This window comes from Saccopteryx leptura, chromosome 9, assembly GCF_036850995.1.
Source record: "Saccopteryx leptura isolate mSacLep1 chromosome 9, mSacLep1_pri_phased_curated, whole genome shotgun sequence".
In the NCBI taxonomy this organism is placed as follows: Eukaryota; Metazoa; Chordata; class Mammalia; order Chiroptera; family Emballonuridae; genus Saccopteryx; species Saccopteryx leptura.
The window spans coordinates 70,380,616-70,520,960 of NC_089511.1; the positions used below are offsets into that span (position 1 = coordinate 70,380,616).

A 140,345-nucleotide genomic window follows, 5' to 3' on the forward strand; every position below is an offset into this window, starting at 1 on the left:
ATCGGCGCATTTATAACGAAGCGCCACCACATAGGAATAATATTACTCAGTGGGATAAGCAGTTGAAGGAAACCGGCAGTTTGGTGGAGAAACCCCGTTCTGGTAGGCCATCAGTCAGTGACGAGTCTGTAGAGGCTATACGGGATAGCTACCTAAGGAGCCCTAAAAAATCTGTGCGTGAGCCCACATCGAACTGCACTGAATAGGTATGAAACTGGGAGAGTTTTCCTTTTATTTGGTGCAGATTTCACATTTCTATTGACTTTTGTTTCTTTCCTGTGACCGGCTGTATATCCTCCAGCTGGCTAGCTGGGGCTTCTTCCCATGGCAGCAGTGGCAGGGGTCCTAAGAGCAACAAGAGAGAATAAGCCACCCATGTGTAAACACTTATATAGTTTTTTTCTTGTGACACATTGTAGTTGTCCAGTTGGCCAAAGCAGCTCATTGGGCAAGGCCAGGTCGTTGTGTGTGGGAACTACCTAAGGCTATGGGTATAGAGAGGCATGTGTGTGATTGCAACAATCTCCATGTGTGCCACGAGCAGGGCAGATGAGTGCCAGGGCTCCAATCTTTATAGAACCGGGATTGTGGGCCATGACCCAATGGTTGGTGTTCTTACTTTGAAAAGCCTTCTTGGATTCTTAAATACATATAATTCAAAATATAGCTCTCCACTCTTCTCCCATCACAATACCCTATAATTACTCTTTTTTTTTTTCTAGAGAGAGAGAGAGAGACAGGAAGGGAGAGAGAGAGGGAGGAGAGAGATAAAAAGCATCAACTTGTAGTTATAGCACTTTGGTTGTTTATTGATTGCTTCTCACATGTGCCTTGATGGGGGAGCCAGTGATCCTTGCCCAAGCCAGGGACCATAGTATCATTTTGATGATCCCATACTCAAGCTGGTGATGAGCCTGTGCTCAAGTGGGATGAGCCCATGTTCAAGCCAGTGACCTTGGAGTTTCAAACCTGGTACCTCAGCATGTCCCAGGTGGACATGCTGTGCCACCACTGGTCAGGACCTATGATTACTCTTTAATTATTATAAGATATGCAAGAGCAGGGATTATGTCCATCTTATCCACTCTAGTGCTCTTAACATCTAGTACAAAAATTGGTATGTGGTTGGTGGCAAATAAATACTCGTTGAGTGGGCATTTATATAATTTCTCCTTTGAGAATTATGGAGGTGTTTCTTCATGTGAGGGGGCTGTATTTGGCAGCTTGATATCCTCACTTGGGCTTCTCAGAATTAGAATCATCTCTTGTTCACTATCAACTGATAAGTGTAGATAAAACAAAACAAAATAGCTATCACAATAATAGCCATTTATTTAGTACTTAGTTGTCACTTTTTAAGTATTTACTGTATTCCAGGCTCTTAATCTGTATTACTTAGTCTGTAACACCCATCAGAGTGTTCCTAGACTCTACTGAACCTTCAGATTCAAAGACTGCCACAGGCCACACCTGGCCCCAGCCTGCAAGCCTCTAAGACAGGAACCACAGTTGGCAGCTGGGCCATGTCAAGTGCTTCTTTTCTGAGAAAGCACGAGCAACAGTTCACACACAAAGCAGCTGAGATGGGAGGAGACAAGATCTCATTGGGTAAGTGCAGGATTCCTCTCAGCTTAAAAGCCTTTTGCCCCAGGCCGTGGCTGGGTAGCTCAGTTGGTTAGAGTATCGTCCAGATATACCAAGGATGTGGGTTCAATCTCCGGTCAGGGCACGTAACAAGAGACAACCTATGAATGCATAAATAAGTGGAACAACAGATCCATATTTCTCTCTCTCTTTTCCTCTCTCTAAAATCAATTAAAAGAAAAAAAGCCTCCTGCCTTAAAGGAGCCAAATTCTCTTGTAACAACTCTATAGGAACATCTTTAAAGGAAAACTAACAGCTATGGCATCTCATGCAGTATTTACAGTTCTTCTGACACAAAAGCAATCTACCAACCAAGGGTTATTTTCATCATAAGAAATATTGCTCAGTAATATATTTGATAGATTATCCTTATCAGGTAACCAGGGGCACAGAACTAGAGAGTTAACCTAAGTAAGGCCAAATTCTATTGCAAAATGAAAAAAAAATTATTAATTCTTACCTATAATGACCCCCATTTTGCAGACAAAACAAAACACATAGGCTCAAAAAGTTCATGAAGTGTCAGAGTAAGGATTAGAATCCAGGTCGTAGGCTGCATTGCTATTTTAACTGTTAGCCTATTCAGCATAACTAAGAGAACATCCTTTTATAAAAACAAAGTTAAATTACAAAACAAAATGAATGCTATGTTTAGATCACACTCTGCTTTGGACTATGCTAGCTATTGGAATTTCATTAGCACAGGCTGATGGAGCCTGTCACCTTCATCAGTGCCTCAGAGCGAGCTAACAGAGGAGCTGAACAGAGCTGGGGCCCTACACCCTCAGCCAGCGCTCTTCAAACCTCTGGTCATGCATTCTATCGGTAAATATTTGTGCATAGACACTGTCATTATTATTTTGATATTTTATATATAGACATTTATGATTCCACGTGTGTGAAATGTACAGAATAGGCAAATCCATAGAGAAAGGTGATTAGGGGTTGGAAGGAGGAGCAAGCAGGGAGTGACTGCTGATGGGAACAGGGTTTCTTTTTGTGGTGAGAAAAGTGTTCTGGAATTAGACAGTGGTAAAGGTTGAACAACCTTATAAATATACTAAAAACCACTGAATTTCATATGAATTAAAAGGTGACTATTTGGGCCTGACCTGTGGTGGCGCAGTGGATAAAGTGTCGACCTGGAAACACTGAGGTCGCCGGTTCAAAACCCTGGGCTTGCCTGGTCAAGGCACATATGGGAATTGATGCTTCCAGCTCCTCCTTTCTGTCTGTCTGTCTGTCTGTCTGTCTCTCTCTCTCTCCTCTCTAAAATGAATAAATAAAAAATATATTTTTTAAAAAACTGTGTGGTTAGAAGATATTAAAAAAAAGGTGACTATTTGGTATGAGAATTATATCTCAAAATGTATATATAATATATTAGTAATGTACTAAAATAATATGTACATTATGAAGAATAGCCTAGAAGTTTACAGGGTGAGAATTTAGAAAGTCATAAATAAAATTTCTGATATTTTCTTCTCTCATTCCAACAAATTGTCTTGTGTATTTCCTGTGGACCCACTGCTTTATTTATGCATTATTTATTTTATTTTGTTTTTAAAAAACAATTTTTAATTTTTCAGTTACTGTTAATGTACAATATTATAGTAGTTTCAGGTGTACAATCCAGTGATTAGACATTTATATAACTTACAAAGTGATCACCCTGATAAATATAGTAACCATCCAACGCCATGCATAGTTATTACAGTATTACTGACTATATTCCTTATGCTATACTTTACATCCACATCCCCATGACTACCAACTTGTACTTCTTAATGCCTTTATCATTTTCACTCCCCCTCAAACCCCTCCCCTCTGGGGTCTCTGTATCTATGAGTCTTTCTGTTCTGCTTGTTTGTTTATTTTGATTTTAGATTCCACATATAAATGAAATCATGTAACATCTGTCTCTTTCTCTCTCTGACTTATTTTACTCAGCACAGTACCCTCGAGGTCCATCCATGTTGTTGCAGATGGCAAGATTTCATTCTTTTTTATGGCTGAGACATATTCCATTGTATATATGCACCACTTCTTTATCCATTCATCTATTGACGGACACTTAGGTGGTTTCCACATCTTGACTATTGGAAATAATGCTGCAGTGAACATATGGATGCACATGTCTTTTCAGTTTAGTGCTTGGGATTTCTTCAGATAAATACCCAGAAATGGAATTGCTGGATACTTTATTGTTTTTTGTTATAACTTTTGTTTTAAAGTCTATTTTATTTTATATAAGCATTCCTACCCAAGCGATTTTTTTTGTCATTTTTCCCATTTTTATGAAATATCTTCTTTTATCCCTTTACTTTCAGTCTGTGTATGTCTTTAGATCTGAAATGAATCTTGTTTTCTTATCCATTCAGCCACTGTATGTCTTTTGATTGGAGCATTTAACCCATTTACATTTAAAGTAACTATTGATATATATATGTTTATTGTCATTTTATTATTCATTATTATTCATACTTTTTATCTTTTCCTCTGTTTTTCAAGAAGACTTTTTAACATTTCTTGTTATATTGGTTTGGTAGTAATAAATTCTTTTAGCTTTTTTTTTTGTCTGGGAAGCTCTTTATATGCCCTTTGATTCTAAATAATAGCTTTGCTAGGTAGAGTAATCTTAGTTATAGGTTCTTTTCATCACTTTGAATATTTTGTGCCAATTCCTTCTGGCCTGCAAAGTTTCTGTTGAGAAATCAGCTGATAGTCTTTTTATTAGCAAGTGAGAGACAGAGACACACACAGAGAGACAGAGGCAGGAAGGGAGAGAGAAGAGAAGCATCAACTCATAGCTCTGGCGCTTTAGTTGTTCATATTGCTTCTCATACGTGCCTTGACCAGGGGGCTCCAGCCAAGCCAGTGACCCCTTGCTCAAGTCAGTGACCTTGGACTTCAAGCCAGCGACCTTTGGGTTGAAGCCACATCATGGAATTATGTTGATGATCCCATGCTCAAGTTGGTGACCCTGCACTCAAGCTTGGTGAGCCTCTACTCAAGCTGGTGATCTCAGGAATTTGAGCCTGGGTCCTGAGCAGCTCAGGTCAACTCTCTATCCACTGTGCCACCACTGGTCAGGCTCAGCTGACAGTCTTAAGGGAAATCCTTATAAATAACTTCTTTTCTCTTATAGCTTTTAAGATTCTCCTTTTGTCTTTAACTTTTTGCATTTTAATTATGATGTGTCGACTTTCCTGGCGCGCTCAGGCCGAAGCCACCCTTCCTGGTAAAGTGGAGCTTTTTTGAGACTCCTTGTCTGGTCCTGTGAGAGAGCCGCTGGCCTTGGGAGTAATTCTGGTTCTAGTCTTGCCTATGCTGCCTGCAATGTGTGACTGAGGCGGAGTCATTTCTTCAATGATAAGCTGTATCACCCGTGGCAGCCAGTGAATATTTATGTAATGACACATGAGTAATGTGGTCTAAGACTAAGAGATGTGCTAATAAATGTTGAACAGCTGACTCGGGGGGGGGGGGGAAAGGAGCTACGTATATGCATATACAGTATAAGTACTTAAGTTTATCATAAATTTGGCTGATGTAAAAGATGTATAGCACACCAATTTACAAAAGACAATAATATACAATCGCAAATTCCGTGTACCCAATTGATTCTTACAGAATGCTTTCATTGATTTTTGCCAAGTTCTTTTTTTTTTTTCATTTTTTTCTGAAGCTGGAAACAGGGAGAGACAGTCAGACAGACTCCCGCATGCGCCTGACCGGGATCCACCCGGCACGCCCACCAGGGGGTGACGCTCTGCCCACCAGGGGGCGATGCTCTGCCCATCCTGGGTGTCGCCATGTTGCGACCAGAGCCACTCCAGCGCCTGAGGCAGAGGCCACAGAGCCATCCCCAGCGCCCGGGCCATCTTTGCTCCAATGGAACCTTGGCTGCGGGAGGGGAAGAGAGAGACAGAGAGGAAAGCGCGGCGGAGGGGTGGAGAAGCAAATGGGCGCTTCTCCTGTGTGCCCTGGCCGGGAATCGAACCCGGGTCCTCCGCACGCTAGGCCGACGCTCTACCGCTGAGCCAACCAGCCAGGGCCTTGCCAAGTTCTTGAATGGGTAGCCCTGTGGTTTCAGTTGACCAAGGAGTGTAATTGTGACATTAATGTTGGTTAATATTTTCATCTATGTTAATGTAAGAGGAAAGTAAAAAAAGTCTTAACTGTCAATGGGAGTGACTTCTTTGCTCAATCAGAGAACCATCTTCAGACAGTAAACGTGTCTGCAATTTTTATTCTGTTCATAATGTAACGGCTACAGATATACAAGTTAAATTTAAATCTGACCTGACCAGTGGTGGCGCAATGGATAAAGTGTGTGGACCCAGAACCCGAGGTCACCAGTTGGAAACTCAAGGTCACCTGCTCAATCCCTAGTCAAGGCACCTAGGAGAAGTAATCAATGCCCAACTAAGTGGAGCAATGAGTTGATGCTTTTCTCTCTCTTTCTCTCTAAAAATATAAATAAGTAAACAGCTAATTAATTTATTTTAAAATATTTTAAGTTGAATTACTAACATTTTCTCCATCACTGTTTAAAGTCTCAAAAATCAATAAAACACTAAATTTGTACTGTTAAAAAAAATTATGATGTGTCTTGATGTGAGACTCTTTGAGTTCATCTTGTTTGGGACTCTCTGTGCTTTCTAGAGTTGCATGTATATTTCTTTCATCAGGTCAATTCCTTACTCTTTCTCTTCCTGTACTCTCATGATGCACATGTTGGTGTGCTTGAAGTTGTCCCAGAGGCTCCTTATAGTGTCCTCATATTTTTTTATTCCTTTTCTTTTTTTTGTTTTGATTGTGTTTTTCTTTTCTTCCAAATTGCTGGTTTGATCCTCTGCTTTACCAACTCTACTGTTGATTTCCTGTAATGTATCCTTCATTACAGTTATTGTAGCCTTCTTTTCTGATTGGTTCTTTTTTTTTTAAGTGAGAGGAGGGGAGATAGAGAGACAGACTCCTGCATGTGCTCCGGGGTCCACCTGGCAACCCTCATCTGGGGCCAGTGCTTGAATCAACTGAGCTATATCCTCAGTGCCCAGGGCTGATGCTCAAACCAATCCAGCCATGGATACAAGAAGGGAAGAGAAAAGAAAGGGAGAGGGAGGGGAAGAGAAGCAGATGGTTGCTTCTTATGTGTGCCCTAACCAGAGATTGAACCTGAGACGTCCCTACACTGGGCCAACTCTCTATCTACGAGCCAACAGGCTAGGACCCTGATTGGTTCTTTTTCTATGTCTTCTATCTCCATTTTTGTTTCTTATCTCTTTTTTTTTTTTTTTTTCAGAAACAGAGAGAGAGTCAGAGAGAGGGATAGCCAGGGACAGACAGACAGGAATGGAGAGATGAGAAGCATCTCTAGATTTTTGTTGTGTGTTGTGACACCTTAGTTGTTCATTGATTGCTTTCTCATATGTGCCTTGACTGTGGGCCTTCAGCAGACCGAGTAACCCCTTGCTCGAGCCAGCGACCTTGGGCTCAAGCTAGTGAGCTTTTGCTCAAACCAGATGAGCCCGCACTGAAGCTGGCGACTTCGGGGTCTCGAACCTGGGTCTTCGGCATCCCAGTCCTATGCTCTATCCACTGCGCCACTTCCTGGTCAGGCTTCTTATCTCTTTTTTGAAGTTCTCACTGAGTTCACCTACTCTTCTCCTAAGTTCATTGAGCATCCTTATAACCAGTGCTTTGAACTCTTCATCTGGTAGATTGCTTGTTGCCATTTTGTTTAGTTCTTTTTCTGGAGTTTTTTCTATTCTTTTATTCGGGACATGTTTCTTTGTATCCTCCTTTTGGCTGCCTCCTTGTGTTTGTTTCTATGTATTAGATAGATCTGCTATGTCTCCGGGGCTTGGTAAACTGGCCTTATGTAGTAGGTGTCCCATAAGCCCAGTGGTACAGCCTCCCTGTTACTCAATCAGGACGCTCTGTGTGCTCCCCCTTGTGTGGTCTGTGTGCACCTTCATTATAGTTGAGCTTTGATTGCTGTTGGAATGTCAATGGGAGGGATCTACCCCCAGGCCAATCAGTTGCAAGGACTGGCCCTAATCACCATGGAAGATCACTGTGGGGGGGCTGACTGCACAAAGCAGGACTCACTTCAGTGGGGCTCTGGTGCCTGCTGAGTTTGCCCATTGAGCATGTTGCTAGTGTAGGTGTTTAGGTGGTATTCTGGTGTGGTCTGAAGTTGTCCACTGGGTGCGCTGGCTCTGGAGCCTCCTGGGTGGTGCCAACCAATGTCAGCTGCTGCCTCTACCCTGCCTACACCCAGCATGCTGAGTACCATATTTACCTACAGCGTGATCTGCAGATGGCTGGTACTTTTGCTGGGCTTGGGCCACTTAGCAAGAGGTATGGGGACACACTGAGGCCAGATGCTGCTTCTTTGAAAGATTTTAAGACAGTCCACAGCAAAAGCCAACACAGGCCATTTTTATGGAAAAGCCACTAGAAACAGTGTGGGTAGGCCTGTAAGTTGGGTGGAGTGGGGTCTCAGGGAATCACCAGAGTGAGGTGAACAGTGTTTGTCAGATTGATGGAGACTAAGATATGACACCTGCCTCCTTGCCTGCTCAGTGTGAAGAGGGCTCAGAAAAGGAACAACGGCCTCTGCCAGCACTTCTGTCTGAGAGAAAGCTGCCCCTCCAGCCTCACCCTGATACCAGACAATTCAGTTCTCTGTATGTTCCTAGTGACTTTCGAGATGCTGCCTTAGTGCTGGAGTTTAGAGTGAGTGAGTCCAGGTAAACCCTTGTGCCCTTGAAGAGGAACATCTGGGACATTAGCAGCCCTTTGTCTCACTTAGCCATGATCTCTGCTAGTTTTTATAGTCAGAATTATGGGAACTTCTCTTCCTGGCACTGGGACCCTGGGCTGAGAAGCCTAGTTTGGGACTGGAACCTCTTGTTCCTCAGAAGGGATCTCTACAGTTGAGATATCTCTCTTAAGTTTTTATTTTAATGAGTGGGTGAGAGAGACAGGAAGGGAAAGAGATGAAAAGCATCAACTCGTAGTTGCTTCACTTTAGTTGTTCATTGATTGCTTCTCATACATGCCTTGACTGGGGGGTGGGGGTGGTCCAGCTGAGCCAGCGACCCCTTGCTCAAGCCAGCAACCTTGGGATCACATTGATGATCCTGCACTCAAGCTGGCAACCCCATGCTCAAGCTGGTGAGCCTGTGTTCAAGCTGGATGAGTCCACGCTCAAGCCAGTGACCTCGGGGTATCCACTCTGCCACCAGTCAGGCTCCCTCTTGAGTTTCAATCACCACACAAGGGTGTGGGACCAGGCTGTTCTGCATCTCTGCCTCCTACCATTCTCAACATAGCTTCTTCTGTGTAACCTTAGTTGTAGGACTTCTGTTTAGCTAGATTTCAGGAGGTTGTGAATGATGGTTGTTCTGTCATTTACTTGTATTTTGATGTTGTTGTGGGAGAATGTGAGTACCGTATTTACCTACTCTGCTTTTTTGACCAGAACCCTCCTGTGAACGCACTGTTTTAAACTACTTCTGACTATGCTGTGCCTCCAGTAATAAGCCATTATGAATGGCACTTAGTTAGAACCCTTTTTGCTTTCATAACTGTTTTGAGCTTCAGTAAAATTACTAATCAATCAATAATAATAATTGGTAAGTAGCATATATTTAGTGCTTACTAGATGCCAAGCACTATTCTAAGTGCTCCGTTTATGTACACTCACCTTATATTCTTATGTGGCTCTGTTATCACTGTCATTATATAAATGTAATTGAGAAATCTGGAGTTCAGATTTGTTATGTAACTTTTCTAGAGTCAAAGGTATTATGTGGCTGACTAGGATTTCAAACTAAGCCACTGGAGGCTGCATTCGATGCCTATGTTGACTGCTAGGCCACATTCAGCACCTGCTCTGTCCCTGCACCCTGGGAGCTTTCCTTCTAACTGAAGAGGGTGTGCAATTATCAAGTGAATAGAAGACTAGTACTGATATCTGTGAGTTCTCTGAAGAATGGACAACAACCAATTTCTGTGTCTTCTCTCTTCCAGAACACTTGAGATGAAGGGAATATTAAGTACAAACTTTAAATCAAATTTTGTTTTTGTAAACAACCCCCAAACACAAATTTTGTTTCATGCTTTTTTTTTTAAAATAAGTTTTTTTGTGTGTGTGTGTATTTTTCTGAAGCTGGAAACGGGGAGGCAGTCAGACAGACTCCCGCATGCGCCCAACCAGGATCCACCCAGCACGCCTACCGGGGGGGATGCTCTGTCCATCTGAGGCATCGTTCTGTTGTAACCAGAGCCACTCTAGTGCCTGAGGCAGAGGCCACGGAGCCATCCCCAGTGTCCGGGCCATCTTTGCTCCAATGGAGCCTTGGCTGCGGGAGGGCAAGAGAGAGGCAGAGAGGAAGGAGAGGGGGAGGGGTGGAGAAGCAGATGGACGCTTCTCCTGTGTGCCCTGGCCGGGAATCGAACCCGGGACTCCCGCACGCCAGGCCGACACTCTACCACTGAGCCAACCGGCCAGGGCCTTGTTTCATGCCTTTGAGCTGGGCAGGGAGTGTTTGGAATGTTAAGGGTGACAGGTATCCTGCCAAGACCAGCGCTGGTGGAATTCACCAACCCTGAGCTGCTGGGTTTTGGTGGCTGGGTGCCCAGGATTATGCCAGTGTTAGAAGACTGGACTCTTGTTAATCTATTAGAAGTGAAAAAGCCCTAAATAGTAGTGAGACTTTTAGATTTGCTGCAACAGGCTAATTATTAAGCAAATCACATAACACTGTAAGTTGGTCAGGACGTGGTGGAGACTTAGTAAAAATGCAACGAATTTTGACTTCTGATATCTGACATTTACTGAATAGGAACTTTTGAGTTAGCTTTTCTTTTTCTTTCTTTCTTTAGCAAGAGAGGAGAGAGAGAAAGTGGGGTGGGAGGGGAGAGCAAGAAACATCAACGCATAGTGGTTGCTTCTTGTATGTGCCTTGACTGGGCAAGCCTGGGGTTTCGAACCAGCAACTTCAGCATTCCAGGTCAATGCTCCATCCACCGTGCCACCACAGGTCAGGCAAGTTAGCTTTTCTATATATGAATTATAAAATCTCTAGCCAATGTAACCAATAAAGTTAGTGGGATCTATATTTATTGACATAAAAAGATTTTCATAATATATTATTTCATTTAAAAAAGTAGATTTAAAAAGATATTTTTAAAAAGAGTATGTTTCTATTTTTGTGTTGTTATTGCTATGTAGTTATCCAGAGAAAAATATCAGGAAGGATATATACCAAAATGTTAATAAAACTTATTTCTATAGTAGTGAAGACGATTGTAATTTTTAAATTAGTTGCCTGTATTTTCTGACTACTTTGGTGATGAGTTTGCATTGCTTTTATAATTGGAAAATTAATTTTTTACCCAGAGATCCTTCCTTTCCTGTTTCAATTAGACAGGGAAGATCATGACACTGATGAAGACCACATTTCTGAAATTTTGGCCATTTAAAGCTGTTTTGGCTACCTTCCTTTTTTTAAAAAAAAATCTTTTTATAAGTTTATTTGAGTCAAATTAATGACATATGCCAGGGAGCAAGATGTCAAATGCTTCAGCAAATAAAAGTTTTGCAGCTTCTTTTATGCATTTGAATTTAAGGAGGGGACATATGGAAGACTGGAGAAAGCCCAGTGGGGATTAGATTACAGGACAGTTAACAAGATTATATGCTCTATTAGGGGTTAATACTCCCTCCCCAAGGGTTATTACTTCTGATATTTCAAAGGTGTGTTAGATGCACAAGAGCAATGGACAGGGTGGGTTAAAAACCTTTCACTAAAGAAGTTATAGGCCTTGGGCAATGATTGGCAAACTCATTAGTCAACAGAGCCAAATATCAACAGTACAACGATTGAAATTTCTTTTGAGATCCAAATTTTTTAAAGTTAAACTATATAGGTAGGTACATTCCTTATCGAGGTAGTGCCCACACGTGGTATTTTGTGGAAGAGCCACACTCAAGGGGCCAAAGAGCTGCATGTGGCTCGCAAGCCGCAGTTTACCGACCAGGGGCCTAGGGTATGACTACGCACCGTGACCTGCCCAGTTAGGAATTTATGATCGGATCACCTAGTTTCCATTTTCATTTGATTTCCTCCCCAAAGCACAGCTCTTTTTTTAGACCTCATCTTAAGCAGAAGAGACTGTATAGTTGGTGGTGAATCACTACCTGCAGACAGGCTCCAAGGAGTTTCTTCTAAAATAATATCCTACCAGAAACCTTATGACATTTTACTTGGGATTACAGATTTTTCTGGAAACGGGGACCTCCACTCTGGCCAGGGTCCTCGGCGTAAGGTGTTCAGGCTCCCAGCTGGTGAAGCTATAAGACTGACATGGCCTCCGTCGGGCTCTGCTTCCTCCCAGGTGTCCCGGCACCAGCTGCTGAGAGCAGACGAGAAGAAAGGACCGGGCACAGCCGGGCTCCTCCTGCCATGGGGCAGACCTGCCAGAAATGCGTAAGATCTCCCCTCACTTTTCTCTCGCTTCATATGGCCACAGGCACCATGGCTCCTCAGCCCACTCTTTGGCAGGGTGTTGTATCGCGGTCTGTTTTATAAGAGGGAAACCCCAGACCAAGAGCACAGCAGGGACATGTTATGGGACAAGGCAGGAAGCCCTCCAGTCAGGCCTCTAACTCTCTGTGCAGGTGACCTCTCACCTGGACCAGGCAGGGCCTGACCAAGGGGTCACTCACATAACCCCTTTGGCTATTCACTTCTCAGCTGGTTGTGCCATGAAGTCTCGAATGTGTGCTGAACACGAGAGAGCGGCTTTTTCTAAGAGAAGCCTTCCTTGGCTGGATTATATGTTGCTTTATAAAAGCAGAGCTCGTTCTTGCCTTTTGGAGAGAGCTGTGCTTCTCCCGTGGATATTGAACAAACCCTGGAAAATGTTTATAGGACAAATTATGTTCTCCTGAGTAACTGACTCATTTTAAATTGACCAGTGCTACAAACAGCGCATCGGGAACAAGAACTATAGTTGCTCCCTTTTCACAGTTTGGGAAATTGACATGGTGTGGTTTAAGCCAAATGGCAAACACAGGGCTAGGATTTATAGAGTGCTCTGGGGACAGAACTCAGAGCGGCATCTCAATCGCTGCTGTGGCCTGGCCTGTTTGCCATGAAGACTTTCTCTGTGCCAGTCTTGGGGTGAATATTAGTCCCCAATTAACACCTGACGTGGGAGGGGGAGTGCAAGCTCCATGAACTGCTGTCACCTGCTTGTGAGGAGCCTGAGCAAGCCCAGAGCAGCAGGAGACTTCCTCTCACTGCTACAGGATGGTTTAAAAATGCCCTCTTATCATCTCTTAGAAGGGTGCTGAGAATCCAGCTCTGAAGCATCCTTTGACAGAGTGAATTCCATCCTGTTTCTAGCGCTCAAATGGGAGTTCATTCTTGGTCTCATTAGCAGAGTCCAAGGCCCCCGTTCCTGTTACACTGGAGAGTAGAGGCCTCTACGTGCATAAACGTGGAGGTTCTTCCTTCTTTTCACCTCTCCTCACCAGAAGGAACAGTTGTGCCTGCTCTGGCGAATGAGGCAGTGTGTTCGAGATGTCACTGCCACCTCTCATGGTCTCCACTGCCCCTTCCTGTGCCCCTGCCTGTCTTTGCCTAGCTCTGCCAGACCCAGGCAGAATGCCACTGAGAGTTTAAGGCAGGCCAGGCCAGCCTTGGAGAGGTGGCACAAAGCAGCCAGTGTCACAGGCACCACGCGATAGTCAGGAGGCTTGGACACTTCTACTCGGAGTTCACTGTCAACCTGTGGGTCTAGAGCTGGTACCTGGGGGCCCAGAGAGAAGAACACGGGCTCTTGAGTCTCATACATAAGATAGAAACCCAGGAGCTGGAAATTGGTCTGACCTCTAAGTGGCCTTGGGAAGTGGCAGTTATTGTCCTGTGCCTCTGTAAACCCATGATCTTTTCTGTAGCTACTGCTATTTAGTGGGCAATTATTCTGTGCTAGCCACTCCACACTTACACAGTCTCCTTTAATTTTCACAAAGGCCTAACAAAGGAGGTATTATTCCCATTTTACAGATGGGAAAACTGAGGCTTAGAGAAGTTAAATTACTTGCCCAAGATTGCACGGCTGATCATTGCAGATGCAGGGCATAAACTCAGGTCTCTCTGACTCTAAGCCTGAACTCGTTCTACCTCCACAACACACCGAAGATTGACGGTGAGCTGTGCTATTCCAATCATAACTTCCTCAAGGCAATTATATTTGGAGTTGTTCCAAGCTTAGAAATATTATGTTCTATATGTTGAATACTCACTTTTAATCTAAGAAAGGGCCCCAAAATTGTCTGGTCCATTTAGTTTCTTTCTCCCTGGCTCCCTGGCTATGCCAAGCCTAGGTAGTGTTTTCCACTATTGCCTTACTTTTCATTCTCATGTGGGCCTATAAATACCGGCAAGGCTTCTTTAGAACACTGTCAGCAGGAAGTTTGCTCTCACGGGGATGTTGGTGTAAGGCCTAGAGAGTGTGGCCTTGGGCATGTGGAAAACTTGCCTAGGTTGTCCTGGTCACTCAGGCTGTGTGGGATGCCTTCTCTCGCTCCCCTAGCTGCCCTGGGACAAGAGTTTCAATGAAGCCTCTTTGATTTGGGGCTTACTCAGAAGAAGGCATGGCTTTTTACTTCATAAATAGCAAACATTTATTGACACCTACTCCATGTAAGGCAGGACAAGAAGTGCTGAAAAGATGGCCCCTGCCTTTCAGGGAGAATATGTGGGTTATCTCTGATTTTTACAGGTGTTGGTATATCTGTGGGTTGCTATGTGACCTTTTAGAAACCTCAGTCTCCTTCCTTATAAAGTAGTAGTATTGCCTCTTGGGTTCTGTGACTTTGAGTTTCATCCTTTCTTGCCCACTGAGGTGGCAGTTGCGAGAATCCCAAGAATAGCAAAAGAGGGCAAACAAAGTGCTTTTTAAGCCTCTGCCAAAGCGACTCACATGGCTAATCCTGGAGTCACTGTGGTTGAAGAATACATGAGAACATGAGTACAGGGAGGAGCATTGTTGTGGCTGTTGTTAGCAAACAATTTACTACACCCTTCTTATCCCTTCAGCTGCCGCCTCAAGGAAGTCCACATGGGCCTTTCTCTTGATTGGCAGCAGCTTCCAAATCTGTGAGGAAGTGATGAGAGGGCAGGAGGCTGACTCACTGCTGGATGGCCACGTTCCCTCTGGGAAGCATTATATCACCATCCTGGGGACGTGTGGGCCGATGGTTCAGCAGGGACAGGGCTGGTACTCCCAAGGCCCCCTGCTCGTCTCCAGCCCCTCAGCCAGTCCTGGGCTTTCTCTGGGCCACCTCTGTCTTCTCTGGTAGACTGTGGGCTCCCTGAGAGCAGTCACTATTTTTCACCTTTGAATCTTCACTTCCCAGAACAGTGCTTGGCACATATGTAAGCATCTAATAAATGTTTGTGGTAATAAATTCATGAATTAGACATTTCTGTGCTGCTGCATTTCACCCAGAGAATTGTTAATTATGTTAGAATGTGCTTAGATATTTCAAGATTACTTGTAACTACTTTTGCTTTCGGAGCATGATTCATTAGTTAAGAGCATCAGTGCAGTGTGAATGCAAGTTTCCAAGATGCCTTTGTAACACCTTATCTTGTCCTGTCTTTCTTTAAGGAGACAGAATGTCAAACAACAGTCCAGCCCCCGCTTAGTGAAGCCAAGGTAAGAAACCTAAATGTTCTTTCCATTTCCCCCTGTAACGTTTTCTGTGAAAGGGAGACATGGTACGGCAATGCTCTGTGGGAACTGTGATCCTGGTTTAGTGAGCCGCACCATCCTGCAGTCGATTCCCAGGTTAAGAAGGGTACTTACCTGTAACTTGCTCCCTCCTGGGCCTGGCCTACACCACAAAGCAAGTGCTTTCTGAGGGGGGCCTGGTCACTGGGCTCCCTTCTTAATCCTTTCTTGGAAACAAAATGCTAGGTATCGGAGCTAAACACAGGGCCCTCCTGCCTTGGGGCTGCCTGGTGTACTGACTGGGGAGAGAATGGAATGGTCTCTCCCCACTCTTTTCCATTGTGAAGGACCAGGCATGCCAGGAACTTGGCATCCATCTGTCTACACTTGAACCTGGACAAGTTTCAGATGTTTCCTATTGACCTATCCCATAGGGTCCCAAATAAGAGAGTTTTCTTAAAATTTTAAAAAATTTTATTGATTTTAGAAAGTGAGGAAGAAAGATAGAGAAAGAGAGAAAGAGATTTATTTGTTGTTCCTCTTATTTATGCATTCGTTGGTTGATTTTTGTATGTGCCCTGACTGGGAATTGAACCCACAACCTTGGTATATCGGGACAACGCTCTAGCCAACTGGCTAGCACAGGAGACAAGGGAGTTTTCTGTGCTCTTTGGGATGGTCCCCCAAACTCCCTTGCATTTCCCAAGGCGGCGCCTCAGAGTGGATCTGAGGTGAGTTGCCTCCTGCAAAGGTGGCAAGGTAGTCTTTAAGAGCCAACTTGCTAGTAAAGTACAGAAACTCCCAATTCCTCCTGCACCTGGGTCCATTACTTGGTCCCAGGTGAGGCCTAAGGCTGGGTCTGGGTTCATAACCACCTCTACCCACCTCCTCATTACACTGATTGAGCAGCTATAGTCTTGTTCTTTCAAAATGAGGGAAACACAGTTTGTAGTGTCTAAGGACTTTTGGCTGAGAAGTGAAACTCAACATGAAAAACAAAATTACAACATAGGGTGACATTTGGCTTCAGTGCCAGGTGAGGTGGGAATCAACCCTGTCTTGCGGAGATTGGATGAAGGCTGGATAGAAGTGGTGAGATTTGCAGAGCGTCTTGAAGCAGAAGAAGGAATTTGCAAGACCAGGAAGGACATTCCCATCAGAGAGCGGCAAGTGCAGAAGCAGGGCCTGCGAAGGATGGGAAGGAGCGGGGGAGGCTGACTGGTGTGAGGCTGGTGGGCAGGCAGGAGGGCTGGCACTGCATGTCCGGGTAAGGACCGTCGGTGGTCCCAAAGAACCTTCTGTGCTGAGGAGTCAAGTGATTAAATTGTTTCCTATCTGACTGGCCAGGAAACTGAACAGAGACCAGTGGGGATAAGTGTAGAGCAGGGGTCCCCAAACTACGGCCCGCGGGCCACATGCGGCCCCCTGAGGCTGTTTATCCGGCCCCCACCGCACTTCCAGAAGAGGCACCTCTTTCATTGGTGGTCAGTGAGAGGAGCATAGTTCCCATTGAAATACTGGTCAGTTTGTTGATTTAAATTTACTTGTTCTTTATTTTAAATATTGTATTTGTTCTCGTTTTGTTTTTTTACTTTAAAATAAGATTTGTGCAGTGTGCATAGGGATTTGTTCATAGTTTTTTTTATAGTCTGGCCCTCCAACGGTCTGAGGGACAGTGAACTGGCCCCCTGTGTAAAAAGTTTGGGGACCCCTGGTGTAGAGGGATCTCCAGAGGGTGTGTGTGAGATGATGCACCTTATTTAGAGTGGGAGGAAAGTATTACAAGTTCCAGTATTATCAATTTTTAAAAATTGATTTTTGCAGAGAGAGGGGGACATGGAGCGAGAGGTATCAACTCATAGTTGCTTCATTTAGTTGCTCATTGATTGCTTGTCATATATGCCTTCACTGGGCAAGCCCAGAGTTTCAGACTGGAGACCTCAGCATTTCAGGTTGACAATCTATCCACTGCGCCACCACAGGTCAGGCAGCCACTGTTACCAATTTTTAAAGACCACTCGACACTGGTAGCCTTGCTTGGTCAGCCTTTCAGATGGTCACTCGTTTCGTCCATTAGCTAGGGTCTCACTCAACAAGCAGGGCCTAATGGCAGCCCCCTCCCTAATTCCCTAGGCCATTTTTAGCACTTTTAAAAAAGGCATTATTATTTTGTAACTGTCTGGTTAAAGTAGTTTTCTAGGTCATATTATTTGTATAACTAAACTGACCTTTACAAACTAGGCAAGTGGCTTAGCAAGATATCTGCTTGGAAACTGTAGCTTGAAGCTAATAGACAATGAGAAAATGAGAGTGCTGACGTTTTCCTAACCCTGGTAACCCTTAGGGTTAAGAGAAAATAATGATCTGATCAGATGTAGTAAATAATCAGCCAAAAAAAATTTTAAATTAAAAACAAGCAAGGCTATTTGAATTCAGGCTTTACTTTGTATATTGCTAATAATGAGATAATCCCTATGTATACAGGAGGCCTTGAGATAATTAGCTATTGATGCTATATATTAGCCTACTACATTTAAAAATAGTTTAATTTAGTCTGACCAGGTGGTGGTGCAGTGGATAGAACGTCAGACTGGAACTCAGAGGACCAAGGTTCAAAACCCCAAGGTCACCGACTTGAGCACGGGCTCATCTGGTTTGAGCACAGCTCACCAGCTTGAACCCAAGGTCTCTGGCTTGAGAGAGGGGTCACTCGCTCTGCTGTAGCCCCCTGGTCAAGGCACATATGAGAAAGCAGTCAATGAACAACTAAGGTGCTGCAATGAAGAACTGATGCTTCTCATCTCTCTTCCTTTCTGTCTGTCTATCTTTCTCTGTCCCTCTCTCTGTCTCTCTCTCTCTGTCTCTGTCACACACACAAAAAAATAGTTTAATTCATTATCACTTCATAGTGTAAGAAATCATAGTGTGCACTTGCACAAACCTAGATGGTATAGCCTACTATTATAATTATATATGCTGTACTTTTATGATTGGCAGTGCAGTAGGTATGTTTACATCAGCATCACCACAAACATGTGAGTAATAGGTTGTGCTACAGATGTTATGATGGTTACATTGTCCTTGAGTGATGGGAATTTTTAGCTCATTATAATCTTATGGGACCACTTTCTGTATGAGGTCTGTCATTGACTGTATACATCTATGTAACCATCACCCAGTTTAAGACATAGAATATTTTCATCACTCCCAAAAATCTTCTCTTGCTCCTTTCTAGTCACTACTTCCCCACCCCCTGTCCTGAGGCTGTAATTGTGACTGCTATCACCATAGTTAGTTTTTCTGTTCTCGGATCTCATGTAAATAAAATCATATGCATGTGCTCGTTTGTACCTGGCTTTGATGCTTTTATATTGCTTCATGAATCAAGTGTTCATTCTTACGTGATCTTTTATTTTGTGAGTATATTTATTAAAGCTGGGGACAGGAAACAAAGGAAGGGCTTAGGGTAGGAGGGTCTGGGTGCAGCTGCTTTGGCTCTCTAGAAATGTTACAGGAGAGAAGTGAGCCACAGCAGGGCTGCTGTTAGCTCACCTAGAAGAGAAAAGGGGGCCTTGGAGACAGGTTCAGGGGGTTAGCCCGGGACAAGCTGCCACTAGCTGTTGCTCTCCTAGTTACATGTCCCGTGGGGACTCTTAGAGTTTAGGAGAGAAAGGTAAAACTGTCCACCTGAGAAGGGAGAAGGGCATGGGTGGGCTCCAGAGAGAGCCTGCCTACATGATTTTTTTTTTAACAGAGAGAGAGAGAGAGAGAGAGAGACAGACAGACAGACAGACAGACAGGAATGGAGAGAGATGAGAAGCATCAATCATTAGTTTTTTGTTGCAACACCTTGAGCCCACACTCAAACTGGTGACCTTGGAGTCTCGAACCTGGGTCCTCCGCATCCCAGTCCAACACTCTATCCACTGCGCCACCGCCTGGTCACACGCCTACATGATCTTGTATATAGAAAATCCTATTGTAGCCACACCTCTCCCCAAATGATCAGAACTAATAAACACATTTAGCAAGGTTGCAAGATACAAAATCAATATATAAAGATCAATTGTAGCCTGACCAGGCGGTGGCGCATTGGATAGAGCATCAGACTGGGATGCAGAAGACCCAGGTTCGAGATCCCGAGGTCGCCAGCTTGAGTGCAGGCTCATCTGGTTTGAGCAAAAGCTCACCAGCTTGAGCCCAAGGTCGCTGGCTCGAGCAAGGTGTTACTCGGTCTGCTGAAGGTCCACGGTCAAGGCACATATGAGAAAGCAATCAATGAACAACTAAGGAGTCCCAACAAAAAACTGATGATTGATGCTTCTCATCTCTCCGTTCCTGTCTGTCTATCCCTCTCTCTGACTCTCTCTCTCTGTCTCTGTAAAAAAAAAATCAAAAAAAAATTAATGTACATCTATGCATTTGCAATGAACAATCCAAAAGTTAAGAAAATAATTTTATTTACAATAACAATAACAACATAAGAATAAACTTAAATAAGTGTAAGATTTATACTCTGAAAACTATAAAACATTGTTGAAAGAGATTAAATTTCTAAATCAATGGGAAGACATCCCCCCTATGTTATAGATTGGAAGATTTAATATTGCTAAGATGGTCATACTTCCCAAATTGATCTACAGATTCAACACAATCCCTATCAAAATCTTAATTGGCATCCTTGCAGAAATTGACAAGCTAATCTTAAAATTTATATATAAATGGGACTCAGAATAGCCAACATCTTGAATAAGAAGAAGAAAGTTGGAGAACTCATATTTCCTGTTTTCAAACTTATAGAGTTATAATAATCAAGAAAGAATAGTACTGGCATAAGGATAGACATATATATCAATGGAGTAGAATTGAGAGTCCAGAATTTACAGTAATGTGATTTTTGATAAGAGCATGAAAACAATTCAATTCAAAAAAATTAGTCTCTTCAACAAATGGTGCTGGGACTATTGGATATCCATATGCAAAAGAATGAAGTTGAATGCTTACCTCATACCATATACGAAATGGACTAAAGACAAATGCAATAGCTAAAATTATAAAACTCTTAGAGAAAAACATAGGTCTGAATCTTTGTGAACTTGGATTTGGCAATGGTTTCTTAATATGATACCTGTTATAGGCTGAATTGTATCCTCTCCTAAATTCATGTCACAATGTCATCGCATTTGGAGATTAGGTCTTTAAAGATGTAGATGAGTTAAAATGAAATCTTTAGGGTGGGCCCTAATTTATCCTTATGGGTGTCTGTCTAAGAAGAGGAAATTTGGACTTGTAAAGAGACATCAGGGATGTGGGAACATAAAGAGAAAACCATGTGAGGAAGGCAGCTGCAAGCCAAGGAGAAAGGCCTCAGAAGAAGTCAAACCTGCTGACACCTGGCTCTTGGACTTTCAGCCTCCAGAATTGTGAGAAAATAAATGCCTGTTGTCTAAATCACCCAGTCTGTGGTATTTTCTACATCAACCCTAGTAAACTCCAAAGTAGAAACAACCAGATGTCTATCTGAATAGATAAACAAATAATAGAATATTATTCAGAAATAAAAAGAATGATGTTCAGGTATCTACTCTAATATGGTTGAACCTTAAAAACATTATGCTAATGAAAAGAGCCACTCACCAAAGATTACATACTTTGTGATTTCGTGTATATGAAATGCCCAGAATAGACAATCTGTAGAGACAGAAAGTACATTAGTGTTTGCCTAGGGCTGATGTGCATGAGGGTTTGGAAAGTGGTAGCTAATGGGTGTGGGGTTTCTTTTTGGAGATGATGAAAATGTTCTAAAATTGATGGTCTCACAACACTGGGATTCTATTAAAAATAATTGAATTGTACACTTTACATGGATGAATTATAGAGTACATGAATTATATCTTAATGAACCTGTAACCCCTCCCCCCCAAAAAAAGCATTCCTTTTTTTTATAGGTGAGGAGTATGAAGTATGTATGGATATAGCATAATTTGTTTATCTACTCAGCTGTTCACAGACCTTTAGGTTGTTTCTAGTTTTGAGCATTTGTGTACAAATCTTTTCATGAACATATGATTTTATTTCTCCTGGATAAATACCAAGAAATAGAATTGCTGGGTCATGGGGTAGGTGTATATTGAACTTTATTGGAAACAGCCAGGCCCTGGCCAGGTAGCTTAGTGGGTTAGAGTATTGTCCTAATATTCTAGGGTTGTGGGTTTGATCCCCAGTCAGGGAACATACAAAATTTAACCAATGCTGATGCAGAAGACCCAGGTTTGAAACCCCGAGGTCACCAGCTTGAGCATGGGGTTGCTGGCTTGAGCAAGGAGTCACTCGTCCTGCTGTAGCCCCCTGGTCAAGGCACCTATGACAAAGCAATCAATGAACAACTAAGGTGCCACAATGAAGAATTGATGCTTCTCATCTCTCTCCCTTCCTGTCTATCTGTCCCTATATGTCCCTCTTTCTATCTCTCTCTGTCTCTGTCACATGCACACACACACACACACACACACACACACACACACACACACAAGAGTCAACCAATGAATTCATAAATAAGTGGAACAACAAATCAATGTTTCTCTCTCGAAATCAATGAAAAAAAAACCCACACAAAACAGCCAGAGTTCCAAAGTAGCCATATCATTCTACACTCCACTCCTATCTAGCTCATCCATTTCCATGTCTATGTTGTAGGTATGTTTTATACCATATATAATCTATTCGTACTGTAGTATGCATTGGTAGTTGTAAGTAAATATACATATTATTGAGATACATGATCAAAACATTTTTACTACAGGGGTTTCTGAACAGACAAGTTGCATAGACTGGACCTAGGAGACAGCTGCTGTTGCTAAGAGCTTTGGACTAGTTTACTCAGGTTGCAATGACAAATTACCACAAACTTGGTGGTTTGAAATCTCAGAAATTTTTTGTCTCCCAGTTCTGGAGGCAAGAAGTCTGAAATCCAGGTGCCAGCAAGGCCTGTTCCCTCCACAGGCCCTAAAGGAGAACCCCTCCTTGCCTCTTCCACTTCTGGTGGCTCCAGATGATCCTGATGTGTGACTATATAACTCTTTCTAATCGCTGTCTCTCTGTTCATGTGGCATTCTCTTTTTTCTCCTTATGTCTTTGCTTCTGCCTTTTATCAGGATGGTCACTGGATGTAGGGCTCACCAGTAATTCAGAATCATTTTATCTCGAGATCCTTGACTTCATTACATAAGCAAAGGCCTTTTTGAATAAGGTCACATTCACAGGTTGGGGGCTTAGAACGTATCTCTTAGGGGGAGGAGGAGCACCATTCAAACCAGGACAAGCCTGTTCTAGCAGCACAAATGGGGAGGAGAGGATAGAGTCAGTAGGGTTCTTAGGTTTGCAATGTTTGTTCCTGAGATACATGTACAGGTAGACTGGATAGAGTTTGGTGACAGATTAGATGTGGGCACTTGGGAGGGGAAAAACTCAAGGATGATGTCTAGGTTTCCAGTGTAGGTGACTGGAGATGGTTCTCTCTGGACTATTCTTTTCCCAGACACTGGCATGGCTGGCTCCCTCATTTTATTCTGGTTCCTGCTCAAATGTCACATCCTCATAGGCCTTCCCTATCCATCCTAAAATGACACTTCTACTCACTGCAAGTTCAACCTTGGTATTTGGATTAGATTTGGCTAGTGGTAACAGAAAACCCCAAAGTAGCACTTAGGTTAACACACTGAAATTTTATTTTTCTCTCAAGTTCTAGTTTTTTCTCAATTAAATCTGGAGGTGGTCAATAAGGGGCTGCTATGGGACACGCTGGTAACAGGAATACAGTCTCCTTCTATTTTATTGTGCTGCTTTGTCTTGTATAACTGCCGTTCCCAAGGTTACTCACAATCCCAGACGGTGTGTGAATGCCCGGCCAGGCTATGCGTATTTCAGTCAGCAGGAAGGAGGAAGGGAAGCTGACTAGGAGGGAAGCCGCACCATTGCTGTGTCTGAAGGAAGATTCCAGGAAACCACCATAGACACTCTCTTCTCTTCAGCCAGAACTTGGTCACATGGCCACTTGAGTTGCAGGGGAGGCTAAAAATGTAGTTTTTATTCGGAAGTTGGGCATGTCTGAATTCAGCTAAAAATTGGAGTATTCATTAGTTAGGATAAAGGGGAGATGGAAATTGTAGGATCTAGCTGGATGGGCTACACTGTGCTCTATTTTTCCTCCTAGCACCTGATCTTCTATATATATATTTAATTTGTTATCTGTTTACTTCTGTCTCTACCTGTCAGAATGTGAGCAGGGACTCTTGTCTTGCTCACCAGCAAGTTCTAGTGACTAAGAAGTGCAGGGCAGCCTGACCAGGTAGTGGTGCCGTGGATAGTGTCGGACTGGGACGCAGAGGACCCAGGTTTGAAACCCCGAGGTCGCTGGCTTGAGTGCAGGCTCACCGGCTTGAGCATGTGGTTACTGGCTTGAGCCCAAGGTCACTGGCTTGAGCTAGGAGTCACTTGCTCTGCTGGAGCCTTTTCACCCCCAGTCGAGGCATGTATGAGAAAGCAATCAATGAACAACTAAGATGTTGCAACAAAGAATTGATGCTTTTCATCCCTCTCCTTTCCTGCCTGTTTGTCCCTCTCTGTCTCTCTCGCTTAAAAAAATAAGTGCAGGACAGGTCAGGTGTTCCACAAATATTTGTAGAGTGATTAAATGACAAGGTGGGGAATTGAGAAGAAAGAATATTATGAAGAAAATGATTGTGATGGGAGACAGACTGAGTTCAGGTGCCTGTGGGATATCCAGTAGTTGATATTCACAGGCGGCTGTTGGGAACATGGGTGGTCTGGAACTGGAGAGAGAAATAGTGGCTGGAGCTTTATTTATTTATTTATTTATTTATTTATTTATTTTTTATTTTTCTGAAGTTGGAAACAGGGAGGCAGTCAGACTCCCACATGCACCTGACCAGGATCCACCCGAAATGCCCACCAGGGGGCGATGCTCTGCCCATCTAGGGCATTGCTCTTTTGCGACCAGAGCCATTCTAGCACCTGAGGCAGAGGCCATGTAGCCACCCTCAGCGCCCGGGCCAACTTTGCTCCAATGGAGCCTTGGCTGTGGGAGGGGAAGAGAGAGACAGAGAGGAAGGAGAGAGGGAGGGGTGGAGAAGCAGATGGGCGCTTCTCCTGTGTGCCCTGGCCAGGAATCAAACCTGGGACTCCTGCACACCAGACCGACGCTCTACCACTGAGCCAACTGGCCAGGGCTAGGCTGGAGGTTTTGACAAGAGTGATTCTTTGGGCAGACACATTGGGATGAACCCACAGAGGACAATGGGAGAAGAAGGCACATTTAATCAGCTCACTGCCATCAATCCACCCCAATGGAAGGGGCAGCTGCTTCCATACCTCTGTACAGCCCCCTCTGGTCATGTGGATCTGTCACTCACCACTTGGTTTGAGACTGTTCTTTGTAAGGGCCAGGGTCCACATGCCATGCTTTACAAATTTAACCAAGCATAATTTGGTACCCAGTGGAGAGGCTCCATCACACAGGTTCTTGAGCCCATCTGGGACTGAGGCCACGTGGGGCCTGGATGGAGTGACAGAAATCAGGACAATATAATGAGCATTTCGCCTTCTTAGAGCAGCAGGGTGGTCGGGAGCCTAGCTCTCCAGCTCAGTAGCCATGTGACCTTGGGAAAGTCATTTAACCTCTTTGTGACTCAGTATTCTCATCTATAAAATGGAGATATAACTAGTATCTACTTCCCTGGATTGTTCTGAGGGTCAAAGAAGTTATTAACATAAGTAAAGCATTTAGAACAATACCTGCTATGTAAGAAGTTCTACTTAAGCACTAGCTGTGATTATTAAAAAGCCAAATGTATTTCATTTAAAAAGCAGCACTTATTTTTACTTCTCTGGTTTAAAACTTCTTTTCCTTGCCCTGGCCAGGTAGCTCGCTTGGTTAGAGCTACCTTTTCTCTCTCTCTCAAATCAATAAATAAAAATAAATAAAAAAATCCTTTCATAGTTTAATAGAAGGTCAGTACCTGGTGGGTTTTTTTTGTATTTTTCTGAAGCTGGAAACGGGGAGGCAGTCAGACAGACTCCCGCATGCGCCCGACCGGGATCCACCAGGGGGCGATGCTCTGCCCCTCCGGGGCGTCGCTCTGTCATGACCAGAGCCACTCTAGCGCCTGGGGCAGAGGCCAAGGAGCCATCCCCAGCGTCCGGGCCATCTTTGCTCCAATGGAGCCTTGGCTGTGGGAGGGGAAGAGAGAGACAGAGAGGAAGGAGGGGGGGAGGGGTGGAAAAGCAGATGGGCGCCTCTCCTGTGTGCCCTGGCCGGGAATCGAACCCGGGACTTCTGCACGCCAGGCCGACGCTCTACCACTGAGCCAACCGGCCAGGGCCAGTACCTGGTTTTTGCTTGTTTGCATGTTTAATATGCTGGGCTGTGAAACCTCACAGCCGGGAACCCTGCCTAGGTGTTGGCATGAGCATTTCCCTCTATATTTTGGAGTTAATTCTAAGAGGCAGGCCTGAGCGTCCTTTGTTAGCTCGTGCTGGCAGTTGTATGTGGGCGCCGGGAAGAACTATCCCAGGAAACTCAGGATAACCAGCAGGGTGATTTGAGATTGTTGTTTCAACAAGATACAGGCTTCCTTTGGGGGAGGAGTCAGCCTGAGATAAGCAGGGCTGAAGCCAGGCAGGTCTTAGCAGTTTGGTTAACCCTTCTTCCTTTAGGCCATTTTTCTTTTTTTAAAAAAATGTATTGATTGATTTTAGAGAGAGAGAGGAAGGGGAGAGAGAGACAGAGAGAGAAAGAGAAGGAGACCGAAAAATTGATCTGTTCCTGTATGTGCCCTGATTGGGGATGGAACCTGCAACCTTTGCATGTCCAGACGACGCTTTAACCACCCAAGCCATGTGGCTGGGGCCAGGCCATTATTCTTCATGTGTAGGAAGCTTGTCAGGTTCAGAGGCAGTGGCATGAGGATGAGATGTTCAGGAAGTGACAGAGCCAGACTGGCTTTCCTTAGTTCCCTGAGAGAGAGTCATCCCAAAGGGGAGTAGAAGCCTTCTTGGGACAGAAGCTGAGAAAGGTGACTCTGAGGTCAGGCCCTTTCTTAGCCAAGTAAACAGGTAAGGGCTGGGCAGGCAGGCAGGGACCTGATAAGGTTGAGACTTGGGTGAAGCAAGAGAGGTGCCTAGGGTACAAAATTTAAATTTTACATACCTAGGCACCTCTCTCTTCTTTTTAAAAAATTTTACTTATTGATATTAGAGAGAGAGAGAAGCATTGATTTGTTGTTCTACTTGTTTATGCATTCATGGTTGGTTCTTGCATGTGCCCTGACCAGGGATTGAACCCACAACCTTGGCATATTGGGACAATGCTGCAACCAACTGAGCTACCCAGCCAGGACAAGGCACCTCTCTTGATTCATTTTACTCCCAGCCCTAATACCTGAAGCATTCTTTCTATAAACTTCAGCTATCAGTTGAAAATTTAGCCTGACCTGTGGTGGCGCAGTGGATAACGCGTCGACCTGGAAATGCTGAGGTTGCCGGTTCGAAACCCTGCACTTGCCTGGTCAAGGCACATATGGGAGTTGATGCTTCCAGCTCCTCCTCCCTTCTCTCTCTCTGTCTCTCTCTCTCTCCTTCGCTCTCTCCTCTCTAAAAATGAATAAAGAAAAAAAAAAAAAAGAAAATTTAATTTTTTTTATTTTTCTGAAGCTGGAAACGGGGAGAGATAGTCAGACAGACTCCTGCATGCGCCCGACTGGGATCCACCCGGCACGCCCACCAGGGGTGATGCTCTGCCCACCAGGGGGCGATGCTCTGCCCCGACCAGAGCCACTCTAGCGCCTGGGGCAGAGGCCAAGGAACCATCCCCAGTGCCTGGGCCATCTTTGCTCCAGTGGAGCCTCGGCTGCAGGAGGGGAAGAGAGAGACAGAGAGGAAGGAGGGGGGGGGGGTGGAGAAGCAAATGGGCGCTTCTCCTATGTGCCCTGGCCAGGAATCGAACCCGGGTCCCCCGCATGCCAGGCCAACGCTCTACCACTGAGCCGACCGGCCAGGGCCTATCAGTTGAAAATGTAAATGCCTCTAGGAGCCAGTCAGCAGTGTGTATCAGTGAAGTGGGTGTGCTGTGTGGGGCCTGCAGCACCCCTGCCCTGTCTGAAGGGGGCAGTGGGCCCTCAGTTCTAGCCGATCGTAGCCTCAGTAACCAGGACCCTGGGTGACTAGAACTCTGATGCCAGAAACCTGTATTTTAAAGTGAAATTTTCTGATTTTCAAGCGATAGCTCATATTTATAAAACATTAGGTGGGCCAAATGAGATATGCTGTAGACCATGCATTCACCTAGTGGTTGCTAGTTTATAACTTTAGTTATGATGTTGTGAGGAGGCAGAACTTTGGGCAAATGAAAGAGAAAAAGAGGCAGGCTGAGAATGTCATTTTCCAAACCCAGCAAGCTCAGGGGCTGGGCGCCTGTGCCTCTTCAGCCTCCTTCTCACACAGGAAGCAGAACTGTCTGAAAAGTGAATGAGAAAGTCACAATGAACCTTTGGTGTGATCTGGACCTGCAGAGCCACTGAGGCTCCGGAGAAAGTGCCTTGATCATTGTCCAAGAGAGAGTGCTAAAAATAGTACAAGTCAATTCATTCCCCAAATTTCCTCCAGATGTTCCCTGGAAAGTTAGGCTCTAAATCAGTCGTTCTGATTCCTGCAAGCACCTGAGATTCACTGGGGAACTTTTGAAAGGTAATGTTTAGACTACACCCCAGATCAATTCAGCCATCATCTCTGGGGCTGGGCCTGAGTACCAGCATCTGTAAAAGCTCTCCAGACAAGTCTGTTGTGCAGCCAGGTTGTAAACCATGGCTCTAAGTAATACAAATGCCGGGTCAGGCTACCTTCCAGATTTCTTTTCAGAATGTGCTATGCATGATGCCCCTCCCCCTCAACTGTGTCAGGATTTCAAGATGCTACTGTAGTTGGGAACTGGCCTGGATGTCTCTTTTTTCACTTTTTCTTTCTCTTTGAGACTTTAAACAAGCTCTATAACCTCCATAAGCCTCAATGACTAATTAAGTAGAGATAATGATATTTGCCCTTCACCTTACTAGCCTGTTATCAGGAGAAATGAGAAACTGCTCTGTAAACTGTCAACATTATACAAGAAGTGTTGCTGTTAAAAGTGTGCTCCCAGGTGCTGGGAGACAGTTTGATCCACTGGAGAGAATTTCTGGAGTAACATGCTTAGTGCCATGGGTCAGAAGTGAATCGCTACACAGAGCTGCACAGTGATGTAGCTGCAGCTTAGTTTCCTACTGGCAGGTGTGTTTTGCGGCATGGCAGGCTGGCATTGTCTGCCCCCTCGACTCCGATTTGTACCAGAGGAAGCACAGTAAATGAATAAAGAAACCTAGGGGACTTCAGGGAAAGGGGGCAGCCATCTGGAGGGTAAGGGAAGGAGATGTGTGGCTGTGAACTGCCTGTGGTTGAGGTCTCTGCTGTTCTTCCTGCGGCCCAGAGAGTAATTAATCAGCAAGGGCGCTTTGTTGGGTCTAAGAGCTATGTGACAGCAAAAGAGGCGGAATAATAGAGAAACGCATGAGGCGATAACTGGTGTGATAAAGGGGACACAGGCCAGCTCTGAACCAAGTGTGGTAACAGCATGTGGCTTGGGCTTTGGCCTCAGGAAGATGTCTGATTGGGACAGATAAGGCTGGCCTCCAAGAAGACAGTCAATGATATCAGGCAGTTTGTCATGACTCAGTGCTACTTATCCAAGGGCCAGGCTGCCGTGAGGTGGTGGGAAGGATGGACAGAACACCAGCTGGGCATCAGAACTGGGTTTGAGTCCCAGCTCCAAGTTCTGCCACAACCTGACACTGGGCAAGATGGCCCACCGGCTGTGTCTCAGCTTCCTCATCTGTAATGAAGAGGCTTGGTCTAGATCTGTATGGACTCTGAGTACAGTCCGAGTTTGCCCTGTGGAGGTGCTGAGGCCTGGGAGTCTGGGGTGAGTAGTCATGGTCAGGGAAGACTTTATGGGGAGAGTGGGTAAGCTGGGCCTTATGTGAGACAGATGCTTGGTCAGGTGGTGAGTGGAGAAGGCAGGGCAAGCAGGGAAGTATGAGCAGTGGCTCAAATGGAACGGACGTGGTGGAGGCTGGGGTCAGTGGGAAGTGGCCTTGCTGTGACCAAGGGTGAAGAAGGAGATAAGGCAGACGCGTGGAGTCAGATTACAGAAGGCCTCAGACACCAGGCAGATGTTTAAATTTGTTTCATCAGGAAGGAGGGGGCCCTTGAGGGGTTTGGGGCAGGGTTATGATGTGATTATGTTGCTTTTTTAGTATGAAAAATGTAGCCTGGACTTCAGAATGACTGGGATGGCGAGGAACCGAGAACCAGGAAGGGCTTGTAATATTTCTGGCAGAGGGTGATGAGGACTAGGGGTTGGAAAGAGGCAGTGGGTCAGTCCTAGAGATATTTCTCAGAAAATACTGATAGACTTTGGGGCCTGGCTGCACTTGAGGGGTGGGGAGGAGTGAGTCACCTTGAGTAGTTTCTCAAAGGATAGGGAAGAGAAAGCATAGGAAGCCTCTCTGCCTGCAAACAGAACATGTCATTGGGAGGGCCAGTTTCATTCTGACTCAACTCAGAGTCTCAGTTGTAATGGGGGCACCATGGTGGTGCTAGCAGGGGGCTGGGTTAAGGGGTGGATGTGCTCCAGAGTGCTGACTGGGTTCATTCCATCTTGAGTGCCAGGCGCCCTGCACTACATCTGAGAACACAGTGTCTACATAAGAACGTCCAAATCTGTAGAAAATTCTTTTAAAAAAAAAAATTAAGTGAGAGGCAGGGAGGCAGATAGACTCCTGCATGCTCCCCCACTGGGATAGACCCGGCAAGCCCCTACTGCCAATGCTATGCCCATCTGTGGCCATTGCTCCATTGCTCAGCAATAGAGCTATTTTAGTGCCTGAGGCGAGGCCATGGAGCCATCCTCAGTGCCCAGGGTTAATTGTTGGAACCAGTCTAGCTTTGGCTGTGGGAGGGGAAGAAAGGAAGAGAGAGAGAGAGAGAGAGAGAGAGAGAGAGAGAGAGAGAGACAGAAGGGGAAAGGGAGGGATGGAGAAGCAGATGGTCGCTTCTCCTGTGTGTCCTGCCTGGGAATTGAACCCAGGACATCCACACACCGGGCCGGCACTCTACCACTGAGCCAACTGGCCAGGTTGAAAATTCTTATGTGTTTATTTTTTTTATGTTTATTTTTTTTGTATTTTTCTGAAGTTAGAAACGGGGAGGCAGTCAGACAGACTCCCGCATGCGCTCGACCGGGATCCACCCGGCACACCCACCAGGGGGTGATGCTCTGCCCATCTGGGGTGTTGCTCTGTTGCAACCAGAGCCATTCTAGCGCCTGAGGCAGAGGCCACAGAGCCAGCCTCAGCGGCTGGGCCAACTTTGCTCCAATGGAGCCTTGGCTGCCGGAGGGGAAGAGAGAGACAGAGAGGAAGGAGAGGGGGAGGGGTGGAGAAGCAGATGGGCGCTTCTCCTGTGTGCCGTGGCTGGGAATCGAACCCAGGACTCCTGCACGCCAGGCCGATGCTCTACCACTGAGCCAACCGGCCAGGGCCTTATGTGTTTATTTGAGCCAAACTGACAACATATGCTGGGAGCAAGATCTAAAATGCTCCCTGAGAAAGCAGTTTGGAGCTATTATGCATTTAAAATTAAGGAGGGGACTGGAGAAAGCAAGGTGGTGGTTGAGCAGTGGTAGTCAACCACCCACTAGTGGGCGATCCCGCTTTCATGGTGGGCAGTAGCAGAGCAATCAAAGTATAAATAAAAAGATAGATTTAACTATAGTAAGTTGTTTTATAAAGATTTATTCTGCCAAACTTAGCAAAAATCCGACATAAAGTACTTGGTAAGTAATTATTATTATATGCTTTAACTTGCTGTAACTCTGCTTTATAAATTTTATAAAGTAAAGTTACTTCCCTACTTTATAAATCACTGTTACTGTGGAACCGGTGGGCAGTTAGAAAATTTTACTACTAACAGAAATACAAAAGTGGGCGGTAGGTATAAAAAGGTTGACTACCCCTGGATTACAGGATAGTTAAGATTAGTGCCCTCTTCAGGGTAATACCCCCTTAGAGGGGTATTACTTCGATATTTCAAAGGTGTGTTACCTGGATGTACAAGAACAACAGATAGGACTGACTTAAGACATTTCACTAAAGAAGTTATAGACCCTGGGGCATGACTACCCACCGTGACCTGCCCAATTAGGAATTTATGATCAGATCACCCTGTAAGGTTACTTTCCATTGAGCTCCTTGTTTTCATCCATAAGAGCAATTAGCAAAGCACAGATCTCGAGCCTCAGGGAGCTTTCAGTTTTGTGAGTCTGGCAGAATCACATTTGCAGGACTCAGATGGTACCAAATTGTTCTCATTCACCTAATTTTGCCTTCTGGACATGTAGGTAGTGTAAGTTTGATGGATGCCAGAGAACCTCTCTGTTTCTGGCTTACAATGATACTAATAATGGGGTAAATCTAGGTTTTGTGGAGCTTAAAGCTTAAATAGTTTCAGGGAGCCTCTTTAAAAATAACTCAAAATTATAAAACTGCTAGGCCGTCTCAGGGCATAAAATGGGGGTGAGGAATGCAAGTGAGAAGCTCTTAAATTTAAACCTCATCAGTTCCCCAATCTTGTGATAACATCTACCATTTAATAAGTGTTTTTTATAAAGAGGTTATTTAATTTGTGGTATTCTACAACAATGAAGGGGGGTGAGCATTATTAGTATCTCTGTCTTATGGATGAGCATGCAGGCTCAAAGAGGTGACGCAGGATGTCACAGTCATAAAGCCAGGGGGCCCTGGACTGAGGGATCTGGCCTCAAGGGCCTCATCTGAGGTCCCCTTCAGTTTGTGATGACAGCAGTCAGGCCCCTGAAGTTCCCGAGCGGGGCTGTCCTGGACCGAAGCCATCTCCCCTGATTGCCACATTATCTTTCCTAGGCTTGGCCAGGGGTCCTCAGGATCCAAGACTCAGGTACAGGTAGAGGGTGTCATCTAGCCACCTCTAGCCATCTCAGGGCACTACCACAGGATGCAGCCTTGGTGCCAGGATCTTGGCCTATTTAGGCAGAGAGCTATATACAACTGGGAGGACTGCAAACCCAAGGGTGAGCACTGCTCTGAAAACAGACCCAAGGTCTAATCCTGGATCTACAACTTCCGGTTTGTCTAGTCACATGAGACACATGGCCTTCCTGAGCCTCACATTTCGAATCTGTTGAATTGAGCTCACAATGTGTCATCTCCTAAGTCAGCAAAGCCCCTGGTGGTGTCCTTCACACAGAAACAATTCAAGAATCTGAAGATTGCTATCAGTCCTAGTATTAGAACAAACCCTTGATTCCGAATCTCCCCTCCCTCACTTGAAGCTGACTGGATTTCCAGGGTTGCCTCCCAGCTTGGCTAAATTCCTCTGGGGAAGCTAGAAAGTGGCAGCTAAACTGTTTCCCTGACTCCAGGGGCTCTGGGTGCCCAAGAGGAAGAGGAGGCCTGAAGGATGGGCAGAGGCCGGGACTTGCGGCCCATGTCCCGCCCAGCAGGCGTGTACCCCCGGGGCAGAACCGGTGACTCCGGCGAGGGCGTGTGGGAGTCGCTCTAGGTTCAGTACAAATCCACCAGCCAGAGATCAGGCCGGGCCGCCTGAAGCGCCGCAGCCGGGCGGGCGGGATGGGGCCGCGTGACACACGGCGCGAGGAGACCCCAGGCAGGGCTCCGCGCTCGGCTCCTTGGGCCCGTGAGAGGCGGCGGGCGCCGGGACGGAGCGCGAGGACGGCGCAGCCTCCGGCTCTCGCTTCCGCGGCCACAGGCCCTGCTCACTTTCCACGGCTACGTTTGCCAGCCCCCTCCCGGCGTCTCCCCGAACACGGAACTCGCGGAGGCGAGCCCTAATTTCGAGGAAGGGGACCGCCCCTTGGGCTGCGCCGTCTCGCAGCAGGCCCGTTTCGCCCGCTCATCCCGGCAGAGCCGGGCGGAGCCTTCCTCACGTCCCGCGCTTCGCGGCGCCCCACCCGGCCACGGTGCCGCCACGCGCGACAGTGCGTGCCCGAGTGAGCCCCCGCCCCTGCGCCGGCTCCCTACGTGGGGGACGTGCGAGGGAGATGCTGGGCCCGAGGGGATTTCTCAGCGTCGCCCGCCCCTTTTCCGGTGCGGGAGGGAGTGCCCGCTGCGCCCCCGGCCCGGCCCGGACGCCACCGCCTGGCTCTGCAGAGGCGCGCGGCAGCCAATGGGCACCGAGGAGGTGGGACGGCTGGCGGCTGTCAACCTCTCGGGGACGGGAGCGCGGAGACGGGGAGCGGGAGCGCGCAGGCCACCGCCGCGCCCCGGGCCGTGGGGGCGGAGCCGCGGGAGTTGGAGGAGGAGCCGCCGAGCAGCAGCCCGAGTACCACTGCTCGCCTAGGCTGCGGAGGATCGACGCTGGCCCCACGCCTGCCGCCTCGCGCCCCCAGCCGCCAGCATGATCGCCGCTCAGCTCCTGGCCTATTACTTCACCGAGCTGAAAGATGACCAAGTCAAAAAGGTGAGCCCCGCCCGCGCCGCCGCCCAGCGCTCGGGCCTCTGCGTTGCATTCTGGCATCCGCTTTCCGCCGCAGCCTCCATCCTCCCGCCCCCGGCCTTTCCCAGGCCAGCATTGGTTGGACGGTGGGGAAAGGCTTCACCCTTTGATTCTCTCAAGGATTGTCACCGTGTGTGTGTGTGTGTGTGTGTGTGTGTGTGTGTGGGCGCGCCCGTGTGTTCGTTCGAGGGGGAAGACCCCTGAGACTGGGCTGCTTGCTGCAGTGTCCTTGAAAGGGATTGTGCATGTCCGACGGGGCCCCGGGCTGTGCGGGGAGGTGGCCTGGTTGGAAGGGTCTGAGAACTATGGGCGGAGGAGTGATTACAGATGCTGGGGAGGTGAGCGCGCAGCAGGCTAGGTGCTGGCTGGAGGCCAGGCACCCCATATTTGGGGTTCCCGGCGAAGGGCCTCGGGTGCCCCGGAGAAACTCACCCCGGCTTTCCCAGCTTTTGCGGGTGCTCCTTAATCTGAGAACTTAGTGACTTGCTAGGCTTCCCGGAACGCGGAGGGGCTCGGAAGCCACCGGAAACTTTGCTCATAGGCCTCAGGACTGGAAAGGCACGTCTGAATGGAATTTTTTATTCCTCTACGTGACCTCTCTCTTAAAGTTGTAATTTCCAGCCAGTTCAGGGAGCTCTCACATAAGAGACTAGTCTTTTGAGTTGGATGGAGGCTTTGACACATGCTGTGACTTGTGGGCACTTACTCGTGGATGCATCACCCAGGTGTTGCTCTCTTTGACATCTAACATAAAATACTGTCTGCTGGCAGGTCTTAAAGATGTGTCTCTTCCTTATGCTTTGCCACCATGTTTTTAAGAAACAGCCTAGGCTGTAGGGAAAGGCCCATTTTATCAGGTTTAGCACAGCCTCGGGACCCACCCACACCCTGAATGGGTGACATTATTGTTGGGGAAAGCTGGGATGGACAAGCAAGTCAGCCTCACTTTAGATTTCAAACAAGGAAGTACTACCCTACAGGTGAGAGGCAGGAGCAACAGGTCTGGATTATTTGTTCTACAAACCACAGATGTTCAATCTCTTCCTATCCTCCTAATACAACCTCTTCCTCTAGCACAATAGGAAACAGGCCTGATGAGGGTGACCTCATCAAGGTCACACAGTGACTTAGAGGCAGAGCCAGGGTGTGACCCAGGTCTCCTCCTCTCCACTGAAACTTGACCACCTCCCCTTGGAAATCAGCTAAAGGGGAAATGCTGAGACAAAGGTCTTGGGGATGCTGCTTGGATCTTGGGCCCAGTGCTGAGTGGGGTAGTTAGGAGACAGGATTGGGAATCTGCCATAGCCCCTCATGGCTATAAGTGCCAATGACTCTGGAGAAGTCAAACCATGGCACTCATGCTTACCTTGTGGAGCACCCTGGGGCTTTCTTCTGGCCCCTGATCCCAGGGAGCTGTGCATGCCAATATGTGCATTTCATGAGTTTTCTTCAGTGGTGTTGTGTCAGTGATGTTCTTCCTTTTTCACAGTGGGAATTTAAGGCCTGGATGAGTTCACTGCTCTCTCCCTGCACATGGTATCCTATGTAGATCAAGACAGCAGACCCGGGGTGGGTTCTCAGGTGATATTGTAGGCCAGCAGCATCCACAGCCACCACCACCTGTGTAGTCCCCAGGGCTGAATTGGGTTGAGGTTTGGACTGCACTCAGTGGGACATACAGCGTCTAGTGTTGTCCCAGAACCCTCCATTCCCCACAGTGGCTTGACTTATATTCTATCCTGAGGTTCCCCCTCTGGGACTGGGATTGTGACATTCCCTCCCTGCTCTCCTCTGGCCTCAGAACTTTGCTGGAAGAGGATCTTGAGGCCAAAGCTCCACCAGATAATATTATTGGTCAAGGAGATTTTTTTTGTTTTTTAAGAGAGTGAGAAATAGGCAGGAAGGGAGAGAGAGGAGAAACATCATCTCATAGTTGCGGCACCTTAGTTATTCATTGATTGCTTCCTCATATGTGCCTTGACTAGGGGACTCCAGCTGAACCAGTGACCCCTTGCTCAATCTGGCAACCTTTGGCTCAAGCCAGCAATCCTGGGCTTCAAACTAGTGATCATGGGGTCATGTCTATGATCCCAAGCTCAAAGCCGACAACCTCGGGGTTTTGAACCTGGGTCCTCAGCGTCCCAGGTCGACGCTCTATCCACTACACCACTGCCTGGTCAGGCAGTCAAAGAGAGTCTTAAAAACAACATGACCTTCTTGCACTAATGACTTCTTATGCTGCTTCCTACAGCGGGAGTGTGGATTCCTGCCCGGGGATCAAACACTGACCTGCATTCTGGGGCCGTGTGGCACTGCCATCCATGGAGTGGTTCCCAGGAAGCTGCCTGAGCCTCCTAAGCACACTCCCATTTGTGCACATGCTGGGGGACTGCATCTGCTTTCTTGGGACTCAGGACTTACTGGAGACCAACCCTTCCTACCCACCAGTGACTGTGGGAAAAGCTGGGTGGGGGTGCAAGACTCCACACCCTGTTCTTCCTGTGGGAGCTGGGCCCTACCTATGACCTGACAGGGACCTAGTGAGAACAGTCCCCCCAAAACCTGCCAGTGTGGGCAGCCATGATGATTCAGCCTTCAGCCTAGGCAGCCTCCGGGGCTCCAGAGGCAGCTCTGGCATTCCCTGCTAACCCTTATCCATCTTCTTTCCCTCTGGCCTAGGGCTGGGAGGAGGGAAGATGGGAATGATGCCAGGGAAGGTTTTCTGGGATTGCTCAGGACACAAAAGCGATGATGAAAAGGTGATTTTGTCTGTCCCCATTGCCTGTAAGGCATGTTAGTAATTCCACTTCATAAATACATTCTGGGTTGAAACAGGCCAAGTGCCTGGCTTGTCGGCGTGGAGCTCCATTTTCCAGACTGTGTCTGCTTAATATTGATTAATGAAATCCTGTGAAATGGGGGTGCTGGCATTAGACTGAACTAAGCACACATAACTATTTCCCCTTCACTCTTCTAGTGCTTTTAGGAGGAAAAAGAGGCATATGTGTGTGTGTGAAAGATTGCATTCATCAGAATCCCAGACAGCTGCTAATTCTGCCCCTAGAGCCTGTGCCATTTGACTTCCTAGTAACTTTTAACTTGCCTCTCATCTCACCAGCTTCTTCCACACAGTTTAGCCTGCAAGGAGGGTGGAGTATGGCATAGTCCTCTGTGTAGGAAAGGAAGATGAGTCCAGCAAGGTCAGAAACTTGGCCTCTAAAGAAAGACTAGACTTTATTTTCTCCAGGGTTGTCAGAATGGTGAGTAAATGCCAATGGGTTTTCTCTGGGTGGGATGCCCCCCCGACCCGTAAGTAACCCCATTTGCAGGTGTGATTAGTCCCAAAGGCCAGAACCCAGGAGTCTTCAGAGTGCTTGGGAATATGCTTAGTAGTTAAAGGGCTAACCAGGGTCTGTTTCCTCAGACCCATGTGTCCCAGCTGCAAAAGCAAGCATTAAAAAATGCCCCTTATTGCTCACGGGTGAGAGAGGTGAGTGTTAGAAAATTATGAACAATGTCTCATGCACCTTTGGTATGGCATTATACAAATATTCAGGAAGAGCCTCTCACTCCTCAGTGAATAGTCATTTCATAATCCCCATCCTCTCTACCTTGGATGTTCCTAGTTCTCCCCCAAGAGAAGCCCCAACACTTCATTTGGTTTGATAATTTGGGACTGTCGTGAAGGAATAAAGTGGGAAAGTGGGTCGGTATGAGGGACTTTCACATCTGGTCATGCTGTGCTGTCCTCCCACGCTCCTGCTGTTTGCTGGGGAAGGCATGGGCAGCTTTCTCCCAAAAAGACTGATTTGGCACTTGTACCGTCTCCATGTGTGACTGCAGTCAGGGATTCCGTCCTGATAGATTTATCCCCTGGAGTTAGCTCTGAGCATGCCTGAGGAGGCCCCGGGAGATGCTGGGGGAGAGGCAGCCCTATACTTCCGCGCCCAGGAAGTAGTTTTGGCTGGACTGCTGGCACCTGCTTATTGATTCGAAACGTTTACAATTGAATCAGATCATGAGAATTCAATTGTTTCTTCAGAAAGTGCTTACGTCCTTTATTATGTGCAGAGTACTGTGCTAGGCTGGGGGGACAGCTATGAACCTGGTAGAAATGGTCACTGTTCTCATGAAGTATCAATAGTTATTTGCTGTCTTATGATAAATACAAAGCATTCAATGCCAGAGAGGGACCAGTGGTCAGATATTGGTTAGGAAGTTACTAGCTTGAATTGCTTAAAACCGGGCTCTAGATGTACAAAAGAAAATAAACTTTGTAAGGGAGAGTCAAATGGATATTTACTAAAATGTAGTTTTTCTTTCTCTCTTTTTAATGGTTTGAGACACTTCATGGGTGTCTTATCAGACACCAGTTATGTGTGTGTGTGTGTGTGTCTGTATGTGAGGACCTGAAGCACTGCCCGTGTGTGTCCCAGGGCGGCCCCCTCCCCTTCGCGGCGCCTGCCCTGGTCATCCTGCTGTCTCCCTTGTGTGATGCAGACAGAAGGCAGAGATTGTAGTCCCCATTTAGAAACAGGGACTGAAGTTCCAGAGGAAATAAGTGACTTTCTCAAAGTCTTAAGAAAACCTGGAATAGGATCCAGAGGGCTATTCTTGCTCCCTCTGCTTTTTTCCTCTGGAAAAACCCACCTTTGTTGTTTTTAATGATTTGTCGTAGAATATGTATTAATATGTATACACCTGAGTTAATTTTTTTATCATGAAATAATTGAGGTGCGTAAAAATATTGAAGTTAACAAACACAATTAATTACATTACAGGCACAACTGAAGCCTCTTCTTCTTCTTTCTTCTTTCTTCTTTTCTTTCTTCTCCTTCTCCATCTTTTTAAAATTTTTGTTTATTGATTTTAGTGAGAGAGGGAGAGAGAAACATTGATCTTTTCCTGTATGTGCCCTGACCGGGGATTGAACCCCCATTTGCATATTGGGATGATGCTCTAACCAACGTAGAGATCAGGCCAAGGCTGAAGGCCCTCTATGCCCATCTTCAGTCCCATTTCCTTTCTCTGTCCAGAGGTGACCTCTGTCCTGAATTTGGTGTTTATCATTTCCATGCATGATTTTATACTTTCATTATATATCATGTATCTATAAGCAGTGTATAGTGTTACTTTATATGATTTCTTCTGTAAAAGATGCTATATTGTATGTATCCTTCTGCATCTTGCTTTTGTTAGCCCAATAGTCTATATTTGGGATTTTTCCATGTTTTTTCATATAGCTCTATTCCATTGATTTAAGCTGCTATATGCTCTTATGTTGTGTGAATACACCACAGTTAGTATATCTGTTCTTCTAATGGGCTTTTGGGTTTTTAATTTTTCAAGTTACAGTCTCATGCACATCTTCAGTACACATGCAAGTTTCTCTGGGTTTTGTATCCAGGGTTGGAATTACTAGGTGGAAGAGTGTGTGCATCTTCTCATTTTCAAGATTTTATCAACTTGCTGTTCACTGTGGTCACGCTTCCCATTAATACTTTGTACAGGCTCCTATTGTTCTACACCAACCCTTGGTACAGTCACACTTTTAAAGAAGTTTGATAATTTTTTAAAGACTCTGCTGCTTTTTAGTTATATTCTTTCCCATCATAGCATTCAAGCTTAGCTTAAAACAAGCCATTTCTTATCAAGCAGAGCCCTCGTTGCAAAGTATTCCTGAATGAAGTTGACAGCACTCATTGTGAGCAGCGCCAGCCCATTGACTGCTGCTGCTGCGGAAATGTTTGCACTGTCCCGAGGAGGGAGGGGATGCAGAAAGGCTTATGAGGACTCTCTGTGGCCCCGTGTGACCTGGCATGAATCTGTTAAACTTTTCTGGGAATTAAAACACACAGGTATGCTTTTGCCCACACACCCTCTCTCTTCCTGGGTGGATCCAACCCGGGCAGGGCTGGATGGCTTATCAGTCCCTTACGCGTGCCCAGGGCTGTTAGAACTCAGGCCCACAGCCCAGCCTCTGCCATCCAGAGAGGAGAGGGTGGTTGTGCCCCTGCAGCAGGGGAGGCTGAAATGTAAAGTTGGCAAATCAGTCCTTTGTAAACAAGCCAAGGAGAGAGGTCCACTTCTATGTGAGGCAGAAAATGTCAGATCACGTTCATCTGATTCCAGGCTGGATTCCAGGCCCGTAGACGCTGGGACCTGGAAGGTACTTCAGGGGGAAGGGCTCACGGAATGCTGCCTAGGGGTCTGTTTCTTTCCTCTCGTAGGCCTTATTTAATCACTAGTAGTAATAACACTCATCGAAACTAACATGTAATGCCTGTCACGTTTACTGCCAGGTTCATGCTAAAGGCATCACGTCCCCACAACGCCCCTGTGAGGTGGGTGCTGTTATGATCTCCACTTTTGGATGAGGACTCAGTACACAGAAAAGCCAGCCAGCTTTCAGACCCAAGTTTGATAGCAGAGTCCCCGCTTTTATTTTTTTAATTGAGATATAATTTACATGCCATAAGATTGACCATTTTAAAATGTACAATTCAGTGGCTTCTAGTACATTCACAAGAGTGTGCAATCATCACCATCATCTAATTCCAGAACAATTTCATCACTCTCAAAAGAAACCCCCATCCCTCTCTCCATCCAGCCCTCGACATCTACTAATCTGCTTTTTTTTTTTTTTTAATGGATTTGCCTTGTCTGGACATTTCTTATAAATGCAATCATACAATACGTGGCTCTTTCCACTAATTATAATGTTTTCAAGGTTCATCCTTGCTTCATATATCATTACATCATTCTCTTTTATTGCTGGATAATATTTGGCTGTATTAATATACCACATTTTCTTGTGCATTTGTCAGTTAATGGACATTTGTGTTGTTTCCACTTTGGGGCTGTTGTGAATAATGATGCTGTGAACATTTGTGTACACATTTTTTCGGTGTGGACCTGTGCTTTCTTTTTCTTTTTAGATTTATTCATTTTAGAGAGGGGAGAGAGATGGGGGGAGGAGCAGGAAGCATCAACTCCCCTATGTGCCTTGACCAGGCAAGCCTGGGGTTTCCAACCAGCAACCTCAGTGTTCCAGGTCGACATTTTATCCACTGCGCCACCACAGGTCAGGCTGGACCTGTGCTTTCACTTTTCTTGGGTATATGCATAGGAGTGGAATTCTAGGAGAGCCCTGCTTTTATCCACCTTGAGGAAGGCATTGTCTCCATTTAGAAGTGAGGAAACTGAGGCCCCCACGTGGTGAAGTGACTAGTCAATTTGACCACATAGCTTATAAATGATAGTGACAAGAACACTACCAGGTCCCCTGACTCAGAGTCCTGTTCTCTCATTTTGCTGTTAGGGAAACAGCTCTAAGAAGAAGAAGAGCTGGGGGGGGGGGGCAGAGCTGGGTACAGGACCCTCCAGAGGCCTTGACTCCATGTCTTCTTCCTCCCCAGCCTCCCAACACTAGCACACTGGCTTGTGGCTGCCAGTCCCCACCCGCCTAGCACTCCACCACTCAGCTGCGCGGTGTTGACCAGCTCCTTCTACTGGGGAAGGTGGCCCAATAAAGTCATTTACAGTGAAATGTTAGGGATTTTTTTCTGGTTTTCATATTTCTTCTTGTACCCTTTCCACTTGTCTACCTCCCCCATCCTTGTTTGCATTTAAACATTGCATTAAACATTGCCTTCCAGGGAGGGCAGTACTTAACCTGCAAGTAGACCTCCTAATGCTCTCAGTGGTCCTCACTCCTAGCATCCTCTCCCAGCCTTTGCCTGGACATGCGGTAAGCAGCTGATTTTCTCGTTTGACACATGGGGTTTGCTTTCAGCCTTTATTCAGTCTGATTCATTTCTCTGATGGACCTTGGTGCCTTCTGAGACTCTCCCTGGTGGGTGGGGTGAGTGGAATAGGAGAATCAGGCCACTGTTGTAATAATGACACCACCTCATCTTTGCAGAGTTCTGCTCTATTTACAAAATATTTACTTTATTTAGTTGAGTCTTTGCAGCAAGCTTGGATGTAGGTATTTCTTCCTGCATCTTACATGTTGGGCAGGTGAGCTTCAGAAAGTATAATTGACATGATCTTGATGGCCAGAAAGCAGTCGGGCTGGGATGGGGACACAGGTCACTCTGACCCTAGTGTGTAGCTCTCACCCTGCATGCAGAACCAGGGCTTCCGACTTCCAAAGCAGTGCATTGTAGTGGTCGCCCAGTAGAGATCATTCATTACCCACTTCCATAATGATGACATGACTGGATAGAGCTGTATTGTCCAGGACAGTAGCCACTGGCCACATGTGGCTATTGAACACTTGAAATGCTGTGATTCTGATTTGAGGTGTGCTATTAAGTATAAAATAGCGCATTAATAATTTTTAAGTTGGGCACATGCGGGAGTCTGTCTGACTGTCTCTCCGTTTCCAGCTTCAGAAAAATAAAAAATAAATAAAAATAAAAAAAAAATAATAATAATTTTTAAAATATTGATTACATGTGGGAATAATATCTTGGATATGTTGGGTTAAATAAATGTTACTAAAATTAATTTCACTTGTTTTTTAAAAAGTGTGGTTACTAGAAAATTTAAAATTGCACATATGGCTTGAGTTATATCCCCATTAGACAGTGCTCTGCTAGGCAGTGTATTTTATGGCTCAGAAATTTGGACAGAAGAACTCTGCATTTAAAGCGGTGGGTTCCTGGGTTCCTTGGTCCTCGGTCTGCCCCTCTGAACAACCAGGAGGCTGGAATCCATCACTTCTAAAGGATCCCTCTACCTTGGCAGTGTTGTTCGGTGGGCATCAAGCTCTTGCCTCAGTTCACTTACCTGTCAGATGGGATAAGTGAGTCCTGCCTCACTATCTGCCCACTTATCCAGCTAGAGAATGGATGCAGAAACACTTGCAGAGTGTACGGAACTGGGCACGTGCCGGGTGTCCCGATGGTGGCTCCCCCAGAACACACCTGTGGGCACTTTGAGAGGCAGAGCTGGGGAGTGCAGCTTCTGGAATAACAGAGGGTGGGTGGCGGGGCTCTGAGCGGGGGCAGTGATGCTGGGTACAATTCTGCCTTGGCCACCACGGGTTTCTGGAAAGCCTATGTTCTGAGGAATCCAGTGTCATGGAGCTCCTGTGCCATAGGTGTGGGCAAGGGGGCAGTTGTCATTATTGCTGTTTCCTAATGGAAGAACAGGTGAAAGTGACTTGCTCAAGGTAAGAGAAGGAGACAGTGTACTAGAGGAGGCCCGAGGTCTTTGGGTTTCTAGACAGGTGTGCTCCCATCCTGTAGTATTTGCAACTCATGGCATTAGGGTCTGTTGTCTCATAGTGAAAGCAAAACTGTCTACACTTCCATCTCCCTCCCTTCTCATCTAGAGGTACCTGGGACGTTGGGAACAGTGAGTCTGGAGGCTGGCCTTGGGCCTGCACCATCAATGCCCAGAATGAAGCCTGTTGTTCTTGCCCTGCCGCATTCCAGGGCTGTTCCGTTCCTCTTGAGGGACCTGGTGCCTCCTTTATTTTTAGCTAGTTCAGTGTGACAGTTTAGGTGTTGTTCTGGGCAACAGCTTTGATCTCTCTCACCAATCAGGAAACACCTATTAGTGGGTGCCAAGGTCACTAAGAGGACCTTGGGCATGACCTCAAAGCCCCCATGGTCCTCCTGGCAAGGGGAGTTTGGAGTCTTAAGCTGGAGCCGCCCTGGTTGCTGGGTGCTCGGGCCCTCTGCTTGGTTGTGCAGTCACAGGCTCCTGTGAGGTGCAGTCAGTAGTGCCCACCGTGCACGTGTGCAGATTGGATCAGGGCAGTCGCAGTGCCCAGCATGGGCCTGCTCGGGCTTACTGGTCCATCTGGGTTCCTGGGCCTCCGTTTCGGTGTCACGGGTGGGGATCCTCTTCGTTTGTTGGGAGTAAAAAGAAGTGTTATACAAGCAATCCCTGGTGCTTAATGATGAAACAGAACTAACAGCTCAGAAGCATAAATGAAATGACAGAGAAGGCACCAAGAACTGTCTGGACTTGAAAAGGAGACTGGGGTGAGAGGCCCCCCTCGCAGTGCTCTAACATGCTGGAGGGGCCCTTTCTGCTTCAGGGATGTTCACCCCCACATCTTTCACTTGGGAGCCTCTACAGTGGAGTTTGTTTTCCCAGACACACTTCCTGTGGTGACTGTCAGGTGTTTGGCGGGCTCTGGGAGGCCCAAGTAGCGGATTGAGAATCCGGATAGGGCGCTGGGTCCCTGATAGGGCTCTGCCCTCTAGGCCTCGAGATGCAGATGTTGTGAGAGGAAGGGGTGGTTACAGACTGCCTGGAACATTCTGTCCCTCAGGGAGAGGCCGTTGGCCCCACACAGGTCACCACGAGGCCAAAGTGAGGGGCTGGTGCTGGAGAAGGGCTGGGCCATTCAGGGAACAGGAGCCTCCGGCCTTATCTGAGCCCGCAAACCCTCTGAGACTCCCAGGCGAGGCGTCCTCAGAGGCCTTCCCGCCCAGCCGAGCAGCCGCCCAGCCTCGCCGAGAAGCCACGCCGCAGGCTCTGGTGGGACACAACGGTTCTGGAAGGCATGGCCCCTGCACCCCTGGCACTCAGGGTCTAGTGGAGGCACAGACCATGCCTTTTCTGCTGCAGTGCCCGGGAAAGATTCTCACTCTGCGACATGTCCACCAGGGCAAATTGATTCCTACGTAGTGGCACCAGCGGCTGAGGGGATGCTGAGGAGGGGAGCAGCCGGTGTTGGGGGGGGCAGAGCATGGCCTGCCCTTTGGAGGAGGTGAGTTTGGAGACGGGCTTTGGGCGACAGCTGGCATGGGGTATGGAGAGGCCAAGCCAACAGAGTGGACACTGATCTATGGGGAAAGACCTGGGAGGGGGGTAAAAAACCACTGTCAGGGCCCGGGCTGCCTGAGGGAGGGCAGCAGTGAGCTGGGAGAAGCAGGTTCCTGCAGCCACAAAGGCTAAGTGTCTCCCCTGTGGCCACCTCCCTCCCTGTGGCCAGGTGCAGGGTCAGGTCAGAGTAGGACAGGAACTTGGGTTCCTCTGGTTCCCACCTGCCGCTGTGAGGTGGAGATGGGCAGCCCAAGTAGCCATGGACAGGCAGGAAATGGGCTGGGACCCTGCCAAGGGGCAGGAGGAGGGTTGAGCAGCACACATCACCGCAGAGGGTCTCATTGGACCAGAACCTTTGGACTCTATGGCTTTTGAACTTCCTTCCCAGGCTTGTGTGAAAGGGGAAAGCGAATAGGTCAGACAGCTTGTAGCTGGTGCAGGATGAATGAGGCCCCAGGAACTCAGATTGCAGTGGCGTGCTTTCTGCAGGGAGGCCGTGCTGTTCTGGAGTAACGGAGCAGTGACATTAGTGCTACCTCTGTCCCCATATCTCCTTGCTCCAGGAGGCCCTCTGCTTCGGTTCTCCCTGAAGCTGAGCAAGAAGAGGAAGGAACACAGGCCCAGGAGTCAGGGAACTTGTGACCGCTCTGGTCCTCTTGCTGTCCAGCGAGTTACCCTGGCAGCCGGAGAACCTCTCTGGCCCCTGATTTTTCCTTGAGGCGTTGCAAGTGATGACACCTGCCCCACTTCTCGGGACAGGATAGTTTAAGGACCAGCATGTGAAAGTGCTGTGTGAAGTAGAGAAGCTTTTATTTATCACAGTTATGAACACACTCACCCTGTGGATGAAAGGCCGAGGTGCCTGCGGGATGACCAAGCCAGGGTCAAACGCAGGTGTCTCCATTGCCTCTCCGTGCCCTGCCGTTGGAGCAGGCAGGGTCCCGAGGAAATCTAAGTATGGCTGTTACAGGCAGTTCCCAGAGGAAATAGGAAGGTGGAGTTAAGGGTTCAGAAAAGCAAGTGTTTATGATAGGATTCCATTTTTGTAAAATGAGATAAACCAAGCTCTGTATGTATGAGTGTTTAGGTAGGAAAACCAACCAAGAACATAAAGCTATTAGCAGGGGGAAGAACTCATACTTTTTACTTTCATACATTTATGTGTTGTTTGAATATCTTTTAATAATGTGTTATTACTCTTTTACTATAACTTACTGATAGTTTTAAAAAATAAAACATTGTAAATATTTCAGAAGAATTTTACCAGAATTTTCATCTGCCCTGGTTGCAGGCAGGCAAATGCTAGAACCTACTGTTAGTGTTCTCTTCTACATAATGGGTCAGTAACATTTGGTAACCAATGCACTTTTCTAGGTATTTAGGTAGGAGTTAGGTACTCATGCTTATGTTGGTTAGACAGGAGGGAGTGCCTTCCATTTGATCATTTACATGGTAGGTGGGAAATGATATTTTGTTGTTGGTATTCAGAATTTCATGAAGAGGAGCCGCAAAGGAATGAGGCAGCAACAGTACTGCAAGTGGAGGACCCCAATCTCTCCAGGACTGAGGTGCCTTAGAGAGATCAGCTATCCAATTTATTAAGCAGAAACATGACATCATGTGTGAGAAACTAACAAGCAGAATACAGTGTACAATTTTATTATTTAGTTTTCCAAAACTGATTAGATTTCTCTTGCCTTTTCTGAGACATAACACCGTACCATCTGCTGTCTGATTCCTGACCTGCAGAAAGCTCCAGCAGGGCCAAGCACTGCGACCTTGAGCCTTCTCTGGGTGCCACTGCCTTCAGTCATGTGTGCTTGGTCTCGACCTTCACTTTCTCAGGATGGGAACAGAAAGTTACGTGGTGCTTTGGCTTTCCTCCAACATTATTTGATGCTTACTTTGTTTTTGGCACATTATTAAAATTCTCCCAGAAGCTGTCTGAGGTGAACGTATTATTATCCTCATCTTAAAAGTGAAGAAAGCAAACTCAGAGAGGTTATGTAACTTATCCAAAGTCACACAGTTAATAATTGGCCAGTCTTGGATTTGAACCCAGTTGTCTTTGTCTGTGGCTCCATGTTCTTCTTACCACATGAGGAAGAATAAAAGTGTGTAAGGAGAAGCCCAAAATGAGGGGTTAGAAGACCGTAGAAGTAGAAGACCAGCTACCACTTACTGTATTCCCCATGTATAAAATGCTCCCATGTATAATATATAAGACACACCTTAATTTTGGGGCCTGAAATTTGAAAAAAATGTATTACATAAAGTTATTGAACTCAAGTTTTATTCATCATAAAATTCATACAACTCCTCATCACTGTCAAAACTCCCATCCATTAGCTGATCCTCATCTGTGTCTGATGACGAATCACTGTCTTCATATATTGCCTCGTCCTCAGTTCCATCTATGGCATTTGAAATGCCACAACCACTGAATGAGACACACCCAGTTTTTAGACCCCAAATTTTTTGGAAAAGGGTGCATCTTATATATGGGGGAATATGGTATAAACCCTGTGACTTTTCGTGAGTCATGGGTCTCAATCTCCTCTACTATAAAATGTACATAATATCTTTCTTGCCTACTTCACAGGGTTGTTGTGCTGGGAGAACTAAAGGGAACTAACATATTAAGCACCTGTTTCATCCCTAGCATCTGGGATCTGTGGGCTCATCTCATCTCTTTCTAAGACATCCAAATAGGCTGATGTATGTAAAAGTCCTGTGTATAAACAACAACAAAGAACCTTCTGCAGGTGGGAAATATTATAAAAGTAATGTTAATGCCCCAGGACCCGTACTCTCCTGAGTCAGTCTAGGAAAGAGAAGTGAATCTGATGTTGAAATCTCTGCCCTTAAGCAAGAGTCCTTCTTAACCTTTCACTTTTGACACCCTGGTTTCCTTTTTGCAAAGTTTGTTTTCAAGGTGCACTGAGCACCTCGGTCACTCCTGTTGCTTTGCCTCATTCTTGATCCTCACGGGAGAGGACGAGAGAGGGAGTGAAAATTTTCCATGCTGCACCCCCTTCTACAGCAGGTCAAAATGCCTGGGTCACCTCCTGCTTGTTCACTTGGGCATGTCTGGTCTTGAATTGATTTTCTGTTTGCTGTTGGGAGCAGGAGGGGTACTTGGGTCAAGCACAGAAATGTTTGAGTTTAGCTCAGTGCGGAGCCACTGGGTTTGTTCATTAGTCAAAGGCTGTGGGCCAGGGGACTTGGAGGTCTCCCTTCTGACATCTGCTGAGCTGCTTCTGCCGTGGGCCAGCCTCTGGAGCTGCTGAGAGTTTCCAGGGCCTCTTGGTCCGCAAGGACAGACCAGGACAAGTACCTGCATAGTGTTTGGGCAAGAGTGCCCACCCTGTGCGGCCGACTTGGCTCTTGCCCTCATGAGAAGGGCTCTTCCCTTCAGGTGGAAAGTGCTCTGGAGGCTGGACAGGTCTCTTTGTCAGTCTGGACTCTGCTTGGCTTGTGGTGTCTGGGCCCTGGCACCTTCCCATTTCCTTCCCAGCCCAACTAGTGTCCTGCACGCTTGTGTGCTAGAGTGAGCACCCGGTGGCTGCAGACTCCTGGGCCCCTCTGTCCTAGGACACACATTTTATAGCATTCTGAAGGGTGGGGCTTGCAGCTCGAAGCAGCTAGAGGAGGTGCTGCGCTGTTCCTCTGGTCACCAGAGTGTAGAGCTGGGGGTTGAAGGCACAGGAGGAACTGTCTGGGCACCGATGTTTGGCCAGAGCAGTGAAGCAGCAGCGGAATGGAGGGAGCATCCCTAGGCCTAGAGAAGAGGAAGGACTGTGAAAGAGGAAATGTGAGAGAGGAGAGGGGGAGAGGTGGAGATGCGGTAGGAAAGGGGCGGAAATAGTAGAAAGGGCCACAGACTGTGCCAAACTGCCGAAGACCAGAGGTTGTCTTTTTCCAGGTCTGCATCCTCTGTCATCTCACCCCTCCTGGATGTCTGGCCCTGCCTTCTGTGAGGAGCAGCAGCTCTGTTACTGGGTTTCTTAGAAGCGCAGCCACACCGAGTTCCGAAGCAGACGGGCAGGAGTGGTTTTGCGAACACCCTTCTTTTCCACCTTTTTCTACCACCACTCATTCTCAGCCTACTTCCCAGGTGGACAGCAGCCCGGGAAGAGTCTGAATGAGGGGAAAGAGGCCCCTTGAGATGTGCAGGGTGGTGGGTTCCTGGCCAGCCCCAGCCCCACGGTCTCCGCTGGTTCAGGGTTCCCTCCTGAGCTCCCATGGACCAGTGGGAAGGGCTCCCCTTGGCTTATCCTCATGCACATGAGATCCAGGAGGCCACAAGTTCAGTGCCGGCTCTGCCCTAACTTATACCTTCTTTTTGGTCCCATTTCCCCAGTTCTTTGGAGAGGGCTGATACCATATGATGGTTCATATGGTGATTCATATGCTGCCCTCTGAACTAGAGGAGGTGCACCCTCCCTCCATAGACACTTGTAAGGCAGGTTTTTCTCTGTTCCCAGCCTGCTTTCTCGTTTGAGCTTCTAGGCTGTATTTGGGTTTGGCTTGACTGTCCTAAAATGTTGGGGTTCTCAGCTCAGTGTCCCTGTGCTGAGCTACATACACCTTGAGTTCGGAGGCAGGATGGGTGTGGAGTAATGGAGAGCCCTGCCTTTTCTAGAAGCTTCTCCCTGTCCCACTGGAAAACCCAAATGGGCCTGCCCCCTATAGAGCAGGGGCCTGGCCTTTCCTCAGGGCTGGGTATGATTGTAAGGATAGAATTAGACTTGCAGATGTCAGACCTGACTCTTGGCTGTGTGCTTCTAACTAGTCAGTTAGCTTCTTGGAGTCTCAGTTTCTGCATCTGAAAAATGGGGATTAAGAATGTCTCCTTGCCTGACCAGGCGGTGGCGCTGTGGATAGAGCGTCAGACTGGGATGCAGAGGACCCAGGTTCAAGACCCCGAGGTCACCAGCTTGAGCGCGGGCTCATCTGGTTTGAGCAAATGCTCATCAACTTCAACCCAAGGTCGTTGGCTTGAGCAAGGGGTTACTCAGTCGACTGAAGACCCGTGGTCAAGGCACATATGAGAAAACAATCAATGAACAACTAAGGTGTTGCAATGTGCAACGAAAAACTAATGATTGATGCTTCTTATCTCTTTGTTCATGTCTGTCTGTCCCTGTCTATCCCTCTCTCTGACTCTCTCTCTGTCTCTGTAAAAAAATAAATAAATAATAAATAAAAGCATAAAAAAAAAAAGAATGTCTCCTTGACAAGGTCATTTTGACGGTTAATGACATACTGGATGTGAAATCATTTGTAAACCACAATATAATGACAAAGTATTATTCCAGCATCCAATATTAATTGAATTCTTATTTTGTACCAGGGAACTGGGTGAATTCCCCAGAGGTCTATTTGACCTATCTCCTTCGCCTGGGGAACTCACACATCATCAGAGAACATGGAAATGTCAATAAACAGATAATTGTAATGTAGGGCGAGGAGTCAAAACATGTCAGTTGCTGGAGTGGCAGTGTGACTGTTATTGCACGGACTTGACCCAGTACCCAGCCTGAGCTTTTTTTTTTTTTTTGTATTTTTCTGAAGCTGGAAACGGGGAGAGACAGTCAGACAGACTCCTGCATGCGCCCGACTGGGATCCACCTGGTACGCCCACCAGGGGCGATGCTCTGCCCACCAGGGGGCGATGCTCTGCCCCTCCGGGGCGTCGCTCTGGCGCGACCAGAGCCACTCTAGCGCCTGGGGCAGAGGCCAAGGAGCCATCCCCAGCGCCCGGGCCATCTTTGCTCCAATGGAGCCTTGGCTGCGGGAGGGGAAGAGAGAGACAGAGAGGAAGGGGGGGTGGTGGAGAAGCAGATGGGCGCTTCTCCTATGTGCCCTGGCCGGGAATCGAACCTGGGTCCCCCGCATTCCAGGCCGACGCTCTACCGCTGAGCCAACCGGCCAGGGCCGCCTGAGCTTTTCTAAACCCAGATCTCACCGGTGACTACTCATTAGTGTCATCCCAAGGCTCGCCATGCTCTGGGGTCGGTCTAAGTTCACGTGGCGTATAAAGCCCTGCACGGTTTAGCTCTGGAAGTCTTTGTAGTTGCTTCACTTACACGTGTGCTTAACCCATATGGAGTTTATTTCTGTCTATTGCACAAACCACCCTCCTTTGCCTCTGGCCTTCACTCATGCTCTTGCTTGTGCCTGGGTTTACTCTGACAGCCCCTTTCCAGTAGCCTTCTCTGGCTTGCGCTCAGTAGACCTCCATGTGCTCCTGTGGCCACTCACTTGTATCTGAGCTCCTCCCCCTCACCAGAATGTGGGTGCCGTGGTGGCAGGGGCTGCTGGTCCACTGCTGCCAACCTGGGGGGTAGAACAGAGCATGTGTCACCATGGGGCAGTGATTCTGGTCATTTCTGTCTCAGCTCTCGGTGGTTTCTGATGCCCTTCTTTGAATTGCTTTGCCACGAAGGGGAAAGGCAGAGGTGTTGCAGTAGAAGAGATGGTGGTGGGGGCAGGATTGTCTTTGGCCACAGAGGGTGCTGGGGGACGTCAGCCAATGCCTTGGTCATCAGGAGCAGGCAGGGGCTGGCCTGGGGGAGCACTAGGTAAGGAGACAAAACAGAAAGGCTGACTGGGAGCAAAATATGCTGAAATGACCTAGGACCAGGGAGTCTGTGTCCTTGAGTCAGGACACTTCCAGCCACCCTGAAAGTGAGCACGAGAGGCCATTCTCAGGAGCAAATCAGTGTCAGGGTTTTTTCAGCCTCACGGGGTCATAAATCTCTGTTCCACAGGAACCTGCTGTGTGCGAGGCAGTGGGAAGTCAAGGTGAATGGAGCACTGTCGAGGTGACAGGTGCAGAAAGCTGATCCAGGCTAGATTTGGGGAGACATCAGTGTTGAGGGAGGGGTCCTCTCTAGCCTGAGGGACTCGGACGTCTGCAGGAGGAGGTGAAGTTTGACCTGAACATGGAAGAGTAGCTGAGATCTGGATACCTGGGAAGAGAAGGAAGGGCATTTTGGAGGAAAGCCCAGCACCTAGCCAGGAGTGGTAGCAGTGTTGTGGCTGGGTTTCAGCAGGCACGGGGCCACACCTGGAGAGCACTGGTGCCTCGGACGTGGGGAGGCACGGCAAGGCTTTGAGCAGGGAACGAATTACCAGGACTGCAGTGTAAGAAGGCAAATGTGGCAGTGGTATAAGGCTTAGTTGGAAGATTGAAGATGGAAAACTATTACAGTGAACTAATGAGTAATCAGAAATCAGTAATCCATGCATGTGATAATCAGGACTTCCTAAGTCGAGGAGTGGCAAAAAAATTGAATGGTAACTCAGATGACTTCTGGTGAACTCCACAAGGACAGGTGCCAGGAAGATAGGTATCTAGCCCAAAGCCAGGCAGATAGTATATGCCCAATAAATACTTTTTGAGAGAATAAGTGGGAAGAGACTGTAAAGGAAGAACAACCAGTGACAACCCAGGAGCTTAAGGGTTTCGAACCAGCAACCTCTCAGTATTCAAGGTTGACGCTCTATCCACTGCGCCACCAGAGGCCAGGCTAGGTTCTATTTATCATCCCAGTTTTTCAGTTTTTCACCTGTTAAGTGATGGGGCTGGGATTTAGACCCCAGGTTGCTGGTCCTGGAGCTCTCATTCTTAAGCTCTGTAGCACTGCCATTCATGTGAGGATAGGCTAGGCCAGGCATGGCCAACAGTTTTTGCCCCTGGGCCAGATTAGAAAGAAAACTTTTTTCATGGGCCGAACGAAATATTAAAATTTAAAAATGTTAAATACAAAAACGATTTATTTAAGTAAACAAAATTTTATTATGTAATTTGTTTATGAATAAATGTGAGTAGAAAAATTTTAATATGCAGTATTATTTTAATAAAAATATAATTACATACGTATAAATATCCAAACTGTATCGCAATCAATCAAAACAATATTTAATTAATAGAATGAGCTTGAAGGGAAATAAAACAATTATTTTGTTTTACGAACAGCCTGGACACGTTTTCAGTTATCAACTGCACCTATTGTCTATGCTACAATGCCACTTGATTCAGCACACTTGACCACAAAAATAACCAATTATTTGATCTTGGGTGTGCACTGGCAAACTCCGCCTAAAAGAATGAGGGTTTCACATCGCCGCTAATCGTCAAACAGTTCATATCGAGTACAGACGAGTACAAAAGTTGTAAATCTTTATATTGGATTTAAAAAAAAAAAAAAAAAAAGTATTGCAAATCCATTTGACCAATTATAGGAAGTTAACCCTAGATTAGTCACACGCGGAATTCTTTTCCACGTATCACTATCTTCTTAAATATCTCGATTTCCAATCATTAAAGATGCTTCCACTTCTGAGTAGCTGAGATTTTAAAGTAGTGGAGAATATTAAAAATTTAATCGCAGGCCACATAAACTCATTACGCGGGCTGTATCTGGCCCGTGGGCTGTATGTTGGCCATGCCGGGGCTAGCCACTTGTCATAGAGAGGAGGAGTTGTGTGGAGGCTTAAGGTGCCTCTGGCAAGTTCTTGGGGGTCAAAGGGCAGCTTCCACGTAATATTCAAGATTTGAAAGGGACCTTGGAGATAATTGGTTAATTTTACAGGGAAGGAACTAGGGTTCAGAACATTGCCAACCTGCTCTGAGTGACATGGTTGGTGGCGTTTGCATGATTTCCCATCTCGTGATGTGCCAGCAGGGGTGATGTGGGAGCTGGCTTGTTTGAGGCAGGTGAGCACCTAACCTGCCGTGTTCTCTCCCAGCCAAACTTGAACTGAAATAACCTTCCTCAACCTTGGTCTCACTTTCCTTCCTTCTCCTCCTTTCTCCAGATTGACAAGTATCTCTATGCCATGCGACTCTCCGATGAAACTCTGCTAGATATCATGACTCGTTTCAAGAGCGAGATGAGGAATGGTCTTTCTGGGGATTTTAACCCAACAGCCACAATCAAGATGTTGCCAACGTTTGTAAGGTCCATCCCTGATGGTTCAGGTGAGCATCCAGAGATTGGCTGCAAGGGCTGAATGCTCTGGGAAAACATTCTTCCAGCTTTCGTTTATTTGTTCACTCACTCATCCACTTATTCATTTACCACTTCATCCATCTGTTCTCCTGTCCATCTGTCTACCCGTCCGTCCATCCATCCATCCATCCATCCATCCATCCACCCACCCACCCACCCACCCACCCACCCACCCACCCACCCACCCATCCTTCCATCCTTCCATTCTTCCATCCATCCATCCATCCATCCATCCATCCATCCATCCATCCATCCACCCACCCACCCACCCACCCACCCACCCACCCACCCATCCTTCCATCCTTCCATTCTTCCATCCATCCATCCATCCACCCACCCACCCACCCACCCACCCATCCTTCCATCCTTCCATTCTTCCATCCATCCATCCATCCATCCATCCATCCATCCATCCACCCACCCACCCACCCACCCACCCACCCATCCTTCCATCCTTCCATTCTTCCATCCACCCACCCATCTACCCACCCACTCACCCTTCCATCCATCCATCCATCCATCCATCCATCCATCCATCCATCCACCCACCCACCCACCCACCCACCCATCCTTCCATCCATCCATCCACCCACCCACCCACCCACCCACCCACCCACCCTTCCATCCATCCATCCATCCATCCATCCATCCATCCATCCACCCACCCACCCACCCACCCACCCATCCTTCCATCCTTCCATTCTTCCATCCATCCATCCATCCATCCATCCACCCACCCACCCACCCATCCTTCCATCCATCCATTCTTCCATCCATCCATCCATCCACCCACCCACCCACCCATCCATCCACCCACCCACCCATCCATCCACCCACCCACCCATCCACCCTTCCATCCATCCATCATCCATTCATCTACCAGCATAGGTTTACTGAACACCTACCGTGAATCAGGCACTAGGAATTCCAGGATTGGACAAGGCTGTCCTGTTCTCATTGTCCTGACTAGTGGCTTGTGATAAGAAAGAGTAGTGTTTATGGATCTTACAGATGCTGTTAAGATCTTAGAAATGCTTCTCCAGCACATGAAAGGCTCCAGGAAAAAATGAAGAGTTCATTTTAGGAGACTCTCTCCATGAGGTCATCAGGCAGCAATCCTAGTGACCAGGTGCGTTTCAGACTCAGGGGAGATTCAGGTTCCCATCTGAACAGCGTTCATAGGTGATAAATTAAGGTAGCCCCAAAGCTGAGAAATGGCGAGGGGAGATAGAGTTGAGGAAAAATATTATCCCATCTGTGTGGCCCATGCCCCACAGTGGGGAGTTGGGCTCAGCCCCTGCACTTGGCAGAGTAAGGCTGAGAGAGCAGCTTGGCCACTCAGTGGAGGCTGTTCTGTCCATCCAGCCTGCAGTTAGTAGTTTGCAGGGGTAAGTGCTCTGCCTGCCCCGGCTTGGGTGGGAATCCTGCTCTGAGCTGTGTTCTGGGCTGTAGGCTGGGGTTCACCTGCATACGAGAGAGGGGGAGCAGGAAGTCAAGTTTTTCTTGGGGTTGTACACACCCTGAGACTACGGCCCTCACTCCCTGCTCTGGAGGCTCGTGGAAGGCTGAGATTTGGGGCTTCTAGTATGCAGCCTGCAAAATAGATGTCAGAAAAACTGCAGCTGGCCTTTAGAAGTCTGGAAAGATTCAGATGCTAAGGAGAGGTGTGTGCTCCATTTGCTCTGTGCCTCCAGTGGGCTGTGCTTCGTGCACACTTGTTTTCATTTGTACCTCTGGTGGTTCTTGACTATTTAACATCTCCACTTCCACCCTTTGGTTTCCCTTGAGGTCTTGGTTACCTGCAGTGTCTTTTTTTTTTTTTTTTTGCAAGAGAGAGAGACAGAGAGACAGACAGACAGGAAGGGAGAGAGATGAGAAGCATGAGTTCTTTGTTGTGGCACCTTAGTTGTTCATTGATTGCTTTCTCATATGTGCCATCCAGCAACCTCTTGCTTAAGCCAGTGACCTTGGGGTCATGTCACATTTAAGCCAGCAACCCTGTGCTCATGCTGGCAACATCGGTGTTTTGAACCTGGGTCCTCTGCGTCCCAGTTCAATGCTCTATCCATTGCACCACTGCCTGGTCAGGCTGCAGTGTCATGTTTTAATGATACCAGAGAGATTCAGGCCATGAGAGTGACTGGACTGTTGTGTGCTCTGTGTTGTGTTCGTATGTCTCTGGCTTTGTAGTTCACTACTGCTTTTTCCAGCCCTGGATGGCGGTCACATCTGGGAGCATTTTAGCCTTTCCAGGATTAGCTAACAGAGTTCTGGAGTCCCACAGGAGAAGCCTGGCTGTGCCTGCTGCCAGCCCAGAGAAGGGGAGGTGAGGTGGGTGAGCATGGCTCCCCCTTTATTTGGAAGAGCTCAGAAGAATACCAGATGTCTTCAGGGCACCCGATTCTGTGTGACTGGCCCAGGGCCAACACACTCGAGGAGGAGAGGCCTTCCCTCTCCTCCGACCCCGCCCTCCGCCAGCTTCCCATCCTAAGACCAGCGTCAGCAGGGGATGCTCTCCCTCACTCTTTCCCAAACCATTTCCAGGTTGCGGGTCTCAGAGTGTGACCCAGGTACTCTAGTAATCTACCATTTGTCTCCATTAACCACTCTTCAGAAAAAGGCTCAGAACTGGACTCATTTGGGAAAACCAACATTATGACAGACACCAGTGATACAGGCTGCAGCAGTTCTGCGGGAAAGAGATCTGCTTACCCTGGCTTGCTGGCCTTTTCCCAAAACCATTTTGGTTTTTTACCCCCATATTTCATCTATTTTGATATAATTTTTATTGGACTGTGTTTGAAATCGGCATTGTATATTGTACAATAATCACATCTTATAATTATTATTATTTTTAATTTTTTATTTATTCATTTTAGAGAGGAGAGGGAGAGACAGAGAGAGAGAGAGAGAGAGAGAGAGGAGAGAGAGAGACAGAGAGAGAGAAGGGGGGAGGAGCAGGAAGCATCAACTCCCATATGTGCCTTGACCAGGCAAGCCCAGGGTTTCGAACCGGCGACCTCAGCATTTCCAGGTCGATGCTTTATCCACTGTGCCACCACAGGTCAGGCTATTATTATTTTTTAAAATTAATTTTAATGGGATGACATTGATAAATCAGAGTACATATGTTCAGAGAAAACATCTCTAGGTTATTTTGACATTTGATTATGCTGCATTCCTATCTTATAATTATTATTGGCAGCATTTTTCTTCCTTCGTGTAATGTGATGCTGTGTCTCCTAATCAGTGTTGTGTTAAGTGTGGTGACAGAAGTGGCACTGCACCGTGCTGGAGCCACTATTCCAGGGTTTGTGGAGTGGGAGTCAGGAGCCTGGGCTGCATGGCTCCTTTCGAGCCTCTCTCTTCTCCAGTGTGGATGGGCCAGCTGCTTAGCGCCTCTTAGGAGCGCAGAGCAGCGCTAATAGAAGGAGGAGATGAAACCATCGCCCTCCAGTACAGGACGCACCCTCCTGTGCCCCGGGCCTGGGTCTCTCACCTGCACTCAGTGCTCTTCCGTGACTACCTCCCTCCCCCACCAAGCACTCCTCTCAGCCCACTGACTCTCTCCTGCCCTGTAGTAGTTTCCAAGGCTGCCATAGAAAGGGCCCCAAACTAGTGGCTTTAAATAACAAGAATGCACTATCTCACAGTTCTGGAAGCTGGAAGTCCAAAATAAGGTTGTCAGCAGGGCCAGGCTCCTTCTGAGACTCTAGGGGGAGCTCTTGCTGGCCTTCTCTGGCCCCTGGCAGTGCTCCTGGTGCTTCTTGATTTGCACTGTATCCCCCAGGTCTGCTTCTGTCATCACATGGTGTTCTCCCAGCGTGTTTCTGTCTTCCCATGACATTTTCCTCTTATAAGGATACCAGTCAGATCAACACGCACACTGATGACCTCATCTTAACTTGATTACATCTGCAGAGACTCTGTTTCTCCATAAGGTCACATTTATAGGTGCCAGGGGTTAGGACTTTAACGTATCTTTCTGGGGGACACAGTGAAACCTCAACGCACCCTATAGCCTTTCTCCCTATGGCTCTTCCTAATATTCATGGGTGGGTTCAGTTCAGGTGCCCTGGGCCCATATGCCTCTTGGAATGGCCCCTGCGGCTCCACACAGACACCGACACAGATGCCAAGGCGTCAAATACCTGACCCGAGCCAGTCCTGTGACAGAAGGCCTCCACCTTTACCTTCCCTGCATTACTTCCCGACCAAGAACCAGAAGGTCCCTCAGAGTAGTAAGAAGGTAGATCTCCTTTATAGTACACAATGGTGCTGTTCCCTTTTTGAAATGTTAATTACTGCTTCAACTTTATAATTAGTCAGCAACAGAATTAGTGGTAATCCCAAACCTCTGAAGGATAAATTGGACTTACTGCATGGAGAGATAGATGTTCCTGCCCCTTAAGTGGTGATGTGACTTCCAAATCAAAGGAGAAAACAGACCTTTCTTTTCCTGCTGCCCTTGACCCTGGTGGACTGGACTCAGAGTTTTGAAAATCTACAGATTTTTTTGTAAATGTATCAGCCCACTTTTACTAATTTTTTTTAACCTTTGGATATTTTTTTATGGCTAATGGTTTTTAATTGCTCTTCAATAATGTATGCATTAACTTTTTAAAACCCTAAAGTGGCTTTTAGCTGCTGCATAAATATTTTGGAATAGGAAATGTATGGATACTAACTAAATAAAAGAAGAAATATGTTGAAGTCTTTTTACTCTGGTCACTTAGCTGAACAGAAGTCTCTTTTCAAAGCTGCCCAGTCTCGCTCCAAAGACCCTGGTCACTCTTGTTTCCTTTGTAAAACCTCTCTTTTTTCCCCCTCTCTTCTCATTTATCCTTAAGAATTTTGTAAATACCAAAAATATTATAAGCTTTTGAGGGCAAAAATGCTTATAATATCCAAAAGGGTAAGTTTAAAACACATTTGATTTGTGGTATGTGGTCACTGTTAAGTTTTTGAGCCCCAGATATACTTAGTACTACTTTCTAGCCAAAGGGAGGAAAATACTTCTTTTCCCACAACATGTGGACTGCTTACTTTCTCTGTCTCATTTTCCTTATCTGGGAAGATGGTTGGTTACCTTGAAGTTCTTTCCATGTGTGAAATCTCCTGAATGTCTCCTGTTCTAGTTGGATTTTTTTTACTTATAAAGTATCTGGATCGCAGACAGGAGGGAAAGCCTTCATGTCTCATGTGCAGAATCAATTCATTGTGCAGGTTAAAGGTAGGCATTTCATGAAAGCAGAGTTTTTGTTTGCCCTGTATTCCAGCGCAGGCCTGGACTCAAGAGGGACATCTGTCCCGTGTTTGTTTTCTGTTATTTGCTGGTAATAATGGCTGTCATTAGAAAGTGGAGAGTGGCCAGGGGCCCTTCAGATGCTTTGTTTAATGACCCTTCTCTAGGAGAGCTGTTCTGCCGGCTTCTGTGGAAATGGGAAATGTGGGAAGAAGTTGCAAGTAGGAGGCACCGGCAGCAGGAAGGAAGGTTGAGGCCAAAGATTTGAAGAGGAAGTTGGAGGGAAACCCCCTGCTGCAAAATGAGTCTGAAATAAAAAGAAAAAAACATAAAAGAAAAGCTCAGAACATCGGATTAATCTTGAAATAAAATTAAAGAGCCTAAAATGCCAAATTAATCTCTGGTTCTGCTGCTCATTATCTGTGTGACCTTGGAGAAGTCATCTAACTTTTCTAGGCTGTTGTTTCCTCATCTGTAAAATGGGCATAATTGCCTGACCAGGTGGTGGCGCAGTGGATAGAGCAGGTTAAAGGTAGGCATCGGACTGGGATGCAGAGGACCCAGGTTCGAGACCCCGAGGTTGCCAGCTTGAGCACGGGCTCATCTGGTTTGAGCAAAAGCTCACCAGCTTGAACCCAAGCTTGCTGGCTCCAGCAAGGGGTTACTCGGTCTGCTGAAGGCCCTCAGTCAAGGCACGTTTGAGAAGGCAATCAATGCACAACTAAGGTGTTGCAACGCGCAATGAAAAACTAATGATTGATGCTTCTCATCTCTCCCCATTCCTATCTGTCTGTCTGTCCCTGTCTATCCCTCTCTCTGACTCACTCTCTGTCTCTGTAAAAAATAAATAAATAAAATGGGCATAATCTTTGCCCTACCTGCCTCAGGCTGTCAAGAGGATTAAGTGAATGTGCTTTGGAAACAGCAAACCACCATAAGGGTTAGAGTGGGCCATTGTCTTCCTCTTCATTGTTGTAATTTAGTAACTGACTTTCTAAGAATTCTTTGGGAAGGCCCTTTCTAGCCTATGGTGTCAGAGGACCCCACCCAACAGGCCTAAGTATGTAGGTCTAACCCTGGAGGAAAGATCCAGAGTGCTTCAGAGCCTGCTGACATCCTGTGATGCTGTGGGCAATGGGGGGCAGATGAAGGAGAGGGAAGCAAAGGCAGACTGTCTCACTCCCACCCCGAGACCCCACAAAATGTGGGTGATTCCACAGATGGCAGGCAGCTCTGGTGCCTCTGGGGTGGGCTGACTGGACACCACAGTTCTGAACTGGGGAACCAACCTGAGGTGAAAGGGGTTGATTGACCCCCTTTGTTATGAGGGCAGTTATTTGGAGGACTCATTCCCTTATAAAGAATATTGGCCGCCTGACCAGGCGGTGGCACAGTGGATAGAGCGTCAGACTGGGATGCAGAGGACCCAGGTTCGAGACCCCCAAGGTCGCCAGCTTGAGTGCAGGCTCATCTGGTTTGAGCAAAAGCCCACCACCTTGAACCCAAGGTTGCTGGCTCCAGCAAGGGGTTACTCGGTCTGCTGAAGGCCTGCGGTCAAGGCACATATGAGAAAGCAATCAATGAACAACTAAGGTGTTGCAACGCGCAATGAAAAACTAATGATTGATGCTTCTCATCTCTCTCCGTTCCTGTCTGTCCCTGTCTATCCCTCTCTCTGACTCACTCTCTGTCTCTGTAAAAAATAAATAAATAAAATTAAAAAAATAATTAAAAAAAAAAAAAAAAAGAATATTGGCCTTGGGCGCTTTCCGGTTGTAGCTGAAAGAAATTTAATTTGTATAAGTAAAAGAGGTCATAATTCTAGGCTCATATAACTGGGAACTCTAGTTGTAGGCTGGCTTCCGTGTCCAGGGAGCTGCCGGTCTCTCACTCTTTCACAGTATTGCACAGTGTTTGCGAGAATACGAGTGACTAAGAAAAGGGAGGGGCCCTGGCCTTGCCACAGGTGTGACTGCGAGCAAGTCATTTAGCTGGTTTGGTTGGAGCTTCCTAAACGTAAACTGAGAAAGTGAGTTAATGTTTGTCCCATGTTTCATGAGCTTTAAGTGTACTTTATAGAAGAGGTGCCAACTGCCATTTTGTTTAGCACAAACACACCCAGGAATGAAGCGAAGGGTCAGGAGCTGCCCTGGGCTTGACATTGACCCTTTGTAAACTGCCTTCGGGGAAAGGCCCCCCTCCCACCCTCCGTCCCCACTGCCAGGTGTGTGGAGTGTCCAGTATTTAGCATTATCCTGACATCTCAAGGCCACCCTTTCTGGTTGCCTTGTCTGACCCTAGCTCCCTGGAACCCCATCGACCTGTGCTTGTTAAAAATGAGTAGCAGAGAGATAGGTTGGACAGTCCCTAGCAGGAGGCGGGAACAGGGCCGGAGTCTTAGCCGAGCTGCAGAAGTGTGGATCAGTCCTGGGTACTCTAAGGCCAGCTTTGTCCTGGATCATAGGCAGCTAAAGTCATTTTCACTTATTCTGCGTGAGAAACTTCAGGCCTGGGTTTCATAAAGGTACCCCTCCTGCATGAAGTGCTGAAAGATCTTACCTGTTGTGACAACACGACACCGTTAAGCAGGCTTCTGCCTTTATCACTTATTTCCTTTTTTAAAAAAAATTATTTTAATTTTTTTTTTTTTGTATTTTTCTGAAGCTGGAAATGGGGAGAGACAGTCAGACTCCCGCATGCGCCCAACCGGGATCCACCCGGCACGCCCACCAGGGGTGATGCTCTGCCCACCAGGGGGCGATGCTCTGCCTCTCCAGGGTGTTGCTCTGCCGTGACCAGAGCCACTCTAGCGCCTGGGGCAGAGGCCAAGGAGCCATCCCCAGCGCCCGGGCCATCTTTGCTCCAATGGAGCCTTGGCTGCGGGAGGGGAAGAGAGAGACAGAGAGGAAGGAGGGGGGGGGGAGAAGCAAATGGGCGCTTCTCCTATGTGCCCTGGCCGGGAATCCAACCTGGGTCCCCCGCATGCCAGGCCGACGCTCTACCGCTGAGCCAACCGGCCAGGGCCATTAATTTTTATTGATTTGAGAGAGAGAGAGAGAGAGGCAGGAAGCGAGAGAGAGGGAGGAGAGCGAGTGAGAAGCATCAATTCGTGGTTGTTTCACTTTTAGTTGTTCACTGATTACTCCTCTTACGTGCATTGACTGGGGCTGGGGGAGGGGTATCAAGCTGAGCCAGTGAGCCCTTGCTCAAGCCAGTGACCTTGGGATCATGTCTCTGATCCCAAACTCAAGCCAGTGACCCCCCCGCTCAAGCTCATGACCCTGTGGTTAAACTGGCGAACCCACACTCAAGCCAGCAGCCTCAGGGTTTAGAACTGGAGACCTAAGCGTTCCTGGTTGATGCTCTCTGTTCACCACGTCACCACAGATCAGGCAAATTCAGTTTTAACCCGATAGTAGTGTTTCCCATAAAGCCGTGAATTTCCCACATGTCTGTGGCACCTGCTTCCCAGCATTCTCCCTTAGTCTCTTTCTTTGGACCACAGAAGCCACTGAAACAAGCGGTGTTGTGTTAGATCCAGACGGTGGAATATAATTCAATCACAACAACGAATGAGATACTGATCCATGCTATAACATAGATGAACCTTGAAAACATCATAGGCAAAAGATGCCAGACACAACAGACCAAACATTGTATGAGTCTATTGATATGAAATGTCTAGAATAGGGAAATCTATAGGCATAGTAGACTAGTGGTTGTTGTTGGATAACGGGATGGGAGGGAAAGAGAGTGATTGTGAATGGGTGTGGGGTTTCTTTCTGGGTAGATGAAAAATTTCTAAAATTAGATGGCGGTGATGGTTGCACAACACAAAATATACTAAAACCTACTAAACTATACACTTTAAAATGGGTGAATTGTACAATGTGGGAATTAGTTCTTAATACAGTGATTATTTAAAAAAACAATCAACTAACCAGTGGCATAACTGCTTCATGCTTAAGGAACAACAGGCAGGGGTGCCAGAATTGAATGAATGTATGGATGAGTCACCAACTCCTGCGATCAAGCGGCTACCAAGCACTTAGTGAGCTGTCCAGGTTGTGAGGGGCAAGTTCAAAGAATTCTAAGTTGTCCTTCTCTCGAGGAACTTGAGAAAGAGAATAAGAACAGTGGTTTTCAGTGTAAGAGTTCTTTGGTTTGTTTACTCATTCATTCCCATCCTTGTTAGTGCAATACTTGTTGAGCTCTTACTGTATGCCCAACACCATTCTAACTAAGTTCCAGAAATAGAGCAGCGTGCCTGGCCAGGTGGTGGTGCAGTGGATGGAGCACTGGACTGGGACACAGAGGACCCAGGTTCGAAACCCTGAGGTTGCCGGCTTGAGTGCAGGGTCGCTGGCTTGAGAATGGGATCATAGATATGACCCCATGGTCACTGGTTTGAGCCCAAAGGTCGCTGCTTGAAGCCCAAGGTTGCTGGCTTGAGCCCAAGGTCACTGGCTTGAGCAAGGGGTCACTCACTCTGCCGAAGCCCCCAGTCAAGGCACATATGAGAAAGCAATCAATGAACAAGCAATCAGCGAACAACTAAGATGCTACAATGAAGAATTGATGCATCTCATCTCTCTCCCTTCCTGTCTGTCCCTGACTCTCTCTTTGACTCTCTGTCTATAAAAAAATTAAAAAAAAAATAGAGCAGTATGTCAGAACTTACAGCTTGGAATCAATACAAAAATGTACCAGATTTATAAAAGAGAATGCTTTGTCTTTTTAAAAACTAGCCATTATTTATAATAATAACAATAATAATAATAATAATAATAATAATAAAGCTTAACAGATCCAGAAGAGCCAAAACAATCTTGAAAAAGAAAAGTTATAAAACTTCTACTTCCCAGTTTCAAAATTTACTACAAAGCAACAGTAGTCAAGACAGTGTAGTGCTGGCATAAGGATAGACATATAGATCAGTGGATCAGAACTGAGAGTGCAGGATGTCAGTTATATCTTAATAATACTGGGGGAAAGAATGGAGAGTTCAGAAGTAAATCTATACACTTGTGATCACTTGACTTTTGACAAGGTTGCAAGGCTATTCAATAAAGAAAAGAATAGCCTCCAGCAAATGATTCTGAGATAACTATACACATGTAAAAGAATGAAGTTAGACTTCTACCTCATAGTATATACAAAAATTAGCTTAAAATGAATCAAATACCTAAATGTAGGAGCTAAAACTAAAAAACCCTTAAAAGGGAACAGAGGTGTGATCTTGGATTTGGTAATGGAGTTTTAGATGACATTAAAAGCACAAACAACAACAGAAAAAATAAATTGTACTTCATCAAAATTAGAAACATTTTTAAAATTAAAAACTTTAAAAGTCACCATCAAGCTTGACTAGGCGGTGGGATGGTGGATCAAGGGTCAGACTGGGACACGGAGGACCCAGGTTTGAAACCCCGAAGTAGCCGGCTTGATCATGGGCTCACCAGCTTGAGCGAGGGGTCACTGGCTTGAGCGTGGGATCATAGCATGACCCCATGGTCACTGGCTTGAGTCCAAAGGTCACTGACTTGAAGCCCAAGGTTGCTGGCTTGAGCAAGGGGTCACTCGCTCTGCTGAAGCCCCCAAGTCAAGGCACATATGAGAAAGCAATCAATAACCAACTAAGGTGCTGCAACAAAGAATTGATGCTCTCTCCTTGCCTGCCTATCTGTCCCTCTTTCTGTCTCCTTCTGTCTCTTTCAGAAAAAAAAGGTCACCATCAAGAAAGTGAAAAAGAACTCAAAGAACTCATGGAATGAGAGAAAATATTTTTGTCATATATCTGATAGAGACTTGTATCTAGAACATAAAGAACTCTTACAACTCAACACTAAAAAGACAATCCAGTTTTTAAAATGAACAAGGAATCTCAATAGACATTTCTCCAAAGGGCTTATTATACAAGCAGCCAGTAAGCACACAAAAAGGTGCTTGTTGTCATTAGTTGCCAGAGAAATACAAATCAAAATAAGAAAGATGGATAATATCAAGTGTTGAGGATACAAAGCAATGGAATCTTCATATATTACTGGTTGGTTTGTAAAATGGGGCAGCTGCTTTGGAAAACAGTGACGGTTCCTCAAAAAGTTAAATGTGAGTTACCATTTAATACAGCAGTTCTACTTCTAGTTATATACCAAAGGGAAATAAAAATAAATGTCCACACAAAAACTTGTTCACAGCATTAATTATAATAGTCCAAAGTTGTAAACAACCCCACATGTCCATCAAGAGATGAATGGGTAAATAAAATGAGATACTCATACAGTGGAATATTATTTGGCCAGAACTGAAGTATTGATACATGCTACAATATGATGAACCTTAAAAATATTTTGCTAGCCTGAGCAGGCGGTGGTGCAGTGGATAGAGCGTCAGCCTGGGATACTGAGGACCCAGGTTCGAAACCCCGAGGTCACTGGCTTAAGCGTGGGCTCGCCAGCTTGAGCTTGGGATCATAGATATGACCTCATGGTTACTGGCTTGAGCCCAAAGGTCACCGGCTTAAAGCCCAAGGTTGCTGACTTGAGCCCAAGGTCAGTGGCTTGAGCAAGGGGTCACTCACTCTGCCATAGCCCCCCCCTAATCAAGGCATATATGAGAAGGCAATCAATGAACTACTAAGAATTGATGTTTCTCATCTCTCTCCCTTCCAGCCTGTCTGTCTCTTTCTGTCTCCCCCCTCACTAAAATAAAAAATAATTTTGCTAAAAATTTTTTTAAAAATATGTTTTTGATATATGTAAGAAGTTTGTCACAAAAGGCTGTGTATTAGCTGTGTATTGTGTGATTCTATTTATGTGCAATGTCCAGAATAGGCAAATCTATAGAGACAGAGTAGATTAATGGTTACTGAGAGCTGTGTGGGATAAGGGACTTGAGAGGTAACAGAGGGTACAGGATTTCTTTTTGAGGTGATGAAAATGTTCTAAAACTGATTGTGGCAATGGTTGCATAACTGAATATACTAAAAACCATTGAATTGTGTACTTTAAATGGATGAATTGTATGATGTGTGAATTTTATCTCAATAATGCTGTCCCAAACAGACCTGTGTTTCTGTTACAGGATTGAGGGCTTAGTGGACCACTGGGCCCAGGATGGGAGAAGTAGCTGTCACCACTGGGGTGATGTGCATTGGGACAGTTAGGAATGTTACCTTAGCATCAGAAGTAAAATGAACAGATTTTGACGGACTTTTTGGGAGCATATGAGGGGGTAACTAATGAGAAATAGGGTAGGTTTGATGGTGGCTTAGTGGTGGGGACCCTGCCCGTGGCCACCACCCTCGGTGCTGTGTGCTGTACAGTCCCATCCCCTCTCTCTGTCCCGCAGAGGCTCTCTCCAATCAGCACAGACACTGGTGCTGAGGGTGTGACTGCATCAGGCCAGTTCACTCTTACGTGATCAAGAGGGACTTCTGTTAAAAACATCCTTTGGTGGAAACAACCCAAGCATCCTAAGAGAATAGAATGGATAAATAAAAATGTGATATGTATGCACAAAATAATATCATTCAGCCTCAAAACAGAGTGAAGTACTGACACATGCTACAACATGGACGAACCTTCGAGATGATATTTTACTTCATTTTTGCTTAATCTCTTCCCCCTTTCCACCCAAACCTTTGAGATACAAAATGAAATAGGCTAGCTTGGCCTGTGGTGGCACAGTGGATAGAGTGTTGACCTGGAACACTGAGGTTGCTGGTTCAAAACCTCGGGCTTGCCCAGTCAAGGCACATACAGGAAGCAAGCAATGAACAACTAAAGTAAAGCAGCTATGAGTTGATACTTCTCGCTCCACCACCCCTCTCTCTCCTCTCTGTAATATCAATAAGAAAAATCAATTTAAAAAATGAAATAAGCTAGACACCAAAGGAATATTATATGATTTCACTTACATGAATTATCTAGAATAGGCAAATTCATAGAGACAGAAAGTAGAATAGAGGTTACCAGGGACTGGAGGGAGGGGAAATAGGGAGTTATTGCTTGATGGTTATAGACTTTCCGTTTGGGGAGATAAGTTTTGGAAATAGTGGTGATGACTGCAGAACACTGGGGTGTATTTAATGCCACTGAGTTATATACTTTAAAAATGGTGACAATGGTGAATTTTATGTATATCTATCACAATTGTAAAAAAATCCCATGGGGAATAAATGGAGGTCTAGCCTAGCCATAATCTGAGTTGACATAGCAGGAACCGCAGTTATAGGATGACTTCAGAGGTAGGGTTTCTCTGAGTTGAAATGCTATTTTTATTTTTATTTATTTATTTATTTATTTTCATTTTTCTGAAGCTGGAAACAGGGAGAGACAGTCAGACAGACTCCCGCATGTGCCCGACCGGGATCCACCCGGCACGCCCACCAGGGGCGACGCTCTGCCCACGAGGGGGCGATGCTCTGCCCATCCTGGGCGTCGCCATGTTGCGACCAGAGCCACTCTAGCGCCTGAGGCAGAGGCCACAGAGCCATCCCCAGTGCCTGGGCCATCTTTGCTCCAATGGAGCCTCGGCTGCGGGAGGGGAAGAGAGAGACAGAGAGGAAAGCACGGCGGAGGGGTGGAGAAGCAAATGGGCGCTTCTCCTGTGTGCCCTGGCCGGGAATCGAACCCGGGTCCTCCGCACGCTAGGCCAATGCTCTACCGCTGAGCCAACCGGCCAGGGTGAAATGCTATTTTTATTTTTAATGTATGGATAGCAGTGCTGTTTTTGACAAAGGGTGAGGAATTGGAGAAAGATGGGATGATACTTTGTACTTAAGTCGGTATTTTCTGTTCTCTGTTGTCAGGAGGACTACTTAAAAGTGTCTGCCTAAGGGCATCGGGCTGGGGGTGCGTGTGACATTTGCATGGCTCCTGCTTTCCCGGCCTGAAGTGCTGTGTGGTGGGGAAGGCAGATGGTTGAACCCTGGGAGAAGTGGCAGAATGTCAGGCCTTCTTGTAAAACTTAAATCTGATGCAATACCTGTTGTCTCCCTAAACAGAAAAGGGAGATTTCATTGCCCTGGATCTTGGTGGGTCTTCCTTTCGAATTCTGCGGGTGCAAGTGAATCATGAGAAAAACCAGAATGTTCACATGGAGTCTGAGATGTATGACACCCCGGAGAACATCATGCATGGCAGTGGAAGCCAGGTGGGTCCTGCTCCCTCTGGGAACCTGACCCCCAAGCACTGGTGTCCTGAGCCCTGGGAAGGATGCACGTGGAGAAGGACTCCTGGGTAGAAGGGTGTGACCTCCTGAAGAGACCCCCTGCCTGGGTCAGCTGGTGGATGGGAGGGGGCTGCAGGGACTTTGGCGGGAGGGAAGGGTGGGAGGAGGGAGGCCCAGCAGCTCTGTTGGATAAAGGCATTCATTCCCCAAGGACTCTGGGGTTTGTTCCTCAGGACAGATTTAACACAGCCTTTGGGTCAAAATGCCGCTTCTAAGTTATTAGCCTCTTCACCCACCTCACCCAGCGCCCAGGCCTCCTAGGGTGTGGCTGTCTCCTGTGGGGCAGCAGGAATTTTAGCTTTCAGCCCTAGGGCTAATCATGGGATCCTGGCCACCTAATTTAATAGCCTCCTATGAGACCTTGGCACAGAGAGCAAACAGCAGGGCCTTGATTGGGAAATCACTGTCCCTTCCTCTCTCACTTCCTTCCTGAGCCCCACCCACTTTAGGGCGCCCTCCTTAGAAGGTCTACCTTCTTGTGCTGGGCGAGGGACCGTGGCCATGCTCATGCTCAGAAGGACCCGTCCACCCTATCCAGCCTGTCTGGTTTCAGTCAGTCAGGGTGCCTGCAATCAGGGTGCAGGCAGTGCCTGGTCAGGTTTTCAGTCACCTTTGTCCTGGAAGCTTGGCGATGTTCTGGCTCTTCTAGTTTGTAGCTGCCTCCTGGCTTGTGGCTCCATGGCTCCCATCCAGGAGATGTATTCAGAGATCGCCAAATATTTGCTTTAGGGGAGGGTGTGTTCCCAGTAAGGTTCATGACTACGTTCTCCAGAGAACCCATTTATTTTGGGCAAGACGCTGAGATGAGGCCCAGCATATGTCTCTTCTTGGCTCCCTTTGCTCCTGAATTAACCTGTGTGGGACCTGGGGCAAGAAAGCATTCTACCTTTTTGAGTAGGGCTGATCCTTGGCTTTAACCTATTTCTGGGGTTTTTGGTTAAGAGCTTTTCAAATCATGACATTGTCATTAGAACAGATGAACCACTGTTCAGTCAGCCACTGAAATGGGTTGTGTCACTCATTGATGGCCCTGCCTGAAGCTTTTCTTGCTTATCCCTCCATTACTACCTGCAGAAACTGGCTCATTCATCGTGTGTGTGTGCACATGCTTGCGGGTGTGTGAGGGCTGCCCGTGGTAGGGCTCCCCAGTCCTGCCCAGTGGTTGCCGCCCTGCTCCTCCGGCAGGTGGCAGCAACCTCGGGGTAGCATCCTGCTCTTTCCATTTGGCAACTAGAACTAACCTGTCATACTCCCTTCCCATGGTCCTTGGGTTGAGCCATCTCTGCCTTCACCATTGGGACAGTCCCCTTGAGCTACAGACATTCCTGTGCGCTTTGACAGGGTTTGTAATTTAAGGGGGTGTCTCCCCAGCAGGTACATACTTGCTATGTTCACTTCCACAGGGACTTCCTTCTCACTTCTGCCTCTGGGACTTCATCTTTCCTAGTCCTATCCCCAGGATCACTGTTTCCTGCTCTTTGCTTTTTCCCTTGCCTTTTTTCAACCAGTCTGCAATGAAAAAAAGATGGTGATGATAATGATGATGTAGTATTATAGTAAATACATAGTATTTGTTTTATATAAGTCACTGATGTACGCACTTTGTATGGATTAACTCATATAATCATCACAACAGCCCTCTTGAGCAGGTATTATTATTCCTATTTCACAGATGAAAAAATCGAGGCTCAGATATTAAGTAACCAGCCCTTTGGGGCTCATAGCTCATAAGTGATAGACCAGGGTTTGAACCCAGGCAGTCGGCTCCAGATGTTACAGTGTTACCAGCACGGAACAGTCTGGTCTGGGTTTTGTCTTTGTTTCGGTCGTTTTTACTTGTTAATATTCTTTTGGTGGTGAGGAAATGTGAGGGCCGTGGGCAGGGAGAGAGGTCCGGCGAGGAGGGAGAGGATTGGCAGTTGAAAAATAGGGATGAAACAGGCACCTCTGTTCCAGAAGTTTGGTGTGAAGTTAGAAGTGAGTACTGGGTGGCCCATTTTTTGAGATATTTTATTGACCTGTAGAGTGTTCTGGTAAACCAAGGGCCCCATTTTTGCCCATGAAGCAGCTCAGATTCAGACTAAACAGTGCTGAATTCTTGAGATTGTGATCTCTTCTTTTGAAATATGTAAGAATTCTTAATTGATTTTTAAACCTTTTGTTTGAAATAAAATTGAACTTACAGAAAAGTTTTAAAACACACACAAAGAACTCCTGTATAACCCTAGATCCAGACTCCTCAATTATTAATCATTCACTTTCCCTTTCCTCTCTCTCCTAGAACACACACACACACACACACACACACACACCTTCTCTACACACATGGTATCTTAAGTTTCAATGCAATTTTAAGCTTTAATAATTTTGGAAGCATAAATACAATCTTAAAACATCAGTTATTTTTAACTTGGGAATTTTGAATAAGAAGTTGGGTTTGCTATCTTTGTCAGAGGAAATTAGTCTCTGTGTGGGGACTTTTAAATTAACTAGCACGTTGTTAGAACAGAAAAAAAAGTCATTGTTTTTTGGACTCTAAAATTTTGAGCCCAGAGAGGCTGGGCAGCATCCTTTTCTGGCTGGTCAGACAGAGTTGGCCTGAGGGTAGCTTCCTTGAGTGCCTGGATTGTGGGCATCCCACAAATACTGCGTTTCCTCATTGACAGCACTCTGGGGTGGCTGTGTTTGGCTTGGCTGGGGGCGCTGGTTAGTGCACCCCATTCATGTGAACCCACTTGTGCAGCCTGCGTTTTCCCCGTCACTTCCTGCCATTAGCCTTCCTGCCCTCTGGCCTCTCCTGAGGGCCAGGGAGCCTGACGCTTCTGCCTGTGGACTGTGTGGGGCGTGCTGGCAGACTTAGTAGTGGGCTTATATCTTGGAAATGTAGGTCGCGGGGAGCTTAGATGGGCTCCTCCGGGGAAGATGGTCATGTGTCTCCGCAGTCGGGGTTGCTGGCTGCAGGCATAGCCTGCGTCATAGTGACTCAGGGACAGAGGCCCCCACATCAGAATTGACAGGTTTTCCTTTATGCTGGCAGAAAAGTTAGACTTTAGAGCTAGGTTAGGGACATGTGAGGAAAGACTGAGATGGGAATAATGACTTCTTGGCCCCTCTTAAAGATACCTCAGCAAGGAAAGACATCAGGCAGATGGCTTGTCCGGAGCAGGGTTGTGTCTGCTTCCTGAGACTGTGTCTTGACCTTGCCAGCCCTGCCTTCTACGCCTCAGGAAGCTCCATAGTTGTGTCAGTTCCTTATATAAGGGAAGCTTGGTGCTATGACAGCCATGTGAAAAAGCTGGGGGTGGAGGCAGTGCCTAACTAGACTGTAGAGGTACAGAGCTAAGGAAAAGGGAAGTTTGTAGTTCAACTTAACTGTCCTCTGATCGGAACACATTTGAAACAGTATACTCAGTTCAGAACACTTTAGAGATGAGGGGAGGTATTAGACCCAAAAATATTGCCTTGAAGGTGGTGAGCCTCCCATCACTGACAGTATTCAGAGGCTTGGGAAACAGTTTTCGGGGTTCTTTGTAGTGGATCCTAAGATGTGTATTGCCTATCCCAGGCAATATGTTGTGGAGCAGGCAAACTTAAACTGCAATCCATTAAATAAATTATGGTATAGTCACCCCATAGAATGCTCCGCAGCAGTGGGAATGAGCAGTCTACAAAGCCAGCAAGGTGGATGACTCATACACTTAATGTAGAGTGAAAGAAGACATTCTTCAAAGAGTGTACAATGTCAGTCATTTATACATAGTAGACAGGAAAAACCAGTCGAGTGTTGGAAGTCAGGGTGGCTGGCGATTGCCCGAGTGGGGTTGGGGGGCAGTGGTTGTGACTGTATGGTACTCGAGGGGGGTGTCTGTGTGCTGATAGCATTGTGTTTCTTGATCTGGGTGCAGGTGACACAGGTGAGTACTGCTTATGAGACACCAGTAAACTCTGCCCTTTAGGGTGTGTGCACTCTTTTTGGTAGCTAAGTTAGCTTCAGGAAAAAGTAAAAATAGAGTAGTCTGAAGATTGCTAAGTCCCTGCAGTGGGCTGGCAACCATGGAGCTGCTTGTGGAGCTTCTGGGGCTTGTAGGTGGAAGTGCACAGAGACAGACGTCCAGGGAGGGGGAGATGTGCACAGGACTTCTGAGAAGGGGCAGGCGGCCGCTGCACCTGGTGGCTAATGGTGACTGGGATATGGAGGCATGAGCTAGCTTCCTATTTTTAATTATTTAAAAAATTTTACCTATTAAATTTAATATTATTTTATTGACTGATTCTAGAGAGACAGAGAGAGGAAAGGAAAGAGAGAAATATTTGTTTGTTGTTTCACTTAGTTGTGCATTTGTTGGTTACTTCCCATATGTGCCCTGACTCGGAATTGAACCTGCATCCTTGGTGTTTCGGACGATGCTCTGATTGAGCTAATTGGCCGGGGCCTACTTTTGATATTTTAAAAAGTCCTCAATACTGGTTTCTGCTCAGAGGCCAGTTCTATTTGAAGGTTTTGAAATGATTACAAAGCCGTGCTGGCCCACAGGGCCCATAGGGCCCACAGGTCCCTAAATCTTGAGGGATTTTCTCTTCCGGTCCACACTCGGTGGCTCTTCGGGCAGGGCCACAGGGTGCCACGTTGTTGACATTTCCCCTGAAATACTTTTCTTCCTCCTGACTGTTCTCTCATGCTTCCTCTAGCTTTTTGATCATGTCGCCGAATGCTTGGGAGACTTCATGGAGAAAAAAAAAATCAAGGACAAGAAATTACCTGTGGGATTCACATTTTCTTTCCCTTGTCGACAGTCCAAAATCGATGAGGTAAGCACACGTGGATGACCGGGCTCTGCAGCAGCCCGGGGGGAGGGGTGCTCATGAGCCCTTTTCTTGACTACTTTTCCCTTTCGTTTATGGGATAGCCTGCATGTCTAATATTCTTAGAGGAACTCTGTAGACATTAATGTGAGGTGATGATATTATACTTACTCTTTTAATTACTTTAGTTATTTATGTATTTTTTGAAATGAATTGTGGTTTTGTAGCCAGCAGGTGGAAAGAATCATGTATTAAACCCAAGCAAGTGAAGGAAAAAAAAGTAGGGTTAGTGATGGAGAGAGTTCGAAAGCCCTTGGCAGAGTTGCAAGATGTGGTGTTTGTTTATCTGGAAGCCCTCCCAGTTAGAGCACATCTGGTTAGGGCTCCACCTCAGGTGCCAGGGCCACTTCTCCAAACATCTGTGGTCAGCGTCTCCAGCCCCAGAGAGCCCTGGGTTCTCTTTTGGACCTCTAGTGCCTGTTGTACCCATCTTTTTGTTTGTCATTTGTTTATTCAAAACATACCAGGTGACAGCATTGTATCATACAGCTGCTTTCAAATGGGGGTTAAATTCCCTAGTTGGGAAAGAGATATAAATCACATACACACAGTTCATGTTTCCCTTAACTCCCCAAGACCCCTGGTATCTGATATTGCTCCACCTCCAGGGTATTCAGATCATTTGGGCTGAAAGGGTGTCTTCCCAAACCTTTCACAAAGCCTGATGTTGGTACTACATTTCACTTAGCTTTTGAGAACAGAGAATGACATTTATACTCCCTAGGCAGAGACAGTGTGGGAAGCCCCCTTTCCCACTGGGAGAGGTGGGTGTGAAGCTCCTGTGTTCGATGTTGCTCATTCATCAGCAGCTGTTGACCAAGTGCCATCCCTGTGCAGGCTGGCTAGGCGTAGGAGAGACCATGAGCAGGCTGTCTGGCCTTCCCCCCAGAGGGCACAGTCTTCTAGGGATGAAGGCTTTGCAGGACTGTGGAGGGAACACCCTCAGGGCCACGAGATTCTTGCAGGCTGGAGCAGATGTGCCTGGCAGAGAGGCATTGTGGGCAGAGAAGGAGCCAAAGGCGGGGTCCCACTGGCAGGTTGATCCCCATCTGGGAGGGTGTCCTAGGTTGGGCTGTGCTACCTGCTAGGAAATCAGTGGATCAAAGGCTTTAATTACTCCTCTAGGGGCCCTGAGCCCACTGCTCAAGGCTGCCTGGGACCTTCAAGATTGTCCAAATCTACATGAGCTGTCTTACTCCACAGATGAACAAAGTGACCCTCAGAGGAGTTAGGGAACTGCCCACAGGCAGTGAGTAGAACTGTGGGAATAGGACTGTCTCTTGATTTTCAACACCATTTATTTCTACAATACCATGTTCTCTGAGTCTGTTTTTTTTGTGGGGGCAGGGGAGTGTTGAGGGGATAAAAGTAGTGTCCAGGGGCTTTTGGAATGCTTGGTGTAGCTGCAGGCGGCTGCTGAGCAAAGAACCACAGATTATCCCAAGCACTCGCCTTCCTGTCCGTCCTCCAGGAGGTGTGGCCTTCACAGGGACTGGGAAGCTCCCATCCCCAGGTCACACACAGCCACTGCCCCACCCCCTCCCCCGCTGTTGGGGCCTGAACAGCAGCTATTCCCAACCTGGCCTCCTTGCTTATAGTGACAGTCAAATATAACAATTATTTTTCTTCTCTAGTATCTTCGATATTAAAAAATATTTACCAAAGCAATATGTAAAGCTGTTGAAATAATATAAAGAGGTAAAGCAAAAAGTAAAATCCCTACCCTGCCACATTCCCAAGTGAATGACCTATTGCATTCAATTCCTTCTTGCGGTTTCTCCATTAATGTACCAGCAGAAATGCGTCATGTTGTAGAAATAGTGGACTTGCTGCTTTTGGATGGGGGTTAAGTTCCATAGTTGGGAAAGAGATAGAAATCACATACAGTTCATGTTTCCCTTAACTCCCCAGGACTCGCCTTCTCAAAGCTCATTAACTCTTAGCATTTTCTCTTCTCATTTTGGCTCTTGACTTTCTTTCCTTGGGACTGTGGAAGTGAGGTTTGTTTTCAAAGTGGCTAAGGGTGATCAGGTAATAACTGGGTTTCCCTTGTTCACATTTTAAGTGAAGCGTGGCTGTGCAGTGACATCCAGTTAGATTTGCACGCCGTGTGACACTACTATAGTAGCCAACCCCTTGCTGTATTCTGGTGTGAGCTGCAGGGTGTTTCCCAAGGCAGCCACCAGAGGAAACCATCATATAGATCAGGGGTCCCCAAACTACGGCCCGCGGGCCGCATGCGGCCCCCTGAGGCCATTTATCTGGCCCCCACCGCACTTCCGGAAGGGGCACCTCTTTCATTGGTGGTCAGTGAGAGGAGCATAGTCCCCATTGAAATACTGGTCAGTTTGTTGATTTAAATTTACTTGTTCTTTATTTTAAATATTGTATTTGTTCCCGTTTTGTTTTTTTACTCTAAAATAAGATATGTGCAGTGTGCATAGGGATTTGTTCATAGTTTTTTTTATAGTCCGGCCCTCCAATGGTCTGAGTGACAGTGAACTGGCCCCCTGTGTAAAAAGTTTGGGGACCCCTGATATAGATGGATGAACAGGAAATGGGAGTCTGGTCCTGTTACCCACTGTCACCTGGAGCCAGCCACTTGGTCCCTCTGAGCCTCTGCTTTGTCACTGTCCTTGAGCAGCCTTGCCGAGGGCCTGGGGGTTCGGGAGGCCTCCCAGCCTTCCTCGTCCAACCCCATCTGCTCTCCTTTGCAGGCCGTTCTGATTACCTGGACGAAGCGATTTAAAGTGAGCGGAGTGGAGGGTGCAGACGTGGTGAAGCTGCTTGACAAAGCCATCAAGAAGCGTGGGGTAACTTCTCTCTAGGCGTCCACCTTGGCTGCATGGAGGTCGGGTCTGGGGAGGAAGCTGTGCTCTAAAACAGACCACGGCCCTTTGGGGGTCGGGAGGGGGCAGTAGGCATCACATGTGTAGCCTGAGGCATCGCTTGGTCTTGAGGGCCAGACCGAGCAGGGAGTGGGCGTGGCCAGGTGCAGCTGCTATGGAGGGCGCCAGGGCACTCACACGTGGATGTAGGGGGGTGATTTTCCGAGGGCTGTGGGTCTGTGTATAGAATCTACTCTGAGAAGAATCTTAAGCCAGATAATTAAGGGGACTGTGCACTTTCCTTAATTTAATCACTGCACTCGATCCACGTAACCTGAGTGCCAGCAGTGATGGAAGCAGCATCACCTCCAGGACAGCGGGGGTTGAGAACACCGCTCTCTCTATAAGGTGTGCCCTGTGAGAGCACCGCTCTCTCTCTAAGGTGTGATCTCTGCTCCCACATGTGAGTGGGTGGTGATGCTCTGTTATTTGTCCCCAGGATTATGATGCCAGCATTGTGGCTGTGGTGAACGACACGGTAGGGACCATGATGACCTGTGGCTATGATGACCAGCAGTGTGAAGTTGGGCTCATCATTGGTAATTTCTGCCCTTTTCCTAATCCCTTCTGTTAGCCATTGTTTCTAGAAGGCACTGTATCCTCTCTGACTCCGTGTGGTCATAGCTCTGTCCTTATCTCTCCAAGGCACTGGCACGAATTGCTGCTACATGGAAGAGCTGAGGCACATTGACCTGGTGGAAGGCGACGAGGGGAGGATGTGCATCAACACTGAGTGGGGGGCCTTTGGGGACGATGGGGCCCTGGAGGACATCCGCACCGAGTTTGACCGCGAGATAGACCGGGGCTCTCTCAACCCTGGAAAGCAGCTGTGAGTCTCACCCACCTTTCCTTACTAGTCATTTTTATGACTTAGGAGGCACTTAATACAAGATTTGGGGTGGGAGATGAAGGGGGCAGAAAGCTGGCTGTCACAAAGGAAATGGGACTGCACTTCTGTTCCTCCTTTGGAGAAATGCGCACCTGTGGAGTCTGCGGTCTGGTTCCTGCAAGCTGAGAGATTCCGGCTCAGGGTTGCAGATAGGCTCAGGGTTGTAGGTTCTTGGGCTGGCTACTGGGCAGATAGAACTAACTCAGAAAGGCTCTCTCCTGTCAGGGCTCCTCAGCACGGCCGTGGCTGGGACAGGCCTGTCTGGTCCTGTCAGGAGCAGGAACAATGAGAACTGTGTTTCTCTGTGTCTGTGTGGACAGACGAGGGAGGGGCCGGGTGCTCAGGTTCTAGTAGCATCCCTCCCTCCCGGGCCGCTTCTGAATGGAACAGATTGTTTTGCTGTGTCATAGCAGGTCTGGGTGTGCCAGCGGGGCTCCCTCGGAGGACAGGCTGGCCACCCGGATGTGGCCCAGCTCTTATCTGTTCTTCCCAGGGCTTTCTCCAGGTCCCTGGTCAGCCAGGACTCGGGCCTGAGTCTGGCTCAGGTACAGCATCGAGCCCCAGTTTGTGGCAGCCGCTCCCCTGCAGCACTGGGCTCATCACGGCTGCTGCAGTTACAAGAGCCCACACCTCACACCCCTCCCCCCAGGTGCAGCGAGAGGGTCGTTCACTCTGTCATTGGCCTGTGGCTGAATGTGGCTGGAGCAGTGCGATGAGCTGATTGGCTCTACGCTGCTCAGCGCCCTCCCCTGGAGTTGAGGGTGAAGTCAGTGGGGGAGAAGTGGGTTCCCCAAAGCAAATTCTTCTTGGTCCTTTTGTCTGGAGAGGGAGAGCATGAGTACCAGGGAGGTGGCCAGTGACAGTGGTCTCAGCAGTGGCTGCATTTCACCCTGTCAGCATTCCCCCTGAGAAGACATTTACCCTTCTGAACTGGGAAACGGAGAGAATGCCCCCTGGCCACCTCCTTCCCGCAGGACTTGGCGATTTCCCTGAGAGAGCGATGGGGGGGGGGGGGAAGCCTTTAAAAAGTACAGCACGAAGTTTTGTGAGCAGCTATTATATTCTGCTCATTGCTAAATTCTAATGTCTCCCCTACTGCAGGCAGCCTTCCCTGCCTGCCTGTGGGGTGCTGCACTCCTGCTGCTCACCCTGTAGATGGAGGTGTGGGGGTCTGGATGACCCCCCGCCATCCCTTCGCTGTTTATTCACACAAGCATGTGGTCTTGCCTGCTAGCGAGGCTGTGAGCTCCTGAGGGATGGGGCCTCATCTACTGGGTCTGCCCCCCTCCTCACGAGCTGCCCCAAGGTGGGTGCACAGGAAGGACCTAACAAGTGCCCGGGGCTTTTCTCCTGCAGGTTTGAGAAGATGGTCAGTGGCATGTACCTGGGGGAGCTGGTTCGGCTGATCCTGGTCAAGATGGCCAAGGAGTGCCTTTTATTTGAAGGGCGGATAACCCCAGAGCTGCTCACCAGAGGAACATTTAACACCAGTGATGTGGCAGCCATTGAGAAGTAGGTGCCACCTCTTGAGGCTTTCTGGGGGCGGATGGGGGTAGAAGAGTGACAGGTCCCTTGTTACAGCGTGAGTCCCGGGTTCTCCCTCAAGATTGCCAGGGCTTTCTGGGTCCATCTGTCCTTTCTTAGCTGTTCAGTCCTGGGCTGGTTTCACTGCAGGTACCTGGTGTCAGCTCATTAAAGAATGTTCAGTTAGCAGTGGGTGACTTAGTTACAGAAGCGCCTTTTGTCCTTGACTCTGCACCTTCTTCTCCCCTCCCCTGCAACAGGATGAGATTAGAGATAATTCTGGTGGTGAACAAGGAGCTGACCCAGCCCAGGGCCTGGATCTGGAATTCCTTCTTAGGGTGTCAGGACCTTCCCCAGACTGTTCCAGGGAACTTTAGTGACTTGGGCTAATTAGGTGTCCCTGAGAAAGGTTTCTGTGGCCAATAGGATCTTCCCTTTAGAGATTTATAGTATCATTAGCCTATTAAAAAGACCCAGTTTACTTTGGTTAACCGCCAGAAGAAATGTTCCCTGGCACAAATTTGAGAAACACTGGTTAATAGATGAGACAGGACAGATAAACACAGGAGGGTGGAGTCCAGCCAGCAACCTGACTGCTACTTTTTGGCCTCAACATAAGAAATGCAGACTTCTCTGCTGAAAGTGCTATTTCACGCATTCACCCTGAGAGGAAAGCAGATGAACTTGATCCTGTGGCGGTTTGATGTCGTCTGAAGGATGCCTGTCTTGTGGCTGGCTTCTTTGTGCTGCCAGGTTCGATTCCTGGTTTAAGAGGTTCCATGGAGCCACGGGGGGCCACCTGCCTAAAAGTTAGGGCCAGCTAAAAATGCCCTTTTATCTCTGCACAAAGTGTTCATTCCTAATGCCCTGCTGGTCCTGGAAATTCAGAGCGAGCCAGTGGCTTCACAGCTCCAGCTCCTGGGAGAAGATGTGCATCAGCTGTCTGTGTGGTTAGAGGAGCAGATGGAAGAGGAAAGGAGTTTATCCCGACCTGCTCTTCTGTCACATGATGTGTTGGCATTTGTCCTAGGATCACTCTCCTTCAGGAGTGATGGGTGCAGAGCCACAGTAAGCAGGCAACATGCGACTGAGTTTAACCAGCTGTCTTCTCAGATCTCTTGGTCAGCTGCTGGGAGGGGATGGGAGCAGGAGGCTGATGGCTGGTCTGCAGAGTCATTGACAGAGTCAGGAAATGTGTGCCTTCCTCTCGGCCTGTGTCTGGTGTTGGCTTTTTGATGACCAAGAAACAGAAACCCACTTGACCTCTACCTCAAGAAAGGCTATCTCAAAAATGCCTTATTAAAACCATTCTGCCAGGGCAGGTGTTAGAAGAATTCTCTTTAAAAACAGGAACAAGACAGTATCACCCTTTTTTGTTCAGATTGCCCTGGAGTCTTAGCTAGTGTTTAAAAACAACAACAACAACAACAAAAAAAACACGAAGAAAGAGAAGGTCCTGGCTGGGTTCAGTGGGTAGAGTGTCGTCCGGTGCACTGAGGTTGTGGATTCGATCCCTGGTCAGGGTACATACAAGAAGCAACCAATGAGTACACAACTAAATGGACAACAGCTTGATGCTTCTCTCTCTCTCCCTTACTCTCTTTTAAATCAGTGGAAAAATTAAAAAAGAGAAAGAGAAAAAAAAGAAATTATAGGTATAAAATTTTTTTTAAAAAAGAGGTAAAACTGTCCATTATTTGCAGACAGCAATTGTCTGCATGGAACACCAGAACATATCTAGATAAGTGACTAGGATAACAGGAGAGGTTAGAAAGATGTCTGGGGAAAAGATATAAAAGTCAATTATATTTATATATATTGGCAATAATGAAAATATGTATATATATATTTAAAATAAACCTTTTAATTTAGAACATTTTTATTTTTAATACATATATATATATATTTTTTTTTTGGGGGGGGGTATTTTTCTGAAGCTGGAAATGGAGAGGCAGTCAGACAAACTCCCGCATGCGCCCGACAGGGATCCACCCGGCACACCCACCAGGGGGCGATGCTCTGCCCATCCAGGGCGTCGCTCTGTCGCTACTGGAGCCACTCTAGCGCCTGGGGCAGAGGCCAAGGAGCCATCCCCAGCGCCCGGGCCATCTTTTGCTCCAGTGGAGCCTTGGCTGCGGGAGGGGAAGAGAGAGACAGAGAGGAAGGAGAGGGGGAGGGGTGGAGAAGCAGATGGGTGCCTCTCCTGTGTTCCCTGGCCGGGAATTGAACCCGGGACTTCCGCACGCCAGGCTGATGCTCTACCACTGAGCCAACCGGCCAGGGCCAATACATATATTTTTTATTGATTTTAGAGAGAGAGAGAGAGAGAGAGAAGCATTCATTTGTTTTTCCATTTAGTTGTGCACTCATTGGTTGCTTCCTGTATGTGCCTTGCCCTTATTGGGGATCGCACCTGCAATCTTGGCATTTTGGGACGATGCTTTTACTGACAGAGGTAACCAGTTGGGGCCTAGAATATTTTTAGATTTACAGAAAAACTGAAAAGATAGTATACTTCATACAATTTTCCCCATTGTTAACATCTTACTTTACTATGGTACATTAAAGAAAAAAAAGAGAAGATATATATTTTTTCTTTTTTAAAGACACCATCTATAATAGTAACAAAACTATAAAGTACCTTGGAATAAATTCAACAACAGATATAGAAAGCATGTATGCAGAAAATGAAAATTTGGAAAACCCCGAGGAAGAATGTGTAAGCATCCAGGGGCAACTCACGGACTTGAAGGGACTCCCAAGGCTTCCTGAGCCCTGAGCCCTGGGCCCTGAGCCCTGAGCCCTGAGCCCTGGGCCCTGAACGCTGAGCCCTGAGCCCTGAGCCCTGAGCCCTGGGCCCTGAGCGCTGAGCCCTGAGCCCTGGGCCCTGAGCCCTGAGCCCTGAGCCCTGGGCCCTGAGCCCTGAGCCCTGGGCCCTGGGCCCTGAGCCCTGGGCCCTGGGCCCTGGGCCCTGGGCCCTGAGCCCTGGGCCCTGGGCCCTGAGCCCTGAGCCCTGGGCCCTGGGCCCTGAGCCCTGGGCCCTGGGCCCTGGGCCCTGAGCCCTGGGCCCTGGGCCCTGAGCCCTGAGCCCTGAGCCCTGGGCCCTGGTGGAGCAGCTGTTCCTCCACCTGTTCAGAGGCCGTGTGGTCTCACCTCTCCACTTCTTTTCATGTGCCTGTCATAACCCAGCATCATACAGTTTTTCAATTTTTCCTTCTATAATACTACCTGGTATTTTTTTGGAGGAAAACCCTTCCCATTTGACTCTCTTAATGCCACAGCATACACTCAAGGTGAATGGAGTTCACCTTTCCGGGACCTTGAACCTCAGTGCCTTGCAAGCCTGATGAAGTTCTTAACTCACAAGCATTGGCCTCTAACTTCACAGGACTAAGGAAGGCCTCCAAAATGCCAAAGAAATTCTGACCAACCTGGGAGTGGAGCCATCTGATGACGACTGTGTTGCAGTCCAGCACGTGTGCACCGTTGTCTCATTCCGCTCTGCCAACCTGGTGGCTGCAACGCTGGGCGCCATCTTGAATCGCCTTCGAGATAACAAAGGCATCCCCAGACTGCGGACCACGGTTGGTGTCGACGGGTCTCTTTACAAGATGCACCCACAGTGAGTCTGCCCTTTGCTATAATTGGCACTCAGTACCCTTCTGGGCTAAGAACCGTCTCCAGAGGTCAGGATTTTGGTACCCAGGGAAGGTGTTTTAGGCAGACAAGACAAGACCTAGTTCTAGGCAGAAAGGTCAGAGTTGCCCACTTGGGAAATATCCAGCCCTCAGCCATTTCTTGCTGGTGTTGCTTCTGCAGCTCCTCATTTTGTAGGTCTTGTTAGAGGTTTCTATAACTGCCTGGAACACAAGGTAGCATGTGTCTGTCTTTAGTTCTCTTGGTCATCCTCATTGCATAGGTGGAGCATCCACATTCTGGATTTAGAAGCTCCGGTGAAAGTCCCCTCAGACATTATTTTTTTTAAATGGGTAACTTGTTGACATTTTGCATCTGAGAGCCAGCAAGAGGTGTAAATTGTAAGTAGTCCCCATTGATGGTGAGAAGGGCCTTATACTGTGCCGCCTTCTTGTCTGTTGGGTGCCTTAGCTTCAAAAGTCTTCTGTGGCCACTCAGAACATGGCTGCCCCTTTAAAAGACCGAAGATGAATTCTAAGACTGTACATACTAATAGCTTTTAATGTTAACTGCTTACGATATGATTTTTGTACAGGATCTCAGATATTTTTCCCACTGGATATATAATGTGTGTGCAAAGTAGCTTTGCAGATAGCTACTCTACCTTCAAACCCAGTTCTAGTGACAGTTAAATGGATGTTCACTTAAAGTGAAATAGTTGTGTATTGCTGAGGGGATAGGCTTTGAGCTAGTTAGATATTGTTAGATATTATTATCTGTCAGGGTCATAATTTTGTTTATTTGTATTTTTTAAGTATTTGTTCTTTTTTTTTCTTTTTCTTTTTTGTATTTTTCTGAAGTTGGAAATGGGGAGGCAGTCAGACAGACTCCCGCATGCGCCCGACCGGGATCCACCCGGCATGCCCACCAGGGGGCGATGCTCTGCTGCAACCAGAGCCATTCCAGCTCCCGAGGCAGAGGCCACAGAGCCATCCTCAGCGCCCGGGCCAACTTTGCTCCATTGGAGCCCTGGCTGCGGGAGGGGAAGAGAGAGACAGAGAGAAAGGAGAGGGGGAGGGGTGGAGAAGCAGATGGGCGCCTCTCCCGTGTGCCCTGGCCGGGAATCGAACCCGGGACTCCCGCACGCCAGGCCGACACTCTACCACTGAGCCAACCGGCCAGGGCAGTATTTGTTAATTCTTAATAATGAAACTAGCCATCTTTGGCGGGGGGAGTTCTTGGCAAATTTTTCAACAAAGAAGCTTAGAGATTTGCAACATAACATTAAAAATTTTTTTTTAATTGTGGTAAAAACATAATATAAAATTTACTATATTTATTATTTTGAGTGTACAGTTCAGGAGTATTAAATATATTCACATTCTTGAGCCGCTGTCGCCACCAGCCACGCCTAGAACTCTTCATCTGCAGCATCACATTTAAAAGATAACTTCAGCTAAATGCTTCTTATTTCTGAAGTAACATATATTCAGTATTGAAACTCAAGATAACTTAAAAAAATCCCTAGAGAATAGAAATCAATTTTGGTCCCACCCTGTGGCGATGACCACTGGAATGCCTTGGGGCTCTGGTTTCCCTGTGTGCTTTGGTAGGCGGCCTTCCGTACTCACAGCAGACCACAGACACTGGGAGCGTTCGGTGCTCAGCGAGTCCTGTCCCAAAGCCCTAAAATGATCTAGCCACTAAGATGTTCAGACTTTTGAGGGTTGGGGAAAGGGCCAAGTGAAAATAAAAAGCAAGAGTGGTTATTTATTTAACCCTTTTTCCTCAGAGCTAATTACTAATCCAAGCATTTAACAAACTCATTTTTTTCCCACCACATCTCTGTCAGCCAGATACTGTCAACCCTCACTGACGCAGGGTTCAGTAGCGGTCCCACGGTCCCTGATGTGGACATGGTGGAGCTCACTCAGCGTTTCTCCTGATGTGACTTGCATGCCCTGTGCGGTCTTGTCTCCTTGTCATGGTGTGGGGCACAGTCTGTTTTGGACCCTGAATTTCTTTACTCAGTATTCATGTAATACTGAGAATCTTCTCTATGAATGTGTGTCTGTGGACAGTTTTGTTTTTCTTTTTTACTTGTCTGCATTTGTTAATTTTCCTACACTGGATGTATGTGACTTATATAATGAGAAAAGCAAGTGTAGAAAATGGAATTAAAGTGTGGGAAAGGAAAGGAAAGGGCACCAGAGGCTCCTGGCCGGTGGCTCAGTCCAGCTGTTGTGGCCCCTGACCCCACCCCCAGGTATTCCCGGCGTTTCCACAAGACTCTGAGGCGCTTGGTCCCCGACTGCGATGTGCGCTTCCTCCTCTCAGAGAGTGGCAGTGGCAAGGGGGCCGCCATGGTGACCGCGGTGGCCTACCGCCTGGCGGAGCAGCACCGGCAGATAGAGGAGACGCTCGCCCACTTCCGCCTCACCAAGGAGATGCTGCTGGAGGTGAAGAAGAGGATGCGGGCTGAGATGGACATGGGGCTGAGGAAGCAGACCAATGATAAGGCTGTGGTCAAGATGCTGCCCTCCTTTGTCCGGAGCACTCCAGACGGGACTGGTGAGGACCTCTGCTGGCGGCTGACACGCCCTCCCTGCTTCTCATACTAATGCCCAAGTCAGGGAGGTTGGCTTCTCTAGTGGAGGCATTTACACTGTGGTTGCATGATTTTGGCAAGAGCTAGGAACTCAAACTCTCTTTTACCATTGACTTGCCCCATGTGTGACTCAGGGCCATTGACTTCCCCTGGTTGGGCCTCCTGGGCAAACTCCTTGCATCTCTAAAACCACAGCCTGCTAGGAATTAAAGTGTTCTTAAAAGAACGAAGCTGGGCAAACCCCAGCACTGAGATGTTATGGTCACTCACAATCGTGGTAAACCAGCAGTAAAATAAACACCCATGCGCCCCTCCTAAGTCCTGATGGGGTGTGCACGAGGCAGGCGGGCCTAGGGATTGTCGCGCTCAGGCAGATTGGAGAACAGAGTTCAGCCCTAAGTGCTGCTCTTGCTGGTCATCATTGGAACTGACCACTATGGGGACTCGGACAGGCTTCTAGGTGGGCCCTTGAAGTGATGAATGTTTGTGATATGAATATGAACTGCGTGGAAGTTACTTTAAGGTATTGCATTAGAAATCACCTCCAATTTAATGGATGCAGACAGCAACCATTTACTATTGCTGATGAGTGTGTGTGGGTCAGCAGTGTATTATTGGTCATCTGGGCCAGGCTCGGCTGACCTTTACTGGACTCATTCATGTGTCTGCAGTCACTGGTGGGTCAGCAGAGGGGCCTCCCTGACATGTCCAGTAGTTGGTTAGTGTTAGCTGGGTGTGGGGGTGCCTGGCCATATGTGTCTCACCCTCCAGTGGGGCACTGGGCTTGTTCACATAGCAGCAGGGTCCACAGGAAGAGGGAAGACTCCAAAGCTTCTTGGGGGCCTAGGCTGGGATTGGCTCAGCTTGGCTTCTGCTACACTTTGTTGGCCAAAGCGTGTCACAGGCTAGGCCAGATCCAAGGGGAAGAGAAATAGACTCCACCTTTTTGATGGGAAGATCTGCAAAGTCACTTTGCAAAGAACATGTGGACAGGGAGCAGAATGATTGCGACCATGTTTGCAAACTGACATACACTGACATGTATTATTATATGAGGTTCCCCATAATCCTTTTACACGAGCCTCCCTCTAGTCAGGTTGTTGTTGCCAAGCTTTCTAGTAACCCTGGTGAAGTTTGTTTATTGTAACAAGTGGCTCATCCATGGGGTCTTTTGTCCTTTAGTGTGGCTCAGAGGTTGAGGTGGTCAATGAGTTAGTCCTCATCCCTCTCTGTACCTAAGCTGTGTGCTGGAGGAGAAACTTAGAGCTTCTCCCCTTTAATCAACATGGGTTTCCCCCAAGATAGTCTGTTGTCTTAGGGTCACTGGCTGACAAGAGGCACTTAGCTGTTTTTGACATTCTTTATGTTCTTGACTACAACAGAGCACGGTGACTTCTTGGCCCTGGATCTTGGAGGAACGAATTTCCGTGTCTTACTGGTGAAAATCCGTAGTGGGAAAAAGAGAACGGTGGAAATGCACAACAAAATCTACGCCATTCCCATTGAGATAATGCAGGGCACTGGGGAAGAGGTGAGACACTCTTTCTTACACCCCGTGGCACACACACAGCCAGTGGCGTTGGTGATCCCCAAAACCTGTTGGGGGCATCCCAAGCCCAGCATGGCTGAAAGCACCTCAGGCTTCAGACCACCAGGACACAGCTGCATGGTTGTGGGTATCACATGGCAGGTTTGGGGACCACCAGTGCCGCTGGAGAGGGGAACTTGCTCTGCATCTGTGTCGGCGTGTGTGTGCACGTGTGCATTTGCACATGTGCACTGGAAGTATGAAACCAGAGAGTGTGCACGTAATCCCTTCTCTTCTCCTAAAGCTGTTTGACCACATTGTCTCCTGCATCTCCGACTTCCTGGACTACATGGGGATCAAAGGCCCCAGAATGCCTCTGGGCTTCACCTTCTCGTTTCCCTGCAAGCAGACGAGCTTGGATGCGGTGAGTCAGACATTGGGCAGCACTGACTGTCCCGTGGCCCGTGGCAGGGTGGGCTGGCACTGGAGGCCTCCTCCAGCCTCATTGTTGTCCCTTGATGTTGGGCATGGCTCAGATGTCACAGTGGGTGGACCCAGGCTTTATGCCTAGCCCTTCAGTACATCTTAAGACTTTGATCACTTAAAGCATCCACCTTTGCTGGGAAGCCTTTTGTCCTCCAGACAAAAAGAATCTCACCCTTCTCTGTGTTCCTGTTTCTTCTAATGTTACCTGATTATAGTACTTTTTACAGTTATTAGTGATTGTGTCTTTCTTTTCTGCTATGTTGTATGCTTCTTGGGTGAGGACCTTTGTTTCCCACATGCCCTACTGCAGAGTTCTATCAGAAGAAATACTTAATAAATGTTTGTTCAGTAAGTAGGATGACACAGGGTCCAAGGTCAGGGCTTGAGCACCTGCTGAGTACTAAGAGCTAGGCAGGGCTGAAGGTACCAGTGTCTGTCCTCAGGGGGCCCCAGTCTCGGGGACCCCAGTCCCACACCAGCAGTCCGGGGCTGTGCTAGGGGTTGTCTGTGGGCGGGGCATGCTCGGTGCGGAGGGAACCTATTTTGCAGAGTCACGGAGGCAGGACCAAGCCTGTCCTGCTGGAAGAGCCACAGTGCTTCTGTGGGTCACAGGTGGATGTGTGGCCAGGGAGGAGGCCCTGAAGGTGGCATTGCATCACATTTGGCCTTGGGCCATGGTTTGAGGCATTTGATTGGGAAAACTAGGGAAGCAGGGTAGGGCCACCTGCCTCTGGAAGCCAGTTGAAGCAGTCATGCTGACTTGGGACAATTTCCTCTTAAGACCTTTTAGGTCTCAGCAGTTGGGTCCATATAAACTGGTTCCTCGCAGTTCACTTTCACACCCGCCTCTTGTATAACTGCAGTCCAGTCAAACTTCACTTTCACTTTAGGTAGTGATCGCGTTACGAAAAATTTGCATTTCTCTACTTATGTTGTTGGCAGACTATTCTTCAGGGGAACAAGTTGGTTAATCAGGGGCAGCACCTTTAACCACCTCTGCCTCAGTTTCTCCATCTGTGAAATGGGGATTATAAACCAGACTGCTGTGAAGCCAGTGAGGAGGGGAGGACTGTTAGTTAGTATTTTATTGGTTTGTGCCTCAGTTGCTCCAGCATAGTCTCTGTAAATTCTCATCAGATCTTTACTCAGGAAGGAATGGAATTTTGTGTTCTGTCCCTGAAGGTTAATTACACGGATTCTCCTGGTGCCTTTCCTGTTTCAGGGAATCTTGATCACCTGGACGAAGGGGTTTAAGGCCACCGACTGCGTGGGGCACGACGTGGCCACCTTGCTGCGGGATGCGGTGAAAAGGAGAGAGGTAACTATTAAAAAGAGGTTTTTAAAACTTTTTACTGTGCTTTCGGGTTATAAAAATCCTATTTGCTGATGATAAAGAATTTAAATAATCTAGAAGCATATAACCTGGGTGAAAAATTCCTCCACAGTCAGCAATAAAACAGAGGTGAACAGTTTTGAGTTGTTAAAGGGTAGTTTGTTTACAAAGGTAAAATAGTAACTCTCCTACAGATTGAAAAGACAAAAGCAGTCCCTGACAACCAGGCAGAGCCTGGCCCCATCAGTGAGACCTTAGTGTTCTTGGTCGGACACAGTCTCGCAGAGCAAACATCATTACAGCCGCTCCGTAACCGTGATGGAACTGGACAAGAATGGGAATCCTCCATGGTCACAGCAGAACTCGGCACATGCTCAGAGCACTGCCCTGCTCCCTACAGCGTGCAACCCAGACCAAAGCCCCACTTCTTTGAGCCCTCCCCCAAACCATCAACCCAAGTTCAAACCCGTGCTTTCTAACACTTTCTGAAATGCCCCATGGGATGTGTTCTCCCAGTTGCCACCAGTCAGTGGTCCAGCTTTGTTCCACTGCAGCCGTGTTTCTGCTGGTCTTCGGCCGAAGAACATTGACAAAATCTAACATGAAAAATTTCAGAGATTTCACTTAGCTCGTTAATTAATTAGGGAATCAGTAAGAAGTTAAACAAAAAATAGATTCAAACATTTCCAGTTTAAAAGAGCAAACTACATAGACAGGAGACTGGAATGCCTGGGTTTAATCCTCTGAGCAGTACGGACGTTCACGTACTCCTCGTGCCTCCTGACCGTCCCGAGTACGACCGTACATGTGTGAGGCAACATGAAAAAAAGGCAAATGTAAGGCTCCATTGGAGCAAAGATGGCCCGGGCGCTGGGCATGGCTCTGTGGCCTCTGCCTCAGGCGCTAGAGTGGCTCTGGTCGCAATATGGCGACGCCCAGGATGGGGAGAGCATCGCCCCCTGGTGGGCAGAGCGTCGCCCCTAGTGGGCGTGCCGGGTGGATCCCGGTCGGGCGCATGCGGGAGTCTGTCTGACTGTCTCTCCCTGTTTCCAGCTTCAGAAAAATGAAAAAGAAAAAAAAAAAAAAAAAAAAAAAAAAAGGCAAATGTATGTTCTTCTTGTTTCCATAAATTGGTTATCAACCAAACATGATTTTAAGTTAATAAAACTATGACTGGACCTAATTTCATCTTTGAAAAAAGAACTGACTCCCGGGGGTCAGCGAGCATGAGAAAAACTCACTACTCAAAGGGTTAAAGAGGGGTTTATTGCACCTAGACAACAGCTAATATATGTCACTGAAAAGAAATCTGATGATCTGTTTTTGCCCACTTCACAGCTCTTAATGTTCGTGTTCTCCAGCTTTCCACACATACACCGACACACATTAAAAAAAGAAAGGGCGTCATACCGTGTATATTATATTACAACTTGCTCTTTTCATTTAATATGAAACAGGCATCTTTTCATGTCACTACATGTAGACCAACCTCATGCTTTTCCTTGGCTGTGCAGGATGCCAGATCCTCACGATCACCTGAACCATGGTGTACAAAGCTCCTTTTGATCTGTTTCCGGGTTGTTTCTCTTTCTGGCTCACTTAAGTTATGCAGTAAATATCCTTGTACGTGTACCTCTGTATACCTGGTACTTTTATTTTGCCCTCTGAACAGCTCTAATTTAAATTCTCAAGAGAAGCTTTCTGGCTAAATCCCTTGTCTCTTATCCACTCAGCAGTTCCCTCGAGGCTGCCTCTCGGATGCTCAGTGCCATCTGTGGAAACGGTAGAATATTTCCTTTTCGTAGATCTCAGACTTCAGATACATCGTTAATAGTAGGTGTTTATCAGGGAAGAAGCACTTGATGACCTTTTATAGGCCAGTGAGGACACTACTTCAAATGAGGCACAGCGGCTTTCTGACTATAGTGCAGCCCGGACACCTGCAGAATTCACGCCAAACAGTGCTGTCATTCCCCTAAAGCTAAAGCTGCACCCTTTCTTTCCGAAGGAGTTTGATCTGGACGTGGTGGCTGTAGTCAATGACACGGTGGGCACCATGATGACTTGTGCTTATGAGGAGCCCACCTGTGAGGTTGGACTCATCGTAGGTGAGTGTCCTGGGGTCTCTCTCCTCGGAGCAAGGAAGGCGGGGTGTGGGGACGCTGGTCTTCTCAGAATTGGCAAACAACCTGCACAAAATGGAGTCGGTGTGGACAGGTCCCCTCTGTCAGATCCAGCCATGCATGACTAAGGGAAACAGGCCAGGGCAGCACACATGTGCACCTGCCTTATATAACTAATAATATTGTCCCACTTTTTGTAATCATGGCTTCGTGCCACTTTTGTATAATTTATTATTAAAACTCCTGCGCACTATGTCAGGCTGTGGCCGCCGTACTGCATCTGGCTCCCACTGCCGCCAAAAGAGCGTGTACATCTGCCCAGAGCTCCACGCGTCCTTTCCCAGCTGCCAGCCCCTCATTCCCCCCATTCCTAGCCTCCGAACTCAGACCCAACACTGGGTGTTCCTCTTGTGGGGCCTTGAACCAGCAGCTCTGCCCTCTGTGTGAGACAGTATATCTATCCGTACTGTCCCCGTAACCACTTCCAGAGTTTTATCCTGGAAAAGGTTCCTTTCCAGGGGGCTCTCCTTGATTGTGACCAGACTGTCAAGGTTGGAGCTTTCCAGGAATGAGGTCTCAAGTGGCTCACAGGCCTGCTGGTTGGGGTGGGAGTCCTGGGAGCTCCAGGCAGGTGTGGCCAGGCCTGCGGCTGGGAGGGAAGAGGAGCTCTCCTCCTGCCAGACGGTGGGGAAGAGCTGGAGAGCAGTCTGGGTGCCATGTTGCCGTCAGCAGCCGCTGTTGGTGAGCAGTCCCAGCCACTGCAGCGGGTTGAGAAGGGTTATCTGTCGCCTTTGCAGGTTGTTCCCTTATAGTCCAAGCACGTTAGGGGCTTGGGCCTTAAGAGCACATAATTCCTGAAGCATATTGATTTGGGTTGTGAAAGCCATTTGTCTAAGTGAACCTGCTCCTGGTGTCAGGGGATGCCGGGAAAAGGCCCCATCTCTTCGCCAAGGCTGCAGACCAGATGTGGCCAGGGAGGGGTGCACCCTGCTGCCCCTTCCACTGGGTGTCTGGGAGATGGATAAAGCCCCAGCAGTCCGCCCTGCTGGTGCCAGGGAGACCTTTTCATTTGTCAAACCACTTTTGGCTCCTGTGGAAATTTAAAAAGCCAGGGAGCAGTTCCAGGTGAAAGGTTTTTGGGGCCTGGTTTTGAGGCTCTTGTTATTTCTTTGTACAAAGCTTCCTTTCTCCACCCTACCCCGCCCTCTCTTCTTATGAATGGGCTGGGGTGTGAAATGCGAAGCCAGAGTGACACAGCACATTCTGCACTTCCAGGCCAGGCCTCCCCTTCCTGCCTGGGAGGGCAGGGCAGCCCAGTTAGCTGTTCCTGATCCAGGCTGGTGGGTGGGAAGTGGGCTGGGGAAGGTGGGGTGGGGGCAGGGGTTCTCCACAGCTCCAGCTGCATGCAAAGCACATTTCCCTGCCCTGTCAATTGATCTCTGCTCAGAACTCCCACGGGCAAAAAGCATGGTTTCCATGTTTTGGCTTTCCTTGCACTCACTTCTTTTTCTCAGTTTTACACTCTAGCTGAAAGGGAGTAGAGAAAACCAAAACCAAAAATAATCCAGTTACACAGCCAAAAGCATTTGTGAATTCTGCTTAAGTTTCTTTAAAGGGTATGAAGACGGCCAGAGCCCTTTTGGTCTAGCCAGTAGGGATGTCATGTTGAAAATCCATCTGCATCTACATTCTGCATGGTTGATGATGCGCTAGGGCCTGCTACTGGAAGTGTGGTCCGTGTTCCAGCAGCGTCAGCACCACCTGCAGGCTTGGCAGAACTGCGGAGCCCCAGCACCCCAGACCTGAATCGGTCTGCCTCTAGCGGGCTTCCTTGCATCTAACTGGCTAATCCTCAGGTTCAGGAGCATATATAAAATATCTGTGTGAGGGACTCCTTGGTCAGTTGGTTGGCTTTTAAATTTCTGGTCCATTCACTGAGAAAGGCCAATGACCACAAGCTTGGATATCATGGCAATAAAAATTTCTGTGAGCCCTAGGCCGGATAGCTCATTTGGTGAAGGCATTGTCCTAAAGTGCAGAGGTTGTGTGTTCGATCCCTAGTCAGGGCACATGCAGGAACAGATCATGTTCCTGTCTCACTCTGTCTCCCCTTCTCTCCCCCCTTTCTTCCTCTTTCTAAAATCAATTAAAAAAAATAAACCAAAACAAAAAAAACTAATATGAGCTCTTTAGCCTTAAAAAAACAAAAAACAAAACAAATCAAAACCTGCTGTGAAAGTTTTAGACCATTTCCTCTCCATCTCTGTACTTACCTCTTCATGGGTGAGAACAGCAGGTGGTGGCCCTGGGGCAGGCACAGTCTGAGTAGCCCCGTGCTGGGGCGTTCAAGGATGGGAACCAAGCTCTCAAGCCTTGGAATCCGTTGGTTGCATTGTGTGTGTGCACCGAGGGGAATGGTCCTTTTCTCAGGAGAACCACCAGCTTTTCAGAGGTCTCTCATACCAAAAGGTGAGGAATCATCACTTTAGAAAGGCACCCTTGAAATGCTCAGGACAGTGTCATTTAGTGTCTAACTGTGGGCCTCATTCCGGAACACTTAAGAGAGTTTATTGAGCAGGTGTAGTTCGTGACCACCTTTTTAAAAATTATTAAGTGAGAGGTGGGAGGCAGAAAGGCAGAGACAGACTCCCGCATGTGCCCCAACCTGGATCCACCCAGCAAGCCCCGTACAGGGTGATGCTCTGCCCATCTGAGGCAGCTGCTCCATTGCTTGGCAACTGAGCTATTTCAGCACCTGAGGTGAAGCCACAGAGCCATTCTCAGTGCCTGGGACCAAATTGCTCAAACCATTTGAGCCATGGCTGCGGGAGGGGAGGGGAGAGAAAAAGAGAGAGAAGAGGGAGGGAAAGGTGTGTAGAAGCTTATGGTCGCTTCTCCTGTGTGCCCTGACTGGGAATCGAACCTGGGACTTCCACACACCAGGCCGACATTCTACCACTGAGCCAATCAGCTAGGGCCTATGACCATCTTTGATAAGAAGAGATAAGTGGACATCCATGGTATGATGTATATCAGTGGTCCCCAACGCCCGGGCTATGGACCGGTCGGTACCTGTCCTTGGGCCATTTGATACTGGTCCGCAGAGAAAGAATAAATAACTTACATTATTTCCGTTTTATTTATATTTAAGTCTGAATGATGTTTTATATATTTTTTAAAAAATGACCAGATTCCCTCTGTTACATCCGTCTAAGACTCACTCTTGAAGCTTGTCTCGGTCACGTGATACATTTATCTGTCCCACCCTAAAGGCCAGTCCATGAAAATATTTTCTGACATTAAACCAGTCCGTGGCCCAAAAAAGATTGGGGACCACTGATGTATACAACCCCCCAATATAATGTGTGTGTGTGTGTGTGTGTGTGTATAGAGAGAGAGAGGGAGAGAGGGCACGGGACTGGGAGAGAAAGAGAAATATCTTCTTTCCTATCTGAATGTTGCTTAAACGTCCATCACTGAAGATACATCCCTTTGTTATACAATCATATTCTATTAAAATCAATATAGCCCCGCCTGGACAGGTACACAGAAGAGGCTCTTGCTTGGGATTGATCTTAGTATAAAGCAAGTTAGTCAAATGCTCTCTGGATAGTTTACCTCTGACTCACCTTTTATATTTTGAGGTTCTTCTTGGAAAAGATTGGGAAAGTGAAGCTGTTACTTTATCTCAAAAACATATTCCTGTCTGGACTCCAAGGCCCCTGGCCTTAGTTGCATGGCCAATCATTTCCCCCTCGTATATTCCAGGGACCGGCAGCAATGCCTGCTACATGGAAGAAATGAAGAATGTGGAGATGCTGGAGGGGAATGAGGGGCGAATGTGCATCAACATGGAGTGGGGTGCTTTTGGGGACAACGGGTGTCTGGATGATATCAGGACCGTCTATGACAGAATGGTGGATGAATATTCTCTAAATGCGGGGAAACAGAGGTAATGCTGCCATTGGAGGAGACTCATCAGGTGGTCAGGGTGGGGAGGGCGTTCTTGTTACAATCAAAGTTTCTATTATAGTAGGAGTGGGGTCTACAGGGAGGCTTGGATACTGGACCCTCCCTCAGGTTTTCTCCTGCCCTTGCTTTTGGCCCAAGGAGAGCAAGAATGGTGGATGGGCCCCCAACATGGTACAGGAGAGGACAGGGTAAGGGGGCCACACCACTTCTATCACTGACCATGTTCATCCCAGAGCGTTCTAGCCTTCCCCTTACTCTGTTTCTTTCCCATCAAAATAATAGAAACCTCTTGGTTCACAGGTTTTTTGTCTTGGTTAGTGGAAGTAGAGCACACTTGACTTGCAGTTGTCAAAAGGCAAGGGAAATTCAGGTCTACCCAGTGGGGGTGGGAGTATGGATGGGGCCTTCTGGTCTGGGGTGAGGTGGAGGCTCAGCACAATTCTCTTCCCCATAGTGGACCTTCGGCACCACCTAGTGGCTATTTGGAGCTTTACAGCTTGGGTCTCAGGGACCCTCCCTGGATGGCAGTGTTCCCCCCAATCCCAGCATAGAGACAAATGATCTATGTCTCAAGCTCCTAGGATTCAGGTCATCCTCTGCTGTCACCAGGATGAGTGGATCTACGCTGTCCCCCAGGAGCAAAAAGAAGGACTGTGTAGCACCTCCCAAACATAAGATGTTCTCCAGCTACCTTCAAGATTTTTGCCTTTGCCTGATACCACCTATGCTGTTATTAATGTTTTTCTGTAAACCAGCTTATATTCTTTACTTAAATTGAATGGAGGAAAATACCAGGATACACAATATTACTATAAGTAGATGGTAATTGTAAAACGAATATAGCAAAAATTGATATTTAATTCTAGCTGCTATTGCCTGCCAAAGGCTCTAAACCAAGAGCCCTTTGTTAAAAAGGGGGATCAGCAGGTGTCGCAAGGGGGTAAAGCCATATCAGCGCCAAGCTGAGAAGGCCTCCTTGCTGGAGTGAGAAGGGCTGGATGGGAACTGACAGCAACAGCACGTGTTTTCTCTGGGGGCCCCTAAAGTCTGGAGTGCTCAGAGTACAGTGGACTCTTCTCAGCTTGGGACACTGGGATTGGGTGTATGTCATGGGAGCATTTAAATCCTTTGTCATTACTTGAGGTCCTTGAGCATGGAGAAGGCAGGGAAGAAAAACCCCCAAATAGGTTACCCTCCGGAGTGCTGAGGGCACCAGAACCCCCCAGCCTGTGTGGCTCTGTCAGCCCTGCCAGGAGCTTGACCAAGTACTCTGGGGTTTTGTAAAATGTTTCAAAATCCTAGTAGGAAATTTTCTCTTATTGCCATCTTGTCCCTTTAAGACTCAGCCCGGTCATTTGCTTATTCTACAGATATTTGTTGAGCACTTGACAGAGAGCCTAGTGCTGTGCTGTGCTAGGCCCTGGACTCGAAGCTGCACAAACGCACATTGTCCCACTTCTCGAGGCTTTCGCTGCGGGGTGATGAGAAGCAGTGGACCTGTGTGTGTTGTGGAGAAGGGAGGGTGTCTGGGGACCCAGGATCTGTAGATAAAAGCTGGTCTGGGGGAGGCAGACAGGCCTCCGGGGAAGTGATGTTGGAGCTGAGAGCTGGAATGGGATTTTTCAGGCAAAGGCAGGAACTGAGGTGAGGATGCACCTGGTCCAGCACTTAGACAGCAGTGCTGGTGATTTCATTTCTGATTCCTGGGAGGGTTAAGGATTCCTTAGTCCTTCTTGGCCCCTCTCTCTGCCTCTGCTGGGAGCACAGGGCTGGGGTTCAGGTTGGTGATGTCCTTGAGGGGTGGTAAGATACCAGGGGTGACCGTGAGACGGAAGGCTTCACACAGACGCCCAGTCCCCTCCCCGTTGCAGGTATGAGAAGATGATCAGTGGCATGTACCTGGGTGAAATTGTTCGCAACATCTTGATTGACTTCACCAAGAAGGGATTCCTCTTCCGTGGACAGATCTCTGAGCCGCTGAAGACTCGGGGAATCTTTCAGACCAAGTATCTCTCTCAGATTGAGAGGTGAGTGGGGAGGGGCTTCCCTATAGGGGCCTGTTAGATGTCTACCTGCCCAGGGCGTCACCAAGGCACACTCGGGGACATTTTGCCATTTGTGAGATGTTTTTCTCTTATAATTTTTTGATAAATTATTTTTCTTTTAATTTGGGGCATGATATCGGTTTGTTTGAAATTATGTGTATAAACATAGGTTATACGGACTCCATTTCAGGGTAGTGAAGGTGCATTGCATGCTATAGAGCCAAGAACCACTGGGTCCAGCCCCACCCTCATGTCACTGAATGGCAGCTGGGATCTCAGAGATTGTCCACCCAGTGCACATGCCCACAGTCAGCTGCCTCTGTCTTCCATCTTTCTCCTGTGAGCATTCATCTGGGCCTTTTCCGCAGTGAGTGATACGAGAAGGTGGAAGGTGCTCTTCAAAAGCAAAAGCATTTGTGCAAAGCCACCTGTTTTAACAGTGGTCATAATAGCAGCACTAAGACTGGTTCCTCTGGGGCCTGCTCATTGCTCTCCCTGATGCCTGCATAGGGGGGAAGAGACCTTCCTCTACCCTCCTAGGTTCTTCTAGCTCTTCTAGTAATCAGATCTACATGAGACAGATGATCAAGACAAAATAATCAAATTTAACCACATATGTATGTACAGGAACCCCATGTATGTGAGGTCAGAGACAAAGTTAAAATTAGGTACATAAGAAATCATAAAAAAAATTGCCAAATTTTACTAATAGGGTCTATAAGGTCTTAAAAAACTGGTAATCAAATGTAAAAGGCAATGACAAACATTTGCATTGTGATTGGTGAGATGCAGAGCGGGGCACGGTGGCAGGAGCTTGGCTGAGACCTGCTCTGCCCCAGCGCTGTGTGCTTTGAGGGAGGTACTCAGCTTATCCCCGGCTTAGTTTCTTCATATTTAAAATTGGAATGACCATACAGGTATTGGTTGGTTGGATGAAGAGGAAATGTGATGTATGTAAAGCACCTGTCACATTGTACGTCCTCAAACAAGCTTGCTGCTCTTGATCACCATCATCATCAGTCATCGACACTCTTTCAGTTTAGTAAGAATGAGACAAATATCCCAGGAAAGTAAGTCTTGACATAATACTGAGTTCATATGGCCAATAAACAAGTGGAAAAAATAAAAGGGTCATCCTTCCTAATAAAGAAGAATGCAGATTAAACCACAGTATGATGTCATTTTTACCAAACTGTCAAATGTTTTAAAAAGTGATCCTTTTCACTGGGGCCAAGTATAGCTAAATACTGTGCTGGAGAGGGAGTAAATTGATATAACGTTTTGTTTTGTTTTTTAATTAAGAGAGAGGTGGGGGGGGCAGAGAGACAGGTTCCCACATGTACCCTGACTGGGATCCACCCAGCAGGCTCCTTAACTGGCGATGCTCTGCCCATCTAGGGCAGCTGCTCCGTTGCTTGGCAACCGAGCTATTTCAGTGCCTGAGGCAAGGCCATGGAGCCATCTACAGCACCTGGGGCCAACTTGTTTGAACCATTCAAGCCATGGTTGCAGAAGGAGAAGAGAGGGGTAGAGGAGAGGGGTGGAGAAGCAAATGGTCACTTCTCCTGTGTGCCCTGACCAGAAATTGAACCCGGGACTTCCACACGCTGAGTCAATGTTACTGAGTCAATCTGCCAGGGCAATATAACTTTCTGAAAGGCACCTGGCAGTATGTATCAATATCCCTTTGACCCAGAAATGTGTCCTAAGGGAAAAATTAGAGTTGCACACAAAGATTAATAAACAGGAAACTTCATCAGAATGTTACTTCATAATAGAAAATTACAAACAACTTAAATTTCCCTAAACCAGCTAAATAAGTTAATGGTGCATCTCCAGAATGGAGTACTGTGATAGCTATTTTCACTCCTGATTTTAGGTAAGGAGGTAGGAAATTGCTCAGATGTGTGAGGTAGGAAAAAGCAATAAAGAAAACCACATGTAAAGGACAAGCCCATTTTGGATATCACGAAAACAAAGATGATGTTTAATATTCAGGAAAAAATTACAGTAGATTGGGAGGAAATATAACAATGTAATCAACAGTTCAAATGCTATAGAAATGTTTACCTGAAACCCATGTACTCTTTTTCTTTCTTTCCTTTATTTTTTTTAGTGAGGGAGAGAAATGAGAAGCATCAGCTCATAGTTGCATCACTTTAGTTATTCATTGATTGCTTTCTCATATGTGTCTTGACCAGGTTGGGGGCTCAAGCTGAGCCAATGACCTTGGGCTTCAAGCCAGTGACCATGGGGTCATGTCTATGATCCTGTGCTCAAGTTGGTGACCCCACTCAAGCTGGGTGAGCCTACACTAAAGTGGCGACTTCGGGTTTTGAACCTGGGACCTCAGCATCCCAGGTCAATGCTCTATCCACTGCGCCAACAGTCAGGCCCTATGTACTCTTATTGATCAGTGTCAGCCCATTAAATCTAATTTTTAAATTAAAAAAAGACGGAGAAAAATATAATAAAAGGAATTTTTAAATTATTATTATAAATTCTCCATAATTCTCAGTGTTGGAATTGTGGATAGTTTTAATTTTCCAATATTTTTCTAGTTTTGTCAAATATTTTAAAATTTAACATGTTGTATTTTGGGGATCATTAAAAAAAATCAACAAAGAAATGTTAAGGAGAAAAAAAACCCCATGATGCTATTCATGAATAAATATAGTGAGTTGGCTCCCAGGCTGCTCTCGTGGGTCGTGCCTCATCCAGCCTCCTGGCTTTCAACCCCCACAGTGATCGATTAGCGCTGCTCCAGGTCCGGGCCATCCTCCAGCAGCTGGGCCTGAACAGCACCTGCGATGACAGTATCCTCGTCAAGACCGTGTGCGGGGTGGTGTCCAGGCGGGCCGCGCAGCTGTGCGGTGCAGGCATGGCTGCCGTGGTGGATAAGATCCGAGAAAACAGAGGGCTAGACCGTCTCGATGTGACCGTGGGGGTGGATGGAACCCTCTACAAGCTTCATCCACAGTGAGTGGGGCTTCCAGTTGGGATGGGCTGAGCTTCCTGGGCTGGGGAGTACCTCTGATGGCTATGGGATGTCAGGGTGTGATTTTTTTTTTTGTATTTTTCTGAATTGAGAAGCGGGGAGGCAGAGACAGACTCCCACATGTGCCCAACCAGGATCCACCTGGCATGCCCACCAGGGGGCGATGCTCTGCCCCTCCGGGGCGTCGCTCTGTTGCGGCCGGAGACACTCTGGCGCCTGAAGTGGAGGCCATGGAGCCATCCTCAGCGCCTGGGCCAACTTTGCTCCAATGGAGTCTTGGCTGCGGGAGGGGAAGAGAGAGACAGAGAGGAAGGAGAGGGGGAGGGGTGGAGAAGCAGATGGTCTCTTTTCCTGTGTTCCCTGGCCGGGAATCGAACCCAGGACTTCCACACGCTGGACCGATGCTCTACTGCTGAGCTAGCCAGCCAGGGTCAGGATGTGATTCTCATCAGGAAAATTCCTTGCCAGGACACAGCCCATCTGAAGGCTGTGCGCTCAGGGACTAGGGGCTAATCTGGCATGAGCTAATGAGCCACTCTGAAGTTTAGCTGAGAGGCAGAGAGTTGGCTTTACTGGCCAGCTCACACCAGTGTCCTGACATTGTCTCTCTCCCCGCTCCTCCTGGGCCCCACCTAGGTTGGGTTATAATCTGTTCAGTCCAGGTGGGGAGCAGGAAAGGAGGTGGCTATAGAGGCAGTTTACCCATCAGCCTGGTCAGCTGCAGTCAGCTGGAGGCTGTGTTGGGAAACTGGGGAGAGGGAGTGAAGGAAAGGGGAGAGGGCTCCTTGTCTGGCTCACCTGCTGAGTCAGAGCTTATCCAGAGACAAGGAAGACAGGAGCAGTTTTGGCCCTGGGCTTGTAGCAGGGAGGGGGTGGAGAACAACCTCTCTGGGCAAGTGTCCCACTCCCCATACTGGAGGAGGATGTGGCCCCATCTGCTCTTTGATCCACTGCATGTCCCAAAGCTCGCCTCATATTATTTATTGTCTAACTCTGGAATACTTTTGCCAGTGAAGAGTGCTACTAATAATTACACTGGGACCATCCCAGGTAAACCAGGCCATAATGTCACCCTACTTAAGAGAAGTATTATTCTATTCATCGTAGGCATTTCCTGCCAGGCATGGGCCCATTTATCGTGGTCCATCCCTACTTCCATCTCTCCACCTTAGTAGCTATCCTCTTCCTTCCCCAGGGCAGCACACAGGTGTGCTGTAGAACTAGGCTTTGGAGCCACATACACCTGGATTTAACCCTAGCACCATCATTTGGAAGCTGTGCTCAATCTCTGCCAAGTCTCCTCTTCCTCATGGGATAATAGCCACTGGCAGGACTGGAAATGACGTCTATAAGATGTAGGGTACCCGGGAGGTGTTCAAGAATGGGCACTCTGTGTTACCTCTCAGAGCCCCATTGTCCTGAGTATCCTCAGCCCGTTCGCATTTTCAGCACAAAATGCAAGAACCTGAGTCACTTCTCATCTAGAGCTGACTCTTCACGGGAGTGGGGGTGCTCCCCGTTGGCTTCAGTGCTGGGCTACAGATGGTGATGGGCAGGAGTCTCAGGGCCGCAGCTGTGGGAAGATGTTCGTGCCCAGGTCGTCTGCTGACCTGAGCCAGCGCTGGACCCGTGCAGGTGCACCTGGTGGCCCGCGCCACCCCCGCGCCCTCGCACCCTTGAGTTCTGGTCCCCTGAGCTTCAAGGTGTGTCTCTGAGGCTGGGTGTGTCTGAGTGTGTTAGTCATGCCGTGGCCCTTATAATCTGTACAGAGCAGAGCAGTTTGGGGAATTTCAGCTGAAGATTGTGATAATAAAACGGACTCCGTCATTCCCAATAAGCCACAGCTGCTTCCAAGCGGCCCCTTCTCGTCTTGTGTGCCCTCATTAGCAGGGTCCTTTAGCATCTTCAGGTAGGTCCAGCGTCTCTCCTCGTCTTCTCCTACCTACCCTTTTCTTCTCTTCTCTTTTTTAGCTTCGCCAGAATTATGCACCAGACCGTGAAGGAACTGTCACCAAAGTGTAATGTGTCCTTCCTCCTGTCCGAAGACGGTAGTGGCAAGGGGGCCGCCCTCATCACAGCAGTGGGGGTACGGCTCCGGGAAGAAGGGAGCAGCTAAGAGCCCTGGCCCCCCGGCCTGCTTTCCTTCCAGCACTACTTCTCTCTCCAAGCGGCGACCCCCATCTTTCCAGCGAGCTGTGCTGGGAGATGCCAGCACCAGAGCCCGCCACTGCCACAGCGGGAGGGAAACAAAAGCCACCTAATGGCACGTAACATAGGGTACAGAATAGAGCGTGTGCTGTTGATAATATCTCTCACCTCCAGGTCCCTTCTCACCACCCTGCCACTCTGCATGATTTGGTTTCAACCTGGCCATAAGTTCTCCAGGTGTGATGTTTTGTGGCATCCATTTCTAATTTATGCACTCGTCCAACAGTTATTTATTGGCCTGAGATGAAAAGTCACACCATCTGACCGGCCTTATGGGTGTCCGCAGCCCGTCCCTGGGGACGGATCCCCTGTGTGAAGTGTATTATCACCAGCAGACACTGCCGGGCTCCTCCCGTGGGCGCTCGCCACTCCCTCCCGTCCCGGGGTTCCCGTCCGGGCATGTCCGTGCCACTGGATTGTGTGTCTGTGCACCTGGTCATAGCCACAGGATGACTGTCTTGCATTCTGTCTTGGGTGGGGGGGAGATGGGCAGTCCTGTGGCGAAGTGTCTTGTCTCTACTTATGTAAAAGGAACCAACCAACAAAACAGTGCCCTCATTGGAATGTCCCATTGCTTCTGTGAGCCATGTCGTATGACCTAGTAAACTTTGTACCAATTCAAAGACCTGAGTGATGCTTACTGGCTGGGGAGTGGGGAGGACATCTGGGGATGTGGCGGAAATCAAACCCGGGGATTTTGGCGGCCTCTGGGTGAAGGGGGGAAGTGAGACGAAGACTGCATTCCTTAGCCCCAGCCTTCCTTCGGCCGTCCTGAGGACTGCTCTGTTCTCCCTGCAGAGAGTTGGGGAACTAGCCTCCCCGCTTGTCTTCCAGCACCTGCCCTGCTGTAGCCCCAGGGCCCTATCATGGGGGGAGGCTCCTGCAGCCTCCACCCCAGCGCCTTCAAGGTAAAGAGATGCCCTTTGTCCTCTCACAGCCTGGCCTCCTCACTTGCAGTGTAACATCGACAAAGTCATTCCGGCTTCCGGGGGTTATTGGGGTTAATGAGAGGCTGACGCACCACTGGCCACCCGCCAGCCCCAAGCAGATCCTGCTCTTCGTCACCTTCTCAGCCAACTCCAAGACAACGGATGACAGACCCCCTGCCCTAGCACAGATGAAGTCCTGCAGCAGCCCGGGGTAACAGGATTGCTGCGCTCTCACCTTCCTTCATCTTAAATGAACCCCTTCTGTAGGAAGCTGGCCCTGTCTGCCCTTGCATCCCTATCCCACCTCAGCCTTGAGGTTGCTGCTCCACCGTTTCGGTCCAGCCCATTGCTGGACCCCACGTCAGTCCACATTCCGCTGCCTTGTGACTGAGGTGCCACATGAATCTCAGGCCATGACTACAGCTCTAGGTGGCTTCCCCCAGGACTGACTGCATGCTCACTTACTTTGGTGAGACCGGAGTGCCTTTATTTGGCACGGCCAGTGCCCATGGCACAGTGATCTTTGTGGAGAACACATAACAGTAAACTCTTGACATTTGCAGTGTTCCATGTTCTGGAGGGACCCTGGGGTGCGGAGGGTGCATTGGCAAGCAGGGAGGGCTGTGCCCTTGGGCCCATCTTGGAGCTTTCTGGAGTCCCTACAGTTGTTCCTGCTTGCCGCCTTGCTGTGAAAGTGAGGATGAGAATTGAGGGGCTGATTTTCAGGAGCCAATCATGTAAACCGCTGACACAGTAGTAACAAAAATCATAGCTGCGGTTCATTAAACACTTAATCCCTGTTTGGCCTGGTAGTTAATAGGCATCGCCTCTGTCATCGTCACAGCATACCTTGCCATTGGGAGAGGAAGAGCTCACTCAAGTGTGAGGTTCCCTTTGGCTTTATTTTTTCTTCCCTGTTTTTCAATCCCTTTGACTCTTAGCCACCATCTAGATGGGGCTGGATCTGAGGTCTTAGATCCAAGGCAGAGCAGCTCTGGATCGACTTGTAGGTGATGCTTTGCAAAATAAGTTTCTTCCCCATGTCTTTAACCTGATAATGAATCAGTGTCTTATTGGGTGCTGTACACAGGTGTGTTTTTATTTATACAACATTTATAAAATATGAGCCAAAAAGTAACAAGCCTGGAAGTGTCACAAATTTGGATTTCTGGCTTCTCTGGAAAGATATAGCTCTGGCAACAGTGAGCTCTTATTGCAATATTTTCCCAGAGCTGGTCAGCTACTGTCCCCTTTGGATGCCTATGTCCTCTAGTTTGCCACAGTCCCCACCATTCCCTACTACCACAACATTGGAAGCCAGTTGCCTTTTATCATCATATTTGCAGTTCTTCTTTTATGCTGGATCCAATGTACTCATTATGTGGTATGCCCCAGGAGGGCGTCTGAGTCTGCAACTCCTGGACTAGATAAGTGTTAGCTCACACTGTCTTCTTTGACTCATATTGGGTCCCTGAAGCACTGAGAGGGAAGGCTGGGTCCTCCTAAAGTAAGCATCCACTGTAGAGTTCCTGCCCCATCTTGCTTTTCCATAGATGTACTGAAGGGTGAGGCATGGGCCGGATTTTCATATCTGGTCTTTTGACCTACTCCTCAAAGGGTGCTAAGCCTCACGCTGCCGCGAGGCACAAGGCTTCAGGGTTCAGCAGGCACCCCATTTAAAGGGGCCCCAGCCTGCCCATTGGCAGCCTCAGACGGGGCCCCATCCCCGTTCATGAACAAAGTCTCTTTGGTGTGACACCTGTTGACCCTCCTGGAAAGGGACGGGGTGTGAGTCAGCTCCATCTTGTCCTCCTCGGTCGGCGTGACCCACGGGCAGCAACGGAAAGCAATCCGAAATCCAGAGCGAAACCTGGGGGATGGAGGGTCAGCTTGAGCCGGGGCGCAGGGGACCGTGACAGGAGCTGTCATGTGGCTGCCCCCACCTCCAGGAGCCCCTCTCCTCTCGAGGAAAGTCACTGCCTCACTCCCAGGAGACTAGCATTGCTCAGTGTTCATCTAGAGACACAGTCTTGAGGAAATTTGATTTTTGGAAACAGGTGGAAGTCACCTGGAGCTAAGTCTAGAGATTGGTGATTGAGCTGAATTACACCATTTGTTATCACCAACAGACAAAAAGAAACCAAGCACAACTTACTTAGAAACAACAGATTTCCTTGTTTGACTTGTTAATTTGCTTTTAAAGGAATATTCATAGGAGTCTTAAGAAATTGTGGTTTTGACCCTGGCCAGGGAACCCAGTTGGTTAGAGCGTTATCCTGACACGCCAAGGTTGCAGGTTCAATCCCCAGTCAGGACACATGCAAAAATCAGCCTATGAATGCATAAATAAATGGAACAACAAATTGATGTCTCTCTCTCTTTCCTCACTTCCTCTCTCTCTAAAATCAATACATTAGCCTGACCTGTGGTAGCACAGTGGATAGAGCGTTGACTTGGAATGCTGACGTCACCGGTTTAAAACCCTGAACTTGCCCGGTCAAGGCACATATGGGAGTTGATGCTTCCTGTTCCCCCCCTTCTCTCTCTCTCTCTTTCTTTTTTCTAAAATGAATAAAGTCTAAGAAAATAAATAACATTAAAAAATGATGATAAAATCAATACATTTTTAAAAAACTGGGCCTTTGGCAATGTTGGGTGGAATAAGAAAGCTCTCCCAAGGGGATTCCTTTGAATTAAAATATACACTTGGAACTCCTCTAAGTTGGTACATTCACTTAAAAAATAAACAGCTCTCCCTGTGGCACCATAGATGTAATTAGATGTGCATGCAAATTAGAGATAAGGAAGCAGGGAGTAGAAGAAACAGGCTGGCAGAAAGTGAACACTGGCCTGTCAGGGAGGAACAGAGTAAATGAGACCCTTGGGACAGCCGAGGGCTGCATTGTCTGTTCCCAGAGGCCACAGGTTCCGTGTTCTGGAAGAGCAGGCCTGACTTTGGTCCTTGCCTTGTAGCTCTATAGGATTCCACAGTGTGGCCAACAAATGCTGTTGTTACAGGGGCTTAATGGCTTCTGCTACTCATACCCACACTCAGCCTGTCCCAGCCCAAGCTAACCATCTATCGTCCTCCTCCCCACCCCCTCCCCACCACGCACGCACACACACACACACACACACACACACACACACACACACAGTCGTCCACATCTCAGGGCCTGACAACTGACTCTGCTTGTCCTTCCAGATGTTCAGGCCAAGAACCTGGGAGGCGTCCTTGATTTCCTCTTGCACGCCACCTCCCCTCTATCACATTCTGTTGGCTTTACCTTAGCAGTATCCAGACTCTGACCGCTTCTCACCCTAGTCTAAACTTGCTATCTCTCACCTGGATTACTGCAATAGCCTGATCCTGTCTCTGCTTCTCCCCCTGCCTCACTGTGGTCCAGTTCCAACACAGCTGCTGGACTGATTCTTTCAAAGGGAAGTCAGAGCTGGTGTCTCCCGGGCTTAGAGCCCCACAGGGCTCCCCAGGTCAGAGTACCAGCCCAAGTCCTTCCCTTGACTCCAAGGCCTTTGCCTTAGCTGTTCCCTCTGCCTGGAACTCTTCCTCAGACAGGTCCCACTCAATCCTCAAATCATTGCTCAAAAGACTCCTCAATAAAGGCCAACCTGATTCTGTAAAACTGTATCCCCAGCCCGCAGCCTCTCCCAGCCCTTCCTGTCCTCCCTCACCCAGCTCTCATTTTTTCTTTTTTCTGTAGGACTTACCACCCAAGACACTATGTGATTCATGTGCTCACTATGTTTGCTTATTGCCTGTCCCTCTCACTAGAATGTCAGCTCCCTGAGGAAAGGAGCATTGTTTCTGTTCCCTGGTGCCTCCCAAGTGCCTGGAACAGTACTGGGCACACAACCACTTGTTGAACATTTTCTTAACAAAGATTCCTGCCAGGAGCACTAGGTCCCACTTTAGAGCTATTGTTATCAAATACTGAATGATTCGAAGCTTATTTTAGGGTCCTGGCTGGGTAGCTCAGTTGGTTAGAGCAGTGTTTTTCAACCAGTGTGCTGTGAGACATGGTCAGGTGTGAGTATAAATACATTTAGAAACTATATTATTAACTATATGTATAATATGTACTGTGTTAGAGTGTCATTTTGTGTCATTTTGGTAGGTGGTGTGCCCCAGGATTTTGTAAATGTAAAAAATGTGCCGCGGCTCAAAAAAGGTTGAAAATCACTGGGTTAGAGCATTGTCCCGATATGCCAAGAGTGTGGGTTTGATCCCTGGTCAGAGCACATATAAGAATCACCCTCAACATGCCCTGGCGAGTGGCACAGTGAATAGAGCGATGCCCTGGAGTTCTGGGGTTGCCAATCCCGAGGGTGCGGCTCTATCCCTGAGGTCACTAGTTCGAACCCAGGTCAGGGCACATATGAGAAGCAATCAATGGCACAACTAAATGAAACAAGTTGATGCTTCCCTCTCTCTCTCTCCTTTACCTGCTTCTTTCTCCCTTCTTCTCTCTCTCTCAAAAAAAAAAAAAAAAAAAAAAAAAAGAATCAACCAATGAATGCATAAATGGGTGGAACAATAAATTGATGTCTCTCTCTTTCCTTTCCTTTCTCTCTAAAATCAATATATAAATATAACTTATTTCAGTAATTTCAAGAGTCCCTTAGAGAAATAGAGCCCTGAGGACTGTGTCCTTGGGGATCAGGAGAATGACCAACAGACACTGGGAGCTGGGGTCCCCTCCCTCATATGACAGTCCCTGTCTCCAAGCTCTCTCTCCTACAAACTGCACACAAGAGAAATGAGCGATGTGGGGATAAGGCCTTGACATGCTGTGCTGGTTCCATTGCTTGTATGAGTTAAGGAAAGTCTTTTCTGAGGTTCAGTTTCCTCATCTGTAAAACGGCAATAACACCTCTATCCCTCTATTATTTACTTTCCAAGCAGGAGACAATAGAGGATTCTGGCACTCATTAAACATTCAAAAAAATTAGTTTTCTCACTTCCATCTGGCCTTCCCAGCTGTGTAGGATATCTGGACAACAAAGACCCTAATGGCAGGAGTGGCCTGGACATGTGTGCAGAGAGGAGAGGAGAGGCATGAACAAGAGGCTCAGGGCCAACCTTGTCCATACCCCTCTCTTGTTAAGGCCAGGAGTCAGTGTTCTCTCATCTCCTCTGACTGGGCCCCACCTCCAGGACCCTCTGAAGCTGCATGGCCTGCTCCCAGCAGGACTCCTGGGCGCTGGTGTTTCTGCCTGGCCCAGCACCTTCCGCCTTCCCACATGCCCCAGAACAAAGGCCAGAACCCTCTCTGGACTCTGCTTCCCCAGAAGTACAAAGGTGGGGAGAACCAGGTGGTGTCTGAGGGAGGAGTGAGATCTTGGCTCCTTCCTCCTTGGTTGTCTGCCAAAGTCCCTTCCCAGCAGCCCTGAAAGCCCCTGAGGGCAGGAAATTGGATCTTCCCAAGCAGCGGGCTTGCTCCTCCTCCAGGCTTGGCTTTGCACTGCTGGGGCTGGTGCTGTTCTCACCCAAGGGAAGTCCTTGGTTCTTCCTCTTTGCAGGAAGCTCTTAAAATGTCAGGACACATGAATACCTTTCCCCTGGCTCCGTCCATCCTCCCTCTTTGTCCTTATACCTCTCTCTGACTCTCCCTCCATCTTTTTGTCCCTGCCTTCTCTCTTCTTGTCCCAGATGTAGCCCCCAGAAGAGAACAGGTGCAGACAACGGTGAGAGCTATGACCTGGGCAATGGGGCAAGGCTTTGGGGAGGAGGTGGGACTCAGGTCAGAGGGAGAATTGTGCTTTGGGCTCACTGTGAGGATGGCAATCCCAGAGAGGGTGGGGACACAAGGGCACCAGCTCAAGTTCACAGGGGAGCCCAGATGAAGCCAAGCCTTGGGGCCCTGAGGGCTGAGGAGAAGGGGGGATGAAGGCCCACCTGCGGTTGAGGCAGCAGTAGATGATGGGATTGTACATGGTGGAGCTCATGGCCAGCCAGAAGAGGGCCAGGTAGACCTGTTGAATGAACTTGTGGCAGTAGATGTCCTCCTGGAAGCTGCCCAGGATGAAGTAGAGGTGGTAGGGAAGCCAGCAGATGGCAAATGTCACCACCACCAGCACCATGGTCTTCACAAACTGGTCCGGGAGAGGCTCAGGTCACTCCTCAGCTTGGAAGCCCCGAGCCCCAGTCCACCCAGGGGAAGGGGAAGGGGCAGGGTGCTCCTCTTGCCAGTCTGGGGAACTCAACAAGCAGGTGCTGTCTACGTCTATGGCCTCAGTCCCCTCCGGCCTCTGCCGCTCAGACACTCCTAGGCCCTGCATCTGAGGCTTCTGTTCAGCCGAGCCCCTCTGCCCACACTGCTGTCTTTCCTTTGACGCCTTCACTCCTCAATGCCCAGCTTAGTGGCCACTTCCTCTAAAAGGCATCCTGGATCCCTTGTGAATAAACACTCGCTCCGCACCCCATCCTTTGGGGAGACCCTGTGCCAGCTGTGAGTTTCCAGCACTGCCCCCTGGGATCCGTGTCTGCCTCAGCCCTTCTAACATAGGTAGTGAGACTCCTACTTGGTTCCCCAGCCTCTACCCAGGACCCCCTCGTGGGTTGTTTCAGCAGGTGCTCTTGAACATGGCACCGTACCCCATGAGGGATGGAGGACAAGCCAGGGCTGGCAAATGGAGACCAGCTCTCCATGAGGAGGGACACCCAAATAGTGTCCTATATCCAACTACCTCGCTGAATTGCCCTGAAAAATGCTGAATAGTAGGTGAGAAGTCGAGACTTTGACCTGATACATGATATGATTAACATTACCTCCCCTGCTTGCCTATCAGGAAGCAGCAAGGCAAAGATAGGCTCTGCATGCTGCATCAGGGTTCTTAGGGGCCCTGAGTGGCAGGCAGGAGGACACTCGCACATCCTTCGGAAATCAAAGACAGGTGATGTAGCCCAACTACAATGCAGTTTCCAGGATCTCAGGTCTGTAGTTCCAGCATTTGAGAATTCTCCTGTGATTCTATTAAGGAGCTCCCTGCAGTTCTGTGAGACTTCTTAAATTCAACATTCTGATTACTCAAAAAGTGTTTTAAGATTCTGTTATTCTAAGGTTTTTGGAGGTATCTGAAATTCTGTGGGACATTAGGATTCCCCGATTTTCTTAACATTCTGGAAAATTCCTTTAACTTTGTATTCGGCCAAAGACCAACGGCAAGTCGGCCTGCCCAGGAAGCACAAACTCAGGTTCTGACTATGGACATGGGACCCAGGCCAGTCACGTGTTGGGTTCTGGGCTTCGTTCCCCGGCGCCCCTTGAGGGCAGGCCCTAAACTGGGAAGCGAGGCTCCGAAGGCGGGGCCGGCCTCCGACCCGCCCCTCCCGGCCCGCCCCGCCCCGCCCCGAGCTCCCACCTTCTTTTTGGCCTGTAGGTAATGCATGTTGGCGCCGTGAGCATGGTACCCCGGGACCGCGCGTCTCCAGAGCGTGAAGCCGATGACGCTGTAGGCGACGAACATCACCACGAGAGGCAGGAAGTAGATGAGGACGATCACTGAGAGGTGGTACCTGGAGGGAGAGCCAGGGGCCTGGGCACCGGAGGTCCGGGGGCGACTTCGGCATCTGCCAGCGCTCAGTCCCCTGGACCCCGCGGGCCCCCGGAGCTGCCCTGAGTCGCCCCCGGCGACCCACCCTGGGCGGCCTCCGGAGGCCTAAGTGTGATTTAAGAAAAATAAATAAATAAGGGCAACATTAGCTAGCACATGTACCCAAAGAGGACTTTTCCTGCTGCGAAGGGGACACCAATTTTAGCCCTGCGTCGGTCCAGGTGGTAGACAAGTACTAAAAAGAAAATAACTAGGGACGAAAAAGTTAACCAAGTAATATATTTGTTTAAAATTTAAAATGCTATTAAGGAGGACGTAAAATTACTTATCTACCCCCATCATTATTAACAATTTTGAATATTTTCTTCCAGAATCGTGCGCGCGCGCGCGCGCGTGTGTAAATGTGTGTATGTGTTGCCTGCATCAGGGTTGGAACTCATCGTCCCCAGGGAGTTGGTGCCTGGTACCCCAAGTTCTTACTGGCTCCCTCTCAGGGAGGCCTGTATTAAGGTGGAGAAACACCGCCTCCCAGTGGCCAGTCACGGAATAATCTGCTTTCCACCCCTCCCCGACCCAGAAACTGGAGCGCTTCCCTACACGTCATCGCTCTGGCAAAGTGAGTCCTTCTGAGACGGTGGGGTACAGGGTAGGGGCGAGACCCCGGGCAGTGTCGGCCCTCGGAACTCATCAATCTTAGGAACAGGCTTATCAGAGGAATGGCGCCTTCCGCAGTACCGAAGGCCACAGCGTCGCCCTCTTCTGGCGGATGCTCAGGACAGATGGCGACCAGGTAGGGGAGCCGTTGCGGGGAGGGGTTATAAAGGAGGCCGGGATTAAGACTGTTGCCATGGTGACCTGGCAGCGCTCGCGTTTGGGGTAGCTGGGGCCTCATTGGATTAAATTTGCCCCTCCAGGTTTTCATTCGTCTCCTGTTTAAACGACCACATACTAGGGCACCAGGTCTGTGGCAGGATAGTGCTAAGGGCTTTATGTACATTTTCCCATATGTGCTCACAACAACCCTTGAGCAAGGTTCTTTTACTAATAATCCCCATTTGAGAGAGAAGGAGCCAGAGGTTCGGAGAGGTTCAGTGCCTACGAAGGGTCTTCCAGTCAGCTGGGGACAGAGCAGGGTGCCACCCCAACTACTACTCCAAAACCTCAACCAATTTATTCTGCTCTACTAACCAACCATGCCCTGCTTGGGGATCAGGAAGCCACACATGAGAACTAGGCAAATGGAGGCCCAACAAAGAGAAAGGACTTACCCAGGGCCACACAGTGGCCTTTGCCCCACCCACCGCAGAGCCCTTGGTGCCACCTCGGCACAATCCGGGCTCCAGGCAGCCTCCTGAAAACATCCCAGGCTCCATCCCCTGCCTTTTCTTTTTGCCTCAAGACCCTGACCCTTGTGGTCCTAGCATTTACAGTGTTCTTCCCCAAACACACACCTACACACATTCCTGAACACGCACCTGTGTGCACACGCGTGTCTGCAAGCACACCCACATACTTATACACACATGGACACTCACAGACACGACGAGGTACAGTGTGTCTGCACATGTAGTGTCACACGCACATGCACCCATGTCCTCATTTAAGGATGTACACATCCTGATTTAAGTGGCAGAGTGGGGAGGAGATTTGGCTCTGAAGCAGGACTACTTGTATTTAACTCCTCACTTCACCACTTACTAGCTGTTGGTCTTGGGCACATTACTTAGCTTTGTAGTGTTTCAGTTTCCTCATCTAAAGAATGGGAAGAAAATAATACATACCCCATAATGTTGGGAGAATGAAGTGAGTTCATATATGTGCTTAGAACAAGCCTGACACTTAGTGAGTGATGTTACTTTTAGTGTATACGTGTGCTCACTGATCCCCAATACACTCCCAGGCACGTGTATACCCACATGCACACACAAGCATGCACACTGTCAGGCATATGCACATATCATGCTTTACCCCCTGCCCCCCTTCCAGGCCTTACAAAAGGAGCGTCTTGCCACTGTTGTCTTCGGGCCAGGCCACGACGCACTTAGTGGCCCCATGGTCCAGGATCACAGTGGAATAGAAGCACTGGGGGAAGGCGAGGGCCAGGGCCACCAGCCAGATGCCAGCAATAACCGCTTTGGTGCCAGGGGCTGAGAGCCGTGGCTGGAAGGGGTGGACGATGGCCATATACCTGTGAGCAAAGGGTGGTATGAGCAGTGGGTACCCTCTCCTTAGACCAGTCCCCGTCCTCTCCCCCACTACAGGCCCGCACCCGCTGGCCCCATTCTCCACACTGCTGCTGGTGACTTGAGAGCCAGCCGGGCCAGTGACTTTCCCTCAGCTATATGGCACGCTAGTGGCTTAAACCCCAGCTCAGGCCCCCGCTGCACCACCTCCCTCTGAGTACGGACTGCTCTCAGATGGCCACAAGAGAACAGTGGCCACACTGGAAGTCCATCTCTGGACATTTGTCCGACGCTCAGCCCTGCCGAGCCCCTCAGTCTTAGGCCAGTTCCTCTTCTGTTCGGAAACCTCAGCAGAGCCCAGCAGTCTCCTGGACAAGGTGGGAGCAGTATTGCCCACTGGCTCTCTGGAGCGGTGGAAACGCTCTATATGTGCACTGTCCTGTTCGGTGGCCACTAACGACATGTGGCCAATATGACTGAGGAACTGAGATTTACATTTTTATTAATTAAAATTAAATAGGCGTATATAGCTATGGCTATATTATCACATAAGTGCAGCCCAAACCTTTAAATGCGGTGCTCAATGCCAGTGCACTTTCCCGTCTCCTGAGTCACTGCTTCCTGCACCTTCCCTGGCTCACTCTGGTCATTGAACAGCCCTGTGTGTGTGACCCTCTGTGGGGATAGTACATGGGATTATAAAGACAGACAGTTATACTGAAATACTACCATTAAAATATAAAATAAATTTGGGACATAGTAATAGGTTCACATCTTTCTCAACTAACTAAAGAAGATCTAGCAGCAGTTCTGGAAACTATGGTAATTTTGAAGTAGTAATGAGTGTGGATAATACTTTGAGATTTCTGCACCACAGACGTATCTGCGATATCTATTGGCGACAGTCCCAGGTACTGCGGGTGTCCCAGCAAACCATGGTGTGCTGCCTACATTTGTAATTGTGATCCCTCCAAATTGACGATGCTTCATATTTCTGCTCACAGTCCATGGTCACAGGTTGTGCCGGCTGGACTACGTGATTGTTGACCCCCCCACTCCCCCTCCCCCCGTGACACTGACCTTCTCCCTTGACTGTGGCCTGGCCCCAGGCCAGCTCCTCCCCTCAACAGCCTGGACCTGGGCTGAGTACCTTAGCAGGACAAGAGAAGTAGGCCGTGTTTCTCAAGGTTCTTGAGCACCCTGCCCCCCATGGATGATACAGGTGACCAAAGGATCAATTTGTGTGCTTATGTGTCCTTCCTGTTCTAGGAGGTGGGAGGGGAAAGGAGAGTTTTCTCCTTATTCTGTTAGTAGAGGAGCAGGCCTGGGACTTTGGGTGCGGGCTGATCTGGGTTTGAATCCTGACTCTACGCTTCCCAGCCATAGGTCTTGAACAAATAACCTTAGCTCTGCAGGTGCTGTTTCCGTTTCCTCCTCTGGGAAGTGGGATGATGGTAATTTGTGCCATCTGGGTTGCTGCAGAGAGCAAATGAGATGGTTGAGAAGTGCCTGCAGGCAGCGGGGCTCAGGACTTGAGAGTGTGATTATTCCTGGGAATTTATTTCCTTTAACTTTGCTGGAAATGACTCTGGTTCTAGATGATCCCTAGGCCTTCTTCCTGGATTAATCTGAATCTTGGAACAAAGCCAGGACAGTAGGACACGGCCTCAAATTTCACTTAGCCCTTGCCCTGAGCAGGGATGTTCATGTCTTGAGATTAAGGGCATTAAGCGAGCAACTGACTCTGCCTGGAAGCATGTCTACCCTGTCCTGGTGAGCGCCCCCAGGTGCTGCCCTCACACACACAGGCATGCTCGTGCCATAGGCCTTTGCTGCGGCTGCGCCTCCTGCCGGAAGTCTTTCCCCAGAGCCTGGGGGCTCACTCTCCCACCTCCTTCCTGTCTGCTCAAGTCCCACCTGCACAGTAAGGCCAATTCCGACACCCTAGTTAACATGACAACCTGCCCCCGCTCCCACACACATACCTTAGCACCTCGGGGCCCCTTTTCCCTTCCTAATATTATTCCATAGCACTCATGACCTCAAAATACAATATGTAATTTATTTATGCATGTGTTTATTATTTAAATCCTCACCAGGGCAGGCATCTTTTTTTGTTTGTTTGTTTTTTTGTTTTTGTTTTTGTATTTTTCTGAAGCTGGAAACGGTGAGAGACAGACAGACTCCCGCATGCGCCCGACCGGGATCCACCCGGCATGCCCACCAGGGGCAACGCTCTGCCCACCAGGGGGCGATGCTCTGCCCCTCCGGGGCATCACTCTGCTGCGACCAGAGCCACTCTAGCGCCTGGGACAGAAGCCAAGGAGCCATCCCCAGCGCCTGGGCCATCTTTGCTCCAATGGAGCCTTGGCTGCGGGAGGGGAAGAGAGAGACAGAGAGGAAGGGGGGGGGGTGGAGAAGCAAATGGGCACTTCTCCTATGTGCCCTGGCCGGGAATCAAACCCGGGTCCCCCACACGCCAGGCTGACGCTCTACCGCTGAGCCAACCGGCCAGGGTCCAGGGCAGGCATCTTTATCTGCTTTTTCCCTCAATGCCCAGAACAATATCTGTACATAGTAGGCGTTGAACATATGAATGAATAAAGAAATGAATGGACAAGTCTCCACTATTACCACCCTGACCTGAGCCACCAGCCTCTCTCACCTGTATTACTATTCAGCCGGGCCTCCTGGCTCCCATCTGCCCTCTGCAGTCCATGCCCACATCCCCCAACCCCTTTAAAATGGAAGTTTTTATGAGGTCATGATTTCAGGACTATTTTCTCCTATTGGTGTATATTCTCCAGTACTTGAAACAGAGGACACGCTCAAATATTTGTTGAGTAAATAAAAAAGAAAATCTTAGTGGGACTTTCACATATATCCAGAGGGTATAAACGTGCTTTCTTGTGGTGTGTGTGGGTTCTGGGCACCTGCCCCTGCCCCTGACTTGCTGGCTGACCTCGGGGAATCCTGCCCATCACTCTAGCCTCAGTTTCCCTGGGTGCAGAATTAGACGGTTGGCCTAGATGAATAATTTTAAAACTTTCTTATTGTTTTTAATTAGCAGAATGAATTTCTCAAACGAAATCTTTAGAGAAACTCTATAATAAAACCACTGAGAGCAGAGAAGTGAGCCGATGTGAGTTTCAGGTTGCCGGAGTAGTCGGCTTGGGATGGGGGCCGTGGCCTCATCAGACTGTCCTGATGAGGAGCCTGTGTCTCCAAGGGTCCCAGGCTCCTGCCCTGCCTCCCACACGTGCCTAGTGACTTTCCTCTGTTTCTTTTTCTTCTTCCTTTTTTTTTTTTAAAAATAAAATTTTATTGATTGATTTTAGAGAGAGAGGAAGGGAAATAAAGAGAGAGACAGGAACACTGATATGTTCCTATATGTGTCCTGACTGGGGATTGAACCACAGCCTCTGCACTTTGGGACTATGCTCTTAACCAACTGGGCTACCTTGCCAGGGCTGACTCTCTGTTTCTTTTTGTTTGCTGTCTGCCTCAATCATACTCCCCCGGACACACAGTCCCCTTCCACATTCACACTGGGCCCTGCTGGCTCCAACCAGCTTTAAAAGTATTCCCTCTCTGTCCACGGATCACACCTCCATCCCGTCCTGACTCCCTCAGGGGCAGTCACAGCCCCTGAGAGCAGCCTTGGGAAAATAATTGGTCCCACGTAATCATAGAGTAACTGCATGCAATATTAAAATTCCCCCTCATATAATCTATCTAAGAATAGAAAAATCATATAAGCAATTTTTTTTTTTTTTAGTAAAAGAAAGACACCATAGCAAAGATCAACTTCAGAAAAAAACACTGCAGAAAGTTCCTAAAACACTGCCCCTTGTCCTACAACCTTGAATAAGCTTGGTGTAAAGTTCTTCCTGTGTCTAACCTTAACCATACCTGCTTCAGTTCCACAGTCCCCTGCCTTCCAGATGTGTAGCTTTGGATCATGATCAGGTTGGGAGGCAATTCCCTGGGTTCTACACTTAATTTGCTGTGCGACTGTGGGCAAGTCACCAGCCCAGTCTGGGCCCCAGTAAAGTGAGACAGCTCTTCTCCCAGCTCCTGCCAACCCCTACCCCCTCTTGCCTGTCTGCAGCAATGGCGGTCATGGAGTAGATGCTGACGAACATGGCCGTGACAGGGAAGAGGTTCTGGAAATAACAGAAGGCGCGGCCAAAGTACCAGATGTTGTGGCTGGCGTAGATGAAGTTGAAGACAGCGTTGAAGGCGGCCATGCAGAGGTCAGCCAGCGCCAGGTTGACAATAAAGTAGTTGGTGACTGTGCGCATCCTCTGATGGGCCAGGATGATCCAGATGACTGTGGCATTGCCCATCACGGCCACCAGCACGAGGGTCAGGTAGGCTGCAGCCCAGAGTGCCAGCTGCCAGCCAGGCATGGAGAAGGCCGTGAAGCCCGTAGTGTTGCTCTCAAGGTCAGCTGAGATGTTGGTATCATTCACAACAGCACAGGTTCCCATGGCTGCCTCTGAGTCTGGGACAAAGGATCTGGCTCCTCAGCTCCTTCTGGGTCTTGGTGCCCAGCCCGGATATGCGATAGAAGAGAATTCCTCTGGGGCGTGGGTATGTGGGGGACCGAGGAGTAGGTGCAAAGCCAGGCACCTCAGGGAAACCAGGGTCACTCCCAAGTCTCAAGCAGAGATGAGTCAGATGAGCAGAGAGCCGGTTCCAGAGCCATTGGCATTTCAGATTCCCATGTCCTGACCAGACTTCTCCAATGTCACATGAAAATCTAGAATCCAAGACAGTTTCAGAGCAGGAGCTATCCTTGTAAATTATCAGTCAACTCAGAAATGAAAAGACAGATTCCAAGAGGGGATGTGACCAGCCCAGGTCACTCAGTAAACTGGGGACAAGCTGGGACTGAAACCCCGGTCCCTGCTAATTCTCTTCAGGAGCCATTCTGGATCAGATGAGCACACAACAGCAGTCTCTGGACTCCACAGGTCAGCTGTGCAGCTGGCTGTCCCTCCAGGCTTTGGGGTGCAGGCTGGGCTGCCAGCCCTCAGAGCCGCTGCCTTCCCCACTGCTCTCCGCGCAGGGCGGGCGAGGGCCTTGGCAGAGATGCCGCCTGCTCATGAGATGGGGCTTTGGCTCCCGCCCCACGTCCCACCCCCGCTTGGATGGCCCAGCATTGTAACTTGAGGAAAGATTTAGAACGGGATGCCAGGCAGGGAGAGACCCGGGGGAATAGGGGCGGCAGGGGTGGGGGCTGGCATGGAGGGCACAGTCTTTGGTGAGGTGTTTATATTCAGCCTGGGCCAGGAGCTACATCTAGAAAGTGACTAGGAGCATGTACTCGGGAGCCAGACTGGGTGTGAGTCGGCTTCAGTAACTCCAGGCAAGTCTCTTAACCTTTTTGAACTTTGGCTTTCCTAGCTGACAAACAATACGAAAAAAAGGTGTACATCATGTGGCATACAGAAGGTCCTTGAATAATGTTGTTCAATGTCGTTTCATTATAATGTTGATGTGATGCCTTAGGAGTGTAACTCTTGTTCATATCAGTTAGCTTACGGTAAAGTTGGTTTTATTATACATTGTTTTGCTTAAAGTTGCAGGTCCTATCAATGATTTTAAATGAAGACTTAGCTGTATTTGTGAGTTCTACCTGAGATAATGTGTGTGAAGTCTAGTACAGGGGCTGGCCCACAAGAGCTCCCCAGATAGCTCAAGGCTCTGAAGGAAGGAGGAGACAGAACTCAAAACATTTCTAACTAGTTCTCAGGTGACACAGGTCCAGGGACCTCACTTTGAGAACCACTCTCATAGAACGAGAACAGGGCTTGCTGCCTCTTCAGCAAACCCCAGAAAGGCTGGAGGGCCCTGCTCTGGGTTGCCCACGGGAATCTGCTCTTGGCCATTGTACACATGTGTGTCAGGCACGGAGTGAAGCTGCTATGCTCTTTCTGAGAGGGCCCTGCTCTGGGTTGCCCACGGGAATCTGCTCTTAGTCATTAACTGTGCACACGTGTGTCAGGCATGGAGTGAAGCTGCTATGCTGTTGTTTCTGAGTGACTGTACATGTGTGGCTGTGCACGCCTGTAGCTGTGTGGAACCTGAAGGCAGGCAGAATGTGTCCCTCTTTAGAGCAGAGGAGGGGTCTCATTCACTGGCGCTGGTGGCCTTGCTGTGCTGAGCATGTGGTTGGTGTCCTGGGACTCCAGTCCTGTGCCTTGGGGAGGGTCTGCTTCCTAGGCCCCTACTTCTCCCATGGGTGTGTGTGCTGTGGGGATTTCGGGACTCCTGCCCTCCCAGAGTCAGCTCTGGACACAGCTGGCCCCAGTCCTGGCCAGGCTGTGGGGCAGAGGCTTGTTCCCTCTGTGGGGCAAGCCACCAGCTTCTGTTTGGACACCTGTCCTTTGCTGAAGGGCCCCTGCCTTTGGTCTGCTTTGGTGGCAGCAGTGGCATCCACTCAACTCCGGGCTTGTTTCTGTCTCCTGCCCCGCTGGCCGGGGTTCAGAGACAGAATGTGCAGAAGTGGGGTATAAGCACAGGCAACCTCCTCTCTTTGCTGCTCCGCCTCCTGCTCCGAGGGATTTGTTGAGCTTCAGGTGAAAGCACAGTGCAGGACTGGGACACTTGAGAGCATGTCACCAGCCAGAGAAGCCCATAGCAGCACCAAGGGCCCATGCCTCCATCATCCTGCCACGGCCCTTGTATATGTAAGAGGGGTTCTGTCTTGGAGCTGTTAAACCTGAGAATTATATCCCCCTGTAAACCAGGCATTCTTGCAGCTTTCTGACTATGTGTCCACACCTTCGTGGACGGAGAAGGAGGGGCTGCCCCAGACAAAAGGGTACTGATCAGCCTTGCTGCCCAGGGTTGACTTGCTGGGTCCATCTTGGTACAATGGTCTTGAAGGCTAGTGTTTGTTAAAAGAAGAAATAAAAACCATCTGAATTCCTTCAGCTCCTACGGACACATGAAAACTGGTTTGCTCATCTAGGTTTGTGTATGGGAAGTCCCCTCTACCAGGAAGCAGAGTGGGACTGGCTGAGCTGATGGCACATAGGACAGGACCCTCTAGGAAGTGACTTGGATTCAGAGTTTAGAGTGCAGGACATTTATTAGGGGCCCACACCTGGGGAAGGAGGAAGCAAGAGGGGATAGAGGAGGAAGTTGGGCTGCCATGTGATAGCAGCCTTGCACAACGCCGTGGGTCGCTATGGACTGGAACGGCCCTTTAAAGTCGCTCTGTGTTGGGCAAAGGTGGCCAGGCCTTTACACTTCCACATCGACCACTGGGTGTAGACTGCCCCAAGAAGGGGCGTGATCTTACACAGGACAGCTCTCTGCAGCTGAGACGATGGCTGGAGGAGGTGCGAGCTGAACCCTGTCTGCCTGCAGTGCTCCCAGCATCTTGTGGGGAGTCAGTGTCCACCATGGCTGCCCAGCGGCTTCCCTGATCTATGGGGTGCGAACTCGCCAGTGCTCCTCATGGTTTGTGCTTTCATGGCTCCTAGGCTGGAGGCCTGAAGGCTCAAGTTGAGAGAGGAATTGTTTTTTCAGGGAGTTTGCAGGAGAAGGTGGGGGCAGCTGCAGGGTTCAGGGAGTGGGTGGAGAGGAGAGGGGGCTCCAGGAAGCACTGTGGACTGGGAGCTCCTTCAGCAGTGTCTGAGAGCACGCTGCTGGGCTCAGGCCGCTCGGTCATGACTTCCTGAGTCACATGTAGCAGTGCAGGGCATTAGTGCTGGAAAGTTCTGTGGGTCATCTAGTCCCCACATGGTTGACTCAGACTGGGCAAAGTGAGGACAGTGACAACTCAGTGGGCTCTTTATTCAACTAAATGAATCTGGTTGGAAAGATCAATCAGTCTTCATTCTGAGACTATGCCCTGTCTGCTTCTTTTGGGTTAAAATGTCCTTTCTTTCATGCTGTAATGATGATGATAGATGACAGTCTGATTTTCTTTTCTCTCTAAACTTGCTTACTCAATGGAACAAAAAGTGACCCATGTGGTTCCCTCTGTTAGGTTTTTAATATTTTATTGGTCCATGAAATTCAAGAATCCAGGAGTCACAATCTAGTTCCTCACTTGAAGAGGAGGGGGGCTGCCGCGAGCGGAAGGCTTACCAGGTCCCATCGCCAGTGAGGGGGGGCCGTATCCCTGATGGCTGTGTTCCCTCTGTCTCCCACAGTCCTTGCTGGTCTGTCTGGCTCCTCTCTCTGGAGACCCAGGAAAGTCACCTCCCTGTAACGGGGATAGGCATCTCCTTAAGGCCTGGGCTGTGCTGGTTTCTAACCAGTGTCTGTGAGAGTTACCAGCACATCACGAGTGCCCTATAAATGTTGACTGATTGAAAGTGAATAAAATTTAAAGCATGACTCAGGGGTGAAGAATATGGAATCTTATAAATTAATATATATTGTATATCTATACAGGAGGTCCTCGGGTTACAATAGTTTTGACATACAACGTTTTGCATTTATGACAGTCACACTCATAAAAACTCAAAAAAAAAATTGAGACATGAGTGTTTTGCCTTACACTGTTAGCGTCATACTTAGGGACTACGTGGGCAAACTACTACAGTTTGGTTGCACGCGGCAGAAGAATACGCAGTGATGCGGCTACGAGTGAGGGAGTTGTACCCCAGTTCGCTTATCTACGCCATGTTGGACTGTTAAAAGCACAAGTATTCCTTTTGTGTTGCTTTGTTTAGCGACTTTTTGGCCCTTATCATAGTTCCTATGTTGATGTCCATTTCCATTTTCTGTGGCTTCATTGTGTTTTTTGTTCTAGATTATGATTTTACAACTGTGTTAGGATAGATAAGTGACTTAGGCTAGGGTGTGTTTCAACTTACACCAAAATTCGAATTACGTTACTGTTGTAGGAACGGAACTGTGTTGTAACCCGAGGACCTCCTGTATATCTACTTATATCTCTAGATAACACATATGGCTGTGAAAACCTTAAACTAATGGGACTAGCACTAATGATGGGATTTTAGGCAACTTTGAGTGGGCAGGGCAGTATAATGCCTGACACATTGGCACATAGTAGTTGCTCAGTAAATGTCAGGTGAATAAATGAATAGAAAATAATGAATAAAGTTTAAAAGATCACGCTGTCAGGATGAAGGAAGTAGCATTCTTATTTTCACAGGAGCTAAAGCTTACACAGAAAGCACTGTCTGTGTAGGGAGGGTGGGGCTTTTGGAGGACACTGGGGTCTCTGTAGCATTCCAGAATTTATTCTTCACAGATAGCCCCACTTTGTCTGTGAGAGATTCCAGGTTGGTCCCTTTAGGAGATGAGCTCTGTGCCCCCTACCCCCTGGCGTGAGCATTAGTGGCCCAGATTCTGGGACTTCAGCTGGGGGAGAACTGGCCTCTGCCCAGAACAAGGGCTGCAGCTGACACCTTTTTTAAACACTGTGCGTGTGCTGGGACAGTGCCTCGCCCTGAAAGCCTCAAGTTTATCTAGCTGGGAGAGAGGGACCGCGGGTGTTTACATCTGCTATGGTCCTGGTGTACACAGAGCTCAGAAGTGCTTAACGAGTTCATTTCTCAACATCAGGCTCCAGCAAAAGCTGCCCATTTATGGCAGGCGTGGAAGGAAGTAGGCGAGGCTGGTCCTACGCGGGGGTACCCCAACACTCGCTTGCTGGTTGGTGTCTGCCCAGGGTGTTGGCAAATATGGCAGCGAGCTCTGTGGTGTGGATGAGGTGAGGAAAGGGGGTTGACAAAGGGTCAACCAAGCCCTTGGTCCTGCAGCTGATCTGTCAGCTGGGTAGGTGCTCCAATGACCAGCCCAGAGTTAAAAGACCAAGTCACATCTCTACCTTCATGAAGCTCCTGGAAAAGTTGAGGGGGGAAAGTTGAGCAAGTCCCAGCATAGCAGAGAGAATTCACCATAGCCATGTGCATAGGGGTGATCCCGTGAGCTTCACGCTTCAGAGGAGGGAGACAGAGGCTTTTGGGGTTGCGTGGAGTGAGCCAGGTGGCTACTTAAGTGGCTCCTGGAAGTAATGGAGGAGAGGCCAAGGGAATAAGTCTGATCCTGACAGAAAGGTGGGACTAGCCTGGTGGGTACCCGGGTTCCTGCAGAGCAGGAACAGGAGATGTAGCAAGTATCATCTCAGTTCCAAACCAGGGGCGCAAGAAAGCTCCCATTTCCTTATTCTCTATAAAAATCAGCTTAGTCTGAACTGCTGGTCTCCACCTTGTTGAGCTGTCAGGAAACTCCAACCTGGGGCCCTACTGTCCACCCCCTGAGTGTGTCCATAGTGGCGAGGCATCTGGAGTGGGTTCTTTATTGGTCATTAATCTACACAGGTCACTGTGGTGGTGCCTCCTCTTCCTGCTTTTGCAGGGTCCTTGAAGCCAGGGGAATTTTGTTTGAGAGACATGCCTGGGACCTGGAAATTGTGGGCTTACTTGGGGATTGGGTCCAGAGATCCATCTTTCCAGAGCACGCCTCCCCCATCACAGTCATTCCTCTCGGGCCCGCCAGGGAGATGGACTGAATACTCACTCTGGCCCCACAGTCGTCTCTCCTCCCAGCCTCTCAGGGAAGTCCTGCTTCTGTAAAACTCAGGCTGCCCCTCCGAACCCGCCATCCTCCATGCTCTCTCACAGCACCTTTCCCCTCCGAACCCGCCGTCCTCCATGCTCTCTCACAGCACCTTTCCCCTCCGAACCCGCCGTCCTCCATGCTCTCTCACAGCACCTTTCCCCTCCGAACCCGCCGTCCTCCGTGCTCTCTCACAGCATCTTTTTTTTTTTTTTTTACAGAGACAGAGAGAGAGTCAGAAAGAGGGATAGACAGATAGTAATGGAGAAAGATGAGAAGCATCAATCATCAGTTTTTTGTTGCGACACCTTAGTTGTTCATTGATTGCTTTCTCATGTGTGCCTTGACCGCAGGCCTTCAGCAGAAGGAGTAACCCCTTGCTCGAGCCAGAGACCTTGGGTCCAAGATGGTGAGCTTTGCTCAAACCAGATGAGCCTGCGCTCAAGCTGGTGACCTCGGGGTCTTGAACCTGGGTCCTCTGCATCCCAGTCCGCCGCCCTATCCACTGTGCCACCGCCTGGTCAGGCTCCTTCACAGTACTTTTGATGAGGCCACAAACTACCAACCAAAAAAACCATCTGCTTTCCTTGAGGGCACAGATACCTTTCATCATCAGATCTTCCTAGGAAGTAAAAAAAAAATAAATTGGCATTCCATCTTTCAAGCGTGGTATATCCTCCTCCAGAGATGAAGCTGGACAAGGAGAGTGCAGGGTAATGGGAGAGCCTAGAATTTCCTTTCTGGAACACCTGTCTGACGTCACTTACTGGTCCTTCAAGGACGCCTCCAGTGCCAGCTCCTTGAGAATACACCAGCATGTGCTCTTCGGGCCACACGGCTTTCTTGACAATTGCTCTTGACCCTGGGGTGGTCCGCCAGAAATCACTTGCTAAATATAGTTTTTCCTCCCCACTTCCGAGTAGGGGAGCAGAGCATGACCCTGTTATAGGCTTGGCTTTACTGGAAATTACAGCTGACTGGCCCTCACAATATCAATTCGAGTTACTCAAGTTTAGTTTCATTAAAATGACATCCTGAAGCTGGAGGATTCTGAAGACGCCCCTGACCGACAGAAAAATGGGTTTGAATAAAGGCATTATGTGCTTTCAACTCATGTTGGAATCCTGTCTAGTCCTTGTTATATAAAAATTTTCATTCAGCCAAAAATGTACTTAATCCCTTTTGTCCATTTCCACCAAGTTCAGGTCACCATAATCATTAGATTTCCTGAAACAGTCTCTGGCACTACCCCTGTATTAGAGGGGTCCCTCACTCCACCCTCCATGTAGAGAAGACAGCTGTGTTAGGCTTGCTTGCTTGCACTTTGCATGGTTACTGTGAGAGCACATGGCAGAGCCGTGTGTATCGCCCATATAAGGCCATGGCACTTGCCCTCCGGGCAGATCGCAGACTGCTTGCCCGCCACTGTGAGGGGCTGTTTTGTTGTTTGTTTACCTGTTGCCCTGAGAATTGGTTTCCCCTGCCTATTTGCTTGTCCACCATTGTGAGAATCTATTAAATGGGAATGACCCAAAGCAATGACCCAAAGCGTTCTGGCTCCACAGTTCCTCCACTATCCACCCGAATCCAATGTGAACCTATCTGGCCTCAGCCACCAGCACTCCATCTGGTGTGGGGAGCAGGATTCGGATCAGATCAGTATGGAGCCACCAACACCCTTAAAGAGTGGGATAGAGGAATTGCAGTTGTTAGAGAATTCCCTGTGGCTATCCTGTTGGGGGCTGTGGGCTCAGTGTTTTTTACAGCCCTGAGAGAAGAAACCAAAAGCTCTGTGCAAAAGGCTGCCTGAGATAAAAAGCTCCAGAACGAGCCTCAGACTGAGTGCCAACAATGGCATGAGTTGTAATGGTCACTGGAGAAAAAGTTGTAAATTTGAGAACTGCAGTTCAGGCTACAGGCTGAGAACTAACGATATCTTGAATTGGAACGAGTGCTAGAGGAGGAGGCCGACCACTTTCGAGAGCTTCAGTGTGAAATGCAGGCTGAACACCACAGCGCCTGGAATTGGAATGGTCACTTGAGAAGGAATTACGGGTCTGAGAGATCCAATTTGCCCTAGAAGCCAAACTCTGGCAATGGCAGTTGTTAGAGAAACAACTGTGGGTTCAAAAGCTCAAGTTTCAGCTTCAGGCTGAGAGCCAGCAGCCACAAGAACTAAAAGTGGTCACTGAAGATGTTGCATTCCTGACAACGGAGTGGCTCTGAGTTGGTGGTAGCAGGTGTTTCCAACTCCTTCTCTTTTGAGGAGGAGGAGAAGGTTTGGGCTGAAACTGCCATTGGCAGACTCAGAGCCTGGCCAGTGGTCACCCAGAAAGTAGAAACCCAGCAGCCAAAAGTGCCTCAGGAGCAAGCACAACCCCCTCTACACGTAGTTTAGCACTCTGTGATCCAGCCCTACAGCCAGACAGATTGGGTGGAATTATGGGCGAAATTCAGGCATAAACCCACTGAGCCCCTGGTACCTTGGTTGCTGTGGTTGTGGGATGTAGGGAGTGGATGGCATCATGTTCTGTGGAAGAGATGGAGAAATTAGCAGCCATTACCACAGACTCCTCCTTGAGGCAGCATCTTCAGAACTGTGTGACAACCTAAGATACCATACCCTATTAGAATGGGTAATAGCTGCCATTTGTATGGTCTGGAAGAATTCTGGAGCCTTGCTGGGGGCAGTGAGTAGGTGGCAGTCATATACTGAGCTGCAGCAGGTCCTCCAGGAACTGGGTATGAAGAATGATTTACACGTGAGGTCCCGTGGACCAAATGAGGATGGATTGATAGAGGGATGAGGGACCTTATTCTCTATAGTGCCCTGTCATCCCGTTTTGGGTTACTAGTGGCTATCTTGAGCCTTTATATGGGACAGCCCGTTAACACTGTTACATAGATGGTGGCAGATTTGGGGGAAGTGGAGGCAGCACAGAACCATAAGCCTGCTGCCCACTCCCCCCGCCCCCCACTGACTAACAAGAGAAACAGGCCTGTAAAGGTTACCTGAGCACAGATGTGGGTAAATTTGATTGCAGCCAGGGCAGATAAAGAGAAATTGGGTGGTAGGTCTAATAGAGTCCTGTTAGAGCTTTGGCAGCAGCTTAAACCAGAACAGAGGTTCCAGCTGCTGAAAAAGTGGGGGAAGTGGGCAGCCCTGGCAGCTGCCAATAAAATGGCTGGCATTTGTGCTACATGGCCACAAGATTATTTGTTGGAGACAGCTGAGGGAGAGGAGGATCCCCAAGACCTGTTGTCCCAGTTTGAATAGGGGGAAGGCCAAGGGACACATCTAATAGGGACAGGTGGGGGCTGGAGGCCCCATGTGAAATTGGCAATCCGCTGGTCCCCTTCCAATGTGCAGCAGATGTTGGCCTTAGAAGATAATAGGTGCTTTCTTTTGCAGCAGCAGCTAAGAGAACTGAAGGCATCACAGACTTTGAATATGTTTGACCCTGCCAGGCCATGTAAGCTTGCTGAGGGGTTTGGATGGAGCTTGTGGCAACCGACAAAGCACTTATGGAAAAGTGCTGAGGTCCATTATCAAAGAGCTATACAGCTAGTTCACCTTGGGTGATTTGCATAGACAACTGTACTGCCCATTGTGGACTGATCATTGAGTGGTATAATGGACTCTTGAAGCAGGCCTGAAACAAGAGGGGGCACTGGCTTCCTTTCTGGATGGACATGCTGCTTGTGGACAGTATGAGAGACCCTGGTGGTGGGGGGGGATATGGCACCTGTGGAGGCCCTCCTGCACTGGGAAGCTGTTTTTATCCAGTTGTAGAGATGCACCAAGGACATTTTCTTCAATGGACATGGCCCTGGACTGTACAGGCCCCCCACCTAGGATGGGTGGCCTTGTTGGCACTGTGGGGCTGGGGGCTGGAGGTGAGCCTCTAGTTAACACCCTGAGCAACCAGCACCTGGATGCCTGAGGTGGAAGTGTGTTATCCCTTGAGTGCTTGGAGAGATGTCATTGTGAAGGGCACCTTTGTACTTATTGTCATTTTTGGTATAGTTTGTGCTGTTGCTGTAGTCTTTGTTTATGTAATGCACCTCACTCGTCCCACAGGGAGCATCATGGAAGATACCTATTTCATAGATTGTGAGGTGAGCAACCCTAAAGGCGTGGAGTGTTGGGAAAACAGCTGTGTTAGGCTTTCTCGCTTGCACTTTGCATGATTAGTGCAGGAGTACATGGCAGAGCCACATGTGTGTAACCTGTGTAAGGCTACAGGGGCTTGCCCTCAGGGTGGATCACAGATTGCTTGCCTGCCACTGAGAGGGGCCATTTTGCTGTTCATTCGCCTGCCACAGCTATCTTTTTAAAAACACAAATACGACCACATGCTTTCTGCTTAAAACCCTTCAATGACTCCCCATCGTTCGCAGGTTTAAGAGAGAAATAGCCCAGTCCTTTACGAGGTGTGATTGCTAACTGTCCCTCAGGACCACATTCCCCATCTTTCTTTTTTTTTTCTGAAGCTGGAAATGGGGAGAGACAGTCAGACAGACTCCCGCATGCGCCCGACCGGGATCCACCCGGCACGCCCACCAGGGGGCGATGCTCTGCCCCTCCGGGCGTCGCTCTGTTGCGACCAGAGCCACTCTAGCGCCTGGGGCAGAGGCCAAGGAGCCATCCCCAGCACCCGGGCCATCTTTGCTCCAATGGAGCCTTGGCTGCGGGAGGGGAAGAGAGAGACAGAGAGGAAGGAGGGGGAGGGGTGGAGAAGCAGATGGGCGCTTCTCCTGTGTGCCCTGGCCGGGAATTGCCCTGGGACTTCTGCACGCCAGGCTGACGCTCTACCACTGAGCCAACCGGCCAGGGCGGTCCCCATCTTTCTTTTAGCAATAGGAACTCCCTGAAGGTTATCTGTCACCTGGCTGCCTCCCTAAAGACAGCATTTCTAAGCCCCTACTTTCCAAGCTAGATGAGATGTGGGCAGACACACATACACACACACACACACACACACACACACAATCTTCAAGTTCCCATCTTTAGAGAGGGGGCTGATTGCCTGATTGCCCTTCACTTCCACTGCCACCTTCCTACTGGCTGGGAAGAGGGAGCTGCCATCTTTAATCTAGAGAAGAAAGCCACGTTTTATGGATGACAGAGCCCAGAGCTGTTACATGAAAAAGAAAAACAAAGCAAAACAGAGCAAAACTTCTCTCTTGAGGCATAGTATTTTGAGGTTTTTTTTATTATAGCACTTAATGCTAAGTAATACACTAGCCTTCAAGAACTTTTTGGTACTTACCCAGGTTAACTATTTTTGTTCTATACTCCAGTAGAACTCCTGCACTTTCCTCCTTGTTAACACGCTGATTTATCACACCTGTTCAAAGTGTGTTTCCTTACCATGCTAAGAAATCCATGAGGCCAGGAATTATGCATGTCTTGATTATGGCCACAGCCTCCATTACCTCCACCGTGATTGGCACATAGTAATGCACAATTATATTTACTGATTAAATAAATGAATTATTGGGTAAGTGAATGAACACACTGAAAAAACTTAGATGTAATATTAGGGATACTTTTTGCTATAAGTACCAGTGACTTAAACAAATAGGTGCTCATTTTTCTCAAGAAGTCTAGAGGTAGGTGATTCCATGCTAAACAGCTCAATGATATCAAAATTTCTATGAGAATTGATATATTTTTTCATGGCCTTGCACCTCATGGCTAGAACAGCTCCAAATATGTTCATATGTGACAGCATCCCACCCCAGGAAGGGAGCAGGAGGAAAATAACTCCTCCCAGGCCTCTTTTTCTTTTTTGCCCAGGGAGAAAAATCTTTCCCAGGACCCTCCCAGCACATGTCCTGTAGGGAAAACAGCTGTGTTAGTCTTGCTCATTTGCACTTTGCATGACTAGTGCATGAGCACGCGGCAGAGCCACATGTGTGTAGCCTACATAAGGCTGTGCATACTTCCCCCCAGGGCAGTATTTGTGGATCACTGGCCCGCCACTATGAGGTGCGTATCTCTGACTTGCCACAAAGGGGCGATTGCTTGCCTGCCACTGAGGGGCCTTTTTCCTGTTCGCTTGCCTGCTTCCATGAGGGGTGATTTCCTCTTTGCTCACCCACTGCTGTGAGAAGCTGTTTCCCTCTGCCTGTTTGCTCTCCCGCTGCGAGTCTGCACGTGGGAATGGCCCAATGCTTTCCGGCTCTACTGTATACCTGAATCCAGTGTGAACCTGCCTGGCCTTGACCACCGGCATTACATGTCCCTTACACCTGCTTGGCCAGATGAGGCCACATGACCACCTTAGCTGTATGGAAGCTGGGAGAGGGGATGTTTTCCTTCTTCAAAACCCAGCTGGCTTTTGGCACTGTGGTACTCACTGGGGGGGGTGGGAAGAAGCCAGTTCTAAGAGCTTGCCTCTCCTTGTCCACATGGTCCCTTTTTGGGAAGTCCCAGGGACTGTAGGGTATCATGATGTGATCACAAACAAACTATCATATGTTGTGCTTGATGCTTGCTGGAGAATGTCATATTCTACGTATCTCTTGAAATTCTCTCCTTACTCTGGCCCACCCAGGAGACTGAACTCAGTCAGAGAGTTCACCTGTTTCAGTAAAATCGAGTGACTGTCATTTCTGTGGTCACAGCAGTTGTTACTGAGTGCCAGCCATATGCCTGGTGATTGAACAAGTTACATAATCTCTTTGTGCCTCATTTTCATCATCTGTAATATGGGGCTACTGGCACTACCTCATAGGCTTGTTGTGAGGATTAACTTAGTATACATGCAAATTGCTTAGAATAGTACCTGGCACACAAGGCCATATAAGTGTTTGCTGTTGTTAATTTATTATATCTCCGTTTCTCAGATGGGAATGTAAACTCAGAAAGGTTAAATAACTCGTCCAAGGTCACACAGTGGGAGGAGCCAATAGTCAAATCCTGGTCTGACTCCACAAGCCCACATCCTTATTTATCTTACCACAGGGCTTGGCTTCTTTGTGATGAGAAGCTTTCTCAGAATGTCGGAAGGGTTAGGTATTTTGCCACAGACACTATTTATTAATCCCGTTAGGGCCCAGGTGCAATCCCACCTCCTCTCAGAAGCCTCTGTTCTTCACTGGCACTTGGCAGGCCCTCCTAGGAAACACGAGCGCTGCCCCTTGCCTCTTCTCTGGAGCGCAGAGAATCTCAGTCTTGCCTACTGCTATGGTTATTAACACAGACATAGTCTTAGCCCTCCAGAGAGGCCAGTCTGGGTAAGGACACTGATGCCCAGACAAGCACTTGCTTCAGGTCAGCCAGCCAGTAGCAGCAGAGCTGTGCCTGAGCTAGGGCCTCTCGTCTCCCTGCCCAGCGCCCTAATCTCTGCTCGGGCCTCCTACACGATGTGAACGCTTTGCAGCAACAGTAGCTCATCCAAAAAAGACCCTTGCATTTGGGCTTAGCAGGGGGCTCACCTGGAAGATCCTGGTCTGGTCATCAAGAGAAGACCATGTCTGACTCATCTCTACCCACCCCTGTTCTTGCCTGGCCCCGCCAGTTCACCTGAGATATGGTGTAATCTGCTGCCTGAGTGCCTGTAATATACAGATGACAACACCAGAGGGCAACCTCACTGCTTTAATCCTTGTGACTACACGGGGGTTTTTTAAGTAGCCTCTGATGATGATGATGATAATAAAGACCATGACCATGTTGGACATGACCACAGCCAGGGTTACTATTTATTGAAGAAATCCTCCTGAAATAAGCATGCATCTCTAATCAGCAGGTATTCCTACACACACCCCTTTCTCCTGCTGTGTTCTGCTTCTCAGAAAATGGACCACTTCCTCCCAATTACCCAAACTTGAAACCTGGGTGTCAAATTACCATCAGTTTCTTTCCCACTGCCACCTACTCCTGTTCATTCTGTATCTTAAATCTTAACCGTTTCATTTTTCTCTATTTCCACTCTTTGTCCTTTCCCTCCAATTCTTGCCTGAAGCCCTGGTGTAGGCCAGTGGTTCTTGAACTTTGCTTGATGCCGTGTCATACCCTGGGCGAATTAGGTTAGGGTGCATGGGGGTGGGAGGCAGGCCTCAGTGCTTTCTAATGATCCCAGGGGGTTCCAGCTTGCCACCGAGTATAGGAACTACTCTTCCCTTCTTCTGAGACCCTCTGCCACGCTCTTTCACCGGGCAGGCCTCTTCCTCTGGCAGGTCTCCCTCTGACGTCGCTGCCTGGAAGCCTTCCTGGGCCACTCACAGGTCCAAGCGAGTGCTCCTCCCCCTTTCCACACTCACCACACTGTATTATTGTTCTTGCTTTTCCAAATGTCTGCCTTCCCCCCAACACTCCCCTTTTTAACTGAGACAAAAGGCTGTGCTCCATGCTGTGTGGAAACATGAGTAGAACTAATTTTTACAACATTTTGTTGTTCTTGTGATTTTCAAATTTTCCCCTAGGTTTCTATTTTTGCAGTTTAGCTGTTTGTTGCAATCAAAGCATAAAGAAACACCTTTCTCTTTACATGTGGATATAGATGTAAAGATCTCTGTTCTTATCAAAGCCATTTAAAAAAAACAAAACATTTTCTGCTTGAAATTCCCAAACTGTGGCTAATATCTGCTCAAGGACCCTGAGACTATGGGAAATACACAAAATGTTTATGGTTTATGGAAAAACAAAACCCAAACAATTTTAAGCAGGAAGTGAATCCAGGGAGCAGATGGGCTAAGTTAATCTGTGTGTGTCTATGGCTGGGGGTCCTGCCTGTGCTGGGGAGGGGGTGGGAGTGGACACCTGGTCTCTCGCGGGAAGCTAGCACCCATCCTTGTCCCACCTATAGTGGTTGGACAAGTCAATGCCCCATTTTATGAAGGAAAAAAGCCAGATTTAAAGGCTAAAATTGATCACCAAAGACCTTATTATGAGTAAGCAATAGAGACAAAATCGAAATTCAGCCCCATCTGACTATCTATGTTCTTTTCATTATATCAGGACAGGTCCAAGCGCCCATCCACGTTCCTTTCACTCTTTAACATTTTCTTAGACTTAATTTTATCAAAGTAATACACTTATATAGTGTAGGAAGCCACTTAATACCATGAAACATAACAATGGAAAGTGGTCCCTGGGATACTTCTCTAACTCAATTCTTTCCCTGAAATAGAGGTTACTTCAATTCTTTTCAATTCTTTCAATTCTGATTTCAATTCTTTTAGCTGTTTTTCTGGAATTTATGTTAAGTCTTAATAACATAATATAACTATTTCTTGATTTGTCAATTTGTTATTTCCCCTTTTTGAATAAATTGATATATCTGACTGACTTTTTTTCTAATTTCTTAAACTGAAGAAAGTCAAACATTTTTAGTCTCTCATCTTAAATTAAAAAATTTAAAGCCATAATGTTTTCATTGAATATAGCTTTACCATAATTCATACGTTTAAATGTATTTTTTATTTTAAGTGAGAGGAGGGGAGATAGTGAAATAGACTCCCACATGCGCTGGACCAGGATCCACCTGGCAACACCCATCCAGGGCTGATGCTCAAATCAACCGAGCTATTCTCAGTGCCTGGGACTCGTGCAGACCAACTGAGCTACTGGCTGCAGGAGGGGAAGCGGGAAAGGGAGGGGGAGAGGGAGGGGGAGAGAAGCAGATGATTGCTTCTCTTGTATGCCCTGACCAGAATTGAACCCGGGGTATCCATATGCCAGGCTGACACTCTATCCACTGAGCCAACTGGCCAGGGCCTAGATGTATTTTTCATTTTATTACTTTACAGAAAATTTTAATTGCAGCTTTCTTATTGATCTAAGAGTTATTTTAGAAGAATATTTTATAGTTTTCAAAGAATGGAAGGACTCTTTTTGAGGGTTCATTTTTTTTCTTGTTGATTTCTAGTTTTATTTGCCTATGATTAGCACATATTGCTTGTGAAATCTCTGCTTTTTATTAAAGTTTCCCCATGGTCAAGTACATGACTAATTTTGGTAACTTTCCAGGAACATATGAGAAGGATGTATATTCTTTATTTCTGATGTTAAAAATGCTAACCATATTTATTAAATTAAATTTGATTATATTACTTAAATTCTTTATAGATCAGATTGATTGCTTACTATAAAGTTTTGAAAAAAGTGTATTGAAATGTCCAACTGTAACTTTTTACTGTTTGTCTGTAGGTCTAAACATTTTATCTTATGTATATTTGTTGTTATGTTGTTTGGTGCATAAAGGTCTGTAGTTTTTCCACAGATTTTAAACTTTCATAACTTACTATTTCATGCAGTGGTCTTGTATATACATTGATATCAATGCTGTGACTCTTGGTTTCTTCTTGTTTGCCTTTGCCTGGCATCTTCTAGCTCATTCCTTTGTTTAAAATTTTTTCTTCTCACTTTTTCTTGGTATGTTTCACATTACCAACATGTGGCTAATTTTTTAAATGTACCCGACAATCTCTGTTTTTTGATAGGTGGTGATTTTATTTATTTATTTTAAATTTTATTTTTATTTATTTTTAAATTTTATTTATTTATTTTAGAGAGGAGAGAGAGAAGGATAGAGAGAAAGAAAGAGAGAGAAAAGTGGGGAGGAACAGAAAGCATCAACTCCCACATGTGCCTTGACCCTGAGGCAAGCCCAGGGTTTCGAACTTGAGACCTCGGCATTTCCAGGTCAATGCTTTATCCACCGCATCACCACAGGTCAGGCAACAATCTCTGTTTTTTGATAGGAGTGTGAACCCATTCACGTTTGATGTTGTAACTGAAATACTTTATTCCTCATATTGTATTTTATATTACACTTTATTTGTGCAGTGTGGTTTTTCCTCTTTATTGTTATTTTTTCTTTTTGCTTATTGGTCAAATTCTAGAATACCTGCTATGGCATTTCTAATAGCCATACTTAAATCTTTAATTCTCTATTAATACATAAAGATTAATAACTACATCCCCCACCTGACCAGTGTTGGCACAGTGGGTAGAATGTCAAGCTGGTATGCTGAGGTCCCCGGTAGGAAACCCTGAGGTCTCTGGCTTGAGTGTGAGGTCACTGGCTTAAGCATGAGATCATTGACATGGGGAGTCCCCCAGTCAAGGCACATATGAGAAGCAATCAATGAACAACTAAAGTGTCACAACTATGGGTTGATGCCTCTCATCTCTTTCTCTTTCTGGTCAAACGAACAAATAAACAAACAAACAAACAAAATAACTGCATCCCTCTAATAAGGCTTTTTATCCATCCTCTCTTTTATAGGATAAATGGCTTTCTCTTTCCCATTCTCTTCTCTCCACCCAAACTCTTAGGTTTTGCTGAGATCATTTAACTTTTTTAGTCCTGAGCTATTTTATAGTATAAATCTTCTATGCCAAACCTTCTCACTTAAAACTTTACTTAAAAAACAAGCAAACCCATTTATTTAAAAATACTACTCAGCCATAAGAAATGATGACATTTTGCCATTTATGACAACATGAATGGACCTTGAGAACATTATACTAAGTAGAATAAGTAAATCAGAAAAAGCTAAGAACTAGATGATTTCACACATAGGTGGGATATAAAACTGAGACTCGTGGCCATAGACAAAAGTGAAGTGGTCACAGGGGGAGGGGAGTAAAGAGAGACAAATATATGGTGATGAAAAATGATTTGACTTTGGATGATGGGCATATACTGCAGTCAACAGTTCAAATGCTATAGAGATGTTTACTTGAAACCTATGTACTCTTATTCATCATTTTTGTCACCCCATTAAATTTAATTTCTAAATAAAAAGAAAACATACCCAGTCATGTTATCATCATCCATTTAGATTTAACTATATTCATTACGCACCATGGATTCTATCTTTCCTCCATCCTGAGATCTCTGTTCTGACTTAAATTGTTAAAGTACTTCCAGAAGAATTCTATTCACATCTGATAGGTACATGGCTCGCTACATGTATTTTCTCTGAGAATTTGCATGTCCATAAATATTTTTTTTTGTCTTGAAAGTGAATGATAATCTTGGCAGGATATAGATTCCTAGATTACGGGATTTCTTCTCAATAATCTATTGATGTTGTTTCCCTGTCCTCCAGACTCAGGAGCTTAAGGAACCTGCTCTTTCTACTGGAAGATGGTAGCTTTTTCTCTTTTCTCATTGAAATTTAGGAATTTACCAATTTATGCCATACGTATAAAAGAATATGAGTTTTAAATATGGTACTTGGTGAGTCTTTCAGTTTGGAAACAAATTTTTCTTCATGGGGAACTTTTCTTTCATAATATTTTAAATTATTTCTTCTCATATTACTGAGGAATGTTTTCAGGTGCAAGTAGCAGAATCTTTGATAAGTAATAAAGAATTACTTGAATAAGTAGCTGCTTATTTTCTTCACCTAACAAGAAGGTAGGCAAAGTTGCTCAATAACCCTAAGGTTATTGACATCTCTTCAATTGTCTTGGCCTCTCCCTGTGGTCACAGGATGGCTGCTGCAACTCCAGGTACCATGTTTGCATTCAAGGTAGGGGGAATGGGGAAGAAAGCACTGTACTAATTGCATATGTGTTCCATAGTAAAAAAAAATAATATTTCTGGATACATGTCATAGACCAGAATCATGTCATCTAGCCAGGGAACCTGGTGATAAGTGTCTAGCCTCCATCGTGGAGACTGGGAAGGAAGGAAGAGGTTGGGAACGAGGTTGAGTTAGTCAGCCAAAGGTATTTGCCATATTTGTTCATCTTGGACCTGGCCTCCACATCTCGGATCTTTCTATTCTGGTTTCCACCTCTTTGTGTTTCTGCTCTGTATTGTGAGATATTTCTCTCACTTTCTCTTCCAGACCACTGGAGTAATCCTCAACATTAACCTCTATTGAATTGTTATATTTGAAAGTCATACTTTTTAGTGTGCAAGAATCTTTTGCATTTCTCCAATTACCTCTTCTTCAGAGTTCCCATAGCCTTTTTTTCTTTATTTAAGATCCCCTTCTACCCAGGTTGGATAGCTCAGTTGGTTAGAACATTGTTCCAAAGCACAGAGGTTGTCGGTTCGATCTCTGGTCAGGGCACATACAGGGAAAGACCAATGTTCCTTTCTTTCTCTCTCTCTATAATAAGTAAATAAATACATATTTTAAAAAACCCCTTCTGTGTTTCCTGCTAGTTCTGCATTTGTGTTCAACTGGGCTGCCTCCCTCATGATACTGAGTCCTTTTAAACAGGCGTGCTTATTCCTCACTTGCTCATGTTTTTTTCCCCCATGGTCCTCAGGCTGCCGATCTTTCTAGAGCAAGGCCATACTAGTAAGTGGTGGAAGGAACAGCAGTTTCTGCTCTCCTGAGCCTTTGGCAAGGGAAGGGTCTGGCAAACAGCTACTCCTTCACCTTTCTCCACCCTAGGTGTCCCCAGATGCTCACTGGCCAGTGGGGAGCCATCAGTTGGCCAGTGCAGGTCCACGGTGGTCATCTAGGTGGGGCAGGCTCCTCAAGGACCACACAGTCTGCAGGCAGAAGCAGCCCATCCTTAAGAAGAATTAGGGTTCCACTGGTGGGGTCACTTCTGGGCACAACCAATTGCCCTCTGCCTGATCCCAGAAGAAAGAAGTCCCTTCTCTCCCACACTGGTCCTGCCACTCTAGCTCAGAAGAGTGAACCCCATCCTGCCCTTGCCCTGGGAGACATAGAGGCTCTCGTGGCCTCTGGTGCTGCCTCCAGGCTTCCTGGTCATATTACACAGAGGGTGGGTGAGCTGGCAGGGGTTGGGGGTAAGGGATATGCAACGCTTAGTCAAGGAAATTTTAGGATTCACTTGAGTCAAGTTTATAGTTTCTGCTTTAGTTTGATATCTGGCTAGTGTACAAACAAATAATGGAAATCCAGGTGTGACTTACCTGTTTGATAGAGCAGGTATAGTAGGGCTTCTCTGGAGGTATTCTATCAGTAATCTGAACTATATTATTCATTTCAAACAGTGGGTTATGATTAGTGTTAAAACAAAACGGATAGTGTAGAAAATATAAGAATGTGTCACATGGTAAGGGTGAGTTTATTTTATGCAATTTTTGCTCAGCTGTGTGTTTTGTGTATATATCAGGCTATAATGTAAATTAGATTTCTGGGTAATGTATAAGCAATGCTGAATTAGAGGATGTTTTGGGGCACTGACTTGGCTTCTGAAGAAAGTAAAATTAGAGGAGGATTAGATTTCTTTACTAAAAGAATACCTACCATGGTTCTCTCCACCCCAGCTGCCTTCAATTACCAAGTACCCCTAGAATTAACTGCCAACAAGTAGCCTAAACCCACAGTGGTCTTTCCCCAGCCCTCCTACTTGACCCTTGGAGGTCCAGGGCAGCCTGTTTCTCTGCAGCCTTTGTGGAATACTCAGGGCTGTTTCCTGGGACAATGAGAAAACATTGCTCTGGTGCTTGGAGAGGGAAGTTTGAGGAGGCAGAGTAGGAGGTGGCCCCTAGACCTGGGTTCTAGTCCCTGCACAGATCCTGAAGGGCTGTGTGATTCAGGGCATGTACTCTGAGACTGTCTCATCATGAGTCAGCAGGAAGAAGCCTCCCTGTCTTGTTTTCCACACTAAACTGTTCTGATGACCCATGGGAGAGAAAAGATAGTTCAGTCAATGCACATTAACAGAAAATGACGTTTTGCTAATGGAAGGCCTTCTGTTTTTTCTGAACAGGGCAGAGGGGGAATTGGGTATGTCAGCCAGAAAGTCAGTGTGAAGCTGAGCTCGGTTGCTAGCAAACAGGAAAGAGGAAGTTGAAGTGCCTGAGGGAATAGACAGGAAGTGGGAGAAAGGAGTCCGAAAGTCTGAGAGAAGAGAACTGACCCTCTTGGTGACCCTATGAGGTTTTCTTCAAGTGCCTGGGTCCCTGGAAGGAAAGAGATCTGCAGTCCGAAATGGGCCACAAGCAGAGTCAGCCCTCATGGCCAAAGAGACAGCTGATTTGTGACTTCCGTGTTTAGTGAGCAGCTACATGGGCCCAACATCCCACCAGGCACCCTGATTCCATGGTGGTAAGATGGTCTTTGCCTCACGGTGCTGACAAGCTAGTGGAGAAGGGGGCCCATATCCAAGTAAATCTAAGAGTGGTAAGTGCTCTAATATGTAGGTGAGAGTGGTTTGTAAACTGTGAAGTCCACCCTTAAGGGCTGCTGGGGGTCCCACAGCCACCAGCAAATGGCAGGACTCCTGACATAGACCAGCAGATTGATGGGTGATCTCTGAGTGTTGAAAGCCTTTCATCCTTTCCTCAATAGTGATAGGATCAAGTCCAGACCTGATGCAGGGTTTCCCACCCCCACTCTTGGTACCCTCGGATTGTGCTGGGAGCCTCCCCATCTCCCGGAGCACCCAACCTTCTGGAATCAGGTGCTCTGCCCTGCTGAAGGTAGAGCTGCAGCTACAGGTGATGCCTGGGTACTCTGTCACTGCCAGTGAGTCTACAGAACTGGCCCAACACCCTGTCAGCCAGTGTTCCCGGGCTGCTTTCCCAGAATGCCAGGCTGAGCTCCCCAATGGCCAACCCCTGCCAGTGGCCGGCTCTGTGACCCTTCCTCTGTCAAAGCTCTGTGAGACCAGCCTGGCATCTCCTCAACTAGAAGGACCCCTCCCCTGAGGGGAGAAGAGGTGGGGACGGCATTTTCTCAGCCTGTCAGCCTTGGCATTGCCCACTTAATCTGACTTACTGGAAAATGTATGAAGGATGGACTCAGGAAGTTTGTAGAACTACAAACGGCTGATCAAAATGTAAGAATACACTTAACGTCACCAATCATCAGGGAAATGCAGATTAAAATGAGGACATTTTTCCTTTATTCAAATTTTTATTGTGCAATATAGTGTCCATGTAGAAAAGGGCATGAACTGTAAATGCTCACCGCGAGCAATGAGCCCATTCCCGAGGCGTGGACACCCTGATGTCTGAGCCCTGCGCTCCTGAACCACTGCTGTTGGTCTCGGTTTACACTAAACCCTCAGTGGCCTGGGGAAGATATCCCACCCTCTCTCTTTTCTCAGTCACAGTGGGGCCCACAGACACCTCAAGCAGCAGGGATAGGCGGCTGGAAACGTTTTGCTGGAGAAAGTCAGCTGTCTTAGCAGGGTGAGTGGCAGGCACAGGCCGGATGTGAGGAGAGAAAAGTGGTTCTGGTGTCTCCGAGGTGTTGCCTGCAATGTGTGCGGCGGCTCCGGTGCCTCCGCTGTTGGACTGGACAGAAGTGTGGCAGCTGCTGGCAGATTTGACTCGCAGTTATTTAGTACCTGCTTCGTTCTAGGGACAGTGCTTGGTAATTTCATTTGGTTACCTCGAAGGGTCCTGCTTCACCGACAGGCGGGTGTGCTGAGAGGGTAACTAATGCTCCCAGTTCCTCATTCAGAGTTGGCTAGCATGTGACCCCCCCATCCTGACCAGATCCAGTGTTTGCCACAACTAGCCTTCAGATAGCTGAAGACACTGGTCCTATGGCTGGGTCTTCCCCTCCCGCAGCTCTGACTTTTCCTCTGAGGGCACTGGCTGGGGCTCTCTCATCACTGCACGTGCCCCTCTGAGCATCTGTGAGATGGCGGGAAGGCTGGAAAGAAGCAAGGTGACCAGCTTGTCCTGGTTTTGTACAGGAATTTCCTGGTCTCAGCATCAAATGTCCTGCATCCCAGGAAACCTCTCAGTTCCAGGCAAACTGTTACATTGTCTAGGAACTGTTCTAGTTTTAAAACTAGACATACTGGCCTGACCTGTGGTGGTGCAGTGGATAAAGCATCGACCTGGAACGCAGAGGTCGCTGGTTCAAAACCCTGGGCTTGCCTGGTCAAGGCACATATGGGAGTTGATGCTTCCTGCTCCTCCCCCTGTTCTCTATCTTTCTCTCTCTCCCCTCTCTCTCTAATAAAAATGAATAAATAAAATCTAAAAAAGTAAATAAATAAAAAATTAAAAAACAAACATACTAGACATACTATGTGCCACAAACCACCCTCAGCTACGGACAAACCAGGATGGCTGATCATCTTAGAAAGAAGGGGCAAGAGAAAAAGAAACATCTTGCTAGGAATCTGTTTCTCCCCCAAAGGGATGCAGAGGGTGAGAGATTGTGAAGAAAGAGGCCCATGTGCCATCAGCATCCCCGGGCAGGACCAAGGTGAGGATTCTGTCCCAGCAGCCCTGGGAGCCACGGGTGAGGTGAGGACATGGCTGGCGTCCACGTGTCTGGAGCCGAGACCCACACTTGCAGTCAGTCAGGGTTTCTGAGAGCTGCAGGTGATGTGCTGAATGGGCCAAGTCTCACAGCATCTTCAGGAACATGCAGCCACAGGACCCTGTCCCTTGATAAGGAGTGAAGAGGTCCCTAAGACTGTGGAGACACCAAGGCTGGGAAACCTAGTTGCACAGGAAAGGGCTGGGCATCTACTGGTGTCTTATTTCAGAGCACCCCGCCCACCTTCTTCTCAGAGCCCCTCTTTCGTGTAGCTGAGACCTCACACTGACAGAGGCGCAGTGCGCGCTTGGGCGCTTTTCCCAGGACTCAGCAGCTGTCTCCTTCTGAAGACCACAGGTTTTATTCTGTTGTGACAGCACTCCTCTGTTCCTCAACACATCACTGGGAATGGAGGCTCAGAAAGACTTGCTGAAGTCTCAGAACTAGAAGAACCTGA

General features: G+C 47.8%; 2 protein-coding genes across 3 annotated transcripts; one reads left to right on the forward strand and one right to left on the reverse strand.

Moving 5' to 3' along the window:
• The first annotated feature begins 33,816 nt into the window (after positions 1 to 33,816).
• On the forward strand, positions 33,817 to 102,083 carry HK1 (hexokinase 1). Of its 2 annotated transcripts, none has more exons than XM_066349875.1 (18): positions 33,817 to 34,030; positions 53,687 to 53,849; positions 68,133 to 68,281; positions 73,049 to 73,168; positions 75,940 to 76,035; positions 76,550 to 76,649; positions 76,756 to 76,939; positions 78,356 to 78,511; positions 81,912 to 82,145; positions 84,426 to 84,730; positions 86,150 to 86,298; positions 86,600 to 86,719; positions 88,004 to 88,099; positions 90,123 to 90,222; positions 94,006 to 94,189; positions 96,081 to 96,236; positions 99,000 to 99,233; positions 101,224 to 102,083. In XM_066349875.1, the coding sequence occupies exons 1-18, from the start codon at positions 33,968 to 33,970 to the stop codon at positions 101,366 to 101,368; spliced, it is 2,754 nt and encodes a 917-aa protein (XP_066205972.1). In that variant the 5' UTR covers positions 33,817 to 33,967; the 3' UTR covers positions 101,369 to 102,083. The 2 variants fall into 2 exon arrangements, with proteins under 2 accessions (XP_066205972.1, XP_066205973.1); XM_066349876.1 differs by lacking the exon at positions 33,817 to 34,030 and adding an exon at positions 44,573 to 44,801.
• Positions 102,084 to 103,474: 1,391 nt separating this feature from the next.
• TACR2 (tachykinin receptor 2) lies at positions 103,475 to 116,678 on the reverse strand. Its single transcript, XM_066348724.1, has 5 exons — positions 116,249 to 116,678; positions 111,958 to 112,152; positions 109,773 to 109,926; positions 108,307 to 108,503; positions 103,475 to 104,259 (listed from the first exon to the last, which is right to left on the reverse strand). The coding sequence occupies exons 1-5, from the start codon at positions 116,638 to 116,640 to the stop codon at positions 104,043 to 104,045; spliced, it is 1,155 nt and encodes a 384-aa protein (XP_066204821.1). The 5' UTR covers positions 116,641 to 116,678; the 3' UTR covers positions 103,475 to 104,042.
• Positions 116,679 to 140,345: the final 23,667 nt, after the last annotated feature.

Coding starts and splice junctions, on each gene's coding strand:
- HK1 (XM_066349875.1), top strand. CDS start 33,968: ATGATCGCCGCTCAGCTCCTGGCCTATTACTTCACCGAGCTGAAAGAT. Junction 34,031..53,686: donor AAGATGACCAAGTCAAAAAG/GTGAGCCCCGCC, acceptor TCCTTTCTCCAG/ATTGACAAGTATCTCTATGC. Junction 90,223..94,005: donor TGAGGTTGGACTCATCGTAG/GTGAGTGTCCTG, acceptor CGTATATTCCAG/GGACCGGCAGCAATGCCTGC.
- TACR2 (XM_066348724.1), bottom strand. CDS start 116,640: ATGGGAACCTGTGCTGTTGTGAATGATACCAACATCTCAGCTGACCTT. Junction 108,504..109,772: donor ACCTACAGGCCAAAAAGAAG/GTGGGAGCTCGG, acceptor CTCCCGGACCAG/TTTGTGAAGACCATGGTGCT. Junction 104,260..108,306: donor TACTGCTGCCTCAACCGCAG/GTGGGCCTTCAT, acceptor TCCATCCCCCAG/GTTTCGCTCTGGATTTCGGA.